The 144,179-nt window shown below is 45.0% G+C and overlaps 3 protein-coding genes across 5 annotated transcripts in view; all 3 read left to right on the top strand.

Annotated features, from left to right (window-relative positions):
• ifih1 (interferon induced with helicase C domain 1) overlaps positions 1-41,087 on the top strand; it is a 65,614-nt gene extending 24,527 nt beyond the window's left edge. Inside the window, exons 4-16 of one of the 2 annotated variants that reach the window (XM_033024159.1) lie at positions 2,266-2,367; positions 19,209-19,438; positions 20,969-21,179; positions 24,672-24,877; positions 27,616-27,732; positions 29,846-29,969; positions 31,184-31,402; positions 33,691-33,947; positions 35,499-35,648; positions 36,677-36,838; positions 37,997-38,187; positions 38,984-39,077; positions 39,825-41,087. In XM_033024159.1, coding sequence (XP_032880050.1) covers positions 2,266-2,367; positions 19,209-19,438; positions 20,969-21,179; positions 24,672-24,877; positions 27,616-27,732; positions 29,846-29,969; positions 31,184-31,402; positions 33,691-33,947; positions 35,499-35,648; positions 36,677-36,838; positions 37,997-38,187; positions 38,984-39,077; positions 39,825-39,998 — 2,237 coding nt within the window. In that variant the 3' untranslated portion in view covers positions 39,999-41,087. The remainder of the gene's footprint in view (positions 1-2,265; positions 2,368-19,208; positions 19,439-20,968; positions 21,180-24,671; positions 24,878-27,615; positions 27,733-29,845; positions 29,970-31,183; positions 31,403-33,690; positions 33,948-35,498; positions 35,649-36,676; positions 36,839-37,996; positions 38,188-38,983; positions 39,078-39,824) is intronic. The other variant, XM_033024160.1, reaches the window with a different exon arrangement.
• Positions 41,088-54,509: 13,422 nt separating this feature from the next.
• Positions 54,510-118,192, top strand: LOC116975274 (dipeptidyl peptidase 4-like). 2 transcript variants are annotated; one of them, XM_033024157.1, is made up of 26 exons: positions 54,510-55,146; positions 55,542-55,629; positions 67,963-68,058; positions 69,835-69,926; positions 74,226-74,300; positions 75,733-75,785; positions 75,875-75,947; positions 76,261-76,381; positions 80,386-80,540; positions 85,784-85,878; positions 91,964-92,093; positions 92,212-92,256; positions 94,332-94,436; positions 94,758-94,828; positions 95,858-95,911; positions 98,708-98,832; positions 98,917-98,964; positions 100,509-100,607; positions 102,805-102,874; positions 103,666-103,860; positions 104,858-104,912; positions 109,436-109,535; positions 112,331-112,395; positions 113,658-113,730; positions 114,043-114,116; positions 116,814-118,192. In XM_033024157.1, exons 1-26 carry the CDS (start codon positions 55,141-55,143, stop codon positions 116,913-116,915), a joined length of 2,265 nt encoding a protein of 754 aa, XP_032880048.1. In that variant the 5' UTR covers positions 54,510-55,140; the 3' UTR covers positions 116,916-118,192. The 2 variants fall into 2 exon arrangements, with proteins under 2 accessions (XP_032880048.1, XP_032880049.1); XM_033024158.1 differs by lacking the exon at positions 54,510-55,146 and adding an exon at positions 55,281-55,419.
• A 1,862-nt stretch (positions 118,193-120,054) lies between these two features.
• gcg (glucagon) lies at positions 120,055-136,942 on the top strand. The gene is made up of 9 exons (XM_033024155.1): positions 120,055-120,134; positions 120,643-120,746; positions 122,786-122,944; positions 125,517-125,636; positions 127,365-127,502; positions 131,741-131,905; positions 132,402-132,509; positions 132,975-133,082; positions 136,414-136,942. Exons 2-9 carry the CDS (start codon positions 120,652-120,654, stop codon positions 136,448-136,450), a joined length of 930 nt encoding a protein of 309 aa, XP_032880046.1. The 5' UTR covers positions 120,055-120,134; positions 120,643-120,651; the 3' UTR covers positions 136,451-136,942.
• The last annotated feature ends 7,237 nt before the right edge of the window (positions 136,943-144,179 follow it).

Raw genomic sequence — 144,179 nt, 5'->3', positions numbered from 1 at the left:
ATCATATTGCCTTATGATAGCTTTAATTAGTTTAGTTTATTTCAGTGTACTGAGATACAGTGAAAAGCTTTTTGTTGCATGCTAACCAGTCAGCGGAGAGACTACACATAATTACCATCAAGCCATCCACAGTATACAGAATAAAGGGAATAATGTTTAGCGCAAGATAAAGTCCAGTGAAGTCATACAGTGTGGAAACAGGCCCTTCGGCCCAACTTGCCCAATTAAGTCCAACTAAAGATAGTCCGAGGTCTTCAATGATGTAAATAGTAGCTCAGGACCGTTCTCTAGCTGGTGATAGGATGGTTCAGTTGCCTGATAACAGCTGGGAAGAAACTGTCTCTGAATCTGGCGGTGTGCATTTTCATATTTCTGTACCTCTTGCCAGAGGGGTGAAGAGGGAGAGACCAGGGTGAGACTGGTCCTTGATTATGCTGGTGGCCTTGCCGAGGTAGCATGGTGTACATGGAGTCAATGGAAGGGAGGTTGATTTGTGTGATGGTCTGGAGTAACTCCACAACTCCCTTCAATTTCTTGCAGTTTTGGGATGGAGCTATTCCCAAACCATGCTGTGATGCATCCCGATAAAACGTTTTCTACGGCGCATCTATAAATGTTTAGTTTAGAGATACAGCGCCCTTCGGTTAAAAAGGCCTTTCGGCTCACCGAGTCCGCACTGCCCAGCGATCCCCACACATTAACACACTAGGGGCAATTTACATTTTAATACCAATCTATTTAACATACAAACCTCTACGTCTTTGGAGTGTGGGAGTAAATCAAAGATCTTGGCGAAAACCCACGCAGGTCACGGGGAGAACGTAAAACTCCGTGCAGTCAAGCACCCGAGATCAGGATCGAAACCTGGTCCCTGGCGCTGTAAGACAGCAACTCTACCACTGCGCCACTGTGCTGCCCTTGTTGGTGAGAGTTGTTGGGGACATGCTGAATTTCCTTCTAAGGAAGTAACTGCTTTTATTTGCGAGTGGCAAAGTTCAAAGAAGATGTGCAGGGGAAGTTTAGATTTATGTTTAGGTTTATTATTGTCATGTGTACCAAGGTTCAGTGAAAAGCTTTGTTTTGCATGCGATCCAAACAGATCAGGTATACCATATATACATGCAATTGGTTCATACTCAAGTTCAATAGGTAGAGCAAAGGGGAAAATACAGAGTGCGGAATATAGCTCTCAGCATTGTAGCACATCAGTTCCAGAGAGAAAGTCGTATGTATGCAATGGGTCGAGGTGAATGGAAGAGTAGGGGTACCTAGCTTTTTTACACAGAGAGTGGCGGGTGCCTGGAACATGCTGCAAGCGGTGGTGGTGCAGGCAGCTACGATAGTGGCATTTAAGAGGCTGTTAGATAGACACATGGATCTGGTGGGAATGGGGAGGATATGGATCACATGCAGGCAGAGGAGATTAGTTTAACCTGGCCTCGTGATTGGCACGGACATTCTGGGCCGAAGGGCCTGTTGCTGTGCTGTCTTGGTCTATGGAGTCATACAGCATGGAAACAGGCCCTTTGGCACAACTTGCCCACGCCGACCAACATTCCCCATTTACACTAGTCTCACCTGCCTGTGCTTGGCCTATCTTATCCTATCCATGTATGTCCAAATGTCTCTTGAACATTTTAGTTTTAGAGACACAAAGCGGAAACAGGCCCTTCGGCCCACTGAGTCCGCACCTACCCCCCATTCTTTAACACCACCATACACACACTAGGGACAATTGTTTTTACATTTACACCAAGCCAATTAACCTACAGTCTGTACGTCTTTGGAGTGTGGGTGGAAACGTATGATCTCAGAGAAAACCCACGCAGGCCACAAGGAGAATGTATAAACTCCATAAAGACATGCGCCCGGAGTCAGGATTGAACCCGGGTCTCAGCCGCTGGAAGGCAGTAGCTCTCCCGCAACATTTGTGCAAGAGCCTCTGTGTTTATGAATCTATTCCTTTCATTATTTTGTAGATTTTTTCTGAGGAGTGACCTTATTACCGGGTAGAGCTGCTGCCACACAATGCCAAAGACCCGGGTTCAATCCTGATCTCGAGTGTTGTCTGTGTGTGGAGTTTGCACTTTCTCCCTGTGTTCTCGTGGGTTACTTCTGGGTGCTCCAGTTTCCTCCCAGACCCCAAAGACATGCGGGTTTACAGAGATGCTGCCTGACCCGCCGAGTTAAACCAGCACCTTGTGTTTTACCTACAATACATAACAGGGGAAATTACTAACAATTGTGATTTCCTTTTGCAAACAGATTCGGTTGTGGATTCTTCAGAGGCAAGTATTTGCAGCATAAATAACAGTCAGTGGGAGAATAGAGGCTGTGGTGAGTCTGGAGAGGAAAATATCAGTTCAGGTAAGACATTGTCAGGTATCGATGATGATAAACACTTATTTATATAGAATCCAGAATTTGTACAATGGTTTTGATAGAAACATAAGATGATGACATCTTATTCATAATAATTTGATATAAATGGTATTATTATAAATTATGACAACTCTGGTCAATGAAATTGCAGTTTATGTTTTATTATATATATCTTGCATAATTGATTTTAATGTAATGGAATATTTCAGGCAATTGTTTTCAGAGGACCAGTCATACAGAGTGGAAAGCCCTTTGGCCCCACTTGTCCATGCTGACCAACATGCCCCATCTACATTTGTCCCACCTGCCTTTGTTTGGCCCATAACCCTTTAAACTATCCTATCCTATCAAATAAAAAGACATACCTTTAGAATGGAGATGAGGAGGAATTTCTTTAGCCAGAGGGTGGTGAATCTGTGGAATTCATTGCCACAGAAGGAAGTGGAGGACAAATCTTTAGTTGTAGTATTAGTTTCCGAGATACGGCATGGAGATGGACACTTCAGCCCACCGAGTGCCGACCTGCAATCACCCCGTCCGTATACTTGCTCAATCCTACACAGTGGGGACAATTTACAGAAGGCAATTAACATACAAACCTACAAGTCTTTGGGATGAGGGAAGAAACAAGAGCACACGGAGAAAACCCAGGCGGCCAGGTCACTGGCATTGTATGGCCCTCTGCATTGGGTATTTTTAAAGCGGAGATTGACAGGTTCTTGATTAGTAAGGGAGTCAAAGGTTACGGCAGGAGAATGTGGTTGAGAGGAAAAAATAGATCAGCCATGATCGAATGGTGAAACAGACTTGATGGGCTGAATGGCCTAATTCTGCTCTTATGATTGAGAATAAGGATTTTAAAAGTTGCAGCCTGGGAGGCTTGGTAGAAGTAACATGCATCTGGATTATCCTATCCAAATCTATTCATTTTGTTACTATTGTACTATTACACTTTTTTAATTTAGTTTAGTTTAGAGACACAGTGCGGAAACAGGCCCATCGGCCCACTGAGTCCACACCAACCAACGATTACCCCGTACTCTGGCACTATCCTACACACTAGGGGACAATTTACAATTTTTACCTACAAACCTGCATGCCTTTGGAGTGTGAGAGGAAACCGGGGCACCCGGAGAAAACCCAGGCAGTGAAAGAGAGAATGTGCAAACTGTGTACAGACAGCACCCGTAGTCAGGATCGAACCCGGGTCTCTGGTGCTGTAAGGCAGCAATTCTACCGTTGCACTAATATGCTGCCTGTCGTGTTAAATATTCCCTGACAAAAATGCAATAAGGCATCACAAATATTAAGTAATTGGAGCTATTTTACAAAGTGTACACTGTGCAGGGAACATTACTTGTTAGAAAATCATATCTAGAATATGAATGCAAGGTCCCAATGATTTGCTGAGAATTGAAATTAATTGGCAAAAAAACCATGGGGTTCAATAAGAAAGCAATTAGATCATGTAACGATGAGACTAATATGGACTTGGTTCAAGTGAAGTTTAGCAGCGGGACCCTTTCGTTTTGAATTACCTTTAAGGTTTGTCAATTTGCCAGGTTCTCACCTCTGGGCAATTTGATGCATTGAGGTGAGACAAGACTTCAGACTTTAAAGATACAGCGCGGAAGCAGGCATTTCGGCTGACCATTTCCGTGCCGACCAGCGATCACCCCATACATTAGCACTATCGGGGTTGAGCAACAAACAGCGGGGGAACTGGTGCATCGGCCACGGGCAGCGGCAGGCGAAGATGGCGGGCATTGATCCTGTTCTTAGCCGGACTAAAGTAAAGCCTGAGATCTACAAGTCTGTTGACGGTAAGGTTATTGTGGAGGATGAGCTACTTAACTTTCTTGCTGTAAAAATTAAGACATTAAACTAGGACAAGATCGTCCTTTTGGCTGTAAACACTTTTGATTCTGAGTGGATAGAGTCCTCGAAGAAAGTTTTGTTTGAATTCTGCCCCACTACACAGTGGAACGTTTCCCATAAAGGGGCACAGAAAGACATAAAGAGTTGCCTTAGAGTAATGAATGATTGTGGGGAGAATACTCCCAGATTTGTCTCTCATTACTTGGATTAACTGCCGCCGGTGACATTTATTAACATGGATGTCTCGAGCCTACGTGTGAGAATAGAGCAGCTATACGCTGAGGTCTGTTTTATGAAGCACGTCATGCAGCCTATTATTGGTACTGGAGCTGTGGGTAACATCAAAATGATCAAGACTAAGCTGGTGAGTGTTTTTGCATCCAAGTTTTCACCAGACCTAGACGTCAAAACTGTATCTGTATCTAAAAGAAAAACTTGGTCATGAGGTTACCTGTCAAAAGATTGACTGTACACAGTAGATAGTTCATTTAAAGTATCTGCAGAATGTAATGAGGTTGGTGCAATGTACAATCCGGAGCTCTGGACAGATCGGGCATTTGTCCGGCGCTATTACGAGCCGCGCAGGGTTGGAGTCATCAGATCAAGCACTGCGCCTGTTGCGGGGGGTATTAGTGTACCTCCTGGTGCTAGGGGCACTCACTAGTAGGGGGCGCTGTTCTGGCAGCAGCCATGTCAGCAGCGCGTTAGTTTTTTCAACTTTTTTAATTTTTTTAGTATGCTTTAAAGTATGTGTTTGATGTTCTCGGTGTGTTTTGTGTGGGGGGTGGTGTGGGGGGGTAAGGGGGAAACCGCTTCGGTCGCCTCCTCCATGGAGAGGCGACTTTTTCCAGGTCGCCTCCCCCGTGGCCTAACATCAAGGATCGGCGCGGCCTTTCCCGGAGACGCGCTCGGGGCTTCAGCGGCGGGCGCAGCGTGAACTCTCGGTGTGGAGCGGGTGAGCCCTCGCTGGAGGGGAGCGCTCCATTTTGCGAGCCCGCGGCAGCCAGTAGCCTGAAAGTCGCGGTCTGCAGAGCTCCAGCTGGTGCGGCGTCTACAGCCCGGGATCCCTCGTGGGGGACCTGGGGGGGGAAGAAGAAGCCATCACTGCCGGCCCGCGGCCAACTTCTACCGCGGGCCCGGGGTGGACTTAACATCACCCCTGGAGGGGAGCTTCGACCGCCGGCCCTGCAGTCTACGGTGCTTCTGGCTGCGGCGGGGCCTTTAAATCTCGACAGCCGGCCTGCGGCCTACACCAACTTAAAGCCGCGGTCTCCGGTGAGGAAGAGCCGATCCTGGACTGACTCTGGACTCTGGTCCTGTCCACGGGGGGGAAATGGAGGAGGACTGGCCAAATTTTGTGCCTTCCACCACAGTGTAGGTATGTTGCAAAGCCTACCTGAAGCGTCTTTGAAAATCTGCCGCTGCGGGTGTGCGCGATTTTGGCGCCGTTTAGAGGGGGCGGGTTTAAAACGCGATTTTCTCTAGGCTGTTCAAATCGAAGATGTTCAGCCTAGTTAATTATTAACGAAAAATCGCTGGAAGACCCCGTCGCAAAAGCTATTATTAGTTTTAAAGGCCTCGTATAATAGTTATAGTAGTTTAAAAATCAATCTCTAAACCCGCGACCGCCAGCAACCGCAGGGTCTCATAAAGCAGGCAACTGAAGGAAGGCTGTATATTTTTACATTAAAAAGGGCTTCTAAAGATCCCTTTATACAAAGTTTAATATTGCGAGTAGCTCATTTTGGGCCCACTATATCCCGCAGTATTTTTCTCGGCATTTGGGGCACAAATCTACCGCAATGTGAACGTTCTAAACCAGCGCGTTCCACAGGGACCCACTAGAAAGCTGATTTAAATGGGCATTTATTTACAGCAATTGAACACTAAATTCCTTCCATTTGGTCTATAAATTAATGTAAATGAGATTTAAAAATCATGTTTTATTGTGAATTATTTGTGAATATTATTTGGACATTTAGGCTATTTAAAAATGTTAATCATTTATTAAGAAATGGATAGATGTTTAGATCTAGTAATTGAAGTCTGAAATTAGCTACAATTAGGTAACTAACTAATTATATGCTTTAATTTCAGGTCATCCAAGTAAGATTATTTTATATTTGTTTCAGAATGCTTCAATCTATGATAACTGAAAATTTCATTCAGTTCTCTTAATTTTTAAGAAAGTTATGGGCTTTTGACTGTTCACGATCACAGCTTTTTTGTTATGTCCATAGAAAATCAATAGGGAACAAGATGCTCATTTCCGAGTATGAAAATGGCCATAACTTTTTAAATACTTGAGATATGAAAGTGAATTAGGTGTCAAATTAAACTTATTTTTATGCTTTATCTGATGGGATAAATTACAGACTTGATTTTTTAAATCTCAAAATTTTGTAACATTGCTACACAGTGATGAATGCTGTGGTGGATGTTTGTGTTACATTTTTATTGTGGTTGTGTGTTCTTTATTATTGCACTGCTGCTGACAACCCAAATTCCACCGACCCTGGTTGTGTGGCAAATAAATTCTATCTAAATTCTGTCTAGCCTCGCTAAATGACCATTCGGGTTCTATCGTACAACTGTCGTGGCCTGCGTTTGGGCCAGAGCGCAGGGGATAAAGCTCGCCGCACAGTTGTTGACAACCTTCTGGAGAATTGTGACATACTATGTATGTAAGAGACATTCTTGGACAAACTCAATTCTCTCAATTACAACTTTCATGGGACTGGGGCTTCTACAACTGACCTTGGCATGGGAATAATCAGAGGTAGGATACCAGGGGGTGTGGCTATTCTATGGAACAAGAAGCTTGACTCATCAATAAATGTGGTTCGGCTTGATGCTGACTGGTGCATTGCAATACACTTTGCTCACAACCACAAGGAATTTGTTATCCTGAATGTGTATACACCCTATGAATGCCATCAGAATGAGGATGAATATTTAAATAGGCTTGCTTTCATCCATTCCTTTATTCAAAAAAATGATCTTCGTCTATGGCGTGCACAGCCTAAAGTTGTAGGACAACTTGTTCTATGGCTCATGATAGATATGGCTCTAGATAGCCCATGGCTATCTAGACTACAATTCTTCCCACCCTTCCTCTGTCTACGCCGTATCTGCTCCCAGGATGAGGTGTTCCACACCAGGGCATCGGAAATGTCCTCATTCTTCAGGGAATGGGGTTTCCCCATCCCTACCATAGATGAGGGTCGCACCAGGATCTCTTCAATACCTCGCAACACTGCTCTCTCTCTCCCCATCCCCCCCACTCGGAACAAGGGCAGAGCCCCCCTAGTCCTCACCTTCCACCCCACTAGCCGTCACATACAACAAATAGTCCTCCGTCATTTTCGCCACCTCCAACGTGACCCCACCACTCGCCACATCTTCCCAACCATTCTCCTCCCCCACTCTCCCTCCCCAGGATCTCAAGGTTGCTGCTCCTCTCCCATCTTGCGTGCCCCAGCGGAGCATCAGCCGTCGGCGCCCTCAGAGCCAGGCCTCGGTTCGGCCCTGAAGCACCAGCAGCTAAGGCCGCGCCGGCGTGTGGGCGGGAGGGGGGGGGGAGAGCTCGGAGAAAAGATGGGGGAAGAGCAATGGTGAAGAGGGGGGTATCACGGGGGAGGGGGCAGGAGCCAGTGAGGGGGACTAGAGGGGAAAGGGGTGGAGCTGCGGGGCGTTGTGATGGCGTGTTTGGGACTCGCAGCGGGCGCTGAATTCTCTCCTCCGCCAGGGTCAGACTGTCCGCTTTCCGTTTGGCAATATTGCCGCGCTGCTGGGCTGCTGCTTGGGGCGGGGCTGCTTCGGGTCCCTCCAAAAGCCCGTTTGGAAATCTCCGCCGGCTTTCCTCAGCTCAAGTAAAGACGAGATGGTGCAGGAAGGGACGGACCATACCGGGGAGTGACAGGGGAAGAGACTAATCCGCGTGGCGCTGGAAGGCAGGAGACTAGATCGATCTGCGCATGCGCGTTTTTAAAGATTTTTAAACCTCGCTAACTTTGACGTCATTCAACCGATTGGAACGACTCGCAGCACTGGAGAACGGTGAGTGAACTGGCGAAAAATCGTAGCGCTATCGCGAACCGTTTTTGCGCAAATAGAATGACCGCCAAACTGGAAGATAACAAGATCAGAGTTTTAGTTATGTATAGATATTGTCATAAGTTCTAGAAAGAATTCTGCTGGATAGAGTAAATTAGTTTGTTAACTCCACAGTTAACCAGTTTGGTTTTAAAGTTAAACATGGCACTGACGTGCATATATGCCCTAAAGGAGATTGTAAACAAATATAGAGGCAAAAACTCTTCAATTCTTATCTGCTTTATTGATGCTTCCAAAGCCTTTGATCGTGTTAATCATAGAAAGCTGTTTGTTAAAATGAGTCAAAGAGGGGTGCCGAAATACATTGTGAGAATTCTGATTTACTGGTCTGCCCACCAGACTGTGCAACTAAAATGGGGCCATAGGGTCTCAGCCCCATTTGGGGTTAGCAATGGTGTTAGACAAGGGGGAATGGTGTCCTTAGTCCTTTTTAATCTTTATATTGATGATCTGTCCCAAGCAATTGAAAGCCTGTAATACCGGGTGCATGATTGGTAATATTTTAGTGAACCATATTATGTATGCAGATGATCTTGTCATCTAGTGCTGGTCTCCAGCAGTTCCTTACTATATGTTCTGTGTATGGTGTGGAACATGATCGGTGGGGGCGCTGCGAGACGGCTGCCCTGCCAGCAGCATGTTCATTATTTCGACTTTTTGGGGGGGTTTTAGTGTGTCCAAATGTTTGTTTTAGTGTCTCTTGGTATGTTTTATGTGGGGGGTGGTGGGGAGGGGAAAGGGGCGAACCGCTTTCGGTCGCCTCCTTGACGGAGAGGCAACTTTTTCCATGTCGCCTTCCTGAAACATGCCTTCAGCACTGCAACAGAGGGGATCTACCTGCGTACTAGATCAGATGGCAGGCTCTTCAACCTCACCCGGCTCAGAGCAAAGACAAAAGTACGTGAAGCTCTCATCAGAGTCATGTTGTTTGCCGATGACGCAGCAGTTGTGTCCCACACCCAGCAGGAACTACAGTCACTGAGGGACCGCTTCTATCGGGCTTGCAATTACTTTGTGCTGACCATCAGCCTGAAGAAGACGAACGTCTTGGGGCAGGATACAGAGGCACAGCCTGCCATCACCATCGACAACTACGAACTTGATGCCGTCCATCAGTTCACGTACCTCGGCTCCACCATCACCGACAACCTCTCCTTGGACACAGAGATTGACAAGGGGATCGGGAAGGAAGTTTCAACTCTCGCTCGCCTCACAACTCGAGTGTGGACCAACTCAAAGCTGACAGTGAAGACAAAGATAGCAGTCTACAACGCCTGTGTCAACAGCACGCTGCTGTACGGCAGTGAGACATGGACTACAGGTGCCAGGCAGGAGAGAAGACTCAACACCTTCCACCTGAGAAGCATCCGCCGTATCCAGGGCATATCCTGGCAAGACAGAGTGTCCAACGCTGTGATCCTGTCTCACGCTGGCCTTCCCAGTATGTACACTCTACTCAGGCAGCGCAGACTGCAGTAGCTGGGCCATGTCCACCGCCTGGTGGATGGCCGTATTCCAAAAGACATCCTCTATGGAGAGCTGACATCTGGGAGGAGAACCATCGGCCGCCCCCAGCTACGTTACAAGGATGTCTGCAAGAGAGATATGAAGGCGCTCGACATCGATGTGGAGTCCTGGGAGAGCCTTGCAGCTGACCGCACGAGGTGGAGAGGTACCCTGAACCAACATCTCAAAACGGGGGAAGAGAAACAGTTGAACGCAGCGGCAGACAAGCGGGAACGCAGAACGGAGCGCAGCAACTTCAACAAACCCGAGACCACACACACATGTGACCTTTGCCACAGAGACTGTCACTCCCGCATTGGTCTCTTCAGCCACAAGCGACGCTGCTCTAGCTGAGGTTTGGAGCAAGCAGCCAACAACTAGGATGCATCACCCATGGTCAGTCATGACTGAGGGGGGCCTACTACACACAAGGGACAATTTACAATTTTACCAACCTATCAACCTGTAAGTCTTTGCGATGTGGAAGGAAACCAAAGTACCCAGAGAAAACCCACAAGGTCATAAGGAGAATGTACAAACTCCGTACAGACAACACCCGTAGTCAGGATCGAAGCTGGGTCTTTGGCTCTGTAAGGCAGCAACTCTACCGCTGCACCACTGTGCCACCCTGGGATTGTATTGAGGGAATAACATCCAAAAGTCCGGAAAAACTGCCAGTCTAGCATCGAAGAAGTCCCGTGCTTGCTATATTAACAGAGTTTAACTGTAATTACAGCTTTATAAATGCTTTTTGCTTACTTTTATTGCATTGTTCACGACAATCTGATACTAACATAAAGATCAAAGTCGACTAACCTTGGGGGTGGCACGGTCTTACCTTTGTAACACTATGTAACGCAGGTGGTGGCACAGTCTGATCTTTAACCGTGAACGTATTACATACCCATCAGAAAACCCGTCTATTTTGACACATGTGCAAGACAGATAATATTTTTTAATGGCATCGCCTCTTTTGTTTAAGAAAGAGCTGTAAGAATAGACATCTAGCCTTTAGATTTCATGCTCCATCGAGGCTGTCAGATAATATTCCTGGTGCTCGCACTGTGTTGACATAAGAGTCAGCTCCTTTGACTTCAGGGCGTTGTAACATCATTATTTAAATGATAAACTTTGACAAGTGCAATCGGCAAGATACAATAAGGCTTAACTTTCCAGTTTAACTTTCATAACTATGGTTCGGATGACGAGCTTTGAACATTGACTTGATAAAATCTGTCTGACAATTGAGCTCGACAGCTCTGACCAATGTAGCATAGCGACTGTCTGCTTTCTCCTGCTGCCTCCGTCGGCTTTAGCTTGGACTAATTTGTCAAGGTTGTTTGGGATTTATATTTTGGCAAAATTGTGGCCGCAGTATTCATTGGTTACTTCAGAATACCGTGCAATAAGGCGCCATTAAGTTGGAAAAGAGTGCAGAGAAGATTTATGAGGAGGCTGCCAGGACTCGGGTGTTGCTGCTGGTAGAACCGTTGTCTCACAGCGCCAGAGACCCGAGTTCGATCCTGACCTCTGGTGCTGTCTGTGTTTGTTGAGTTTGCACGTTCTCCCTGTGTTCTTGTGGGTTACCTCTGGGTGCTCCAGCTTTCACCCACATCCCAAAGACGTGCGGGTCTGTAGGCTAATTTTTGTAAATGGCCTTAGTGTGTAGTGAGCGTATGACAAAGAGGAATAACATAGAATTGATGGCCTGACATCTAGGGAAAGGTTTGGCAGGCTAGGACTTTATTCCTGAGAGAGCAGAAGGAAGAGGGGTGATCTGATAGAGGTGTATACAATTGATGGAATAGATATGGTAGATGCACAGTCTTTTTCGGAGGGTAGGTAAATCAAGAAGAGTGTACATAGGTTTAAGGTGAGAGGGGAAAGATTTGATAGTAACTTGAAGGGCAACTTTTTCACACTGATAAGTATATGGAAGTAGTTGAGGAAGGTATTATAACAATGTTTAAAAAAAATACGGCAGATACATGGAAAGGAAAGATTTAGAGAGATATGGGCCAAATGTGGGCAGGTGGGACTAACGTAGATGGGGCATCTTGGTCGGCATGGACAAGGTGGGCCGAAGGGCCTGTTTCCTTGCTGTACACCTCTATGACTCATCCAGAAAATCATAGGATTCATTACAGCAAATAATCCTTTCCAGGCAACATATGTTGAGAGCAACTTCCCAAGTCAACGTGTTAATTGTCACTAATAAAGTAAGTTTGCCACAAATCTACATGGTAAAATTAAGCTCACATTATCCAAAGTGTGTTTGATGAAGTTTGATTGATCAAACTACAACCAGTTTTAAACCTGCATGGAAACAATCAAAGGTAGACAAAGGGACCTGCTATACCTCTCATTTCCAGCTTTCTGCCCCTTATAGAATCAGTCTGAAGAAGGGTCCTGACCAGAAATGTTATCTGTCCATTTCCTCCATAGATGAGACCTGACCCATTGAGTTCCTCCAGCATTTTGTCTTATTGAGTCATGGAGTCATAGAGCGTGCAAACAGGCCCTTCGGCCCAACTTGCCCACACCAACCAAGTCGTCTACCTACACTAGTCCCAGCTGCCTGTGTTTGACCCATATGCCTCTAAACCTATCCTGTCAATGTACCTGTCTAAATGTTTGTTAAACGTTGCAATTATACCTGCCTCAACTACCTCCTCTGGCAGCTTGTTCCATACACCCACTGCCCTTTGTGTAAAAAAGTTAGCCCTCAGGTTCCTATTAAATCTTTCCCCCCTCACATTGAACCTACGTCATCTGATTCTCGATTCCCTTACTCTGGGAATAGGGGAATAATGCAATTACCCGAACCATTCCTCCCATGATCTTATACACTTCTATAAGGTTACCAATACACCTCCCATTGAACCTGCGTCGTCTGGTTCTCGATTCCCTAACTCTGGGCAAGAGACTGCGTGTTTACTCGATCTATTCCTCTCATTATTTTGAACACTTCTGTAAGTTCCTTGTGTCTCTATCAGGTTTTCTTATCAAATTTTACTGCACTCTCAATATATGAATTGTAAGCAGTTAAAATAGTCAAGGGTTAATGATAAAACCAAACAACAGGTATAATCTAGTGAGGAATTCTGTTACACAAAGTAATAAAGATAACATAAGAACTTGATGGCATCAGCACATGTGAAAGAGTCACCACCCGTCCCTAATACTCTTTATTCTATTTTCTGGCCCGAACTTCAAGTGCAGAATTCACGCACCAATGCAAATAAGCGCGTGGTGTTTCGTTCAGGGAAGGCAAACCAACTACCTCCTGATATTCCCTCTAAGGTTTATATTAAGCAAATATTTGTTGAGTACGTGGATAACATAGTCAAATCTACACTAGTAAGTTGCATGTGGCACAATGCTGACACTAACTGATTCCTGCTCTCAAGTCTAATATGCAATGACAAGGGCAGGTGCAGCGGTAGAGTTGCTGCCTTACAGCGCCAGAGACCCGGGTTTGATCCTGACTACAGTGCCTCTGTGTACGGGGGATTGCTGGTTAGTGCAGACTCAGTGTATCCGTGCTGTATCTCTAAACTAAACTAAAATGAACTAAACTAACGCGAGTGAATTCACTTGTCCACTAGTTCATTCTGGCTGTTGTCTCCTGTCCATCACTAACTAGGTGGGTAAATCACATTTTATAATGAGATTTTGGGTCGACACCCTTCTCTAGACTGAGACTAGAGATATGTGGAAGGGTAAGGTGTGATGCTGCCTGACCCGCTGAGTTACTCCAGGATTTTGTATCTATCTTCGATGTAAACCAGCACCTGCTGTTCCTTCCTTCACATTATTAATGTTCTGTTTATCGCTGTGCCTTCCATTTCCGCACAGCGCCCATTATCAGTCTTAGTTCTGTTTACCAATGAAATCTGTCATAACGGAAGACTTATCAGAAGATTGAAGAGGAAGGTTGCAAAGATGAGTCAATCGTTCCCTTATGTCACACCGTAACATTCTGGCACCAGGGCCTTGGAACTTTTTTCCGTCTGGGAATACAAGGGGACATGTGCAGGCACTAGTGATAGAGTTGCTGCCTCACAGCGTCAGACACCCGGGTTCCATCCTGATGGGAAAAAGGAAACAAAATGGGATGACAGTGTGAAAATAAAACAAAATGTTTGCATATATTTAAGATCAGGGATTATTAAGGAGCCTCGGCGGGTCAGGCCGCATCACTGGAGGACGTGGATAGGTGACGTTTTGGTCAGGACTCTCCTTCAGACTGATTATAGAGGGGAGGGGGAAGAAATCTGGCTGAAAGGAGGGGCAGGACAAAGCCTGGTTAGTGATAACTAGATACAGGTGAGAAATAGGTGGGGTACAGGGGAGGGAGGGGAGAAATTTGGGGGGAGTTGGGGGGGGAGGGGAGCGGTAGAGTTGCTGCCATACAGCGCCAGAGACCCAGGTTCAATCTGGACTACGGGTGCTGTCTATCCAGAGTTTTACATTCTCCCCTGTGACTACATGGGTTTTCTCTAGGTGCTCCTGTTGCCTCCTGCAGTCCAAAGGCATGCGGCTTTGTGGGTTAATTGGCTTCTGTAAATTGTCGCTAGTATTTAGGATAATGTTAGTGTATCGGGATAATGTTAGTGTAACGGTCGGCGTGGACTCGGTGGGCGAAGGGTCTGTTTCTGCACTCTAATGTCTTCTTCTTGAGTATGGCGTGCACAGTCTAAAGTTATAGGACAACTTGTTCTATTTGATCTTATTTGATTGTGCATGCCAGGTTGATAGCATTCGTCGAAACAGGTTGCATGAAGGTTGCAATCTTCCACCCCAATCTAATGTCTAAAGACTCAGAAACGACAAATTAAACATAAATTACAAGTAAAATTGGAAAAGACTGCAAATAAATTAGACGTTAGTCCAAAATTGTAAATATAAAAGAACAAAAAAGTCCATACCAGTGGTAGAGGTGGGCGTAGTTTCGTTTTAGCTTTAAGTTTTAATAAGAATCTGAGATTGCAAGAGAGACAGGCGGCAAAGGGAAAAAGTGAAGTTAAATTGAGAAAATATATTTAAGATCAGGGAATATTAAAGAACCTAAAGTGCTGGAGTAACTCAGCAGGTCAGGCAGCATCTCTGGAGAGCGTGGATAGGTGACGTTTCAGGTCGGACCCTTCTTCAGACTCCAACACTTTATATAGAAACAAGGAACTACAGATACTCGTTTACACAAAAGGATCCCAACCCGAAACGTAGCCTATCCATGTTCCCCTTGAGAAGCTACATGAGCTGCTGAGTTACTCCAGCACTTTTTGTCCTTTTGTGCATTAACCAGCATCTGCAGTTCCTTGTTTCTAAATATTAAAGAACCTGGTAATTTATAGAAACAATCATCCTTTGAGACTCCACACTCAATCCATTATCCTCCAGTATTTAAAGTATTTCTAGTCTAATGCCCTAATAAACATCTTTTTTGTATTCCAATAACATGTGCGAGGTCTGAAGAAGGGTCTCAACCCAAAACATCACCCATTCCTTCACTCCAGAGATGCTTCCTGTCCAGCTGAGTTACACCAGCATTTTGTGACGATCTTCAATGTATACTAGGCACTTTAGTGTGTCAATCCACGACAGGCTTAACACACTAAATGGTAGAGCTCTGGAGAGGATGATTTGTTAAACAAATCTTGCTTCATAAAGTTAGGTTTGTTTAAGTTTATTGTCACTGTGCCACCCCTTTTTACAATATCTCAAAGTATTCCTGTTGTTATTTATGGGCCATCACCAATATTGTCTGTCATTCTCTTGCTCGGGGTGGTACGGTGGAGCAGAGGTAGAGTTGCTGCTTTACAGCGCCAGAGATCCAGGTTCCATCTTGACTACGGGTGTTGTCTGTACGGCGTTGTACGTTCTCCCTGTGACCTCTTGGGTTTTCTCTCGGTGCATCAGTTTCCTCCCACATTCTAAAAACTTGCAGGGTTATAGGTTAATTGGTTTCGGTAAAATTGTAAATTGTCCCTACTGTGCCTGGTAAGTGATAGGTGGATCGCTGGTCAGCGCAGACCCAGTGGGCCAAAGGGCCAGTTCTCATGCTGTATATCTATACTAAACTAAACTAAACTAAACTATCCTGCACCTCCCTCTCTTTCCTTGCATCATAACCTTACATTTCTGTTTAACTTTTCCCTGTTCTGATAAAGGATTATTTGTCCTGAATCTCTAGACGTGTCTTACTCCACAGTCGTTGCCTGACCTGTATTAACAATTTCCATTTTATTCTTTATGGAAAATGAAAGGCCTCGAGTGGGCAGGGAAAGGATGTTTCTGTTTGTCGCTGGCCTTCCATAGCAGGAAGTGGGAGAGTCTGGGACCAGAGGTCACAGCCTCAGAGTAAAAGAACCGACCTTCAAAATGGAGATGAGGAGAAATTTCTTGAGTCAGAGGGTGGTGAATCGGTGGAATTCAATGCCACAGATGGCTGTGAGGCCAAGTCATTGGGTATTTTTAAAGCGGTGATTTATGGGTTCTTAATTAGGAAGAGTGTTGAAGGTTACGGGGAGAAGGCAGGAGAATTGGGTTGACAGGGAAAGATGGGTCAGGCATGATTGAATGGTGGAGCAGACTTGATGGGCTGAATGGCCTAATTCTGCTCCTATGTCTTATGGTCTGTTGATAACCCCATTCTGATATAAGCCGCTTCCTCCCCAGACTACCTAGGTCTCTCTGACACTCAGGGAGAAGTCTCCATTATTGCAATTGTAATAACAACCATTTGTTAAATAGCAACATACCCCTGCAGTTTGAAAAGTGGTGGTTATGTTATGACCATGTTCCTATCACAGCTGGCACTAAGCCTGCATGTATAAATATCAGCATGACTTAGTACAAGTGTAATATTCATTTCCCAAACTTACTGGCAGTATTGGTTCTTAAGTCACATTGGCTGAGGGGAATGTAGAAAGAGACAAAAGAAAGGGTCAGTGTTGACAAATATTTTCATTCTTTTAGAGGCACAAGGAATTATAAAATGCCATAATCGCAAACACCCCTGAAACGCATTGCCAGGGGATGGTGGTGGAGGCTGATATGATGGTGGTGTTTGAGGGATTTGGATAGGCACATGGGTATGCAGAGAATGGAGGGGTATGAGTTCAATTTGGCTTCATGTTCAGCACGAACCCTGAGGGTCGTAGGGCCCGTTCCTGTGCTGTACTCTTCTACGTTTTATCATCACTCCCTCCATCAAGGATGGTGACTTTGCACCATTTACCAATTGGGTAACAGCAGCTCCCCAGGACTTTCTTCAATGGAAGCTCCCGACCAGCCATTTCTATCACTAGAATAACAGGTGCAGTGAGCACATCAAGTCGGAGAGTGATACAGAGTAGAAACAGCCCAACTTGCCCACGCTGACCAACATGCCCCATCTACACTCGTCCCACCTGCCCGCGTTTGGCCCATATCCCTCTAAACCTATTCTATCCATGTATCTGTCTAAATGTTTCTTAAACATAATAGTACCTGCCTTGACTACCTCCTCCAACAGCTGGTTCCATACACCCACCATCCTTTGTGTGAAAAAGTTACCCCTCGGGTTCCTATTAAATCTTTCTCCCTTCATCTTAGACCTATGTCCTTTAGATCTCGATTCCCCTATTCTGGGCAAAAGCCTGAGCATGTATCTGATCTATTCCTCTCAGATTTTGTACACCTCTATAAGATCACTCCTCATCCTCCTGCGCTCCAAGGAATAAACTTCTGGCCTGCTCAACCTATCTCTATAGTTAAGGCCCTTGACTCCTGGCAACATCCTTATAAATCTCTGCACCCTTTCCAGCTTTTCAACATGTTCCCTTTAACAGGACGACCTAAGCTGATCATCCTACTCTGAATGTGGCCCCGCCAACGAATTACATATGTGTAACATGACCTCCCAACTGCTACATTCACCATCTCAAAAACAATTAGGAAATAACTATAAATGCTACCCTTGTTAGCTTTTATGTTTTATGAATGACCAAAAAGTGACTCAGCATTACAAAGCCCGCTGCAATTGGGATGGGTTTGTTATTACATATTTTTCACGTCTCTGGAGAAACAAGAAGCTGGAATCTTGAGCAAAACACAAAATGCTGGCAGAATTCAGTGTAAAATACATAGTTTGCCAGATGCGGGGGTTTGAGGCATGCGAGGATTGGAGAAGACATGAGAGAAATATATAAAATTTAGAGAAGCATAGACAGGGCAGACAGTCAGAACCTTGTTCCCAGATTGGAAATGTCCAACACTGGAGGGCATAGCTTTAAGTTAGAGGGGGAAAGTCTAATGGAGACGTGCGGGGCAAGTTGTTTTTTTTTTTTTTTTACACAGTGGTAGGTGCCTGGAACACGTTGTCATGGGTGGTGGTGGAGGCAGATTGTGCCATTTAAGAGACTTGGATAGGTACATGGATATGAAGGGATATGAATCATGTACAGGCAGATGAGATCAGTCAAACATTGTGGACTGAATGGTCTATTCCTGTGCTGTACCATTCCAGGTTCTATTTAAAAGACACTTGGACAAGTACATGAAGAGGAAAGGTTTAGTTGTGGATCAGTTGTAAGCAAATGGGTCGAGCTTAGATTGGGCATCTTGGTCGGCATGGACGAGTTGGGCTGAAAGGCCTGTTTCCGTATTGTATGATTCTATTACTCAGCGGGTCAGGCAGCATCTGTGGAGGGAATCCGTCTGCAGAAGGGTCCAGACCTGAAACATCCCTTATCCATTTCCTAAACCGATGCCGCCTGACCCGCTGAGTTCCTCAAGCACTTTGTGTTTTAATCAGTTCTATGTCGGTCAATTTGTTTTTACTTTAGTGATCCCCGTACACTTAACACTATCCTGTGGCGGTCCCTGGGGGGTAGGCCATCCCTTGGATCATCCCCCTCGCCGATTGAGGGACAGGGGCGTTGGTCTGCCACGGGGTTTCCTGACGACTCCCTAGGGGTAGAGATAAGGGTGTCGTGGTGTGTGTACTCGGACTGCTGGAATTAAAAAGCTTCTTTTGAATCCGCCTGGTGTCCGGTCTTTTCCTAACCTTGACCAGGCCACTACAATCCTGCAGTCTAGGGACAATTTACAATTTTTACCAAAGCTAATTAACCTACAAACCTGTGTGTGTTTGGAGTGTGGGAGGAAACCGGAGCACCCAGAGAAAACCCACGCACTCACAGGGAGAACGTACAGACTTCACCCCTAGTCAGGATCAAACCCGGGGCTCTGGCACTGTAAGGCAGCAACTCTACTGCTGCACCATTGCACCACCCCTACTCCTTATTCATTATCTTCAAATTCTATGCCTTGTTTTCTAGATCTGGATGAGGAGGACGGAGAGAGCGGCCGCCGTTCTCCGATCCCCGAGCTCCAACTCCGAGACTACCAGCAGGAAGTGGCAGCTCCGGCCTTGGAAGGCAGAAACATTATCATTTGCCTTCCCACGGGAAGCGGGAAGACCAGGGTGGCTGTCTACATTACCAGACACCATCTAGACAAACTGAAGATGCAGGGGAAGACAGGGAAGGTTATTGTGCTCGTTAACAAGGTAATTAATTGTGCCTCTTGCTGGAAACTTTCATACAATGCAGGAACGATATAACACTAATGACATTAGGATAAATGGTAGATAGATAGTATCGTTGACAGGGAAGATGGTTATCTTGAGATCTTGATCAGTTGGACAAGTGGGTCGAGGAATAGTTTAGTTTAGTTTGGAGATGCAGCATGGAATCAGGCCCTTCACCCCACCAAGTCCACGCCAACCGTCACACTTGCTCTTTGTGATGCCACCCTCTCATCCATCCCCTACATACTAGAGGCAATTTTACAGAACACATTAAACCTACAAAGCCATACGCGTGGAACTGGGCAGCACGGTGGCGCAGCGGTAGAATTGCAGGCTTACAGCGCCAGAGACCCAGGTTTGATCCTGACTACGGGCGCTGTCTGTACGGAGTTTGTACGTTTTCCCAGTGCTCCTGTTTCCTTGCACATTCCAATGACGTACTGGTTCATAGGTTAATTGGCTTCGGTAAAATTGTCCCTAGTGTGTAGGATAGTGCGAGTGTACAGGGTGATCACTGGTCAGTGCAGCCTCGGTGGGTCAAAGGGCCTGTTTCTATGCTGTATCTCCAAAGTTTAAACTCCACACAGACAGCACCTGAGGTCAGGATTGAGGCAGCTGTTCTCTCAGCTGCACCACTGTGCCACTAAAGGAGCTTAATTTAGATAAGTGTGAGGGAAGTCAAACCAGGGCTGGACCTTCACAATAAACGGTGGGGCCCTCGGAAGCGTAGAGCAGAGGAGTCTAGGAGTTCAACTACATAGAAGCCTGATAACAAGGTGGAAGAAGCTTTTCCTAAGTCTGGAGGTGCTTGCTTTCAAGTTTCTGTATCTTCTGCCGGATGGGAGCAAGGGAAGAAGGAAAGACCAGGGTGGGATAAGTCTTTGATTATGTTGGCTGCTGTACCGAGGAAGTGTAAGGTGTAAATGGAATATGTGGTGGGAATCAGATTCATCATCAAAATAACAAATTTGTTTTTAATATTAAATGTAGGTTCCGGTTTATTATTGTCACGTGTACAGTAGAAAGCTTTGTTCTGTGTGCTATCCATTCACTTTCTGTCAACATGTATATCCATTCACCCTTAACGTTGCCTCAGCAAGGCCACCAGCATAATCAAGGGCCAGTCTCACCCCGGTCACTCCCTCTTCTCCCCTCTCCCATCAGGCAGGAGGTACAGAAACGTGAAAACACACACCTCCAGATTCAGGGACAGTTTCTTTCCAGCTGTTATCAGGCAACTGAACCATCCTATCGCCAACTCGAGAGCGGTCCTGACCTCCCATCTACCTCATTGGAGACCCTCGAATTATCTTTAATCGGACTTTACTGGACTTTATCTTGCATTAAACGTTATTCCCTTTACCATGTATCTGTACACTGTGGACTGCTTGATTGTAATCATGTGTAGTCTTTCCACTGGCCAGATAGCACACAACAAAAGCTTTTCACTGTACCTCGGTACACGTGATAATAAACTAAACTAAACTCTTGCACTAACGTGTATTCTAGGTGCCGCTCGTTGATCAGCATTTCCGTAAGGAGTTTAACCCCTTCCTGAAGGACAAGTACAGCGTGAGCAAGATAAGTGGTGACACCCAGCTGAAGATCTCCTTCCCCCAGGTGGTGCGTGAGTACGACATTATCATCTGTACCGCTCAGATCCTGGAGAACCAGCTGGTGGAAGCCACAGATGGGGAAGCAAATGACCTAAAAATATCAGGTAGACTTTACCTTCGTAGCCACGAGGAAATGTAAATGTTGGAAATCCAACGCTGGGGTAACTCAGCGGGTCGGGCAACGTCTCTGGAGAACATGGATAGCCGCCGTTTTGGGTTGGGACCTTTCTTCAGACATTGAAGAAGTTTCAGGTCAGGACCCTTCTTCCTCTCAAGATTTTATACACCCCTATGAGATTGCCCCACAGCCTCGTGCATGCCAGACTCAGACTCTGAAGTAGGGTCCCAGCCTGAAACGTCACCTATCCATGTTCTCCAGAGATGTTGCCTGAACTGCTGAGATACTCATGTACTGTGTGTTCTACTCACACCTCTGCCTTTATTATGCGTTTTTAATGTGCTATTTATTGAAACTATAGCCATAGATCTTTGTGTAATATTGATTGATTGATTGATTGAAAGACACAGCATGGAAACGTTTATTGTCACGTGTACCGAGGTACAGTGAAAAGCTTTTGTTGCGTGCTAGCCAGTCAACATAAAGACAATACATGATTACAATCGATCCATTTATAGTGTATAGATATATAATAAGGGACTAACTTTCAGTGCAACTTGAAGCCAGCAAAGTCCGATCGAGGATAGTCCGAGGGTCACCAAAGAGGTAGATAGTTGCTCAGCACTGCTTTTTGGTAATGATAGGGTGATTCAGTTGCCTGATAATAGCTGGAATGACACTGTCCCTGAAACTGGAGGTGTGTGTTTTCACGTTTCTGTACCTCCTGCCTGATGGGAGAGGGGAGAAGAGGGAGTGACCGGGGTGAGACTGGTCCTTGATTATGCTGGTGGCCTTGCTGAGGCAACGTTAAGGGTGAATAGATATACATGTTGACAGAAAGCATTTTAAAGTCAGAAGGAATAGTGGTAGAATTAGGCCATTTGGCCTATCAAGTCTACTCCGCTATTCAATCATGGCTGATCTATCTCTCCCTCCAAACCTCATTCTCCTGCCTTCTCCCCATAACCTCTGACACCTGTACTAATCAATAATCTATCTATCTCTGCCTTAAAATATCCACTGATGGCCTCCACAGCCTTCTGTGGCAAAGAATTCCACAGATTCATCACCCTCTGACTAAAGAAACTTCTCATCTCTATGAGGCTATGACCTCTAGTCCTAGCCTCTCCTGCTAGTGGAAACATCCTCTCCACATCCACTCTATCCAAGCCTTTCACTATTCTGTATGTTTCAATGAGGTCACCCTCATTCTTCTAAACTACAGCGAGTACAGGCCCAGTGCCAACAAACATCATAGGTTAACCTATTAATTACTGGGATCATTCTTGTAAACCTTCTCCAGACCCTCTCCAGAGTCAGCACATCCTTCCTCAGATATGGTGCCCAAAATTGCTCACAATATCCCAAATGCTGCCTTACCAGTGCCTTATAGAGCCTCTACATTACATCCCTATTTTTGTATACAAGCCCTCTTGAAATGAATGTTAGCATTGAGTTTGCTTTCACAAGTAATAGACACTTGGACAGGTACATGGATAGGAAAGATTTAGAGGAATATGGGCCATACGCGGGCAGATGGGATTATTGTAGATGGGGCATGTTGGTCTGATAGGGACTGTTTCCACACTGTATGACTCTAGGATGGTAGAGAATGATTCAAGCTGCCATAAATCATGAGGTGGTGAAATATTTGCTGTTCTTCATTTTTACCCAGTGTTTCCAACACTTATTAATCCATAAACATTGCCAAAATACACCTGGCCATCTTCCACATTATTAAATAGCTCTTCAGGGAAGTTATATTTCTGTACATGAACTCCACATTGTCCTGGCTTTATGATGGTTCATACTGATATGTTGTAGATGTCAGTAAATTCATCTGTTAAAATGCAAAGAATCTACCCTTGTAAAACCCTTTCTGCTATCTATTGTCTTAATTAGTGAATAAAAGATATCCAAATATTTCAGTTTCAAAACAAATTAAGTGAAATTTTGCACAGCTTCTGATATTATACGGGATGTCCCCAGGTGATAAATAATATACTGGCTATCCTTTCCCTCTCCAACCTCATCATCTCCATCTCATAGTGTCACTGAGTCATACAGCATGGAAACAGGCGTTTCAGCCCAACTTGCCCGGGCTGCCCAAAATGCCACACTACTCCCATCAGCCAGCATTTGACCCATATCCCTCTAAACGTTTCATACCCATGTACCTGTTGTTATAGTTTCAACCTCAACTACTGCCTCTGACAGCATGTTCCAATCACCCACTACCTTCTGAGTGAAATAGATGCCCCTCAGATTCCTATTAAAAAATCTACTATCGATAGTAGATTGCTTAGAACTTTCTTTATTGGACTTTATCTTGCATTAAATGTTGTAACATTTATCCTGTATCTGTACATTGACTATACGACTCGATTGTAATCATTTATAGTCGTTCCGCTGACTAGATAGCACACAACAAACTTTTCACTGTACCTCGGTACACGTGACAATAATAAACTAAACTTATTTGGTATGAATGATGGTATAAGATGGGCAGCATAGTGGCGCAGCCGGTAGAGTTGCTGCCCCTCAATGGCAGAAACACAGGTTTGATCCTGACCTCGGGTGCTGTCTGTGTGTAGTTTGCACGTTCTCCCTGTGACTGTGTGGGCTTTCTCCTGGTGCACCGGTTTCCTCCCGCATCCCATAGACATGCAGGGCCATAAATTAATTGGCTCTCTGTAAAATTGCCCAAAAATTGCTCAACAAAAATCATTTTCACTGTACCTCAGTACACGTGACAATAATAAACTAATCTAAACTAATTAGTCTGTGTAAATTGCCCCTGGTGTGTGGATGAGATGTGGAAGCTCGTTTGGAGAATAAAATGGGCTAACATTGGATTGGTGTAAATGGTCGCTTGTAGGTCAGCACAGACTCGGTGGTCCAAATGGTCTCTTTCTGTACTGTAGGGCCCCAGGACCACTTTTTCACCATCTTAGGAGTCATCCAGTGAAATGTGTTGTAGTAACAAATTCAATGACAGGTTGGTAATCTGCACCTGTAAGCAGGGAAGTCAGCATTTCATAATTTTCTGCTGAAAAAAAGGTCCATGTCACACAAATGATGTAAATTGAAAGCAAACACGCATAGACTCAGGAACAGCTTTCCCCCCTCGGCTATCAGGCTTCTGAACGATCCTTCCATAAGCTAGGGTACTGTCTGATTCATCCCATCCCATTGCGGACATTGACCTTTGTCTCTGGAACAGATGCGCTACAATGCTGAGAACTATATTCTGCACTCTGTATCTTCCCCTTTGCCCTACCTATTGTACTTGAGTTTGACTTGATTGTATTTATGTACAATATTATCTGATCTGTTAGGATAGCATGCAGAACAAAGCTTTTCACAGTATCTTGGTACACGCAACAATAATAAACCTCAGACCAGATTATTCCTGTGATCTTGTGGTGTGACATTGAGATGTGACGGATTGATTCAAAGTAACCTCTCCTATTTCCAGACTTCTCGCTGATTATCATCGATGAATGTCACCACACGCAGAAGGAAGGTGTGTACAAAAGCATCATGACAAGATACATTGAGCAGAAGCTGAACAACAAGAAGGAGATTGACGTGAAGCCACTTCCTCAGATTCTGGGACTGACGGCATCGCCAGGCGTGGGTGGTGCCAAGAAGAGGCAAAGGGCAGAATCGCATATTTTGCAAGTAAGATTCGGCATTGTGCTGATGGAATCAATGACTCGATTATAATTTATTCTCACATGGCCCTAGGTACGGTAAAATGCTTAGTTTTGCATACAACCCAGTAACATCATGCAGCAGATCTCACCCAGGCAGCCACATCACCACGTTTCTGGCGCTGACAAAGTTACAAAACATTCCTATCTACCGACGCATGGGGCAGCTGCATCTCTCCCCCACCGGGACCTCCTTCATTCTTGCCCCCCCCCCCCTGCTCTCCAATGACCAGCCTCGTTCTCCGACGGCCCCCTCACTCTCCAACAACCTTCCTCGCTCTCAATGGTCCCCTCGCTCTCCAGCGGCCCTCTTTACTGTCCAATGGTCTACCTCGCTTGTGGTGGTTGCTCACGGGCCCCTCTTCGTTCTCGCAGCGAGGGCCCCATCGATCTCGGCAGTGGGCGAGTCGGGCCTAGTGGAGGGCTTGGTCCCGCTCGCCAGGAACATTCCCAGCTGCATTGATCGCTGGGAACAGGCCATTCAGCCCAACTCGTCCATGCTGACTAGTATCATTCCATATCAGAACCATCTCCCACCACTTGGACCACTTGTTACTTTATTGTCACTTGTACCAAGGTACAGGGAAATTATTTGTTGCATATAGTTCAGTAGAAGTATTAACATACATAAACACAATCTTAGATTCAGTACAATGTAGCAATATTTGTTCCCTCAGTCTTGAAGAACATTCTAAATAGTGCTTCATATTTCAAGGGGAAAGATGAAATTATAGAATTTGGATCTTTGACTGAATCCAAGTGCAGATAGCAATACCTTAGTGTGTAAGCCTTGGGAAAGAGATATAATGTGATAATTAGGAAAAACAAATAAAACGGCCTTGATAGAGTAAATATGGAGAGATGTTTCCACCAGTGGGAGAATATAGGACCAGAGGCCATGGCCTCAGATTAAAAGGACGTACCTTTAGAAAGGAGTTGAGGAGGAATTTCTTTAATCAGAGGGTGGTGAATCCATTGAGTTCATTGCCACAGACGGCTGTGGAGGCCGTCGATTGATATTTTTATTGACAGATTCTTGATTAGTATGGGTGTCGGGGCTTATGGGGAGAAGGCAAGATAATCCGGTTGAGAGGGCTGGATAGATCAGCTGTGATTGAATGGCAGAGTAGACTTGATGGACCGAATGGCCTAATTCTGCACCTAAAACTTATGAACTTATGAAAACAGTTTCAGAAAATTGGTAGGAAGGAACTGCAGATGCTGGTTTACATCGAAGATAGACACAAAATGCTGGAGTAACTCAGCGGGACAGGCAGCTTCTCTGTATAGAAGGATTGGGTGATGTTACGGTCGAGACCCCTCTTCTGAAGAAAATCCGGAGATGCTGCCTGTCCCATTGTATTACTCCAGCATTTTGTGTCTATATCTTCTGCAGAAAATTGTTACTAAACACATTTCAACATCTTAGGGTTTTTGAAAGAAAGTGAGAATTAAATTTTAACTCTTTTCCCATCCAAACATGTTAATTTAAGCCTCAATAGCCTTTGGCCCTTTGAAAATTAATGATATTATTGAACGATATGTAAAAGTGAGATAATCAATTCCTATTAAGGGTGAGTGGTCTGTTTGTCGAGGCACGTTGCAGAGCCTCTTGTTCTTATTGATCTATGCATTAATTGAAGTTAAAAATACACACCGCAAAATCACAAAATAGCAACTATCGACCACTTGTTGTGTCAAAGGCCAAAATGGCAATCAATTTCAATAAGAACAAATTGCTTTAACAGGAACATAGAACAGTGCAGCACAAAATGAGGCCCTTTGGCCCACGAAATCCACACCAAACATGATGCCAAGTTAAATTTATCTTGCATTAAATGTTACTCCCTTTACCCTGCATATGAACACTGGCTGGCACGAATGTAATCATATATAATCTTTTTGCTGACTAGAGAGCACTGAACAAACATTTTTTTCACTGTACCTTGGTACACATAACAGTAATAATAATAAAATAGATTAATCTGAAGATAGACAAAGTGCTGGAGTAATTCAGCGGGTCAGGCAGCATCGCTGGAGAACATGGATGGATGACGTTTCGTGTCCGGACCCTTCTTCAGACTGATTGCAGTGGGGGTGGAGGGGGGGGGGAGGTCGGGTGGATGAAAACTGGAAGTGAGAAAAAAATGGGTCAAATCAGGGGTGGCAACATATAGGCAAGAAGGTTCATTGATAGGCTGATTGATGGCTAGGGCTGGTGTGATCCCAAGAGAGATACATTGTTGTGAATTGTGGAACTGGTTAACGGACTGCTAGTAGAGGAAGGCGGCGGGGGGGAGAGGGATGGGAGGGGGAAAAGGAGGTGTTTGTAGATTACCTAAAATTGGAGAATTCAATGTTCATATTGTTGGGTTGTGAGTTACTCAAACAAAATGTAAGGTGCTGTTCTTCCAGTTTGCATTTGGCCTCACTCTGGTGGAAGCCAGAGAGGTCAATATGGCCCGTGGTACTGAATTCCACAGATTCACCACCCTCTGACTAATGAAATTCCTCCTCATCTCCATTCTAAAGGCGCGTCCTTTCCTTCTGAGGCTAAGCCTCTGGTCCTAGACTCTTCCACTGGTGGGAACAGCCTATCCAAGATCTCTAAAGTCTAAAGACTGTGTATTCCAGCATCTGCAGTCTCTTGTGCCTCCATTTGTTGTATGAATCTGACTGGCAATTCTCCTTTGTTTAATTCTGTAGATCTGTGCAAATCTTGATGCTTATAAGATAATGACTGTGAAGAAATACCTGACACAGCTGAAAGACCAAGTGAAGGATCCTGTCAAAAAGTTGGAAATAGCTGAAGGAAGAACAGAGGTAATTTTGGAATTATTGCAAGGAACATCCAACAGAAATACCTTTGGAATTATTATAATTTCTCTTAAAATCTGGAGGAATTGTTTGGATTTAAATTTGCTCCAATGTGAAGCTTCAAGTTTCACTTGCAGTTCCAGTTATCTTGTACAATTGTGACGCCATGTACTACATGTAGAATCAAGGAAGTGCAGATACTGTGTTACCCAAAAGGACACAAAGTGCTGGAGTAACTCAATGGGTCAGGCAGCATCTCTGGAGAACATGGATAAATGATGTTTCGGGTCGGGACCCTTCTTCAAACCGATTGTAGGGGGAAGAGGGGAGGAAGCTGGGAGAGCGGAACGTCAGGACAAAGCGTGGCAGGTAATAGGTGGACACAGGCGAGGGGGATGTTTGATGGGCAGATGTTTAGGAACAAAGGGCACAGATAACAAAAAAACAGAAGCTGTGAGACAGGATTGAAGAGTGGCCAATTGTGAAGCCAGAGGAAGGAAAGTAGACGGAATAGTGGGAGTCCAGGGGCGAAATAGGTGGGAATCCTGGTGCGGATTGAAAGGTGGGATGTGGGGGAGAGAGGGGGATGTTGTTAGAGGTCACCTTAAATGGAGAATTCAATGTTCACACTGTTGGGTTGTGAGCTACCCAGGTGTAATATAGGATGAACATAGTAAAGTCTCCATTTTGCAGAAACAAGGAACTGCGGATGCTGGTTTACAAAATATGTGACACAACGGTAGAGTTGCCTTGCAGTGCCAAAGACCCGGGTTCGATCCTGACTATGGGTGGTGTCTGATGGAGTTTGTATGTTCTCCCTGTGACTGCGTGGGTTTTCTCCGGGTTCTCCAGTTTCCTCCCATACTCCAAAGACGTACAGGTTTGTAGGTTAGTTGGCTTCTGTAATTTGTCCATAGTGTGTTGGATAGAACTAGTGCATTGGGTGATTGTTAGTTTGTGCGGACTCGATGGGCCAAAGGGTCAGTTTCCACGCTGTATCTCTAAACTAAACTAAATAAACCACCCTGGCCACCCTCTCATTTCAATCCTACCATCGGCAAAAAGGTACAGAGCATTTCTCCTGTATTAAAAAAACGATTTTCAACATTCATACTATTTCGTTTTTTTCTGAGTGAATAATAACTCGTATGGAACAGTCTCCCCTAATATGTTTCAAATCCATCAGCTGCCCTCGAAAGGCTATGTTTGCCTTCACTCTGTCGAGGCAGGAGATGGCACCAGTGATGTGAATACCGGACCATATGCCTCGCAGTTTGTGTCAAATATCACAAACTATGGAAGGGGAATTCAGCTTGCGTAACTAATTGACCCATGTGTAGGAAGGAACTGCAGATACTGGTTTGCTCCGAGGATAGACACAAAAGTGGAGTAACTCAGTCAGTCAGGCAGCATCTCTGGAGAAAGGGAATAGGTGACGTTACGGGTCGAGACCCTTAGTTTAGTTTAGAGATACAGCGCGGAAACAGGCCCTTCAGCCCACCGGGTCCGCGCCGACCAACGGCCCCCGCATATTAACACTATCCTACACACACTAGGGACAATTTTTATTTTATTTACCAAGCCAATTAACCTACAAACCTATACGTCTTTGGACTGTGGGAGGAAACTGAAGATCTAGGGAAAAGCCATGCAGGTCATGGGGAGAACGTACAAACTACGTACAGACAGCACTCGTAGTCGGGATCAAACCCGGGTCTCCGGCGCTGCATTCGCTGTAAGGCTGCAACTCTACCGCTGCGCCACCGTGCTGCCTCTTCAGACTGAGAGTCAGGGCAGAGGGAAACTGTACAGAACAAATCAAAGCCAGCACTGATTACCCACAAAGATGGAGCCCACAATTACCCATTGTTGGCTGTGGAAGAGGTGATAATGAAGGTATACGAACAGTGAAACTAGCAGGACGACTACGATGGGGGAGGAACAGAGCGCGAGGGAATGCAAGGGTCAAATAATTAGAGATGTCAATGTTCATACCGCTGTGATGTAAGGTGCCCAAGCGAAATATGAGGTGCTGTTCCTCCAATTTATGCTGGGCCTCAGGATAGAAAGGTCAGTGTGGGAATGGGAAGGGGAGTTAAAATGTTTGTGTTTGTTAAAGGATCCTTTTGGATGCAAGATCAAAGATATGATGTTGAAAATTCACACGTTTCTTGGAAAAGGTGCCACCTCAGACTTTGGCACACAGTCGTACGAGCAGTGGATTGTTCAAAAAGAGAAAACAGGTGAGATGTCCCCTCTGTGTCCCGTGGTTCTGCTCACGCTCCCCCTCCCCGACGGAACAAGGAAAGATTCCCCTGGTCCTCACTGTTCACCCCACCAGCCTCCGCACCAACACATTGGCGCAGTGGTGCAGCACTAGAGTTGCTGCCTCACAGCGTCAGAAACTCAGGTTTGATCCTGACTATGGCTGCTGTCTGTATGGAGTTTGCACGTTCTCCCTGTGACCACGTAAGTTTCCTCCGGGTGCTCTAGTTTCCTCCCACGTCCCAAAAACGTGCAGGGATGTAGTTTAGTTGGCTTCTGTTAAATGTCCCTTGTGTGTAGGGTAGAACTAGTGCACGGGTGATCGATGGTCGGCATGGACTCGGTGTGCTGAAGGGCCTGTTTCCATGCTGTATCCCTAAACTAAACTAACCATCATCGTCAACATTTCCGTCACCTCCAACATGATCCCACCACCAGTCAAACCTTCCCAACCCCACCCCTTTCCGCCTTCCGCAGCAACCGCTCCCTCCGCAACTCCTTGGTTCAATCATCCCTTAACACCCAAACCATCCCCTCCCCAGGTACTTTCCCCTGCAACCGCAGGAGATGTAGCACCTATCTCTGTAGCACCCATCCATGTTCTCCGGAGATACTGCCTGACCTGCTAAGTTGCTCCAAAACTTCCTGTCTTTTTTTTGTAAACCAATATCTGCAGTTCTTTATTTCTGAGACAATGCGTTGTTTATATTTATAAGACCTTTGTAATATCTGTTCTACATTTTTTAAATCGAATTAGCCAGTCCTTATTTATTTTTCTTTGAAATCTCGTACTTTACATTTCTACCATATTGAATGTTTAATTGAAAGCTACAGCATGAACACAGGCCCTTCGGCCCATCGAATCAGCGCCGACCAGCGGGCACCCCGTACACTAACTCTAGCCTACACACTAGGGACAATTTACAGAAGCCATTAACCTCCAAACCTGCACGTCTTTGGGATGTGGGAAGAACCTAATTACCCGGAGGAAGCCCACACAGTCACAGGGAGAACATGCAAACTCCAGACACAGAGAGCACCCGAGGTCAAGATCGAACCTGGGTGTACAGCGTTGTGAGGCAGCTGCCCTACCCGCTGCGTCATTGTGCCGCCTTAGTATTTGACTAGGTTGCAATGTAGTTGGTACATGGTGCAGAAGTGTTTGTAAGTGCTAATAAATTGTCATCCTCAGGAGCGAAGACCGAGGATCGAAAACTACGAGTCTGTGCAGAACATCTAAGAAAATATAATGATGCCCTGATGATTAACGACACGATAAGGATGGTTGATGCATATAATTATCTCACGGTCTTCTATCGAGGTGAAAAGAGGAAAAAACTTACAGAAGAAGAGGAAGTACCAAAGTCAAAGTTGGATGACACTGATAAATTTCTTATTACTTTATTTAATGGTAATGTACTTTAACATTCCAGAGTTAATTTCTTGTGGTATTTCATCCATTTTAGTTTAGTTTATTGTCACATGTACCTAGGTACATTGAAAAGCTTTTGGTCAATGCTATCCAGTCAGCGGAAAGACTATATATGTTTACAATCGGGTCATCCACAGTGTACAGTGATATATGATACGATACGATAGAACTTTATTCATCCCCGGAAATTGGTCTGTCAACAGTCACAACACCCAACAGGTATACGAAAACTTGAAATTAAAATTAAATTTAGTGCAAGATAAAGTCTAGTAAAGTCTGATTAAAGATAGTCTGAGGGTCTCCAATAAGATAGATAGTTGCTCAGGAATGCTCTCTAGTTGGTGATGGGATGGTTCAGTTGCCTGATAACAGCTGGGAACTGTCCCTGAATCTGAAGGTATGCGTTTACACACTTCTGTACCTCTTGCCTGATGGGAGTGGGGATAAGAGGGAGTGTCCGGGGTGAGACTGGTCCTTGATTATGCTGGTGGCCTTGCCGAGGCAGCGTGCATTGTAGATGGAGTCAATGGAAGGGAGGTTGGTTTGTGTGATGGTCTGGGCTGCGTCCACAATTCTCTGCAATTTCTTGGGGTCTTGGATGGAGCTTTTTCCCAAATCATGCTGTGATGAATCCCGATAAAATGCTTTCTTCGGCATATCTGTAAAGGTTGGTGAGAGTTTTTGGGGACATGCTGAACTTCCTGAGTTATTTATATGCAACATACCTTAGAGCACTGAATAACACCTTGTATTCCGCTTGGGTAGCTTATAACTCAACAGTATGAAAAAGGACACAAAGTGCTGGAGTAACTCAGCAGGTCAGGCAGCACCTCTGGAGAACATAGATAGGTGACGTTTTGGGTCGGGACCTTTCTTCAAACTGATTGTGCTGAGGGTGGTTGGGGGGGAGGGAGAGAAATGGAGAAGAGAGGAGGGGTAGGACAAAGCCTGGAGAGTGATAGGTGGATACTGGTGATGGGTGGGTGATGATAGGCAGATGGTTGGACAAAAGCCATAGATGAAAAGATAAAAGGTGTGAGATAAAGATAGAAAAGCTGAAATTTGTGAAGCCAGAGGAAATAATGTAGTTGGATGGGGAGAGACAATAGGTATGAGTCTAGGTGGGGCACCGGGGGAGTGGTTGTGGAGAAAAAAATGTGGTAAGGAAGAGAGTGGGGTTGGTTAGTTACCAAAAATGGGAGAATATTGTATACATTTTGAACTCTCCAATTTTAAGTAATACCCTCCACCCTATGCCCGATCTCTCTCCTCCCATCCCCCGACACCCATGTACTGTACGCCCATTTTTTATTTATTTGTATTTGATATTCTTCTTGTGTTGGCAGCATTAAAACACAGAACAGGACAGCACAGGAACAGGCCCTTTGGCGAGCAATGCCTGTGCTGAACATGATGCCAAGACCAACTCATACCTGCCTGCACATAATCCATATTCCCTGCATATCCATGTGCCCATCTAAAAATCTCTTAAATGCCATTATTGTATCTGCCTCCAACCTTGGCAGCATGTTCCAGGCACCCCTCACCCTCTGTGTAAAATACCTTGCCCCGCACAGGTCCTTTAAGCTTTGCCCCTCTCATCTTGAACCTATGCCATCTGTTCTTTGACATTTCCAAGTTGGGACAAAGGCTCTGACTGTCTATCCTATTTATGTATATCTATACCTTGTATACTTCCATCAAATCACCCCTCAACCTCTGATGTTCCAGAGAAAACATTCCAAGTCTGTCCAAACTCTCTCTGTAGCTAATACCCCCTAATTCAGACATCATACCTTTCCAAAGCCTCCATATCCTTCCTGTAATGGGGTGACCAGAACTGCACGTAATACTTCAAATGTGGCATACCTGAAGTCCTATAAAGCTGCACCATGACTTCCTGACTCTTATACTCAATGTCCCAGCCAATGAAGAGAAGCATACCATAAGCCCTCTTTATTACTCCATCTACTTGTGTGGTGACTTTGAGGGAGTATGGGCTTGGACCCCACACAGCCATGATCACATTGAATGGCGGTGCTGGCTCGAAGGGCCGAATGGCCTACTCCTGCACTTATTGTCTATTGTCTATTGACTGTGGTAACATTATACACACTACTATCAATAAAGTTAGCAGATTGAAGGGTGAAAAGTATGACTGTTGCAAGAAACCTAGAGTTTCACTCACCTGGAGTGTTGTCAGAAAATTGGGTGGAAATGCCAGTGGGCCTCAAAGGATTAACCGTTTATTTAATTACTCGTTCCAGAACAACAAGCCACACTTGAAAGCCTTGCCGGAAAACCTCAGTACGAAAACGGAAAACTGACAAAACTACGAACATCGATACTTCAGGAATTCACCAAAAAGCGAAATTCAAGAGGTATCATATTCACAAAGACCCGGCAAAATGCACATGCTCTGCATGAGTGGATGGAAGAGATTGAAAAGTTTAAGGACGTTGGAATCAAGGCACATTATTTAATTGGAGCTGGTAACAGTAGTCTGTTCAAGCCCATGACTCAGGTAAAATCCCATCCTCCACCCATCAATGTCCATGTTCATGGTGTATTTTTCTCTTTTTCATGGAAAGGGTGGTGGATGTATGGAACAAGCTGCCAGAGGAGGTGGTTGAGGCAGGTACTACCGAAACATTTAAGAAAAATTTAGATGGATAGGATGTACATGGATAGGATAGGTTTCGAGGGATATGCACCAAATACAGGCAGGTGGAACGTGTAGATGGGTCATGTTGGCCGGAGTGGGCAAGTTGGCTCGAAAAGCCCGTTTCCACACTATATGTCTCTATGACTCTTTGTAATCAGCCTCCTTCAACAATTTAGCTTAATTTAGAGATACGGCATGGAAACAGGCCCTTTGGCCTACCTGCTGTCTCCACTGCTGTTTGTAATTTACATTAACAATTTGCATGATAATATAGTTCATGTTTGTAGTAAATTTGCAGATTACACCAAAATAGGGGGTATAGTAAACAGTGAGGAAGATTATCTAAGTTTACAACAGAAGCTAGATCGGTGCTGACTCTAATTTGTTCTTTCCATTATCATACCTCTATTTTCCTTCTCCCCTGACTCAATCTGAAGAAGGGTCTTGACCCGAACGTCACCTATTCCTTTTCTCCAGAGATGCTGCCTGACCCATTGAGTTACTCTAGCATTTTGTGTTTCATCTTTAGTGTAAACCACCATCTGCAATTCCTTCTTACACCAGATCCAGGTCAATTGGATAGGTGGGCCTAAGAGTGGCAAATGGTATTTCGTTCTGACAGATGGCAGATGTTGCACTATAGGTGGTCACACCAGGGCAGGACTTGCACAGTAGATAGTGGTGCAAGACCGAGAAGTCTGGGAATACAGGTGCACAGTATCCTAAAAACTGTGAGTCAGATAGACAAGGTGGTGAAGAAGATGTTTGGCACACTTGCCCACATTGGGGAGGGTATTGAGTACAAAAGTTGGGATATCATCATGCAGCTGTACAAGACTAAAATAGTAGTACTGTGTGCAGTTCTGGTCACCTAACTACAGGAAGAATGTCATTCAGTTGATAAGGGTGCAGAGAAAATTCACCAGGATGTTACCTGGGCTCACATATTGCAATGCAAAATAAAATAATGTTTTTTTTTTTTTACTTCAGTACATTGTCCACTCTTTAGAGATAGAGCATGGAAGCAGGCCCCGTACACTAGTACTATCCTACACCCTAGGGGACAATTTACCATTTTTTACCAAAGCCAATTAACCTACAAACCATTACATCTTTGGAGTATGGCAGGAAACCGGAACACTCGGAGGAAACCCTACGTGGTCACAGGGAGAACACAGGTGCAAACTGCTTACAGACAGCACCCATAGTCAGGCTCGAACCCAGGTCTCTGACGCTGTGAGGCAGCAACTCTACCATGGCGCCACTGTCCCGCTTTAAATCATACCTGATTATCACACCTGAATTGGACTGAACACCAAGGCAATTGATTTTATGGATAGGCTAAATTTTAGTCATGTCGAAGTTTTGTTTATTTCTAATTTTTCTAATAAAACTTTATACTTTAAATAGAATGAACAAAAGGAGGTGCTGAACAAATTTCGTGACGGAGAAATAAACCTTCTGATTGCAACCACCGTGGCTGAAGAAGGTCTGGATATCAAGGAATGTAATTTTGTAATCCGTTATGGCCTCGTTACTAATGAGATCGCCATGGTTCAAGTAAGTTTTGATGGAGAGGCAGATATTAATTTTTCTATTTTTTGTTATTTTTGATTGTGATAATGAACCAAATCTTAGTCAAAAACTGATTAATACTGGTTAGTACACGTAGATTAGTCTTTACTTTACTTCTGGGACATACTTTAGTTAAGTTTCATTAGTTATAGGAGCAGAATTAGGCTATTCGGCCCATCAAGTCTACTCCACCATTCAATCATGGCTGATCTATCTTTCCCTCTCAACCCCATTCTCCTGCCTTTTCCCCATAATCCCAGACATCTGTGCTAATCAAGAAATTTAATTTAGAGATACAACATGGAAACAGGCCGATCGGGTCACAGTGTCCCGCCGACCATCGATCACCCGTTCACACTAGTTCAGTTATTCCACTTTCTCATCCACTCCATACACATTAGCGACAATTTACAGGGGGCCAATTAACCTGCAAATGCACACGTCTTTGGAATGTGGGAGGAAATCGGAGCACCAGGTGGAAGCCCACGCGGTCACAGGGAGAACGTACAAACTCCATACAGACAGCGCCCGTAGTCAGGATCAAGCCCGGGTCTCTGGCGCTGAGGCAGCAGTTCTACCAGTTGTGGCACTGTACGGCCCTAACTGAGAATCATTGTTGAAAGTAAATGCAAAATGTATCTCTGTGTGATTCTCAAAGCAACTTCTCTGTTTGTAGAAATAAATCATCTTTGGATTAACAGATTCAAAAGGATACTTCTAATTTTTGATTCCATACATTTGTATAATTGAGATTAGTTTAGAGATGTAGCATGGATAAAGTATTTAAAGCTATATTTAAAACAGAATTTAAAAAAAAGTTTAATAGCAGCATTTAAAGGACTTTTAAAGAGGGTAAGGTTTGGATATGATAGGTTTAGAGGGATATGGGTCAAACGCAGGCAGGTGGGACTAGTGTAGACGGGACACGTTGGTCGGTGTGGGCTAGTTGAGCTAAAGGCCCTGTTTATGTGCGGCATGACTCTGACTCCGTTTTCCCTGCTGATTACATGTAGGCTCGCGGAAGGGCTCGGTCCGATGACAGTACGTATGCCCTTGTAGCGCATGAGGGATCTGGGGTCCTAGAACGTGAGAACGTAAATGTTTATCGCGAATCCATGATGTATGAAGCAATTCAGAAGGTGCAGGAAATGCCAGAAGAGGAATACAAGGAACAGGTAACATGACAAACAGACCAATCCTTGATCAAATCCCCAACAACACACTCACCCGACTCCAGTGATATCCCAGTTGAAACCAACTCCATCATCATCTCTCTTGCCATCGTTATCTTCTTAATCTATCATCTCCGATGCACCAGGCACACAGCAAGGTTAATATCACAGGGTTGCATCGCAGTGTGGTTTGTGAACAGCTCTGTCCAAGACCATAAGTTGTGACCTCTATCCAGAGTTGTGGATGCAGCCCGGGCCATCATGCAAACCAACCTCCCTTCGCTTGACTTCATCGACACTTCATGCTGTTTGGGCAAGGCCACCAGCCTAATCAAGAACCAGTCTCACCCCGGTCACTTCCTCTTCTCCCCTCTCCCATCAGGCAAGAGGTACAGCAGTATGAAAATGCATATCTCCAGATTCAGGGACAGTTTCTTCCCAGCTGTTATCAGGCAACTGAACCATCCTTTCACCATCTAGAGAGCGGCTCTGACATTCCATCTACCTCATTAGAACCCCTCAGACTATCCTTGGTCAGACTTTTCTAGACTTTATGTTGCACTAGATATTGTTCTCTTTATTCTGTATCTATACACTGTGAATGGCTTGATTGTAATCATGTATAGTCATTCTGCTGACTGGATAGCACACAAGATAAAGGCTTTTCACTGTACCTCGGTACACATGACAATAAATAAAGTAAACTAAACTAGAGCTATCTACACTTCACGTTGCCTTGGAAAAGCTGCCAACATAATTAAAGACTTGTCCCACCCCGGTCATTCCTTCTTCTCCCAGCTCCCATCCAGCTGAAGGTCCCGCCACCACCCTTCAAAACTCCAGCGAGTACAGGCCCAGAGCCATCAAACCCTCATCATACGTGAACCCAATCATCCCTGGGATCATTCTCATCAACCTCCTCTGGACATTCTCCAAATCTAACGCATCCCTCCTCAGACATGGGGCCCAAAACTGCTCACACTATTCCAAATGTGGCCAGATGGGTGCATTATAAAGCCTTCCTGCACTTTGTGTTTTGGGATAATCAATAATTTGACATGAACATATTGAGATGAGGAATACTATCAAGTGTAAATGTGCAACAAATGGTTGATATCGTTTGTAAGCTGCATAACAATATTGTTCTCTTCTGATGGTCAGATAGATGAAAAGCAGTTGCAGAATATAATGGAGCACAAAATGAAAAAGATGAAGAATTTGGGGAAGAGAATGAAAAGCGATCCTTCCATTGTGACCTTCCACTGCAACACTTGTAGCACACCGGCCTGTACGGGACAGGATATTCAAGTGATTGAAAGCATGCACCATGTGAATGTCACAGATGAGTTCAAGTAAGATTCAATAAAACTTTTGAAAACATACCAGGAAATACATCAACTTGAATTTTAACTATCTTCTCAAAACCGTTGCTAAAATATTTTAGAAGCAAGGAACTGCAGATGCTGGTTTCACAAGGAAAGACACAAAGTGCTGGATTAACTGCTAGGTTAACATATGATGAGCTTCTTTTGACGGCACTGGGCCTGTACTTGCTGGAATTCAGAAGAATGAGGAGGGACCTCGTTGAAACTTCCCGAATAGTGAAAGGCCTGGATAGAGTGGATGTGGAGAGGATGTTGCCACTAGTGGGAGTGTCTAGGACAAGAGGGCACAGCCTCAGAATAAAAGGAGATGAGGACCTTTAAAAAGGAGATGAAGAATTTCTTTACCCAGAGAGTGGGGAATCTGGAATTCATGGCACAGACAACTATGGATTGGGTAGTTTTAAGATGGAAATTGATAAGTTCTTGATTAGGAAGGGGGTCAAAGGTTAAGTGGAGAAGGCAGGAGAACGGGGTTGAGAGTTAAAAATAGATCAGCCATGATCGATTGGTAGAGTTGACACAATGGGTAGAATGGCCTAAAACTGCTCCTTTGTCTTAAGATTGTATGATGGTTTCGGTTTGGGACTCTTCTGAAATGTTCTATGTTCATAAAAGACAACGCTCTTACTGTTAAATATCCCATGCCAAGTCACAGCTACTGTGATGCCAGCAACGTTGTGCGACTGACCTGATTATTTGCAGGATGTAATTTTATTTCTTTCAGTCTTAAAGATTAATTTTAATTGTCCATATGTTGCCGCAGAGATTTGTATGGTGTGCGTGAAAATCAGGCCCTCCAAGAAAAATGTCTCGATTATCAAACAAATGAAGAGATTTATTGCAGGAACTGTGGTCAGGTAACTGGAATTTTATTTCTTCGATTGTTTCGTTTTCAGATTTCCTTGCTTAGTGTCATAGAGTCATATTTGGCCCAACTTGTCCACGCCGCCCAACATGCCTCATCTACACTAGTCCCAACAGCCCAAATCACTCCAAATCTATCCTATCTATGTACCTGCCTAAACATCTTTTAAATATTGTTATAGTACCTGCCCCAACTATCTCCTCTGGCAGCTCGTTCCATATTCCCACCACCCTTTGTGTAAAATATGTTACCCTTCAAGTCCTATTAAATCTTTCCCCCCTCACCTTGAACCTACTTTCTCTGGTTCTGAATTCCCCTACTCTGGGTATAGGGAATAGTGCATTTACCCGATCTATTCCTCTCATGATCGTATACATTTCTATAAGCTTACCGCAGGTAGACAAAAATGCTGGAGAAACTCAGCGGGTGAGGCAGCATCTATGGAGTGAAGGAAATAGGAAACGTTTCGGGTCGAGACCCTTCTTCAGGCTATAAGATTACCCATCGTCCTCCTGCATTCCAAGGAATAAAGTCCTAACCTGCTCAACCTCTCCCAAAAGCTCAGGCCCTCAAGTCCTGGCAACATCCTTGTAAATTCAGCTTATTTCAAAATGATGGTGTTACATATATTGTATGAAATGTTTGAAATATGATTCAATGTCAACATACAACCTCAAATGATACATATTTGGTTGCTTGACGAAAACTAACTTATCACCGCATTTACTTTATTTCATAGTCTTGGGGAACATTGATGGTTCATCGAGCAGTGAGTTTACCTTGTTTGTCCATCCGAAATTTCACTGTGTCTAACAATGAGACGAATGACGGAAAATCTACATATAAAAAATGGAGAGAAGTTCCCTTCAAGCTGCCTAGATTTGACTACATCAAATACGTTGAAAGCCACTGATAAGACTTGCGATGGGATTCTCTATGTTGTAAATGCCTTGCACTTGCTTTAAGCTGAATATTGATGAACAATTGTCTTAATTGTAACAAGTTCATGGGTTCATAAGCCATAGAAGCAGATTTAGGCCATTCGGCCCATCGAGTCTGCCATTCAATCTTGGCTGATCGATCTTTCCCTTTCAACCCCATTTTCCTGCCTTCTCCCCTTAGCCCCTGACACCCATACCAATCAAGAGTATGTCAATCTCCGTTTTATCAACACCCAATGCCGTCTGTGGCAATAAATTCCACAGATTCACCACCCTCTAAAGGTACATCCATTTATTCTGAGAAAGCCTATTGGTCCCCACATCTTCTTGATGTGCTTTCATTTCAACACTGGCTGTTTTCTCAGGTGTTTCATGTCTGTGCTTTTTGTAAGATGGAGGAGTGATGAGCATCAAATGTTGCCTTGGACAATCATGAGGTGAAGATGAAACCTAAAACCAGACTTCAAAGTGGCCTCTACATGATTGAGCAGGGCTCACTGTACTGAATGTGTAGACAGAAGACAAGGTTCAATGTATGCAATATAGTATGTGTAGGTTACACTCTGGTATCCTTCTCTTTGCACTGTCTAGAGTGTAAAGCCACTCTGGTATCTTTCTCTGCACTACCTGTTATACATGTGTGTGGCTTGATGGTACTCATGTACGATCTGATTCAATTGGGATAGCATGCAAACACAAGCTTACTGTCACTGGATACCTTGGGCACACGTGACAGTAATAAATCGTTACCAATACCAACGAGAATCACAGTCAATGGATTGAGTGTTATCCAGGGCATGGAATCGGTGCCTTGGAGAAGTTGATCAGTCGCTGGGAACAGAACTGGACACAACTGGTGGAACAAAGAGTGTTTGTGTCTCTCTCGGAGCAAGATTTATGATGATACGATATGAATGCAGACTCCAGGGGAATAAGTGATTGACACTGACAAATGACGAAGAACAGTTGTTTCAATCTGCTACTTCTCTGAGGCTGTTAGCGTGTCTTTGCAGCAATGGAAATATAAATGTTTTGTGATTAAAAGGAGTTTCTTTTTTGGTGAAATTTTGCTTTCAATTCTTCCTTCCTTTCAATATACAACAAAATGCTAATGATCTCAATTATAGTTCAAACTATATCGTCAAAATCCTCAACATCTTTTATTTCCCACTTTTGTGAGCACTACCTGTTGTATATGGCATGGTTGTACTCATGGGCAGTATGCTTTTCACTGTATCTCCGTACACGTGACAATAATAACCACTGCTATTTACACTTCATGCTGCCTCGGCAAGGCAATCAGTATAATCAAGGACCAGTCTCACCCCCTCTTCTCCCCTCTCCCATCAGCAAGAGATAGAGAAGTGTGAAAACGCACCCCGCCAGATTCAGGGACAGTTTTTTCCCCAGATGCTATCAGGCAACTGAATCATCCTATCACCAACTAGAGAGCAGTCCTGAGCTGCTATACATCTCACAAGACACCCTCAGACTATCCTTAAGCGGACTTTACTGAACTTTATCTTACACTACACGTTAGTCCCTTTATCCTGTATCGGTGCACTATGGACAGCTCGATTGTAATCATGTATAGTCTTTCCGCTAAATAGACACAAAAAGCTGGAGTAACTCAGCGGGACAGGCAGCATCTCTGGAGAGAAGGAATGGGCGACGTTTCGGGTTGAGACCCTTTTTCTTTCCGCTGGCTGGATAGCATGCAACAAAATATTTTTCACTGATTACGGTACACGTGACAAAAAACTAAACTAAACACCACTATCATAACTGCCTCCAGCACCATTCCTGGCAGCAAGTTCCAGGCACCCACCATTCGCTGTGTACAAAAAAACGTAGCCCACACATCTCCTTTAAATTTTGCCCCTCTCACCTTAAAGCTATTGCCCTTTGTTTTAGTTTATTTGAGAGATGCAGCGTGGAAACAGGCCCTTAAGAAATAGGACATGAGAATCGTGCTAACCAGCGATCCCTGTACACTAGTTCTATCCTACACACGAAGGACCATTTACAATTTTACCAAAGCCAATTAAACCTAGAAACCTGCCCATCTTTGGAGTGCGGGAGGACACCGGAGCACCCAGGGAAAACTCATGGGGAGAACGTACAAACTCCATACACACAGCACCCGTAGTCAGCGGTCCTACGTCCAAATACGGGCGCACCCTACTCAAAAGCATCATGAGGGGATCATCACCAAAAGTATTGCAGCATTTCTTAAGGGATGCAAATAGAATAGAATCACAGGGGTGTAGCAGTAGATCTGCTGCCTTACAGCACCAGAGACCCGAGTTCAATCCTGACTAAGGGTGCTGTCTGTACCAGTTGGTAATGAATGTGGCTAACGTGTGGAGAAATGAAGACTTCTGCCATTTGCAGAACTTTCTCCCAAGATTATATCTGGGATTTTGGAAAAGATCATAAAGCTCATCAACACTTCTACTTCCTTAGAAGATTGAGGAGATTCGGTATATCAATGGATACTTTCTTGGACTGGTAGAGAGATGACTGGTTGCATCACGACCTGGTTCAGCAACTTGAAAGCCCAGGAACGAAGAGGATTGCCCAGTCCATCACGGGTTCTGACCTCCCCACCATTGAAGGGATCTACAGGAGTCACTGCCTCAAAAAGGCAGCCAGCATTATTAGAGACCCACACTCTCATTTCACTCCTGCCATCGGAAAAAATGTAGAAGAGCATGAAAACTAAAATCTAGGTTCAGAAACAGCTTCTTTCCTACATGCATCAGACTACAACCTCCAAATAATCTCCAAATGTCATACTGTAAACTTGTGGGCATTGTATTTGTCATTGCAGTATTATTATTTGTAAGATTTATTTATTTTATATATATATATATATATATATATATACACAACACATATGACAATAAAACACTCTTGACTTTTGCTTCTTCAACAATCAGACCTCTTCAGAAACACTCATTTATTCTTCATTCCACTCACAGGATGATTATTATTGTGGTCCACTTCTAAATCTACATATCCAGACAACTTTGTGCAGGGTGGCATATATATGTTATTCAAGAGTCAGGAGTGTTTTATTGTCATCTGCACCAAAACAGAACAATTCAATTTGTACATGCAGCAACAAGACAGTTTTGTAAACACAGTAGATTTTAGACTTTGAGATAAAGTGTGGAAACAGCCCCACCGAGACCACGCCGGCCAGCGCCGCCAGTACGCTAGCACTACCCTACACATGGAACAATTTACAATTTTGCTGAAGCCAATAAACCTGCAAATCTATACATCTTTGTAGTGCGGGAGGGAACTGGAGAAAACCTACGCGGTCACAGAGAGAACATACAAACTCTGTACAGACAGCACCTGTAGTCAGGATCAAACCCGGGTCTCTGGCGCTGTAAGGCAGCAACTTTAATGCTGTGCCGCCCCTAAATAGTACTCAATGGATAATATAAATAAAAATGAGAAAAAATCAATATATAAAAAATGTAAGATGTAAGCATGCAGCAAAATAACAGTAAGTATCGACCTCTAGCCTCAAGCAAATCCATCTCTTAATTCGACTAGTTTCATCTTTGATAACAACAGCGTGCCCCACGATATATTAAAAATCAGAATTCACTCAGAATGGATATAACTTTGGGCTCCAGGTATTAAACATACCCTGGGATGCAGGATAACCAAGAGGCCATCAGTGCAGGAGGAAACTATGATGCTACAAATCTGGCTACAAATAACAATGATCTAAAATTGGTCAGTACAGCACAGGAACAGGCCCTTCGGCCCACAATGTCCGTGCCGAACATGATGCCTACACCAACACCTATCTGCTTGCACGCAATTCATATCCCTCCATTCCCTGCATATCCATGTTTTGTTTAGTTTTGTAGTTTGGTTTGGCTTAGTTTAGTTTAGAGATACAGCATGGAAATAAGTCTGTGCCGACCAGCAATCCCCGTTCACATGTTCCAACCTTAACAAACGACAGACTATTTACACAAACCTATTAACCTGCACGTCTTTGGAATACGGGAGGAAACTGGAGCACCCGGAGAATACCCGCATAGAAAACATAGAAAATAGGTGCAGGAGTAGGTCATTCAGCCCTTCGAGCCTGCACCGCCATTCAATATGATCATGGCTGATCATCCAACTCAGTATCCTGTATCTGCCTTCTCTCCATACCCCCTGATCCCTTTAGCCACAAGGGCCACATCTAACTTGTCCTTTATAGAGGACAACAGCTCATCTTGTGTCTACGTCATGGGTGATTTAAATGCTGACATGTCAGATAGCAAATCTTTATTTGCAGCACACCTGCAGCAGTTTTGTAATGAGTCTAAACTAATTCTATCGAGTAAAGCTCTGTTGCCTGACACAAGTTTTACCTATGTTAGTGAAGCGTGGCACACAACATCCTGGTTAGACCATATTGTGACCGCAGCTGATGCTCATGCCTCACTGGAAAAGGTGGAGATTTGTTATGAACTTGCCACCTCTGATCACATACCTATTGCTGCACGGTTAAATGTTGAGAATGTACCCCTGCTGTCCAGTAATAATAATGCTGCTTCCTCAAGTAAACTGGACTGGTCAAAACTGAGCAGAGAGGTTATGGCTGGTTATTCACTGCAAACGGACAGTTTTTTAAATAATATTGCATTGCCTCAAGAGGCCCTAATGTGCTCAGATATGAATTGTAAGGACGTGCAACATGCTGAAAAACTCTGTGCCATGTATGATGTTATTGTGAAATGTCTCAATGCCTCCAGTGATCCCTTTTGTAAAAGCAAATGTAAGGTACCCAACATCAGACCTGGGTGGAATGAGTTTGTGGCTGAGCAGTACGCTGAGGCAAGAGAGGCCTTTAGACTCTGGTCAGAGGCAGGTAGGCCTAGACAGGGAGTATTGCTAGATATGAAAAAACGCACAAATGCTAGAGTTAAATATGCACTTCGTTTTATTAAGAAAAATGAAAACACAATGAGAGCAGACTCGCTTGCCAGGAAGCTACAGAATAACAACCTTACTAACTTCTGGAAAGAGGTCAGAGTAATGAATAACAGCAAAACACCCCTACCGTCTGACATTGAAGGTGTTAGTAGCCCAGAAAAAATAGCTGAGAGTTGGCGTGAGCACTACTGTAACCTTTTTAACCGTGTTAAAAGTAACCCAGTTAGAATCAATCATGAACATATTGATCTCTCTGTAGATATGATAGTTAGGGCAACTGATGTCTATGATGCCATTAACATGTTGGATAACAACAAAGCCTGCGGTATGGACTGCATTACTGCAGAACATCTAAAATATGCCAGCTATAAGCTCTGCCCTTTGCTTTCCATGTGCTTTAATGGTTGTCTGGTTCATGGTGTCTTGCCAAATGCTATTATGTCTGTAATGTTAGTGCCTGTGATTAAAGATAAGGCTGGTAGGCTCAACAGTATTGATAATTACCGACCTATTGCATTAGCCAGTATCTTATCTAAAGTACTGGAGAGAATACTGTTGACAAAGCTAGAAATGTATGTCCTTACTACTGACAATCAGTTTGGGTTCAAAAGAAAACATGGAACTGACCTGTGTATCTATGCTCTTAAAGAGATTGTGTTCAAGTACACAAGCCTGAATTCATCTGTATTTCTATGTTTTATTGATGCGTCCAAGGCATTTGATAGAATTAATCATGAACAATTGTTTGTAAAATTGCTAAATAGAGGTGCCCCTAAATTCTTAGTGAGAATTTTAGTGTTCTGGTATGCCCATCAAACGTTTCAGGTTAAATGGGACAATGTTGTATCTGCTCCATTCTGTGTTAGTAACGGAGTGCGGCAAAGAGGAATTTTGTCTCCTATTTTATTTAATGTCTATATGGACGAATTGTCAAATCAGTTAAATAGGCTAAAAACTGGCTGTCTTGTGGGCAACACTATTGTTAATCATCTGATGTATGCAGATGACCTGGTCCTGCCCTGTCCATATAGTGCTGGGCTGCAGCAGATGCTGAAGGTGTGCTCTCAGTATGGCCTTGATTATGACATTAAGTATAAAGCTAAGAAAAGCCGCATAATGGTAGTTAGAAGCGCTGAGGACAGGGAATCAACTTTTCCGACCCTTAATTTGTCAGACAGTCCTCTTGCTGTGTGTGAGGAAATTAAATACTTAGGTCATAATAATAATAATAATAATAATAATGGATGGGATTTATATAGCGCCTTTCTAATACTCAAGGCGCTTTACATCGCATTATTCATTCACTCCTCAGTCACACTCGGTGGTGGTAAGCTACTTCTGTAGCCACAGCTGCCCTGGGGCAGACTGACGGAAGCGTGGCTGCCATTCTGCGCCTACGGCCCCTCCAACCACCACCAATCACTCACACACATTCACACACATTCACACACATTCACACACATTCACACACAGGCAAAGGTGGGTGAAGTGTCTTGCCCAAGGACACAACGACAGTATGCACTCCAAGCGGGATTCGAACCGGCTACCTTCCGGTCGCCAGCCGAACACTTAGCCCATTGCGCCACCTGTCGTCATGTCATATCTGATGACTGGAAGGATGACAAAGACCTCTACCGACAGCGCTGTAAAATTTATCTTCAAGCCAACATGCTTATAAGGAAGTTTTCTATGTGCTCTGACTCTGTGAAGTGTTCCCTGTTCAGAACCTACATCACACCATTATATACTGCTCAATTGTGGTCTAATTATAAGAAAAAGAGTATGCAGAGGCTCAAGGTAGCATACAATGATGCAATGAGGTTGCTACTTCGTGTCCCTAGATGGCATTGTGCCAGTCAATTGTTTGTGTCCACTAGAGTGCCAACCTGTGAGGCACTCTTAAGACAGCTGATGTTTAGTTTTATGTGTCGCCTGGACAAGTCAGAGAACCACATAATTGAAGCCCTAGTCAGCCCTCTGAAAAGCTGCTCTAGATTCACTTCTAGGCTAAGACGGCATTGGTGCAATAGCTTATATATATTTTAGGCTAATATGCAATTTTTTAATGTATCTTTGTAATTCTTTGTACTGTTTGATGTGTTATATGGACCTGTGTCTGAAATAAAGCTTTAATAATAATAATTAAAAAATAATAATAACTCCCTCTTAAATATAGCCAATGAACTGGCTTCAACTACCTTCTGTGGCAGAGAGTTCCAGAGATTCACCACTCTCTGTGTGAAAAAAGTTTTTCTCATCTCAGTCCTAAAGGATTTCCCCTCTATCCTTAAGCTGTGACCCCTTGTCCTGGACTTCCCCAACATCGGGAACAATCTTCCTGCATATAGCCCGTCCAACCCCTTAAGAATTTTGTAAGTTTCAATAAGATCCCCCCTCAATCTCCTAAATTCTAGCGAGTACAAGCCGAGTTTATCCAGTCTTTCTTCATATGAAAGTCCAGACATCCCAGGAATCAGTCTGGTGAACCTTCTCTGCACTCCCTCTATGGCAATAATGTCCTTCCTCAGATTAGGAGACCAAAACTGTACGCAATACTCCAGGTGTGGTCTCACCAAGACCCTGTACAACTGCAGTAGAACCTCCCTGCTCCTATACTCAAATCCTTTTGCTTTGAATGCTAACATACCATTCGCTTTCTTCACTGCCTGCTGCACCTGCGTGCCTACTGGTCTCAGGGTGAACGTACACACTCCATACTAACCCGTAGTCATGTTTGAACCAAGGTCTCTGATGCTATGAGGCAACAGCTTGACCACTGTGCCACCGTGCACTTACCCAAAAGTTTCTTAACTGCCACAATTGTATGTGCCTCCACCACCACCCCTGGTTGCATGTTCAAGGCACCAACCACTCACTGTATAAAAAAAAGTTATCTTGCACATCTCCTTTAAACTTTGTCCCTCTCACCCTAAATATATGTGCTCAAGTCCTTGACATTTCCACCCTGGGAAAACAAATTCCGACTGTCTACCCCATCTAATTATTTTGCTTGTATGCATCAGCACACATGCACAGCTATCTTTCACGGACACTACTAACTAAATTTATGACATGAGCTCACTGAGGACACATCAAGGGTTCCTTGTGCTCTGCACTGCATTTAATATTAAATTCTTAAGGGTTATTTTTCCCATTCAGTTGGCTCTTGAAGCACCTGTTATAGCAGCCCAGGAACACAGCAGAAGTGTTGATTTGTGACGCACCATCACAACTGCTATTGGTTTTCCATGTCCAACCCCATGTCACTGAGCAGCTGCTGATGTCTTAGCCTAACAGTGTATAGTTAACAGTGTGACAGTGTGTGTAGGGTCTCCTCATTGCTAATTCCCATTCCCATTCCCACACTGACCGTTCTGTCCTGGGCCTGCACCATTGCCAGAGTGAGCCCACACGCTAGCTGGAGGAACAGCTTCTGGGTGGCATGGTAGTGCAGCGGGAGTGCTGCTACTTCACAGCGCCAGAGTCCAAGCAATGTTACAACATTTTGAGATTTAAAAAATCAAATCTTTAATTTATCCCATCAGATAAAGCATAAAAAGAAGTTTAATTTGACACCTAATTCACTTTCATATCTTCAGTATATAAAAGTTATGGCCATTTTCATACTCGGAAATCGGCATCTTGTTCCCTATTGCTTTTTCATTGACTTAACACAAAAGCTGTGATCGAGAACATTTAAAAGCCGATAACTTTCTTAAAATCTAAGAGAACTGAAAGAATTTTTCAGTTATTGTAGATTGAAGCATTCTGAAACAAATATGAAACATTCTTACTTAGATAACTTGAAATTAAAGCATATAATTAGTTAGTTACCTAATTGTAGCTAATTACAAAATTCAATTACTAGATCTAAACATCTATCCATTTCTTAAGAATAGATTAACATTTTAAATAGCCTAAGTGTCCAAATAACATTCACACAAGAATTCAGAATATAACATAATTTTTAAATCTCATTGTCATGGGTTTATAGGCCAAATGGAAGGAATTTAATGTTTAATACCTGTAAATTAATGGCCATTTAAATCAGCTTGCGAGTGGGATTTTCTGGAACGAGACCATTTGGAACGATTAGGCTGCGGTGAATTTAGTCCCCCATATCGGCAGCAAATACACTGCCGGTTCTTCGGGGGGAAAAATCACCGTTTCGCAACTTATAATATGAATTAAATACATCTTAAGAAACACTTTTATACATAAAAATGAACTACTTTCTTTTACCTGGTCCTCCATAAAATCCGTCCCTGTTGTCGGCATTGACGGCTTCAGAAGCTGATTTTAAAATCATTCCAGCGATTAATTTGTCGGGTGAATTTTTTTTTTAAACGCACAGAACGGCCGTCGGAACGATTCTTTAGCAACATCTTGCTCTCCAACAAATATAATTCAGGACCAGGTCGGGAAAAAACCCCGTTTTAACCCCGCCCCCCCCCAAAACACGCCAAAGTCGCGCACACGGCCAGTGGCAGAATTGCAGCGCTGCTGAAGGTAAGTTTTGTAACATACCTACAGAGACCCAGGTTCGATCCTGACCATGGGTGCTGTCTGAACGGAGTTTGTACATTTTCCCGGTGCTCCGGTTTCCTCACACATCCCAAAGGCATGAGAGTTTGCATGTTAATTGGCCTCTATAAATTGTTCCTAGTGTGTAGGATAGAACTAATGTATAGGGTGATCAATGGTTGGCGTGGACTCGCTGAGTGAAGGGCTTGTTCCCACATTGTATGTCTAAACTAAGCACCTCATATTCCGCATGGGTAGCTTACAACCCAACAGTATAAACATTGAATTCTTTCATTTTAAGTAACTTCTGCTAACACTCCCCTCCCCTCCTCCCTTGTTCCCTTCTTCCACCCTCGTCATTTAACCAGTTCCACAGTTCACCACGTTGCTTCGCCACAGTTCACCCCCTACCCTAGCCAACAAATACCCTACCAGGGCACCTCCCTGTCTGAGATCATCTGTTACTGGCCCTTATTTGTCCTGGTCTTTTCTCACCTCCAGCTCTTTCTCCCCAACCCACCACACAATCTGCCTGAGGAAGGGTCCCGACCCGAAACGTCATTCATCCCTTTTCTCCAGAGATACTACCTGACCCGCTGAGTTACTCCAGGACTTTGTGTCTATTTTTGGCATGAAGATTGAATTCTCTAATTTTAAGTAACTAACACTCCCCTTCCTCTAACCCTTCCTCCTCCCTTGCCCCCTTCCTCCACTCCCGTCGTCTAAACTGTTCCACAGTTCACAACGATGTATTTATCTTGAGATCACACCTTCCCTAGACAACAATGGGCCTACCAGAGAACCACCCTGCCTGACGTCATTTGTTGTTGGCCCTGATTTGTCCTGGGTTTTTTATCACCTCAAGTTCTTCCACAATCAGTCTGAGAAAGGGTCCTGACCAGAAACGTCACCTATCCTTTCTCTCCTGAGATGCTGCCTGACCCGCTGAGTTACTCCAGGACTTTGTGTCTATTGAATCATAGAAAGTGTCAAAGCGTCATACAGCGCAGAAGCTCGCACTTCCGCCCACCTTACCCACGCTGACCAACATGCACCATCTACACTGGTCACACCTGCCTGCGATTGGTCCCTATCCCTCTAAACCTTAGAGAGACACAAAATGCTGGAGTAATTCAGTGGGACAGGAAGCATCTCTGGATAGAAGGAACTTTTCAGGTCAAGACCCTTCTTCAGACCCTTTCCTGTCCATAAAACCTATCCTATCCATCTTTGGTATAAACTAGCATCTACAGTTCCATCCTATCACAGTGTATGTTCAAGTTCAAGTTCAAGTTCAAGTTCAAGTTCAAGTTCAAGTGAGTTTATTGTCATGTGTCCCTGTATAGGACAATGAAATTCTTGCTTTGCTTAAGCACACAGAAAATAGTAGGCATTTACTACAAAACAGATAAATGTGTCCATATACCATGATATAAATATATACACACATGAATAAATAAACTGGTAGTGCAAATAACAGAAAGTGGTTGCTAATAATCAGAGTTTTGTCCGAGCCAGGTTTAATAGCCTGATGGCTGAGGGGAAGTAGCTATTCCTGAACCTGGTTGTTGCAGTCTTCAGGCTCCTGTACCTTCTACCTGAAGGTAGCAGGGAGATGAGTGTGTGGCCAGGATGGTGTGGGTCTTTGATGATACTGCCAGCCTTTTTGAGGCAGCGACTGCGATAAATCCCCTCGATGGAAGGAAGGTCAGAGCCGATGATGGACTGGGCAGTGTTTACTACTTTTTGTAGTCTTTTCCTCTCCAGGGCGCTCAAATTTCCGAACCAAGCCACGATGCAACCGGTCAGCATGCTCTCGACTGTGCACCTGTAGAAGTTAGAGAGAGTCTTCCTTGACAATCCGACTCTCCGTAATCTTCTCAGGAAGTAGAGGCGCTGATGAGCTTTTTTGATAATTGCGTTAGTGTTCTCGGACCAGGAAAGATCTTCAGAGATGTGCACCCCCAGGAATTTGAAGTTCTTGACCCTTTCAACCATCGACCCGTTGATATAAATGGGGCTGTGGGTCCCCCTCCTACTCCTTCCAAAGTCCACAATCAGTTCCTTGGTTTTGCTGGTGTTCAGGGCCAGGTTATTGCGCTGGCACCATATGGACAGTTGCTCGATCTCTCTTCTGTACTCTGACTCATCCCCATCAGTGATACGCCCCACCATGTTGAATAGTTCTTGTACTGTGAAGAATTACATAAATCACTCAGACCAGATGTATCATGTAAGCATATCTGTGCATTGCTGCTGTCAATATTTAACTGATGGAATCACGTTTTATACAATGTTCAAATAGTTAATCATCTGACAAAGTGCCTTAACGTGTTAATGACCCTGTCAATCCTAAGGCAACACATACACAACAGACTAATATACACAAACTATACTGCTTACTCTTACAAAATAATGATAGTCATATAGGATGGGAAAAGGCCCTTTGGCCCAACTTGTTTATGCCGACACACGTGGTCTACGATAGTCCCTTTGGCCCATATCACTCTAAACTTTTCCTATATATGTACTTGTCCAAGTATCTTTTAAATGTTGTTATACTACCTGCCTCAATTACCTTCTCTGGTAGTTTGTTCCATATCCTCTGTGTGCAAAGGTTGCCCCTCAGGTTCCTATTAAATCTTTCCCATCTCATCTCAATCCTATGCCCTCTGTTATTCTCATTTCCCTACTCTGGGTAAATGGCATTCACCGTATCTATTCCTCTCATGATCCTTTACACCTCTATAAGATCACCCCTCATCCTGTGCTCCAATGAATAAAGTCATAGCCCGTCCAACCTGTCCCTAGCTCAAGCACTCGATCCCAGGCAACATCCTCGTAATTCCCCTCTACACTATTTGACTGAAGAAGGGTTTCGGCCCGAAACGTTGCCTATTTCCTTCGCTCCATAGATGCTGCTGCACCCGCTGAATTTCTCCAGCATTTTTGTGTATAGAAATAGCAGCCTCCTACGGTGCTGACAATGTTACAAAGCACGCTGGCTCCCCCTTTTGTTCTCCCCCCCCCCCCCCCCCCCCCCCAAAGCAGACCCCCCACCCCGCCCCCCACACAGCAGTTCCCCCATGCCGGGTCCCCATTGTGGAAGGGTTAGGTGTGAAAATGACAGATCAATGCAGATGATGCTAAAGAAACATGTAGAATGGTTCATTGTTAGCTGGGGGGGGGGGGGGAGGGGGGAGGGGAAGGTGCCAACGCTGCATACAATTGGTAATATTTAATCAGGAGGACAGTAGAACTAGTTAGAAAACTAGGATTGGGGAGGAACGGAGAGAGAGGGAAAGGAACAGTTAATTGAAGTTAGAGAAATCAATATTTATACAACTGGGTTGTAAGTTGCCCAAGCTCAAGACTACAACTGATGAAGGCCAATGTGCCAAAAGCCTTCTTGACCACCCTGTCTACGTGTGATGCCACTTTCAGGGAACTATGTACTGGACCCCTCTGCTCTGCAACACTCCAGCACCCTACTATTCTAGAGTGCCCGCCTGTTTGAAGAAGGGTTTCGGCCCGAAACGTTGCCTATTTCCTTCGCTCCATAGATGCTGCTGCATCCGCTGAGTTTCTCCAGCTTTTTTGTGTAGCTTTTATTTGATGTGTTGTTAGCAGACCACTCTATCGGAGCTAGAAGGAGGGTGATATTCAGCCTTGGCCTTCATTCACCCTTGCGTGCAGTCTTCTTGCTGGATCCTCCGCCCCACAGGCATCGAGGCAAGAAAATTAGGGGCCAAGGGGCTATGCAAATTACTTGGAACTATGGCCATCTCAAAAGAGGTTTATGCACAACATGTTCTGTTCTCTTTGTACATTGTACAAGAAAGATATTCAAAGTACTGGGAAGTTTTTGCATACTGCACTCATTAACTCTGAAGCTAAGTAAATTGGAAAAAAGAATTTAGCCCATCTAATTTTATTTTTACATTTATTTTACAAGATCGCATCGATGTTCTGTGGGGGCATGGTAACTCTTTAGTGATATCTGTAGTACATTTCAAAAGTGGATTTGGATTTGGATGTCTCCTTTTCACCTCCACAACTCATCATAGTCATAGTGTGGTAACAGGCCCTTTGGCCTAACTTGCCTATGCCGACCAACATGTCCCACCTACACTAGTCCCACCTGCCTACATTTGGTCCTCTCTCTCCCTCTTCCTCTCACTCTCTCCCTCTTCCCCAATCTCTCTCTGTCTCTGCCCCTCTCTCTCGCTCTGTCTCTGCCCTCTCTCTCTGTCTCTGCTGGGGGGGGGGGGGGGGGGGGGTATGCGTGAGTGGATAGGGCGGGGGTGGGGTAAAAGGAGAGAATGAATAATATTAATATAAGGGGGGGGGTGTGCGTGCAGGTGTGTGTGTGTGTGTGTGTGTGTGTGTGTGTGTGTGTGTGTGTGTGTGTGCGTGTGTGTGCTCTAAATCTGTCTTATCCACGTACCTGTGGATATGTTTCTTAAACATTGCAATAGTTCCTGCCTCAACTATGTTCTCAGGTAGCTCATTCGATACAGCCACTACGATGTGTGTAAAAAAAGTTACACTGCAATATCTTGGATGGGATTTATACACCGAACTTTTTGTAGTTTATTATGGTGTCTAGTGAGTACCGTGTTTACATACATATTTATGCTGCTGCAAGTGAGAATCTCATTGTGCTGTTTCGCTACATGTAACGAGAAAACAATCTTGATGTTCTCTGTGTTAACCTCCTACATTAAAGGCATGGGCAGTAGTAATGTTTACCCCGGTGGTGAGCGAGAAGACTGGACTTTTAATCTATACAGCCAATCCCACTGTGTTTTAAAATGTACGTGTTTACAATGTCCTTGTCCTTCAGAAGTATTTCTGTTTTACATTGAAGATTTCTCAGCGAAGAAATCTCAGCCCCAGTGAGATTTATCGATGGTTTTTATGCCAACAGCGTAAGACAATGACAACATTCAATCAACACAAATGCATGAAGCGGTATGTTGGCGTCGCACTACATACCAGGGAAGGGCGAAAACAAAAACAATATAGCCTTTGAGCGCCCAACAAAATGTGCCTGACTTGTCCCAATTCAAATGTCTACTCGCTTGGTGGAATGTAGTCATGCTGAGAACATTAGGCGTATTAACCCCAGGCTTTGCAGTTGCAAATCCTACAACGTTCCAGTCAAAATAAAAACCCTCGACCCTTTTTCTCTCACTAACACTATCCTGAGCCTTTCAGCAGCAAGCCATAGCTTTAAATCTGTTTGGGATTCTGCAATAACCCAAACCTCAGTTAAATCTGCGGTCCGAGCAGCTGTTCCAGCAGCAGCAGCAGCAGCCACGTCCACACCCAACCCTGGCACACACAGCAGTGAAAACAATTGTCTGTTTCCCCACTTAACCTCCTGCTTTTATAAGTTCCAAGCCACAATATTCGTCTCTTGTTATCAGTTAACCTTTGGGAAACGACCGAGCGGGACGATGCCTAATTAATATGGATAATATTTAACAAATGTTTACTGAGCCAATATAAAAAAAAAAGAGAAGAGGTGCTAACGTTTTTTGGGCAAGAGATTTTTAGTTACTGCCCTTTACATCCGTTCAAGCGCAGCCACAGTGCAAACATCCGTCCACAGAACGAGCTCGACCAACCATGCAGGTAAATACAGAAATAATTCTGAAGCACGGCTATGGCACAACATAGTTATTTATTCCCCCCCCCCCAACACCTTAAAATAAGTTTTAACCTGTCGATTTAACTCAACAGGTTGTAAGCGGCGGGCGGGGGGCTGATTGGGACGAGTTGGTGGTTGCAGAGAGAGGGGTGGAAGTTGTTACATTGTTTGTGATTGCATTTGTAACTTCGCATTCTATGCTGGGGCTTGGAGTTTTAGTTTAAAAACTGGATGGCTCGTAGAATGAAAGCTTCCAAGTAAAATCTCTTGTCTCTTGTATTTCACACCGTTCGTCAAGGGTTGTAGGCAATAATGTTGTCTTGTATCTAATCACACCGTTTGTGAAGGTTTCTAAGCAAAATCGTCTTTTGTATTTTAGACCGTTTATAAAGTACTTTTAGGCGTCACTGCTGTTGTGGTGGTTATGGTCGTGATAATAGTCCCCATCGTCGTGCTGAGGTCAAATGGTAAGTCCATTTGAAGCTTCTTTTATTAAACTTTGCTGCACGTGTCATCTGTGCAGTTTTCCGGTGTATTTGTGGAGTGGTTTAAAATCAATGTTTGTTGGACCGTCAGAGATAGTTGGATTAATCGCCATCAGATTGCAAGGACTCTGCCCCCACAGCGTGTCACCCTGATGTACTGTATCACCGTGCCTTCAATCTGTAGAGGATATCATTGCATCTCCAAACATATGCTTGGAAAATATCCTGTAGCTCAGATGCATCCATTCCATACTGCCTGCTCCACAGAGGCAAGGCAGCATAAATCTGCCAGGAACTAGGAGATAACAAAAAGTGGTGGGCTCTTGAGGGATGGTTTTGTGGGGGTTCCTGGATGGAGTTGAGAAAGAAGGTATAGGGACAGGTGTTGTGTCTCCTTACAGGTGAGGCAGAGGTTCACCTGCACCTCCTCCAACCCCATCACCTGAATCCGTGGTGCTCGGTGTGGACTCCTATCTGTCAGCGGACTATATTCAGGCTGGAGAAAAAGTCTCGACCCGGAACATCACCCATTCCGTTTCTGCAGAGATGCTGCCTGTCCTCTTCCACCCATATCTCCCCCCCCCCCCCCCCCCAGCACTACATTTCACTCCTCCTCTTCTTAACCAACACCATTTTGTCTCCTTTTCACCTCCAGCCTTTGTCACTTACTCCACCCATCTGCCACCTATCACTTGTGTAGGAAGGAACGGCAGATGCTGGTTTACACTGAAGATAGACACAAAATGCTGGAGTAACTCAGTGGGACAGGCAGCATCTGTGAAGGGAATGGGCTAGCAACATTTTGGGAAGAAGGGTCCTGACTCGGAACATTGTCCGACCCACTGAGAGAAGGAATGGGTGACATTTCAAGTCAAGACCCTTCTGACTGAGAGTCAGGAGAGAGGGTGACTAGAGATATTAAGGGGTAAGATGTGAAAATGACAGATCAAAGCAGATAATAATCAAAGAAGTGTAACTGGATCATTATTAGCTGAAGGGAAGGTGACAATGAGGCATATGTATCTATCTTCTATCTATCTATCTATCTTCTATATATTACTAAAAGTCTGTTCTTGACCGGTTTTGGCGATCTGTGCTGCGATTTCCGAGAGAACGCCGCCACCTACGGCCGTCATTTTTGGCCACCTCGCTCAGAGCCCCCCTCCGCCACATGTGTGCCGAGGAGTTTTCCAGTCGATGAAAAATGACAGAGATATTAATGATTTTACAAAATTCCCCATTCTCTCTGCTGCCCCTGCTGGCGGCAGGGGGGTTGGACTATAAAACCAGGAAGTGGTGTGCCTCAATTAGTCTGCAAGCTGGAGGAAGGCAGAGGGTCACGTTTCTCTGAGCTGTGAATAACACTGAACACATGTCCACACAACTGTGAGGAAGTACCCTTAATGTGGTTTGAAAATGAAAATATGGTTAAAGTAAAAAAGCACTGCCTGCAAATGGTTGTTTGGGGGGTTTGGGTTGAAATAAAAAGGCACATTCTCTCCCCCCCCCTCCCCTCTCCTCTTCCCCCCTCCTCTCCCGCCCCACCCTCCCCCCCCCCTCCTCACCCTCCCCCTCCTCTACCACCCCGCCTCTCCCTCCCCTTCCTCTCCCTCCCCTCCTCTCTCTCCCCCTCCTCTCCCTCCCCTCCTCTCCCTCCCCCTCCTCTCCCTCCCCTCCTCTCTCTCCCCTCCTCTCTCCCCCCCTCCTCCCCCCCTCCTCCCCCCCCCCCCCCCCCCTCCTCCCCCCCTCCTCCCCCCCTCCTCTCTCCCCCTCTCTCCCCCTCCTCTCTCCCCCCCTCTCCTCTCTCTCCCCCCCCTCTCCTCTCTCTCCCCCCTCTCCTCTCTCCCCCCTCTCCTCTCTCCCCCCCCTCTCCTCTCTCTCCCCCCCTCTCCTCTCTCGTCCCCCCCTTCTCCTCTCTCTCCCCCCCCTCTCCCTCTCTCTCCCCCCCTCTCTCGTCTCGGTCCCCCCCCCTCTCCTCTCTCTCCCCCCCCCCCCCCTCTCTCTCTCTCCCACCCCCCCATGCTCCTCTCTCTCCCCCCCCCTCCCCTCTCTCTCCCCCCCTCATCCTCTCTCCCCCCCTCGTCCTCTCTCCCCTCTCTCCTCTCCCTCTCCCGCCCCCCCCTCTCCTCCCTCCCCCCCCCTCTCCGCTCTCTCCCCCCCCCCCTCTCCTCTCTCCCCCCCCCTCTCCTCGGAACATTGTCCGACCCACTGAGAGTAGGAATGGGTGACATTTCAAGTCAAGACCCTTCTGACTGTGAGTCAGGAGAGAGGGAGACTAGAGATATTAAGGGGTAAGATGTGAAAATGACAGATCAAAGCAGACAATAATCAAAGAAGTGTAACTGGATCATTGTTAGCAGAAGGGAAGGTGACAATGAGGCATATCTATCTATCTTCTATCTATCTATCTATCTATCTATTTTCTATATATTACTAAAAGTCTGTTCTTGACCGGTTTTGGCGATCTGTGCTGCGATTTCCGAGAGAACGCCACCACCTACGGCCGTCATTTTTGGCCACCTCGCTCAGAACCCCCCTCCGCCGCATTTGTGAGGAGGATTTTTCCAGTCGATGAAAAATGACAGAGATATTAATGATTTTACAAAATTCCCCATTCTCTCTGCTGCCCCTGCTGGCGGCAGGGGGGTTCGACTATAAAACCAGGAAGTGGTGTGCCTCAATTAGTCTGCAAGCTGGAGGAAGGCAGAGGGTCACGTTTCTCTCCCCCCCCCCCCTCCGCTCTCCCCCCCCCTCTCCTCTCCCCCCCTCCCCTCTCTCCCCCCCCTCTCCTCCTCCCCCGCTCTCCCTCTCCTCCCACCCCCTCTCCTCTCTACTCCCCCATCTCCTCTCTCCCCCCTCTCCTCTCTCACCCCCTCTCCTCTCTCCACACCCCCTCTCCTCCCCCCCCCCTCTGCCCCTCCTCTCCTCTCCCCCCTCTCCTCTCTCCCCCCCTCTCCTCTCCCTCTCCCCCCTCTCCTCTCCCCCCTCTCCTCTCCCCCCTCTACTCTCCCCCCCCTCTCCTCTCCCCCCCGCTCCTCTCCCCCCCTCTCCTCTCCCCCCCTCTCCTCTCCCCCCCTCTCCTCTCCCCCCCTCTCCTCTCCCCCCCTCTCTTCTCCCCCCCTCTCCCTCTCCCCCTCCTCTCCTCTCCCCCTCCTCTCCTCCCCTCCTCTGCCCTCCTCTCCCCTCCTCTCCTCTCTCCCCTCCTCTCCTCTCTCCTCCCCCTCCTCTCCTCTCTCTCCCCCCCTCTCCTCTCCTCTCTCCCCCCTCTCCTCTCCTCTCTCCTCCTCTCCTCCTTCCCCCCCTCTCCTCTCTCCCCCCCCTCTCCTCTCTACCCCCCTCTCCTCTCTCCCCCCCCCCCTCTCCTCTCTACCCCCCTCTCCTCTCTCTCCCCTTCCTCTCTCTCTCTCCTCTCCTCTCTCTCCCCCTCTCCTCTCTCCCCCCTCTCCTCTCTCCCCCCTCTCCTCTCTCCCCCCTCTCCTCTCTCCCCCCTCTCCTCTCTCCCCCCTCTCCTCTCTCCTCCCCCCTCTCCTCTCTCCCCCCTCTTATCTCCCCCCTCTTATCTCCCCCTCTTATCTCCCCCCTCTTATCTCCCCCTCTTATCTCCCCCCTCTTATCTCCCCCCTCTCCTCTCACCCCCTCTTCCTCCCCTCCCTCTCCCTCTCTCCTGCCCCCTCTCCTCTCTCCCCCCCCCTCTCCTCTCTCCCCCCCTCTCCTCTCTCTCCCCACCCTCTCCTCTCTCCCCTCGTCCTCTCCCCTCGCTCCCCCCCCCCTCTCCCCCCCCTCCTCCTCTCCCCCACTCTCCTCTCCCCCACTCTCCTCTCCCCCACTCTCCTCTCCCTCCCTCTCCTCTCCACCCCCCTCTCCTCTGCCCCTCTCCTCTCTCCCCCCCCTCTCCTCTCCCCCCCCCTCTCCTCTCCCCCCCCTCTCCTCTCCCCCCTCTCCACTTCCCCCCTCTCCTCTCCTCCCCCCTCCCCTCTCCCCCCTCCCCTCTCCCTCTCCTCCCCCCTCCCCTCTCCCCCCCCTCCCCCCCCCCCTCCCCTCCCCCCCTCCCCTCCCCCCTCTCCTCTCCCCCCCTCTCCTCTCCCCCCTCTCCTCTCCCCCCCTCTCCTCTCCCCCCCTCTCCTCTATTCTCCCACCTCCCCTCTCCTCTACCCCCCTCTCCTCATCCTCTTCCCCCCCTATCCTCTCTTCCCCCCCTCTCCTCTCCCCCCTCTTTTTCTCCCCACTCCTCCCTCCATCCCCTCCTCCACCGTACCTCCTCTAAACCCCCCTCCCCTCCACACACCCCTACCCCCTTCCCTCCACCCTCCCTGCTCCCCACCTCTCCCCCTCCCCTAACCTCTCCCCCTCCCCTAACCTCTCCCCCTCCCCTAACCTCTCCCCCTCCCCTCACCTCTCCCCCCCCCCTCCCCTCACCTCTCTCTCCCTCACTCTCACCCTCTCTCTCTCCTCCCCTCCACCCCCACCTTTCCCCTCTCACCCACCCTCCCTCTTCTCCTCCTCGCCACCCCCTCTCCCTCTTGTCCCTCTCTCTGTGTCCCTGCCCCTTCTCTCTCTGCCCTCACTCTCTAACCCCACCCCCCCCACCCCGCCTCTCTAGATGTGACTGCAAGTTGGGGCTATGCGTCATTGGATAGGGTGGTTATGGGGTAAAAGGAGCAAATTAATAATATTAATATAATATCAATGGGGGTAATTAGCGTGAGTGCGGGGGGGGGGGGATAGTTAGTGTGTGTGGCGCTGCATGCCTCCTCCCCCCCCCTCCCCCCAACACAACCGCACGTTGGGGGAACAGACCCAACGGGTCTGCACTTGGTCTAGTAATCAATAAAATTAATCAGGACAGTGAAACTTTTCCACCTATCACTTGCCAGGCTTTGGCCTGCCCACATCTCTATTTCCAGCCTCTCCCCCCACACCATCTGTCTGAAGAATTCAGATGCTGCCTGACCCACTGAGTTCCTCCAGCACTTTGTGATTTGCTCAAGATTCCAGCACCTGCAGTTCCCTGTGTATCTATATTTTGATGTATTTTACTGATGAGGACATCTTCTTGCTGCTAATATTCTCTCTAGAACTTATTCTACTCTCTAGAACTTATTTAATGGCTTGGTATAATGCAAAATGTGAATAAAAGGGTCTCGACCTGAAACGCTACCTTTTCATGTTTCCAGAGATATTGCCTGACCCACTGAGTTACTCCAGCACTTTGTGTCCGTTCTTGTTTCCTTGTTTCTAATGAATAGAATTATGTTTCTTTTTAACTCCTACTTCAAAGATTGAAATTGCCTATTGATTGTCTGAAGCCACCCAAGCTTTTTTTGAAGCTATAAATACAAATGGACTTGAATGGCATATAATTAAAACTGCTCCCGTTTAATGAACAAAATTATAATTATAGAAATTATATAATTGAAAACTGAATGAGGCTCTCGTCGTTCCTTTTGTCTGTAAAGTTTATTTTAAGAGCCGTGTGATTAGTCCCACTCTGTGCCTCCTGCATTTGTTTTCTTTCAAGTATTTATTACATTCCCATTTGAAAGTTTGTGTTGAATCTGTTTTCAGTGGCATTTTATGTTGTTCCAGTTCATGATGGTTCAAAGCAGGAAAATTAATTCCATCAGTTGCCTCTTTAACAATCGCCCTAAATCAATTTCCTTTATTTTATTTCACATTTTAGAGATACAGTGTGCAAACGGACCCTTCAACCCATCGAGTCCGCACCGATCACCCCGTACACTAGCAATACTCTACACACTTGGGACAATTTATAATTTTACCAAAGCCTATTTTTTGACATAAAGTACTGGAACCAGTCTCTCTACATTTACTGTACATCTTCCCAGTGACCATCAGGGTATTGAGTGCCACAAATTCCAACTAAACTCCGAACTACCGTGTCCAAGGAGATTTGTATAGGGTGGACAATATTGAGAGTAATGACTCAATGGTGATTATGTCACATGAGGTGTATCATGCCATGAACAAGCCGTCCAACAACAAAGCAAGTGGCTTGGATCATATCTCTGCTGAACATCTTAAGTATGCGAGTATGAGGATAGCTCCTCTCCTTTCTATTTGCTTTACTGCCTTTATGATTCATGGCTTGTTACCAGACTAAATGTTGTCTGTCTGTTAGTGCCGGTCATTGAGGACAAAGCTGGTAAAGTAGGTAGCCTAAATAATTACAGGCCCATAGCTTTAGCCAGCATATTGTCAAAAGTCTTAGAAAGAATTCTGCTGGATAGAGTAAATGAGTTTGTTAACTCCACAGATAACCTATATTTTTATATTTTGTCTCTATTTTTATCACCTTCTCCTTCAATGGCCAAGGCCTGGTGCCTTTTTGGACTCTAGAGGAACAAGCAACCAAACTAATTCATATCAGGAGGATTTACATATTTGAGTTGAGGAACAATATTCTGTTTTCCTTTATCATTTCTTTATATTTGGCATTAATAACATATTTTATGCAATGGACCAAACTATTTAACTTCCATGAGTATCACTTCCATATTTCACTTCCATGAATATGAATATGAAAGTGAAATATTACTTCATCTCTGCTGTTAGAAACATAACGGTTTCCACTGAAAAGTCTGCAACAAATGAGTCATAGTCATACAGCATGGAAACAGACCTTTAGACCAAATCGTCCATGCCAACCAAGATGTCCCATATGCACGTCCCGCCTGCCTGCATTTGGCCCATATAACCATAACCATATAACAATTACAGCACGGAAACAGGCCATCTCGACCCTTCTAGTCCGTGCCGAACACATAATCTCCCCTAGTCCCATATACCTGCGCTCAGACCATAACCCTCCATTCCTTTCCCTCTAAACCTGTCCATGTACTTGTCCAAATGTCTGCCAAATGGTGTTATCGTACCTATGTCAACTACCGGTTGTACTTCCAGTGGCGCTGGTGTCAGCAGCCTCCACCTACAGCCCGGTATCTTTTTGTTTTCTTGTTTATTTAGTTATGTTAAAGTGTGTTTTTTTGTGGGTTTTTTGTGTTTTTATGTGGGGGTACGGTGCGGGGGATACCGTCTTTCAGTCGCTTCCTGGTGAGGACGCGACTATTATTCGAGTCGCGTCCTCGCCCCCCCCCCCCCCCCAGCGGCCTACCTACTGGATTGACGCGACCTTTCCTGCCGGGATCGACCAGAGCTCCAGCAGCGGCTGACAGCGCTGATACATCGCGGGGCTGGCGATGCCTTGCCGGGGGTCGCCGTCTGGAGCCCGGAGTGCTGGACCTGCTGCACCGACATCATGGAGCTGCGGTTTGCGGAGCTCCCAACGCGGGCGGCGCTGATCAACAACGCGGGGTCCTGCGACTCTGCCCGGCTCGGCCTGCGGACTTGGGAGCTGCGGACTCCGGCGGCGGGAGGCGGCTGATCAGGATGTCCGGGCCGCTGAGGAGGAGGATGTTCACCGTCGGGGTTCGGCGTCGGCGTTCCACCAGCCCGGCGTGAGGGCCTGAACATCGGGCCGCCCGGTGCGTGACTGCGGGTGCTAGGAAGGCCTCGACCACGAGTGAACATCTGGGAAGAATGGAGGGGAGGCTGGCTGGACTATGGTGCCTTCCTCACCTTGGTGCCACTGTGTTATGTTGTGTCGTGGACTTTCAGTGTTTGTGCTTTTTTTTAAATTCTATTTTATTTTTAATATGTTTTATTATTTATTATTATTTATTTATTTTTATGATACTGCCTGTAAGGGAAATTCAATTCGTTGTCTCTAACTGAGACAATGACAATAAATTTGAATACAATACAATACAATACAATACCTCCTCCAACGGGATCCCACCATTGGCCACATCTTCCCATCTCCTCCCCTGTCTGCTTTCTGCAGAGACCGCTCCCTCCGTAACTCCCTGGTCAATTTGTCCCTTCCCACCCGAACCACCCACTCTCCTGGCACTTCCCTTGCAACCGCAGCAAATGCTACACATGTCGCTTTACCTCCCCCCTTGACTCCATTCAAGGACCCAAGCAGTGTTTCCAGGTGTGGCAGAGGTTCACCTGCACCTCCTCCAACCTCATCTCTTGCATCCGCTGCTCTAGGTGTCAGCTGCTCTACATCGGTGAGACCAAGCCGATCGCTTCGCCCAACACCTCCGCTTGGTTCGCAATAACCAACCTGATCTTCCGGTAGCTCAGCACTTCAACTCCTCCTCCCATTCTGAATCCAACCTTTCTGTTCTGGGCCTCTCCATGGCCAGAGTGAGGACCACCGTAAATTGGAGGAGCAGCACCTCATATTTCGCTTGGGCAGTTTACACCCCAGCGGTATGAACATTGACCTCTAATTTTAGGTAGTCCCTGCTTTCCCCTCCCCTTCCCAGCTCTCCCTCAGCCCACGGTTTCCGCCTCTTCCAGTCTTCTTCCCGCCCCCCCCCCTCCCCACCCTCACATCAGTCTTCGCTCCATAGATGTTGCCTCACCCGTTGAGTTTCTCCAGCATTTTTGACTGCCTTCGATTTTCCAGCATCTGCAGTTCCTTCTTAAACACCTCCTCCAACAGCTCATTCTATATACCCATTGCCCTCTGTGTGGGGAAAAAGTTGCACCTTGGGGTTGCTATTAAATCTTTCCCCCTCACTTTAAACCTACAACCTCTGGTTCTTGTTTGCTGTACTCTAGGTAAATGACTATTGCATATTTACCCTATCTTTTCCCCTCATGATTCAATACATGATTTTAATCTTGAAATATCAGGTATGGTACACAGTCGGTGTTTTTCCTTGGGTGGAAATATCAACGACTAAACATTTGGTTTAAGGTGAGAGGGACAAGGTTTAAAGATGCGTGGGCAAGTTTTTTATACCAAGTGTTGTGGGTGCCTGGAACATGCTGCCAGGTGGTGGTTGAGGTAGATATGACAGTGATGTTTGGTTGGTGTGGGCAAGTTGGGCTTCATGACTATGACTCGAAGTACTAAAGACTTGCCATTGATATTCAAATCGTGGTGATAATTTTGAGTTTTGAAATCCTCTTGAGCAATCTTGGGTTAGTGCTTAATTGCTACAGCAAGTTTCAGTCAACAAGTTTATTGATCACATAATTATCATCAACTTTTACAGATTGTTTGAAGTTTAAAGATCTGTTGACATCAGTGGTATTTCCTTCTCCTTTATCTCAAATGTAATTGTAATCTTAATCCATTGTGATATGTTATCAACTACAACCGTATTCTGCTCTACTCTAGTCAGCATTTAATTTCCTTAAAACAACTATCAAATGTCGCTGTAACTTTGATCCTCTCCAATAATTAGAAATTACCTCTGAGTCTGAGAAGTTATAAAGTCAAACAGCACGGAAAGCCCTCCTTGTAGTTTTAGTTTACTTTAGAGGTACAGCGCGGAATCAGACACTTTGGCCCAGCGTGTCGGGGCAGACCAGCGATCACGCGTGCATTACTTCTATCCTACACACTTGGGACAATTTACAGAACTGAATTAACCTACAAACCGATATGCCTTCGGGATGTGGAAGGAAACTTGAGCACCGAGAGAAAACCCATGCGATCACAGGGAGAACATACAAACTCTGTACGGACAGCACGCGTAGTCGGGATCGAACTCAGGTCACTGGACCTGTAAAACATGAACTCTGCTGCTGTGCCACCCCCTAATTCCCCTAATCCAGGCCATGATTTTGATGAACCTCCTCTGCATCCATTCCAAAGCCACTACCGTTCTGTATTGGGGTGACCAGAACTGCACTCAATACTCCAAATTCAGCCAAACTAAAGGTGCATCATGACTTCCTGACTCTTATACTCAATGTCCTGGCCGGTGACGGCAATCATTCCATATGCCTTCTCTACTGCTCCCTGATGTATGTATAAAGCAGAAAAAAACCCAGCCTCATTCCTGCTATGTTATGTTCTTGTGAAACATTTTCTATAATTACTTGGGATTTAAACTTTCATGTTTAACGTTTGATGATCATTTGATGGCACCAGGTCTATACTCGCTGGAGTTTAGAAGGGGGGGGGGGGGGGATCACATTGAAACTTGCAGCCTAATGAAATACCTGGATAGAGTGGATGTGGAGAGGATGTTTCTACTAGTGGGAGAGTCTAGGACCAGAGGGCACAGCCTCAGGAATAAAAGGTACCATTAGAAAGATGAGGAGGAATTTCTTCAAATAGAGTTGTGAATCTGTGGAATTTGTTGCCACTGACGGCTGTGGAGATCATCATAGCATATTTTCAGGGCTGCCAACATTGGGTGAGAGTTGGGAGTGAGAAATTGCAAGAGACCAAGCCCGAGGGAGCGTAGCGAGTCTTTAAACTTGCACTTGAATGCAATATATATGCTTTAAATTGGATTAGCTGTGAATAAGGTTAAACTAAATTACATTCCTAATTACATTCCGCAGTAGAGCCAGGCTCTGATCAACAGGTGCAGCACATGAATGATCTTAGTATATTCATGTATGGAAATCAGATTATAATCAAACATTTGGCCCATGTTGACCAACCTGGGTCTCACTGCACACCTGGTACTACTCCTGACCCTGACTCCAGTTGCATACCTTCTCTCATTCCTGACCCTGAGTCCAGCCTTACAGCTGGCCCCCTATTCTACCCTGATCATAGCTGCTTACCTGCTTAGGTTCCCAGTGTTGAACACTCCCATTGTCCCAGCTTTGACTGCACACCTAGTACTATTCCAGACCTTGACTCTGGATGCACACTTGGCCTTGCTCCTAGCCCCTCTGCACTGACAATATATCTGGACCACACATAAAGCCCCATATCTGACCCCCTGGACTTAACCTATTACGTTCAAGTCCACAGGTGCTTATCTAATGCGGTAATCTTTTATGGGGTACTTCACGGACCAAATTATGTATAACAAAATTTGTTACACCCATTGGCTTCCTTGTTATCTAACATGCTAGTTACTTTGTCAAATAAGTCATCAATTGGTTGAACACAATTTCTCATCCATAAAATTATACTCACTCAGCTGTATAAATATTCTGTTACCATTTCTTTCATTTTCCTAACAAACTGTCCTGAAGTCATTATCACCCCCAATATTTTCAGTATTTTGCTGTCTTCCTCTCAGCTGGGACTTTTCCGAAATGCAAAGTCCAATAATTGTATATTTAAGCAATAATATTCTATTTAATGTGATCTTGAGGGTACATAATATTTTCTGTGGTATTCATAACACAACAATGATAAAAAGATCTTTGTTTCGATTGCACTTATCAACATGCATACATTATTATATTACAGTTAATATGTACCGAGGGCAAATTTTTGTTCCAATGCTCCCCTTTCCCAATTACTTTTACATTGAAGTGATTGAAATCCAAGTGAAGTTTAAATGGCATCAGAAAAATAAAACCTCCGGAATGGATGATGTTCATTATGCCCTCTAATCTTATCCTGTAAAAAGTATCCTACTTAACCAACTCTTCTTAAAGCATTAATATAGATGTCCAAATAAATTAGTCGAGGCAGGTACTGTAACAACATTTAAAAAACATTTGGGCAAGTATATGGATAGGAAAGGTTTAGAGGGATATGGGCCAAATGCAGGTAAGTGGGACCAGTGTAGATGGGGCATGTTGGTCAGCAGGGACAAATTGAGTCGAAGGGTCTGGTTCTGTGCTGTAGACTCTCTGACTGATATAAGCAAAAGAGATGTCTGTAACCCTGAGCATCTTCTCCAATGGTACAGATTTTACAATCCCTGTAGTTCTTATCTTGCTACTTTCACTGCTGTATTATATATAACTTTGATGTTTCTAGCTGCGGTGTCAGATGTTCACCTCTGATCTCAGTCTTCAGCCTTAGACACGTTTGTTGCCATGGTGACTTACAAAAATAAGTTAGAAGAGTGACACTGATCTTGTGGTCACCCCATTACAGGAAGGGTGTGTTGTTGTGACATTAATCAAAATTCTGCTGAATTTTACATAGTTAGTGGAAAGAATAAAGATGAAGTAGGGTAAAGCTTCCACATTGGGATTAGGATGATTTTGCCAGTCTTGTAATGGCGGGATATGGATTATGTGCAGGCAGATAAAAGTGTTGGTCTTGGCATCATGTTCAGCTCAGACATTGTGGGCCAAAGAGCCTGTTCCTGTGCTGTACTGAAATATGTTCTAATATCAGTTCTCGGTCCAGAGACAATGATTACAATGGCATTTGGTGCCATTCTGATGCATAGTTTTATAAAAAGTAATGTATCTTAATTGATAAACATTAAATACTGTTAGTTATCGAAACATTCTATTTAAATTGGTAAATTATCTAATATTTTTTCACCACTTTTGACGTAGGAACCCAGGAAAAGGATGATCGTCAAAAATTTACTTTAATGGACTTCTTCAGAGGAACATACAGATATGAATCATCTTATATTCAGTGGATATCAGGTAATGATTATTGTTTCATTGTTTCACACTCCATAACAATGATTTAAAAATGGTCAAAGCGGTTAAAAGAAACGTAACAATGATAGAGCTGGAAGGTACACAAAATTGCTGGGGAAACTCAGCGGGTGCAGCAGCATCTATGGAGCGAAGGAAATAGGCGACGTTTCGGGCCGAAACCCTTCTTCAGACTGATGGGGGGGTGGGAGAAAGAAGGAAAAGGGGAGGAGGGGGAGGAGCCCGAGGGCGGGCGGATGGGAGGGTGGGAGGAGACAGCTAGAGGGTTAAGGATGAAGATTACAAGAGATAAAATAGGCATGTTATTGTTTCTTTGAAAATCTAACTTGGAATACTCACCATATCTTTCACCTCTCCAGAGGAACAGATTAAATAAAATGGAACTGCAAGTGCTGGGTTACAAAATAAAAGCCATTGAGTGGTGGAGTAACTCAGGTCAGCCAGCAACTCTGCAGAATATGGATAGGATTATCCATCGATAGGATATAACATAGTCGTACAGCACAGGAATAATGCCTATGGCACAATTTATCCAGGCCGATCAAGATGCTCCATCTAAACTAATCTCATTTGGCTCCTTTGGTCCACGTCCCTCTAAACCATTCCTATCCATGTATCTGTCCATGCTGTTATAGAACCTGCCTCAACTACTTCCTCTGACAGCTTGTTCCATGCATTCACCACAGTGCCCCTTGGGTTCCTATTCAAACTTACCCCCATCACCTTAAACCTATGTCCTCTGGTGCTTGATTCCCCTACCCTGGGTAAAAGACTCTGCATTCACCCTATCTATTCCAAACATGTTGCAGCTAATGTTGTGGAAACAGTCCCTATGGCACGGCACAAGATGCTGGAGGAATTCAACAAGTCGGGCAGCATCTGTGGATGGGATGCACAGGCGTTGTTCTGGATTGAAGGGTTCCGACTAGAACTATCGGCCACCCATTCCCTCCATGGATGCTGCCCAACCCACTGCCCCACAAGTACAGATGATGGAATCTTGGGCAAAGTGCAGCAGGAACTCAGTGGGTCAGGCAGCATCTGTGGACAGACGATGTTTCAGGTCGGGATGCTTCTCAGAGACATCATCATCATCATTATCTTACATTTTATTGCCCCTCATCAACTACCCAAAGCATTCACTCTTTCCTCCATTGTTATGGAGCCACTGCAGTGTGTCTCACCTCAAAATGCACTACATTTAATCTTATGGTTCTCCCAAAGCCTTTGGTTTTAGTTTAGTTTAGAGACAGTGGAAACAGGCCCTTTGGCCCACCGAGTCCGTGCCGACCGACGATCACCCTGTACACTAGTTCTATCATACACACAAGGGACAATTTACAGAAGCCAATTAATCTGCACATCTTTGGAATGTGGGAAAAAAACCAGAGCCCCCAGGGAAACCCCAAATGGTCATAGGGAGAACATACAAACTTGATACAGACAGTACCCATAGTCGGGATCAAATCTGGGTCTCTGGTGCTGTAACTCTACCACTGCGCCTTTGTGCTTCCCTCTACTGCCTGACCTGTTGATTTACTCCAGCACTTAGCCTTTTTTTGTAAACCGGCATTTGCAGTTCCTGATATCCATCAATTTTACAAGTGGTGAGTTCAGATACCTTAATATTTTAATCTGGTTCTGATATACCCCTTGTCACTTTTCTAGAATGCACCGTTGCCTTAATATTTTCTCATTATTGAAATATATGCAAATACATTGATACTTAAATTGTTTCCCTTGCCCCATTGATACTTTCAGAGTCTGAATACTTGCATACATCCAAAGGCAACCAGATTCTGTACAATGTTGAAACGGATGAATCACGCATTTTTATGCACAACACCACTTTTGTAAGTATTTTTATTTTACACGTGAAAGATTGTGTGATATCTCGTTGGGCATGTAGATGTATTGATTTGCACCAGTATTTTCCTGTCTGCTGTGAAGTTTGTCATGTTTTTTAAACTAAACCTGTGCAGCAAATGAACTTATGGCAGTGATCAATAAAGCTGGATAAAAATGACATGATGACCAATTAAACAAAACAATTTTTAGTTTAAACTAGACGAAGTGTCACATGGGGAGGCCTGGACCCCAACACAACCCGTCCCCCAAACACAATTTTGCACCACTCGCCCATAGCCCCCAACTGCGCAGGCGCGGCTCATTCCCCTCATCCGCCAGCATTCCTCCTCCTCTTCATCATTCCGTCTTCTTCCCCATTCCACCTATCCTCCCCAATCGCTCCCTCACCTCTTCCTCCCTCTACTTTCCGCTACCCTCACTCCCTCCCTCTCTCCCTCCATAACTCCTCTCCCCTCCCTATCCCTCTATCCCCCACTGCTCACCTCCCCCACTATCCCTCCTCACCTCCCCAGGATCTCGAGGTTGCCGCTCCTCTGCCTCCTTGCGTGCCCGCAGCAAACGTCAACCTCAAAGCCGAGGCTCAGCGCCCAGGCCTCAGCGCCGAGGCTCAGCGCCCAGGCCTCCGATCCTCGGTGCCGGCCGAGCCCGGAGGCCGCCGCCGCCATCTCAATTCTGGAAAGGCCCCAACTGCGCAGGCGCGGCTGAGAACCTGTCGGGTGCCCTCTGCGATGCCAGTAAAGACGTGCACGGGAACTCTCCTCCAACTGCGCATGCATGGTTTTTAAGGTTTTTAAGCCTTAATAACATTTAAAATATACCATTGATCTGAACAAAACTTGTCACACTTACAGCGCAGGATAATAGTGAGTAAGGTGGGGAAAAATGTTAGCGCTATCGTGTAAGTAACTCAGTGGGTCAGACAGCATCTCTGGAGAACATAAATAGGTGACGTTTTTGGGCGGGACCCTTCTTCAAACCTGTAGAACCAGCACCTGCAGTTTCTTGTTTCTATGTACGTATTGATGCTGTCACAGGAACCATCCTTGTGTGACATTTTTTTGGGCTTCTCTAACACTTTCTTGTCCTTCTAATAATGTAGTGATGTTTGCCGAGCACAGACCCCTATTTGAGGCCAGGCCAGTGTTTTATAACTCTACAGATTTTACATTTTATGCTTCCAAGTACAAATTCTACCGTGCTCGGTTGCTGTGGACATTTCTAAACCGATTGTGGCATCGATTGACCTGTAATAGTACATTTTGACTTGTCACATGTCTGTGTGTTCGATTTTAAGAGGTCGATGCTCTCAAATAGATTGGATGATTGGAAATGGAGGCCAGTCATAAAAGGGGCTGCTTCTGGTTAATTTAAGGTGTGGTTTAACTCCAGGATTGGAGCTGGAGTCTCAACTTTTTATATTTGGCACAAAGTGACCCATTGCTAAATTGGCCGATGATACAAAGGTAGGCTGGACGTATGTTGTGAGAAGACTACAGAGAGAAACAGAGCTAAACTCAAAGTACTAGAGGAATTCAGTGGGTCAGGCAGCATCTGTGAAAGGAATAGACATCAATAATAGTCACACAGCAGGGAAACGGGCCCTTCGGCCCAACTTGCCACTTGTAGCTTGGCACTGCTTAAGGATTAATAAATGTTGGAAGCCTTGGTTAAAAATGAAGGACCAAGCATTTCACCACCTTCTGATTTAACTTGCTTACAGAGGGACACAACTGGTTTAGTGATAGTACAAAAATCTGGCAAATAAAATATTATTTCTACCCCATTGTGGACATTGGACTTTGTCACTGGAAGTGATGCATTACAAAGCTGAGAACTATATTCTGCACTCTGTATCTTCCCTTTTGTTCTACCTTTTGTTCTTGAGTTTGACCCGATTGTATTTATTATCTGATTTGATCGGATAGCATGCAAAATAAAGTTTATCATTGTAGCTCGGTACATGTGACAATAATAAACCTAAACCTAATATTACTGGCAGTCTGAAGAAGGGTCCTACCCTTTTGTCCAGGGATGCTACCTGCTGAGTTACTCCAGTACTTTGCGTCCTTTTTTTGTAAACCAGTGTCTGCAGCTCCTTGTTTTTTTCCATAGTGGACGTGTGTAAAAACATAATCAGCTTTTGACAAGAGATAAGATGTTTAAAGGGAACATCGAAGATTGAACATTGCAGCTCGGGTACAGGCCCTTTTATAAAGTCTGCACTAAACATGATGCTGTTAAACCCCCCCCCCCATTCCCTGCATATCCATGTGACTATATAAAAGCTTCTTGAATGCCACTATCGTATCTGCCTCCACTGGCAGCGTGTTCCAGGCACCCACTGCTCTCTGTGTAAAATTACATTCTAATCCAGGCAGTATTCTGGGAAACCACGTCTGCACCTTTCCTAAGCCTCCACCCCAAATTCCTCTGTACATCAATGCTGTTAAAGTTCATGCCGTTAACTGTATAACTTTCCCCTTGCATTCGACCTCCCAAAGTGCAACATGCTGGGATTTAACTCCATCTGCCATTTCTCTGAGAGGAGACTTGAGGATGTTGGGATCTGGAACCACCTGTCAGGTGGAGGAAGAGATTTTTACTGCACTTAAGAAGTGCCCGAATGAACACTTCTTATCGGCCAAAATGGAACATTATGAATCAAGTACAGGAAAATAGGATCAGTATACAGTAGACCCTCATTATAACAGACCATGATGGTGTCCGTTATTGCCGATTGTCCACTATTTATTATTAATTATATTAAGGGATTAAGGAATTATCATTATATAAGTATTAGAGACAAGCCACTTCAGATACTGGTTAATACACAAAAGGACATAAAATGCTGGAGCAACTGATCAGGTCAAGCAGTACCTCTGGAGAACATGGATAGGTGACGTTCCGGGTAGAAACCCTTCTTCAGACTGTCGATCGGGAACTGTGCCTGGAAACCAGGTGAGTTGACGGCCCCGGCTTGCTGGCGGCTGGGCGAGAGAAGGGGATCGATGGTCGCAGCCCGTGGGCGGCTGGAGTAGAGGCAGGGGCGGCGGCGGCAGCAGCAGGCGTGTCCTGGAAGCTACCGCGGAAGCTGTGTGGGCTGGCGGTGGTGACACGAGGTCCGGCGTGCAAGCGGCCAGGGAGGCGGTGTGGGTCAGGGGTGGCGTCGGGAGCCTGGCCCTGCAGTGAAGGTGGATAGGTCCGTCCACTATTACTGAAATGTGTCATAAAGTGGGCTGTAAAACAAGGGTTTACTGTAGATTGGTACTCAATGCAACCATCGTTTCACCAACTGGAGAAAGGCCCTGACCTCCTATCTACCTCGCAGGAGACTATCTTTAATCAGACTTTACTGGACTTTATCTTGCATTAAATGATATTCCCTTTATCCTGTATCAGTACACTAAGATAAACGATAGAGGGAGTAAACGTGAGTCCCGATTACTGCAAGATAAAGTCCAGGAAATTCCAATCACAGATATTGTGAGGGTCTCCTGGGAGGTAGATATTAGCTCAGGATGGCCCTCTAGTTGTTGATAAGATGGTTTAGTTGCCTGATGACAGCAGGGAAGAAACTGTCCCTGAATCTGGAGGTGTGCGTTTTCACACTTCTGTACCTTTAGCCCGATGGGTGAGGGGAGAAGAGTGAGTGACTGGGATGTGACATCATTGATTATGCTGCTGGCCTTGCCGAGGCAACGTGGGGTGTAAATATAAAATGATGAGAGGCATAGACAGAAGACGGTCAGAACCTTTTCTCCCAGGATGGAAATGTCAAAGACTAGAGGATGTAGTTTTAAGGTGAGGAGGGCAAGGTTCAAAGGAGATGTGTGGGACAAGTTTTGTTAACATAAAGAATGGTGGGTGCCTGGAATGCACTGACAGGAGTGGTGGTGGAGGCAGATACAATAGTTGCATTTAAGAGGCTTTTAGATAGCACGTGGATTTGCAGGGAATGGAGGGATATGGATCACATGCAGGCAGAGGAGATTAGTTTAACTTGGCATCGTGCTTAGCACAGACATTGTGGACCAAAAGGCTTGTTTATCTGATGTGCTGATCTTTATTGTGGGAAAAAAAAATCTCCTCCTCATCTCCTTTCTAAAAGTACGTCCTTTTATTCTGAGGCTGTGCCCTCTGCTCCTAAACTCTCCCACATGGACAGATGACATTTTGGGTTGGGACCCTCCTGCAGCCTTTTACTCAGGGTTACATCATCTGCAGTTCCTTGTGTTGACTTTAGTCATCTTGTTTTAACTTTATCTATTATTTTTGATGACCAGGAGGAAGCCAAAGCTTTTTTGTCTGCTGTCTCAGCTGATGCAAAATATGTACTTCTGGAAAGTAATCGCACAAAGGTAATGTGGCATTTTGTGATCTTTATTATTGGTTTAGTACAATCAAAAGCATTAAACACTTGCAAATCTTGCAGGATCCAGAACGTTTTATTGAAACAAATACTCCATATTCCATTCATGTGAGCAATGACGTGTATCTTTATTGATAGTTCGAATTCCCAGTCAAGGAGCCTTACCACGGGGAAACAAGCCCTTCTGCCCCTCATCCATGCTGACCAGGATGCCCCATCTGAGCTAGTCCCATTTACCCACGATTGCCCCATATCACTCTAAAACCTTTCCTAATCATGTACCTATCCAAGTGTCTTTTTTAAATGTTGTTATTGTACCTGCCTCAACTACCTCCTCTGGCAGCTCGTTCCATATACCCACTGCCCTCGGTGAGAAAAAAGTTGCCCCTTAGGATTCCTATTAAATCTCTCACTTCTCAGCTTAAACCTGTCCTTTCGTTCTATTTCCTCTACACTTGTAAAATACTATTTGCATTCAGCCTTTCTATTCCCCTCATCATTTTATACACCTCTGTAAGATCATCCCTCAGCACCCTGCACTCCAGGGAATAAAGTCCCAGAGTATCTTTAATGTTATTAAATATTATATTCCCTACTTTTATGCATTATTTAAGGTCAAAGTCTATCCAGTCAAATGAAACTGTGCAACTAAAAACTGTCACCATTATTTTAGACTGAAGATGGTTTAAAGTATTTGAGGTTTCCCTTTTCTGCTTTGTTGATTTTATTTTTTCAAATGCAGTGCATGGGGAGCTAAACCAAATAGACCCTCAGCTAAAGCTAAATAGATATGGAAGGCAGGATCAATTAAGAATCAGTCTGAGAAGGAGGAAGAGGCAGCGTGTTGATTGGCCTGGAAAAAAAGACACCTATTAGGAAGTAATACTGACTGTAGAAATGCTGCGTTACAGCGCCAGAGACCCGGATTCCATCCAGACTAAGGGGGCTGTCTGTATAGAATTTGTACATTCTCCCTTTCACTTTGTGGGTTGTCTACGGAGGCTCTGGTTTCCTCCCACGCTCTAAAGCTGCAGGTTCGTAGGTTAATTAATTAGGCAAAGTATGCTCAGATGATTAGGGAAGCCAATCTCCCTACAAGTGAGAGTTCAGCCTAGCTGTGTGGGGTGAAAGTGGGAATTGAGACATATGTAAATAGATACATAGTGCTAGAGTAACTCAGCGAGTCAGGCAGCATCTCTGGAGAAAAGGAATAGGTGATATTTTGGGTCAGTTCCCCTTCTTCAGACTGAAAGTAGGAGTTGGGGGGGGGGGGGGGGGGTGGGGATGGAAAATAAACAGGAGGGGAGAAAAGGCCAGAGCAAATCAGGCCCAGCATCAGAGGTTAGAGTCCATAATGGTACATTGTGAAGTAATGTCCGATGCAATTGGTTGTACACTGACACCCTCTCTCTTCTTCACAGCAATGGAGACATTCATTTACAGCCTCGTATTCCATTTATAATTTGACGAATAGGTGAATGAAAATTTTGGAAAAATATTATTATTTGTACTTTAAGTTGTAAATATAATGATGCTTTATTAAGATAATCTCTTCTTCCTTAGTAACTTTGTGAAGAATGCTTTCCTCAACCACCAAATACAGAATATAAAATGGGCTCCAGTGGGCCATAAACTGGTTAGTTATTTATTCATCAATCTTGTTTCCAAAGTACATTTTTAATAATATTTAACAGAACATAAATCATTTTGCGTGCAAACCAAAGTTTATTCTGTTAAAACTTGAAACGTGGGTCATTTTATAATATCCAACATTGAAAAAGATTTAGTCAAGTTATTAATTGTTGGTTTCTGCCAAGCTTGTATTTTTGCCACTTTAGTTGGATCTGAACTAATTGGTGAAATGATGGTATTTTATATTTTATTTATTTCCTGATATTTTGAGAGAATTTCCACATGATATTTTAAAATTAATCTCCTCTTCTCCACAGGTCTATGTTTGGAATTACAATATTTATTTCAAAGCTGACCCTGGAAGCACTGCTGAAGTCTTAACAACCGATGGAAAGAAAGATACGATTTACAACGGCATCCCTGACTGGGTTTATGAGGGTAAATGAAGAGCTATAATCATTTTAATTAATTAGGTAATGATTAGAAATATATTTTGGCCCAGATATTCTCCTGAGCATTGAAATGCTTGAGATAACTGACACCCTGCCGGCTAAAATCTCCAAATCCCATCCCAGTCATCTTCAACATAGATCCTTCATTCTAAGTTTGGTTTGGTGTAGTGTCACGTATATCGAGGTACAGTGAAAAGCTTTTTTTTGTTGCATGTTATCCAGTCAGTGAAAAGACTATGCATGATTATAATCAAGGTGTCCGCAGTGTATAAGTACAGGTTTCAGGGAATAATGTTTAGTGCAAGGTAAAGTCCAATTATAAATAATTTGAAGGATCTCCAATGAGGTAGATGGGAAGTCATTTAGTTGCCCTAGTTGGTGAGAGGACGGTTCAGTTGCCAGATGACAGCTGGGAAGAAACCGTCTCTGAATCTGGAGGTGTGCATTTTCACACTTATGTACCTCTTGCTTGATAGGAGAAGGGATAAGAGGGTATGACTGGGGTGAGAGACATCCTTGATTATACTGGTGGCCTTGCCAAGGCAGCGTGGACTGTAGGTGGAGTCAATGGAAGGGAGGTTGGTTTGCATGATGGGGTCTTGGGTGGAGCTGTTCACAAACTATGTGAGATGCATCCCAATAAAATCCTTTCTACAGCGCATCTGTGGAAGTTGGTGAGAGTTGTTGGGGACCTGCTGAACTTCCTAGGCCTCCCAAGGAAGTGGAGGCATTGGTGTGCTTTCCTGGCCATTGCTTCGATATAGTTGTTAATGTCAAGTCAAGAGTTGAGATTGTTTGGACAGCTACATTTATAGGAAAGGTTGAGAGGAATATGGGCCAAACAAGGAGAAATGGGACTATAATCCTCAACTGTTTTATCATAGAGTCAGGCGCTTTGGCCCTACACTCCCATGCCGAGCAAGATACCCCATCTAAACGGGTCCCGTTTGCCAATTTCTGGCCTATATCCCTCTAAATATTTATCCATGCACATGTCCAGTCTGAAGAAGGGTCCCAACCTGAAATGTCACTTGTCCATGTCCTCAGAGATGCTGCCTGAACCACTGAGTTACTCCAGCACTCTGTGTTCTATGCACAATTCCAGCATCTGCATATCCTGTTATCTCTGTGTTTTAAATGTTGTTATTGTACCTGCCTTAACTCTTTCCTCTGGCGGCTCATTCCATATACCCACCACGCCCTGGGTGGAATATGTTGCCCTTTGGGTTCCTATTAAATCTTGTCCATATACCTATACTCTCTGATTCTTGATTCCACTACGCTGGGTAAAAGACTCTTGTGTATTCACCTTATCTATTCATATCTTGATTTTATACACCTCCTGTAAGATCACCCATCATCCTCCTGTGCTAAAGTCCTATGCACCAGTGACCTCAGCTGCTCTTTTATTCCCTTCTTGATTAAGCCCTTTATCCTCCTCCGAGTTCTAAATGTCTCACAGTTTCTCTGGTTTGCTGCTTCCTCCGGCCAATTTATATGCCTCATCCATGGATTTAACACTATCCTTGATTTCCCTCGTTAGCCACGGTTGTCGCCTTCCCGGTTTCATTTTTTCGCCAGACAGGGATGAACAATTTTTGGAGTTCATCCACGCGGTTTTTAAATCTTTGCTATTGCATCTCCACAGTCAACCCTTTAAGTATAATTTGCCCGTCTATCCTAACCAATCCCCGTCTCATACCTTCAAAGTCTCCTTTCTTTAAGTTCAGGATAGTCTCTGAACTAACCGTCACTTTCCATCCTAATGAAGAATTCCACCATATTATGGCCACTGTTGCCCAAGGGACTTTGCACAGCATCTTGTACAACTGTAACATAACATCCCGAATACTATACTCAATACTCTGACTGATGAATGCCTGCATGCCAAAAGCTTTCTTGAGTACCTTATCTATCTGTGCCACCACTTTCAGGGAACTATGTACCTGCACTCCTAGATCCCTCTGCTCTGCAACTCCTCAGGGCCCTGCCATTCACTGTGTATGTCCTGCCCAGGTTTGACCCCAAAATGCAACACCTCACCCTTAATATGAATTGTACGAATGTAACATAACGTCTCTACTTCTATGTGTAGGAAGGAACTGCAGATGCTGGTTTAAACCAAAGATATACACAAAATGCTGGAGTGACTCGTAGGGGCAGGCAGCATCTCTGGAGAGAAGGAATGGATGATTGTTTGGGTCGCGACCTTTCTTCAGACTGATGTCAGGGGAGAGGGAGATACATAGATAAGGAAGTGTACGGTGTGAAAATAGAACAAAGGGAATGGACATCAAGGAAAATGTAGAATAGATGGGAGAAGATAACAACAAAGCAAACCGAGATAAAATGTAATCGGAGACAGTAAGACTGGTCGGAGAACTGGGAAGGGGATGGACAGAGAGAGGGAAAACAAGGGCTACTTGATGTTAGAGAAGGAGGTGTTCAGCCAAACGATCGCCGATCCTGCGCTTGGTCTCTTGGTCCCTACTTCTGTACTCAGTTCCCTGAGTGATGAAGGCCAGCGTGCCAAAAGCTACCTGGTCTACATGCAATGGCACATTGTGTTTGCACATTCCATGGGGGTTAGTAAGCAGTGGTCAGAAGCAAGATTACTGCATATGATATCTGTTAAAATCATATTTTATTTCTCTTTCCAACTGCACGAGCCAAAATCCTGTTCTTATAATAGGTCACCTCGACCATATCCTGTTGTAACAAGAACATTTTCTCGGTGCCAAGAACCTTCTCCAAATGTGGTCTCCCCTTAATCTAATTGATGGTACAGTTTTAAAGTGAAAGGCTCGACTATATCAGGCCATCAGCTTCTCTCAAGTTGAGCAATGGTGTTTAGCAGAGGTACTATTGCAGAAGGATCTAGATATTATTTTATGATCTTGTGTATAAGATCACAAGGGGAATTGATGGGGTAAATGCACAGTCTTTCACCCAGTCGAAGAACCAGAGGACATGGGCTGAAGGTGAGAGGGGAAAGATTTAATAGGAACCCAAGATTCAACTTTTTCACAGAGATAGGTGGGTATATGGGACGAGCTGTCAGAGGGGGTATTTAAGGCTAGTACCAGAACAACATGTAAAAGACACTTGGACAGGTACCAGGATCGGAAAGGTTGGGAGGGATTTGGGCGAAACATGAGCAGGTGGGACGCGTAGAGGGGGTATCTTGGTCGGCATGGATAAGTTGGGCTGAAGGACAAGGTTATATGGAGCATGCCTCTATGACTAATTATGACTATTTTGGAATACAATATTACTCTGTGCATGGAGTGGCAAAATATTAGCCAATAGTGAGAGATTTGTAAATCAAAGTCCTGTTTTCCAAAGTGTCGATGGTGTTACAGTGACATTTTATAAAGTAAACTGTCATATATTCAGCAATACCTGTGACAATAATTTGTTTAATGTCTTAATTGTATATTATTCCTTAGTACTTTAACAGTCCATTAAATAATATTAGTAATGTCTTTGCACTGGACATTTAAAAAGATTATAAACGTTAAAAATTTAGCGGGTCAGGATTATACACAGTCACGGGGAGAACGTGTAAACTCCATACAGATAGCACCCGAAGTCAGGATTGAGCCTGGGTCTCTGGCGCTGTGAAACAGCAGATCTACCAGCTGCACCACTGTGATGATCCTGTTCCTCCAGCATTTTGTATTTTTTTTTCTAGCATCTGCAGATCCTTGAGTGGCCAGAAATTGTGTTTTTTACTAAATGATGCAGACCGAAGAAGGGTCCTGATCTGCAAAGTCGCCTTCTCCTGAGATGCTGCCTGACCCCCTGAGTTGCTCCAGCACTTTGTGTCTTTTCTTTGTCAACCGGCATCTGTAGTTCCTTGTGTCTGCAATTATTCCACTTAATTGAATATCGTTTGAAATTGCTTCACAGGGGTTTAGACTTGGGTTTATTGCAAAAATTAAAATAAGAATAATTATTATTGAAACAATACCTCTTCCCCTATCACAGAGGAAATGCTTTCCACAAACAATGCTCTTTGGTGGTCCCCAAATGGAAAGTTCCTTGCCTATGGACAATACAATGATACCGAGACAGAAGTTATAGAGTATTCATTTTACGGCGATGGACAGTACCCAGAAACAGTGTCGATTCCATATCCCAAGGTACAAAAGTCCTTTCAATATTTTCCATTAAAAAAATGTATTTTAAAAAGATTGCTGTTTGTTCTCTACAACTCAAGACATAATTACAGAGCAGACTCGATAATCCACATGACCTAATTCTGCTCCTATGGTTTATGGTCTTTTGACTGTGACTTTTCAAACGGCAGAGTTCTGCAAAACTCCAGAATCTCCATAAATTAGTGTTACTGAGAGTCATTCTGTGTGAAAACAGGCCTTTCGGCACAACTTTCCCACACCAACCAACATGTCCCATCTGCCTGTGTTTGGCCCATATCCCTCTAAACCTGTCCTATTCATGTACCTGACTACTTGTTCTTCAAAATTTCTTGCTTCAACTACCTCCATTGGCAGCTCATTCCATATGTCCACCACCTTTGTGTGAAAAAGTTACCCCTCAGATTCCTATTAAATCTTTCCCCCTTCACCTTAAACCTATGGTACTCTACTTCCTCCCCCCCCCCCCCCCCCCCCCCATCCCCCCAGGCAAGAGACTCTGTGAATCTATCCAATCTAATGCTCATCATTTTATACAGCTACTAGACTAAGTGGGACCCGTTGGGTCCCATATTCACACGGGAGGGCTGGTCCCCCAACCCGATATTCCACCTCTCCACCAATTGGTGGCCAGGGTGAGGGGGGGAGCGCTTTCTGGAGCACTAGTATGGGTGTTGTGGGCTGAAGGGACTGGTTTCCAGAGGGCTAGTATGAACATTGTGGGCCAAATGGATTCTTGGGGTGGCAGCTCAGTCACTCAAGCCTGATGTGCTGGCAGCTCACTCACGGCTGGTGGGCTGGCAGTTGACTTACGGCTATTCCTTGAAATTCCATTTCAAGCAGGGTGCAAGGCCACCAAATTCAAGTGCAGTTTCTTACCACTTCAAGCAGGGTGCAAGGCCACCGGATTCAAGTGCAGTTTCATACCACTTCATGCAGGGTGCAAGGCCACCAAATTCAAATGCAGTTTCTTCCCTCTTCCAGCAGGGTGCAAGCCAACCAAACTCAAGTGCAGTTTCATACCACTTCAAGCAGGGCGCAAGGCCACCAATTTCAAGTGCAGTTTCATACCATTTCAAGCAAGGTCCAAGGCCACCACATTCAAATGCAATTTCATACCATTTCAAACAGGGTGAAACCACCATAAAACCACCATAAAACAACACAAAACACCACGTAAACGCCGCACTCACAGTTCAGTAGACATTCAGTGTGCTCAGTTGATTCACAGCTCAGACAGTCGTGACCTCTCCCTCCCCCATCTTGCACATACTGAGCCACACCCACACTTCCGTGTTTTATAATCCCTCCGCAATTCATGGCGTGATTGACAGGAGATAGATTCTCAACATTTTTTAAACACTAATAACATTTATTTTTCATTGATGGGAAGAATCCTCTGCACCTGATGAGCGGAGGGGGACTGAGTAAGATGGTCAAAAATCACAGCCGTAAGTGGTAGCGTTTTATCTAAAATCTATTTACAGTGCATACAGGACGTTGTCAAGTTTAGACATTTAATCATTTGCCATTTCAAACCAACCACCACCAACCATTTGCTGTGCTTCATTTCAAACCAACCACCACCAACCATTTGCTGTGCTTCATTTCAAACCAGCCACCACCAACCATTTGCTGTGCTTCATTTCAAACCAACCACATTTTCATTTTCAAACCACATTAAGGGCACGCAAGGTCAGTAAAACCACATTCACAGTTTAGTAGACATGTGTTCAGTGTTATTCACAGCTCAAACTGAGAGATGTGACCCTCTTGCTCCCCCCTTGCAGAGTGACTCAACACTTCTGGGTTTTATAGTCCCTCCAGAAGGGGCGTGGCCTTCAGGAGAGGGAATCTCAACATTTTTTAAACACTAATAACTCTTTTATTTTTCATCAATGGGAAAAATCCTCTTGTCCTGCGCAGTGGAGGGGGACTCTGAGTAAGATGGCCAAGAAATCACAGCCGTAAGTGGCAGCGTTTTTTCTAAAATCAATATACAGAACAACAGGAAGTGGTCAAGGTCAGACTTTTAGTAATATACAAGACCAAGTGCAGACCCGTTGGGTCTGTTCCCCCAACGTGCGGTTGTGGGGGGGGAGGTGGCATGCAGCGTCACACACACTAACTATCCCCCCCCCCCCCCCCCCGCACTCACACTAATTACCCCCTTGATATTATATTAATATTATTAATTTGCTCCTTTTACCCCATAAACACCCTATCTACTGACGCGTAGCCCCCAACTTGCAGTCACACCTAGAGAGGGGGGGGGGGGGGGGGGTAGAGAGTGAGGGCAGAGAGAGAGGGGCAGAGACCAGAGAGAGAGACAGAGACACAGAGAGGGGGCAAGAGGGAGAGGGGGGTGGAGAGGAGGAGAAGAGGGAGGGTGGGTGAGGGGGGAAAGGAGAGGGGAGGAGAGAGAGTAGCGTGCGAGTGAGGGAAGAGAGAGGGGTTGCTGTGGGGGGAGGGCTCGGGGGGAGGGACGAGGGTAGGGGGTTGTGAGGGGAGGGGGTTTAGGGGTAGGGAGGGTGGGGATGGGATAGAGGGAGGAGGGGAGAGAAGGGGAGGGGGCGAGAGAGGGTGGGAGAAGGGAGAGAAGAGGGGGAGCGAGAGGTGTGTGCTTGAGAGGGGTGGAGGGTGGAGGGAACGGGGTAGGGGTGTGTGGAGGGGAGGGGTTTAGGGGAGGCAATGGTGGCGGGGGGGGCGGGGGGGAGAAAAAGAGGGGAGAGAGAGAGCGGCGGGAGGGGGAGGGGAAGAGACGAGAGGAGAGGGGGGGAAGAGAGGAGAGGGGGAGAGGAGAGGGGGGGAGAATAGAAGGGGGGGAAGAGGTGAGGGGGGGAGAGGAGAAGGGGTGAGGAGGGGAGCGGACGATGGGGGGAGAGGAAGGGGGAGAGAGGAGAGGAAAGGAGAGGGGGGGGAGAGGAGAGGGGGAGAACCTAAAAAACATTTTAGAACCAAAAAAGACACATTCTGCAAGCATTGTAGAACCAAAAGAGACACTTTATGCAAACATTTTAGAACCAATAAACACTTTTTTGCAAACATTTTAGAACCAATAGACACATTCTGCAAGCGTTTTAGAACCAATAAGGACACTTACATTTGAGTAGACATGTGTTCAGTGTTATTCACAGCTCAGAGAAACGTGACCCTCTGCCTTCCTCCAGCTTGCAGACACTGATTGAGGCACACCACTTCCTGGTTTTATAGTCCCTCCGCCCTTCCGCCAGCAGGGGCAGCAGAGAGAATGGGGAATTTTGTAAAATCATTAATATCTCTGTCATTTTTCATCGACGGGAAAAATCCTCGGCACACATACGGCGGAGGGGGGCTCTGAGCAAGGTGGCCAAAAATGACGGCCGTAGGTGGCGCCGTTCTCTCGGAAATCGCAGCACAGATGGCCAAAACCGGTCAAGAACAGACTTAGTAATATAGATATAGATATAGATATGATGACCCCTCATCCTCATAACATCAGTTATCTTGCATTATTTGTTTGTGAACAAGGCAGCCCAGTGGCACAGCATAGAGTTCGGGTTCAAGATTCTGGTTCGATCTTGACTACAGGTTTTGATTGATTTGATTTAATTTATTTTATTGTCATTGGCTTCAATGAAGAGACAACAAAATTCTTTTTCCCTTAGTCATACAAAAAAAAAAAAAAAAACACAAAACACAGAACACAGTAGTCCACCTTCCACCGGAGTCTGAGGCTCCCCACGTCCACAGGCCGCGTTGGGCGGAGATTCACGCTGGCAAACCCCGGCAAAGGGTCCCAGGACTCTGCGATGTTAAAGTCAGAGCCGCCCACATTGGGAGCTCCACACCCACAGCTCCGAGATGTTGGAGCAGCAGCCCAGCACTCCGGAGCTCCAAGCGGCGATCCCAGGAAGGCCTCGCCCGCTCCGCGATGTTTCCAGCGCCTCGCCGCCGCTGCTGAAGCTCTGGTCAGGTCCCGGCAAGAAAGGCCGCGCCAATCCAGTTGGTAGGCCGCGAGGGGGGGGGCGTGGATGCAATTCGGATAATATCCACATCCTCGTAAGGAAGCGACTGAAGGACGGTTTCCCCCTTACCCTACCCACTTCCCCCCACATAAAATACCGAAAAACCCCTAAAAAAACGCACTCTAAAACATAACAGCCAGACCGTGGGCGGAGGCAGCTAGCAACAGCACCAACGGATGTCCAGAGGTGGCTTGTGGAGCGGTGTACAGAGCTTGCACGTTCTTCCTGTGACCGCGTGGGTTTTCTCCGGGTGTCCCGGTTTCCTCCCACGCTCCAAGACCTACAGGTTTGCAGGTTCTTTTGCTTCGGTAAAATAAATTGTCCCTATAGTGTAGGATAGTGCTAGTGTACTGGGTGACCGCAGGCAGCGCGTACTCGAGGGGCTATTTCCGTGCTGCATCTTTAAAGTATAAAACAAAGAACAGTGTACTGCGCGGGAAGAGGCCCTTCAGCCCACATTGTCAATGCCCAGCATGATGCTAAGTTAAACTAATCTCATCTGCCTGCATGTGCTCCATATCCCTCCATTCCATGCATGTCATTGAGTCATACAGCAGGGAAACAGGCCCTTCAGCCTAACTCATCCATGCCAACCAAGATGCCACATCTAAGCTGGTCCCATTTGCCTGCATTTGGTACAGATCCCTCTAAAACTTTCTATGCATCTAAAAAGCTTCTTCAATGTTGCCATCCTATCTGCCTCCACCATCGCCCCTGGCAGCGTGTTCTGGGTATTCATCACTTTCTGTATTCTGTGCACTGAAGAAGGGTCTCAACCTGAAACGTCACCTATTCCTTTTTTCCAGAGGTGCTGCCTGACCTGCTGAGTTACTCCAGCATTTTGTGTCTATCTTCAGTGTAAACCAGCATCTGCCGATCCTTCATACATCCTCTGTATAATGTGTTCATAAGATCATAAGTTATACGAGCAGAATTGGGCTATTCGGCCCATAAAGTCTACTCTGCCATTTAATCATGGCTGATCTATCTTTCTCTCTCAACCCCAATCCCTTGCCTTCTCCCCATAACCCCTGACAACCTTGCTGATCAATAGTTGCTAATCAATCAATAATGTGTGAAATGTAAAATATTTCAAAGTATAGCACTTTACATTTATCTTTCTTGAGCAGTTACTATTGATAAGAAACCGTATTCCTGATTCTCACTGATAAAATTTAGGGCTATATTTGTTACCATGAAATTTTTTTTTCTTAAAATTAGGCTGGATCTAACAATCCTACTGCGAGGTTATTTGTTGTAGATACCGAGACCTTTATGACCACTGAGCTTCCAGCCCCAGAAGAAGTTAAACCAAGGTACACCGTTTTTATTTTGCTTTCTCTGTTGTCTTGGAGTGTATTTTCTCCAGTTATTTCCCCAGTGTCAAACTCTTTTAAAAGGCTTGAATAATAAATACCAGCTTGGTATTTGACAACATGGAGCTCAGCAGTTGAACCTCATTGTTACTTTCCTTTGCAATACACAAAGTGCTGGAGAAATTCAACTGGTCAGGCAGCATCTGAGGAGGGAACAGGATATCATTTACGAGAGTGATCTCAGGAATGATTGGGTTAACATATGATGAGCGCTTGAAGGCATTGCGCCTGTACTCATTGGTATTTAGAAGGATGAGGGGGATCTCTCAATGAAACTTACCAAAAAGTGAAAGGCCTAGATAGAATGGATGTGGAGGGGATGTTTCCACTAGTGGGAGAGTCTACGACCAGAGGCCATAGCCTCAGAATAAAAGGACGTACCATTAAAAAGTACATGAGGCTGAATTTCCTTGGTCAGATGGTGGTGAATCTGTGGAATTCATTGCCACAGAAGGCTGTGGAGGCCAAGTCAATGGATATTTTTAAGGTGGAGATGGACAGATTCTTGATTGGTAAGGTTATCAGGGGATGTGGGGAGCGAAGATAAATCAGCCATGATTGAATAACGGAGTAGACTTGATGGGCAGAATGGCCTAACTTATGAAGGACGGACAAAGTTTTGGGTTGGGATCCTTAGAGGTTCCTCTTTGTAGCTCAGATAGCCCCTAACAACATTGGGCTAGCAGGTAACACCATCTTTCAACAACAAATCAAAGACCGGGTGCCACAGTGGTAGAGTTGGTGCCTCAGCGCCAGGGACCTGGGTTCGATCCTGACTAAATGTGCTGTCTGTACAGAGTTTGTTAGTTCTCCCCGTGACCATATGGCTTTCCTCCGTGCGCTCCGGTTTGCTCCCAACGCTCCAAAGACCTGCGGGTGTTTGAGTTAATAGTCCCTAGTGTGTAGGAGGCGAAAGTGTAGATGTGTAGAACTAGCCTACTTGTAATCGAAGGTTGCTGCGAAATCGATGGGCTGAAGGGCCTATTTCCATGCTGTATTTCTAAACTAAACTGCACTAAAGATGCATGTTGCAGGGCTGCCAACTCTCACGCATCGAGCGTGAGAGTCACGCATTTCATGAAATTCTCACACTCTCACGCTGATGACAGAATTTCTCACGCTCAAATATATACATAATAAAATAAAGTCACACTCCTCCACACTCAAATAGTTTTCTGTCGGCGGGTTTCCCGTAAAGAATGAGCAACTTGCTTGGTTTAAGCCCATCGCACACTTTTTAAAATGGCAATGTAGACAAAAATGCTGGAGAAACTCAGCGGGTGAGGCAGCATCTATGTCTGAGTTTGACCCTTCTTCAGACTCAAGCATTTCTCCAGCATTTTTCTACCGCTCTATAGATGCTGCCTCGCCCGCATTCACATTCCTGTGCAGATGGTGTGATATGTGAGACACGGCGGTGGTCCTAACACCGCGGCCCCCCCCCCACTCTGATGTCTGACCCCTGGGTAACTGATCCACACCTCCCACGGACCCCCGGGTCACCGACCTTCACCTCCCCCGGACCCCAGCTGGACACATTCCCGGGGAGGGGGGGGGAGGAGAGAGGGAAATACTTCCTGGACATCGCCAAGTCTCCGCTCAGTCCAGGTGTTGTCGCCGCTTCACTGACACACACTGGAGCACACAACCTAACGCACACCCTGACACACACACACTGGAACACACAAGGTTTAAAGGGATGTTTAAGAAGGAACTGCAGATGCTGGAAAATCAAAGGTAGACAAAAGTGCTGGAGAAACTCAGCGGGTACGGCAGCATCCATGGAGCGAAGGAAATAGGAAACGTTTTGGGCCGAAGGGTTTTGGGATATGGGCTAAATGCGGATAAATAGGACCAGTTTAGATGGGGCATGTTGATCTGCATGGACAAGTTGGGATGAAGGGTCTGTTTCCATGCTGTAAGACTATGACACACTAGAAAGGGTGGCAATTGCTCTGGAGAGGATCCAGGGGCTATTTTTTTTTTTTTTTTTTTTTTTTAATCAAAAATATTTATTCAAATATTAAAATTGTATTTACAATACAATAAAACAAAACACCACCATAATGCAAGATCAACAATTATGCTAATCAACTGCTAAACAACTATATTACAATCCTTGTCAAGGATACATTCAACCTCCCTCGGTGCCCAGCGGTCCCGGAACTCCCTCAGGGTGCCCGTAGACAGGGCGTATTCCCTTTCCATCCGCACCCGGGCACGGACGTATCCCCGGAAAAGGGGTTTATGAACATGTTGGCAGGGCTGGACATTTTTTTTCACTTTGAAGAAAGATTTGATTACTGGGATTGTATTCTCTGCAGCAACAGAGGTGATGAAGAGACTTAGTTGAGGTGAATAATATTATGAGAATAGGACCTGTTTTGCTTAACAAAGAGTGTAGGAAGGAACTGCAGATGGTGGTTTAAACTGAAGATAGACACTGGAGTAACTCAGCGGGACAGGCAGCATCTCTGGAGAGAAAGAATGGATGATGTTTCGGGTCGAGACCTTCAGACTGAAGAGCTTGAAAACCAGTCATATAGATGTAAAACACAATGACTGGAGATGTGTGTTATCCAACTAAGGGCAGAAATCAGAATCATGTGTTCATCTTTATTGACGTGACACCATAATAAATATATTACAGAAAAAATAATTTAATAAATTAATAAAATAATTTTAATAAAATAATTAGGACTAACGAAATAGTGGGTGGTGCAACCAACATTACAGCGGCCTCTGCAGTCCGCCTGTCTTTTTTTTTTTTTTTTTTTTGTCCCGTTGAGTGTATAGTTGTAGTGGTTTTGTATTATTTTTAACTGTGTATGTGTGGGGGGCGGGGGTGGGGGGGGGGGGGTAACCTTTTAAATCTCTTCCCTGTACGGGGGACCCAACCTTTTCCTTGTCGGGTCTCCGTTGTCGTTGGGACCTAGCACCATGGAGCGGCCTCCAACCGGAACGACTTGGGGGCTCCAGTCGCAGAGCCTGCGGACCTACCATCGTGGAGCTGGCCGGCTTCGGAGCGTGGAGAGCTGTGGTGATGCGTGGCTGCGACCCGACTTCGGAGCTTCGGATTCTCCAGCCGCAGGCCAGGTGGACGGTGAAAAAAGGGAACTTGCGGGTCCCTGGTGGGAGACAGCTTTTCGGAGCTCCCGCAATGGTAACTTCTCCCGCCCGAATTGCGGGGTTGAGGATGACCTGGAGCGGGGCCATACATCGCCCGGCGCGGCTTTAACGGCCGAGGGACTTGCTAGCGCCCGCCGGGGGTTCCAACATCAAGACCCGGAGCGCGGCCTTGCATCGCTCGGCGCGGCCTTAATCGTCCGGCGGGACTTGCCATCGCCCGCTTTGACATCGGGAGAAGAATGGAGAGCAGGGGAGAGACAAGACTTTCCCTTCCATCACAGTGAGGAGGGGATTCACTGTGATGGATGTTTGTGTAAATTGTGTTGGTGTTTGTCTTGGTTCTTTTCTTGTATGACTGCAGAAACCAAATTTCGTTTGAACTTCATTTGAGGTTCAAATGACAATAAACGGTATTGTATTGTATTGTGTGGTATTAATGGGGTGGCACGGTGGCGCAGCGGTAGAGTTGCTCCCTTACAGACCCAGATGTGATCCTGACTACGGGTGCTGTCTGTACAGTATTTGCACATTCTTCCTATGGGTTTTCTCTGGATATTTCGGTTTCTCCCACATCCGAAAGAAGGGCAGGTTTGTAGGTTAATTGGCTTCTGTAAATTGTCCCCGGCGTGTAGGATGGAACTGGTGTATGGTAGATTGCTGGTTGGTGTGTACTTGATGGGCCGAAGGGCCTGTTTCCATATATATGTTTTACATATATATCTTAATTTCATTGAACCATATGCGGTTGAATATGTGACATTATTTTCGTCTTGTTTCTGTAGTCAAAGGAGTAAGGTTGATTTATTTATGCAGAACAGTGAATGGAAGTCTGACTCCTCTTGCCTTGCTTCTATGTTTTTGTTCTCTATATATTTGCATAACAGTGTGAATTATAATTTGATTTCCATTCATGAATATACTAAGGTCATTCGTGGGCTGCACCTGTTGATCAGAGCCTGGCTCTACTGTGGAATGTAATTTAGCCTAACCTTATTCATACCTCATCCAATTTGAACCATAAATGTTGCATTCAAGTGTAAGTTAAAAGACTTGCTAAAGTATGCACCAGATTGCACAATTTCAAGCTGAAAAATGCAAAAGGTCCCTACCATGGGGGGGGGGGGGGGGGGGCAAACTCTGGTACATTAGGTAGAGCAAATGGGAAGATGCAGAGTGCAGAATATAGTTCTCAGCATTGCAGCACATCAGTCCGCAATAGCATAGAGGTGAATCAGACAGTACCCTGGTTTATGGAAGGACCGTTCAGAAGCCTGATAACAGAAGGGGATATCTTTAGCTATTTGGATGACAACAGAGCAGAGGGGCTTTAGTGATGAAGACTAACAGAGGTAGGCAAATTGAAAAGGGGGAAAAAAAGTTGAGGGTATCTAATAGGGAGACATGGAGAAAATCTATCCAAAATAACGATGTCCATAATCTATGCTGTACCACATGACCAGTGAACCACAGCACCTTGTAACCCCCCAACACTTCAGATGTAATGTTTTCATTTTCTTGTTTAATCCCTTCTTGACCTTGGCCCCCTTGCTCTTAGTTATGCCTATTCTTTCATCCTCCCCATCCCCTGGAGCTCTCAGCATCTCGACTTTAGACTTTACAGATACATTCGGCCCATCGAGTCTGCTCTGACCAGCGATCCCTGTACACTAGCACTATCTCCAGGGACAATTTCCCCCACACTCGCACTATCACTAGGGACGATTTATACCAAAGCCAATTAACCTACAAACCTGTACATCATTGGAGTGTAGGAGGAAACCAGAGCATGTGGAGAAAATTCACGCAGTCACAAGGAGAACGTACAAACTCCGTACAGACAACACCTGTGGTTAGTTTAGATCCAGGGTCTCTCGTACTGTAAGGCAGCAACTGGGCCACTGTGCTTCCTCAGGTTTATATCTCCCTCCCTTACTTCCACTTACTAGCCCTACGTCCAACATACCAGGTCCTTACCTCTGATAGTCCCTCCCTACATTGAGAGCAACGCTTATTTACATAGCACAGTCCTACCTCTTTACCCACTCCACCTCTTTCCTCTATCCATCTCCTTCACCAAATGTTTAGTCTGCCTTCTTAAACTCTTTGAGATTTTGTTCGAAATGACTGTGCTATGTAAATAGGCATTGCTCTCAATGTCCTGTAAATGTACTTTGTATTAAAGAATGGCTATCTTTAAGCTGTTGTGGTGCCACCTGGTTGTTTAGGCCACTTACTAAGCGAACCCTTGGCACTAGGACTGGCTGGGTCACGTGACTGTGTTTGGCGGGAACGAGTCGTCACGTCGTTGAGGGGAGTGCCCTGGTATGTAGTGAGAACTCTGGGAGAACCCGCCCCAGTCGCTTGTGTGGTTTACTCTGTATTACTTAATAAAAATCACTTTGGATTCACAATGCGTGGCTCGCTATACTGTATCATTAAATTTGGTTTATCAAGTAATTTCGTTCATTGGGTGGTGCAGTGGTAGAGTTGCACCTTGCAGTGCCAGAGACGCCGGTTTGATCCTGACCTTGGGTGCTGTCTGTATGGTGTTTGCATGTTCTCCATGTGGCCGTGTGGGTTTTCTCCAGGTGCTCCGGTTTCCTCCCACATTTTAAAGATGAGCAGGTTTGTAAGTTAATTGGCCTCTGTAAATTGTCCCTAGTGTGCAGGATCGAACTAGTGTGAAGGGGTGATTGATGGTTGGCGTGGACTCGGTGGGCCGAAGGGCCTGTTTCCAAACATTTAAAAAAAAAAGTCAAGCAGTAAAAATGTTCAGATGTCACAGCAAAATTGCTAGTCTGTATCATCTAAAATGTATTAAAACATAAAGTGGACCTACATTCTAAATAACTATATTTCAATGTGCAAATCGGAGTATTTTTATTTGTATTTTTAGTTATTATCTCAGTGTAATAACCTGGGTCACAGATAATCGGATCGCTGTGCAGTGGATGGAAAGAAGACAAAATTATTCTGTTTTAACAATCTGCGATGTAAAGGAAAATAATACTTGGACATGTCAGAAGGTGACAACCTTTTAATCATTTTCCCTCAGATGTCATCATTACCAGTTAAAATGTGTCTAACATTTTTCTATGCGCAGGTAGTCTAAATATTTTTTTAATCTGAATATTTATTCTTTAGGAGCAACAGTTTGCTGAGAAAAGTACAACGGGATGGATTGGTGCGGTATGATGGTCTTAGTTAAATGACTTCTCTGCAAATTAGTGTATTGAACATTCCATGCCTGCATTCTTTTCTCAAGAGTATTTAATTGTCTTTAGTTTAGAGATACAGCGCGGAAACAGGGTCTTTGGCCCACTGACTCCGTGCTAACCAGCGATCACCCCGTACACTAGCACCATTCTACACACTTGGGGGCAATTTACAATTCTTACCGAAGCCAATTAACCTACAAACCCATTTGGAGCGCGGGAGGAAACTGGAGCACCTGGAGTACACCCAAGCGGTCACTAGGGGAACATACAAACCGTGCAGACAGCAGCAGTAGTCAGGATCAAATCTGGTCATTGGCGCTGTGAGGTAGCAACTTTATCGCTGCGCCACCGTGTCGCCCCCTACTGAAAATTAAACAGAATGTTTTCATTCCAGTAGGATAACAGGCATGTAAACACAGTACTCGGAGATAGCATAGTCATACAGCACAGAGACGGGCCATTCGGCCCAACTTGCCCATGCCAACTAAGATGCCCCATCTATGCTAGTCTCACCTGACTGTGTTTGGTCCACATCTCTCTAAACCTTTCCTATCCATGTACCTATCCAAATGTATTTTAAATGTTGTTATCATACCTGCCTCAACTATGTCCTTTGGCTGCTCGTTGTGGAAAAGGTTTTTCCTCTGGGTTCTACTAAATCCCCTCTCAGTTTAAACCCATGACCTCTGGTTCTTGATTCCCCTTCCCCTCTCCTCTTTATACTTTCCCTCTCTGCAGGGTCTTGACTGGAAACGGCCAAATTCACCTTCCTCCACAGATACTGCTGGCCCTGTTGAGTTTTTCCAGCAGTTTGCAACTCCAGGATCAATCAACTGCAGTCTCCTGTGTGTTTCTTCTTTTTGACTTGAGTCTGGTTGTTGTAAATTTCTGGCCCGTGAACACCAGATGCAGCAGGGATGGTTTGCATACTTTGTGCAGGATGCCATTGAAGCATTGTTTCAAGTGCAGACATAGCATGGATATATATAGCCCTCTTTGGGATGGGATCTACAGCTAAACTCAAGGGTACATGGGAGGTTCCTGACTAGCGGGCTGTAGGCTTTGTAGACGCTGCGTGGAAACAGGCCCCTGTGCCCACCAAATCTGCGCTGACCACTGATCACCCTGTAGACTAACACTATTTTGCACTCCAGGGACAATTTACAGAAGCCAATTAACCTACCAACCCGCATATCTTTTGAGTGTTGGAAGAAATTGGAACATGCGGAAGAAACCCACGCGGTCACAGGGAGAACAGAGAAACTCCGTACAGACAGCACCCGAGATCAGGATTGAACCCAAATCTCTGGTGGTGTCACTGAGCTGCCTAAAATCCTTGTAGTCCTCTAGAAATCTAGAGGCCATTGTTTACCATCTAAAGATCCAAGTTTAAATCCCGCCATATGGGGCTGGAAGATTGAAATTCAGTTGGTAACAATGTAGTTTTAATAATGATAGTCACAAAACTACTAGACTGTCTTAAAGTTTCATTTGGTTTACCAATGTTCTTTATAAAACATTCAGCTAAAGCACTCTTGAGGTGATAGAGCTGCTTCCTCACAGCGTCAGAGACCCGGGTTCAATCCTGACCTTGGGTACTCTCTGTTTGGAGTTTGCACGTTCTCCCTGTAACTGTGCGCATTTTCCTCTGGTTTCTTCCCACATCCCAAAGACGTGCAGGTTTTGTAGGTTAATTAACCATCTGTAAATTGCCCCTTGAGTGTAGGGAGTGAATGGGAAATTGGGATAACGTGGAACTAGTGTGAATGGGTGAACAATGGTTGGTGTGGACTGTTTCAATGCTGTATCTCTCTATGACAGTGTAAATTTCTCAACTATGCGCCAAACACGGGCAGGTGGGACTAAAGTAGATAGGACATCTTAGTGGACATGGTCAGGTTGGACCGAAGGGCCTGTCTCCGTGCTGTATGACTCTGACTTCAAATTTACTTACTTTCTGAGCAGTCAATGTGATTTACATTGTTTTACTCTTGAATATACCTCGTAGAATACCAATATTTCAGATTTTTGTTTTATTGTTTGCAGTTCCACCCTTCAGATCCATTCTTTACACGTGATGGTACGAGTTTCTTCAAAGTGTTGAGTGATGTTAGCGGATATAAACATATTCACAAGGTGGCAGGAAATCCGGTATGTAAACAAAGAGCATTTTATTTCAATCTTTTTAAACCTTTTCTAAATAATAATAATAATGGATGGGATTTATATAGCGCCTTTCTAATACTCAAGGCGCTTTACATCGCATTATTCATTCACTCCTCAGTCACACTCGGTGGAGGTAAGCTACTTCTGTAGCCACAGCTGCCCTGGGGCAGACTGACGGAAGCGTGGCTGCCATTCTGCGCCTACGGCCCCTCCGACCACCACCAATCACTCACACACATTCACACACATTCACACACATTCTAAACTGATATGCAAATTAACGAGCTTTAATTCTTTTCTTTTAAGCTGAAATCAACACCAGTGACCAAAGGAAAATGGGAAGTGATCCAAATATTGTATCTGACAGACTCCACACTGTAAGTACATGGGAAATTAAACAAGAATACTTAGCTTAGTTTAGCGAAACAACACAGAAACATGCCCTTCGGCCCAATGAGTCTGCGCCGACCAGCGATCACCCCGTACACGCTAGAGACAATTTACCATTCTTACCAAAGCCAATTAACCTACAAACCTACTTGTGTTTGGAGTGTGGGAGGAAACCAGAGCACCCTGAGAAAACCCACACGGACACAGGTAGAACGTACAAACTCCCTACAAACGGCACCCATAGTCAGGATCGAACCCGGGTCTCTGACGCTGTAAGATAGCAACTCTACCACTGCGCCACCGTGCCACTCCTAATCTCTTACTAGATCTTTACTAAAACTAAATTATCTCTTACTAGAATTCTAAACACCTTGTTCAAATATTGGTCTCGGTTTGTTCACAAACTCAGTTGTGAAGCTGAAAGTCTATGTTTGGGTCATAGAACTACCCAGCATGGAAACGGGCCTATTGGCCCAAGGTGGCCCATCTAAGCTAGATCCATTTGTCTGTAACTGGCCCGCATCCCTCTAAACCGTTCCCATCCATGTACCTGTCCAAATGTGGGGGTGTGGGTGGTGATGGAGGCAGATACAATAGTGGGATTTAAGGCTACAAAATACACAAGGTTATGTAGGGATATGGATTATGTGTAATCGATGAGATGGTCTTGGCATCGTGTTCAGCCCAGACATTGTGGGCTGAAGGACCTATTCTTTAGCTTAGTTTAGAGAACTGGATCCATGCCAGCCAGCAATCACCCGTATATTAGTTCTAACTTTATACTTTTAGGAGCACTCAGATAAAAGCCACGTGGTCTTGGTAGAATGTACAAACTCCGTACAGCCAGGCACCCATGGTTAGGATTGGCTGGGTGTCGGGCACTGTGAGGCAGCATCTCAACCACTGCACACTGTGCTGTTTTGGTGCTGTACTATTCTATGTTCTACACAAATTGCTAATGGGCGTTTTTCATTTGTTATAGCCTAATATGCCCTGTGCCTTTGCTTGCCTTGCAGATACTACATCAGCAACGAATACAAGGGCTATCCTGGACAAAGAAATGTTTATAAGTGAGTGATATGGAGAATTGGCAACTGAGTCCTGTGGTGTGTGCTGGAAATCACTATGCGATCAGCTTTTATAGGGCTCCTCGTCAATTAAATTAAATCTAACTTAAGTATATGTATGTATGTGTGTGTGGATATATGTCCAGTTTCTTCCCACACTCCAAAGATGTACAGGTTTGTAGGCTAATTGGCCACAGTAAAATTGTAAATTATCCCCAGTGTGTCGGGTAGTGTTGGTGTTCGGAGATTACTAGTCGGCACAGACTCGGTGGGCAGAAGGGCCTGTTTTAACGCTGCATCACTAAAACTGTATAATTATTCCATGAATTACAAAATTAGGGGGTTAAAATTATGTAGTTTGACTAATGTGCGTTCATAAGTTTAAGGAGGGGAAAGATTTAATAGGAACCTGAGGGGGATCTTTTACACTCAGAGGGTGTTGGGTGTATGGAACAAGCTGTCAGAGGAGGTAGTTGAGGCACGTACTATAGCAACATTTAAAAGACAAAAGAAGGGTCCCAACCCTAAACATTACCCATCCTTTTTCACTCCAGAGATGCTGAAGTTGAGCTGACTTCAATCCTGTTAAGTTACTCCAGCACTTTGTGTCTACCGTTAACGGTACATGGATAGGAGTAGCGGGGGAATAAGCTGAAAAAGAGAAGTGGGGACGGGTCAAAGACCAGCAAGTGATAGGTGGATACAGGTGAGGGGGAGGGGGGGGGGAGAGACTGGCAGATGGATGGAGTAAGTGACAAAGGCTGGAGGTGAACAGGAGACAAAAGGGTGTCAGATAAGGAGAGCTGAGGAGGAGTGAAATGGAAAGCTGGAGGGAGGGATATGGGTGGGAGGGGGAGGAAGGATAGTGGGGGGGAGGGGTGTATAAATGAGAAATGTGGGACTGATGGGGAAATTAGCATATGGAGGGGTGGAAAGGAGCAGAGTGACTGGGATGGTGGGGGAAGGGCTGGTGATGGAGGCAGATGCGTTAGTGGTGCTTTTAAATAGGCACAAGGATATGCAGGGAATGGAGGATATGGATCACGTGCAGGCAGCACTTGGACAGTGTGGGCCAAAGGCCTGTTTCTTAGCTGTACTGTTCTATGTTCTAAATGGATGCGTTGGGGGTGCAAGGGTACGGGAGAGGGGGTAGGGAAGTATTGGAATAAATTGGGGCTCTGTGGGAGGGGTAGGGGTGGGGACACAGGAAAGAGAGAGAGGATAAGAAGGTTATTGCTTAAAATGGAAGAATTCAATGTTCATGCCATGCCAATCACCCCGCACACTAACACTATCCTACACACTAGGGAAAATGTAAAGGACCGAATTTGCCTCCTAATCTCTACGTCTTCAGAATGTGGGAGGAAACTGGGGAAAACCCACGTGGTCACGGGGAGAACATGCAAATTCCATACAGACAGTACCTGTAGTCAAGATCGAACCCTGGCCTGTGGCACTGTGGGGCAGCAGCTCTACCACAGCGCCACCATGCCACCCATAAGCTACCCAAGCGGAATACGAGATGATAGTTCCTACAGTTTGTGGCCTCTCTCTTGCAATGGAGGTGGCCAGGGCTATAAGAGAGATTGTGTTCACTCGCCGTCCATACCCATCCAGTCTTCTTTGTTTAAAGTTTGTCATTCTCTGGGTTCTGAATCATCAGATATCATTTATTCTCACATGTACCGAGGTACGGTGAAAAGCTTTTGTTGTATGCTAACCAGTCAGCAGAAAGACAATACATGATTACAATTGAGCCATCCGTAATGTACTGATACATGATAAAGGGAAAAACGTGAATGACATTTAGTGCAAGGTTAATTCCCGATTAAAGATAGTCTAAGGGTCTCCAATGAGGTAGATGGGAGGTCAGGACCACTCTCTCGTTGGTGAGAGGATGGTTCAGTTGCCTGATAATAGCTTGGAGGAAACTGTCCCTGAATCTGGAGGTGTGCATTTTCATATTTCTGTACCTCTTGCCTGATGGGAGAGGGGAGAAGAGGAAGTGACTGGGGTGAGACTGGTCCTTGATTATGCTGGAGACTATTCCTTACTCTCTACTCCCGGGTTCAAGTTATAACAAATACAAGAAGAGTCTGAAGAAGATGCTGACCTGAAACAAACATCACTTTTCCATATTCTCCACAGATGCTGCCTGACCCGCTGAGTTACTCCAGCACTTTGAGTTCTTTTGTAAACTAGCATCTGTGGTTCCTTGTTTCTTCTCAAAAAGGACACCTTCTTTCACAGTCATTCCCCAATAAACCTGAATGAAGTCCTGGGTGGCACCGTGGCACAGCAGTAGAGTTCTCTCCTCACGGCGCCAGAGATCCGGGTTTGATCCTGACTATGGGTGCTGTATGTACGGAGTTTGCATATTCTCCCTGTAACAGTGTGGGTTTTCTCCAGGTGCTTGGTTTTCTCAAACACTGCAATGAGGTACAAATTTGTAGGCTGATTGGCTTCAGTAAAAATTATAAATTGTCACTAATGTGTAGGATAGTGCTAGTGTACGGGGTGATCACTGGTTGGCATACACTCGGTGGGCCGAAAGGCCCTTTTCCATGCTGTATCTCTAAAGTCTAACATCACCTTTCCATGTTCTCCAGAGATAGAGATGCTGCCAGACCCGTTGAGTTACTCCAGCACTTTGTGTCATTTTGTAAACCGGCATCTGCAGTTCCTTGTTTATACGTAAAAAGGACACGTAAACTCATTTCACAGCCATTCCTCAATAAACCTGGGTGAAGTCCATTTCAGTCTGGTACATGGTTTATTTGTATTTTATTTTACACACAGAGTTAACATTGGAGCAGATAGCCAGAATCCACAGTGTATTACCTGTGAACTGATGACAGAGCGTTGCCAGTACTACTCCGCCTACTTTAGCACAAATGGAAAATATTATTTGCTGTCTTGTTACGGTAAGCGAAACACGGATAATAATTGTTTAAAACAGGACGCTGCTAGCTAACATGGACTTAATATCCACCCTTTATTCTATACAGGACCTGGTGTTCCTACCTTTGGAATTTACAATGCTTCCGATGATACAGGTGATCACAAATATAATAGTTTGTATAATGAATGGCGTGCTGTTGAAGATGGATTATTAGTGGGTCTTGCTATGGGAATACAGATACATATTGGTCAACCACAATCATAAACAATTAAGAAGTAGAAACAAAGAACTGCTTTGTTTGGTTTACACCAAATAATGAATGAATTAATGAATGAACAAGTTTATTGGCCAAATATTCACATACAAGGAATTTGCCTTGGGGCTCCGCCCACAAGTGACAACATGACATACAGTGACAGTTACAATTACGAATGACACATAAAACACTAAACATTAATAATAAAACACCATTGATCAAACATGTGAATTAAATAATACCAGACGCAAAGGGCTGGAGTAACTCAACAGTTCAGGCAGCATCTCTGGACGAAAAGGAGAAGTGACGTTTCGGGTCAGGACCCTTCTCTGGAGCATTAAAGGTTGAGGTGAGACCTGATAGAATTATGAAGAAGGGTCCCGACCCAAAACGTTACCCATCCCTTCTCTCCAGAGATGCTGCCTGTTAACCCAGCATTTTTCTGCCTATCATGAATAATTAAGAGTTGATCAACAGAGGGATCTTGTGGTCCAAGTCCATAGCACCCTGAAGGTAACGACGCAAGTAGATAGAATGGTAAAGAAGGTGTATGGAATGCTTGCCTTCATCACTCAGGGCATTGAGGCATGTCACGTTGCAGCTTTATGGTACTTTTGTCAGGACTCATTTGGAGTATTACGTGCAGTTCAGGTCGCCCCATTACAGGACGGATGTGGAGACCTTGGAGAGGGTGCAGAGGAGGTTTACTAGAATACTGTGTAGGGAGGAGCTACAGATGTTGGTTTAAACTAAAGACAGACACAAAAAGTTGGAGTAACTCAGGCAGCATCTCTGGAGAAAAGGAATGGTGATGTTTTGCGTCGAGACCCTTCAGACTGAGAGTCAGGGGAAAGGAGAAGGAGAGATACAGATGGTGTTCAAGAAGGAACTGCAGATGCTGGAAGATCGAAGGTACACAAAAATGCTGGAGAAACTCAGCGGGTGCAGCAGCATCTAAGGAGATACAGATGGTACTTGGGACAAATGAATGTAAGATATACAAAAGGCAATGATAATCAAGGAAAGGTGGAGCCCACAATGGTCCATTGTTGGTTGTGGGATAGATGATAACGAGTTATACAGACAGTGGAACTCAACAGGACGACAGTGAAACTAGTACAATGACTAGGGTGGGGGAGGGACGGGGAGAGGGGAGATGCAAGAGTTACTTGAAGTTGAAGAAATCAATATTCATACTGCTGGGTGGTAAGCTGAAATATGAGGTGCTGTTCCTCCAATTTACATTTGGCCTCACTCTGACAATGGAGGAGACCCAGGACAGAAAGGTCAGTGTGGGAATGAGAGTTAAAGTTTGCTCAGTCAGCCTCGGCCTAAGTGATCTTCCGGTTGCCAAACACTAACTCCCCTTCCCATTCCCATACTGACCTTTCTATCATCATATTGGATCTTTGCGGAAACTAAAGATATTATTTTGCTTCAAGTGATATCAATTCTCGAAGACAATAAAGATTTGGAAGAAAACCTGAAGAATATTCAAATGCCAACAAAAATTCTCAAGTCTTTACCATTAGATGGAACAAGTAAGTTAACGAATTTCAATTATTATGCAGAAAAGACTGATGGATTGCTAACATTTTAATGTTGTACTAAATAAAAGTTATTCCATAGTGGTGATGAAAATAGAATGTATAATTAAGCCTTTTTGTTAATTAACAGCCCACAGACTATAGATATTATTAGTCTCTGGTGCTGTAAGGCAGCAACTCTACCGCTGCGCCACTGTGCCGCCCTCGGTGGTGACATAGGTGTTGTTGGCATTTAGCCCATATCCTTCTAAACCTCTCTTATCCATGTACCTGCCTAAATGATTCTTAAACATTGTGAAAGTACCTGCCTCAACTACCACCTCTGGCAGCTTGTTCCATACAGCTATGTGTAATGTCGCCATGTCGCCCCTCGGGTTCCTAGTATATCTCTCCCCCCCCCCCCTCCTGCCTCCCCCTCACCTATGTGCTCTGGTTCTTGATCCCACTACCCTGGATAGAAGACACTGCATTTACCCTATCTATTCCTCTTATGATCTTATACACCTTCTATAAGATCTCATCCGCCTGAGCTCCAAGGAATGGTCCTAGCCTGCCCAACCTCTCATAGAAACATAGAAACATAGAAACTTAGAAAATAGGTGCAGGAGTAGGCCATTCGGCCTTTCGAGCCTGCATCACCATATGATCATGGCTGATCATCCAACTCAGTATCCTGTACCTGCTTTCTCTCCATACCCCCTGATCCCTTTAGCCACAAGGGCCACATCTAACTCCCTCTTAAATATAGCCAATTAACTGGCCTCAACTACATTCTGTGGCAGAGAATTCCAGAGATTCACCACTCTCTGTGTAAAAAATGTTCTTCTCATCTCAGTCCTAAAAGATTTCCCCTTTATCCTTAAACTGTGACCCCTTGTTCTGGACTTCCCCAACATCGGGAACAATCTTCCTGCATCTAGCCTGTCCAACCCCTTAAGAATTTTGTACGTTTCTATAAGATCCCCCCTCAATCTTCTAAATTCTAGCGAGTACAAGCTGAGTCTATCCAGTCTTTCTTCATATGAAAGTCCTGACATCCCAGGAATCAGTCTGGTGAACCTTCTCTGTACTCTCTCTATGTCAAGAATGTATTTTCTCAGATTAGGAGACCAAAACTGTACGCAATACTCCAGGCGTGGTCTCACCAAGACCCTGTACAACTGCAGTAGAACCTCCCTGCTCCTATACTCAATTCCTTTTGCTATGAATGCTAACATACCATTTGCTTTCTTTACTGCCTGCTGCACCTGCATGCCTACTTTCAATGACTGGTGTACCATGACACCCAGGTCTCGTTGCATCTCCCCTTTTCCTAATCGGCCACCTGAATGGTGGCCGATTATCTCAGATAGAGTGCCATATAGCTCAGGCCCTCTAGTCCTGACAATATTCTTGTGAGTCTTTTCTGCATTCTTTCCAGCTTAACAAGTTTTTTTATTTAACAGGGTGACCAAAACTGAACACAATGTGGCCTTGCCAATGTCTTGTACAATCTGTGAATGACATATTAGAATTATCTTTCAACATAAGGGTGGTGCAGTGGTAGAATTGCTGCCTTACAGCATCAGAGATCCAGGTTCAATCCTGACTATGGGCGCTTGTCTGTACAGTGTTCGTACGTTCTCGCCGTGATTGCGTGGGTTTTCCCTCCGGTTTCTTCCCATGCTCAAAAGATGTGCGGGTTTGTAGTTTAATTGGCTTCAGTAAAAATTGTAAATTGTCCCTAGTGTGTAGGATAATGTTAATGTACAGGGATGGCTGGTCGGCGTGGAATCAGTAGGCCGAAGGGCCTGTTTCCCTGCTGCATCTCTCAACTAAACTTTACAGTACTTAAAGTAAATCTAATCGAAAAGGAAAATGTAACAAACAATGAAAGTGGCAAAATGGTATTTGTTCCTGATCTACTAATAAAGACAGCTTGATAAAAAGCCATCTCACACACTTCTGCAGAGCTTTATTTGAACGTTGGTTAATCTTTAATATGTGCATTGAATGCACTGTAAAGATCTACAAATAAAAGGTCTATGTGTACTCAGTGGGAAGTGCCTTATCTATCATCAATATTTGCTTAAAAGTCAGATAAGTGAAAAAAACAAAGTGGCAGGATGTTATCCTTGTCATGTCCCTAGACAAATTTTGCTTCGTGTTAATGACAACTGTGTTAAGTGCTACTAATTGAAATATTTTTCAGATTATTGGTATCAAATGATACTTCCACCGCATTTTGATGAGACAAAGAAATATCCACTGCTCATCGATGTGTAAGTGAGATCCTGAAAGCTGCTTTAACCTAAAAACATTATCCAAATTATACCAGTGGCAACTGGAATCTTCCATGGAAAAAACACAAAATGCTGAAGTAACTCACCGGGTCTGGAGCACATGGATGGGTGATGTTTCAGATAGGGACATTGATGGAGTGGTTGGGCTGAATTTGTCACCTATCCAAATTATCCCAACCCCAATTGTCAACTATCCATGTTCTCCAGAGATGCTACTTGACTTGCTGAGTTACTCCAGTATTTTGTGTCTTTTTCTAGTAAACTAGCATCTGCAGATCTTTGTTTCTATATTCTATGGACTGTATCTTTGGTTGTCATTTGATTTAGTTTAGTTTATTGTCACGTATACCAAGGTACAGTGCGTGCTATCCAGTCAAAGAAAATACTATAAATGATTACAATCAAGCCGTCCACAGTGCACGGATAAAGGGTACAACATTTAGTGCATGATAAAATCCAATTCAAGTGATTTAGGGCAGACAGTGGCACAGCAGTAAACTTGCTGGCTTATAGTACCGGAGACCCGTGTTTGATCCTGACTATGGGTGCTGTCTGTATGAAGTTTGTATGTTCTCCCTGTGACCACATGGGATTCAACCGGGTGCTCTAGCTTGCTCCCACACTCCAAAGTGTGGGGTTGTAGGTTAATAGGCCTCTAAATTGTCCCTGGTGTGTAGGATAGAACTAGTGTATGGGTGATCGGTGGGCTGAAGGGCCTGTTTCCACGCCGTATCACTAAAGTAAAATTGCTGCCGTATTATTTCTTGCAGATACGGAGGCCCAAACAGTCAGAAAGCTGACGCCCGTTTCTCCATCGGCTGGGCTACCTACCTTGCCAGTACAGAAGGGATCATAGTTGCCAGCTTTGACGGAAGAGGCAGTGGTTATCAAGGAGACAAAATAATGCACGCAATATATCGAAGATTAGGCACTTATGAAGTTGAAGACCAAATCAGAGCAACAAGGTGCGTAACCACTCGGAGTTTATAATGCTGTGTATTAGTTTAGTTTATTGTTGTCACATGTACCGAGGTACAGTGAAAATCTTTTGTTTGTGTGCTAACCAGCCGTCCACAGTGCATAGATGCAGGATAATTAGTTATAGAGTCATACAGCATGGAAACAGGCCCTTCAGCCCAACTTGCCTAGTTATGCCCCATCTACATTAGTCCCACCTACCTGTATTTGTCTCGCATCCCTCTAAACCTATCCTATCCAGCTACTTGTCTAAATGTTTCTTGAACATTGTTATAGTACCTGCCTCAATTACTTCTTCCAGCAGCTCATTCCATACACCTATCACCCTTGTGTCAAAACAAAAGTTGTCTCTCTGGTTCCTATTAAATATTTCCGCTCATAAACCTATGTCCTGTAAATCTTGATTTCCCTAATCGGGGTAAAAGAGTGCATTTGCCCTACATGTTCCTCTCATGAGCCTTTTATCCCGAGTAGGGGAATCAAAAATATTACAGCAGAATTTTACTCTAATTATATTTTGCTGCCTTTAATCTAACCTGTTATTTGAAGAATAAAATCACGAGGGGAATAGATAGGGTGAATGCACAGAGCTTTTTATCCTGGGTAGGAGAATCAATAACCAGAGGAGATAGGTTTAAGTTGAGAGGAACCTGATGGACAACTTTTTCACACCAAAGGTGGTGTGTATATGAAATGAGCTCCAAAGGAACTATCACATGTAAAAAACACGTGGACAGGTACAAGGATAGGAAATGTTTAGAGAGGTATGAGCCAAATGCAGGCAGATGGGTCTAGCGTAGTAGATGAGATTTCATGGTCGGCATGTGCAAATTGGGCCGAAGAGCCTGATTCCATGCTGTATGACTCTGTGACTATGGCATTACACGAGTTTAAAGTATTTAAAATATTGATTTTGAACCAAGCATGTCTCAGTTGACTAACTTAAATGCTCAATAAAATTAAGCAATATTTGTTATTTTACAGGAAATTCATAGAAATGGGATTCATCGATGAGACCAGAATAGCAATTTGGGGATGGGTAAGTGTGCAAATTATTTCTAGTACATATATGATTTTCTTGTATGTACTTTGTGTACTTTTGTATTATGCTGTTGAAAAATGAATAACGCATGTTTGCAGTGCTACTAATTCAGTAGTACACCAGGTTAGTTAAGAGAAATGAATTGAACACGACAGCACACAAAGCATTATCCTCATTGTCACTAAAGTTCATTACCACTTATCGACCATCCCATATTACCTCTGAAATAAAAGGGTTGCTAGATTATTTCAGAGGGGAGATTAGGATGATTCTGGAACATTTTACCTGGTGCAATGCAAACATATTCCCTTCCCTAAAACTCATGAGTGGATCAGGTAAAGTTCTATACCGAAGATACACAAAAAGCTGGAGTAATTCAGTGGGACAGGCAGCATCTCTGGAGAGAAGGAATGGGTGACGTTTTGGGTTGAGACCATTCTTCAGACTTCAAAGTTCTATGTTAAACAAGTTACATCATCATTACCATAGCTGGATTTTTATTCAAAATTACATTTTATTAGTTGTGTGAATATATCTTTGCCAGCTCTCGTGGTGGAAATGCCTACAGAATAAATAATGATAGATTATTTGATATAGGGAGCATGGCTTTGATATTGAGATGTTGGTGAGATCATGTTTGGAGGACTGTGTTCACTTTTGGTCACCCTGCTGTAGGAATGATGTCTGAAAAGAATGGAGTAGGAATGAGCTAGAAAGAATGCAGAGAAGATATGCGAGGATGTTGCCAGGCCTCGTGGGTCCGAGCTGTCGGAAGAGGTTGGGCTGGCTTGGACTTTATTCCTTGGAGCGCAGGAGGCTGAGGGCTGATCTTACAGAGGTGTAGAAGATCAAGAGGGGAATCACACAGAGTGGAGGATTTATAGAACGACCTGCCCGAGGAGGTAGTTGAGGCAGGTTCTATAACAATTAAGGCCACCAGCATAATCAAGGATCAGTCCCACCCCGGTCACTCCCTCTTCTCCCCTTATCCATCAGGCAAGAGGTACAAAAGTGTGAAAACGCATACCTCCAGATTCAGGGACCGAGTCTGTTATTAGGCAACGGAACCATCTTATCAACAACTGGAGAGCAATCCTGACCTACCATCTACCTCTTTAGAGACCCTCAGACTCCGAGAAAAGATGGCGGCGCGCACAGTCGCAGCGGCTTGGAGCTCTCCCTCTAGTTGCCGGTTTTTAGTGTTTTTCGTGTTTTTTTTAACGTTTACTTTCTGCACTGTGAGCCTTTCCCTTCAAATGGGAACAAACATAACTTATAACCGACTGCACATCTTGAATATTCGGAGTACAACCTACATTCCACCCCCTCCACCTGCTATAGTGGAGGAGCTGCTCCGCACAGCGGTGCCTGCCTGGATAACGAGCCGAAGCAGCAAGTGGGGCAGACGGGGACGGAGACGGGAGAGACGGGAGAGGAAGCAAAAGCGGGGCAAGCGGGCCGGCATCCACGTTAGGCTGAGGAGCTCACCGGACCGACCAGCTTTGCCCAGCCTGTTTATAGCGAACGCCCAGTCCATTGTCAACAAGATCGATGAACTCAGACTGAGGCTTCACTCAAACAGGATAAGTAGCTGTGCTTTCTTCTTCACCGAAACCTGGCTGAATCCGAACATCCCTGATGCTGCTATTGAGCTAGCAGGCCGGACTGTTTATCGAGCAGACCGAACAGCTGACTCCGGTAAGGATAAAGGCGGTGGTGTGTGCAAATATGTGTGTAACTCATGGTGCACCACCACTGACATTGTTGAGACTTTTTGCTCCCCGGACTTAGAGTTTATTACAGTGAAATGCAGACCGTTTTATCTGCCAAGGGAGTTTACAATGGTGTTCCTCACTGCTGTTTACATACCACCGCAAGCTAACGCTAAACTAGCACTGGCTAGTCTGCATGATGCTATCCACCAGCTGAAAAACAACCACCCAGACGGCGTGTTTTTAATAGCAGGAGACTTCAATCACGCCAAGCTGAAGACTGTAATGCCAACATTTCACCAGTTTATTGATTTTCCGACCAGAGGAAATAATATCTTGGACCAGGTCTACTGCAACATTGCCAAGAGCTACAAAGCGTCCCCCTGTCCCCATCTTGGCCGATCCGATCACATCAGTCTGTACTTAACACCTGCATACAGACCCCTCATTGCAAGGACAAAGCCAACAGTTCGCACCATCATGGTCTGGCCAGAAGGAGCCATGGACAGGCTACAGAACTGCTTTGAGTACACTGATTGGGACATCTTTAAACAGGCTGCCACTCACAACAACCACACAGACCTCAACACCTACGCCTCATCAGTATTGGATTACATCACCTTCTGTATGAACAGTGTCACCACACAGAGGACAATACTGACACTCCCCAACCATAAGCCATGGATGAATGGCACTGTAACTGGTCTGCTGAAGGCCCGGGATGCAGCTTTCCACTCAGGTGATGCAGAGGCCTACAGAACAGCAAGGTCCAGTCTGAGGAAGGGCATCAGGGAAGCAAAGCACCGCTACACGAAGCGTATCGAGGAGCATTTTAACAGCTCAGACTCTCGACGCGTGTGGCAGGGCATCAGAACCATCACCGGCTACAACAGCTCCACACACGCACAAAGCTCATCCCTCCCTGACGACCTGAACTGTTTTTTTGCCAGGTTTGATTGCGCCGACAGCAGTGACAACATACGGGCACAGCAGGGACCCTCACCACCGGTGCTGACTCTGAGCCCCCACGACGTGAGACGGACCCTGCAGCACATCAACCCCAACAAGGCCACCGGACCTGACGGAGTACCAGGACGGGTTCTGAAGCACTGCGCAGGGGAGCTGACTGCGGTGCTCACGGACCTGTTTAACACCTCCCTGCTGCAGGCCTCCGTCCCCACATGCCTCAAGACAGCCACAATCATCCCTGTGCCAAAACAATCAGCCATCAGGTCCCTCAACGACTATCGGCCAGTGGCGCTGACACCGGTGGTGATGAAGTGCTTCGAACGTCTGGCACTGGGACACTTGAAGAACAGCATCCCCCCCTCCTTAGACCACCACCAATTTGCCTATAGGGCAAACAGGTCGACGGAGGACGCAGTGTCACTGGCCCTCCACTCCACCCTGACACACCTTGACCAGCGGGACAGTTATGTGCGGATGCTATTCATAGATTATAGCTCCGCCTTTAACACCATCCCCCCCCATAAACTAGTCACTAAGCTGGACCACCTGGGCCTCAACACACACCTGAGCAGCTGGGTCCTGGACTTTCTCACCGGCCGACCACAGACTGTGCGCATGGGGAGGCAGGTCTCCTCCAGCATCACCCTGAACATCGGTGCACCACAGGGCTGTGTGTTGAGCCCATTCCTCTTCTCCCTCTACACTCTTGACTGCAAACCCACCCACGAGGCCAACACCATATTAAAGTTTGCAGATGACACCATCGTGGTAGGCAGGATCACGAGTAACAACGAGGCCGCCTACAGGACAGAGGTAGAGAACCTGGTGAGCTGGAGCCGTGAGAACAACCTGATCCTCAACGCAGCAAAAACAAAGGAGATGATCCTGGACTTCAGGAGGAGACCGAAGACCTTCGTCCATCAGCCCATCACCATTAATGGCGAGACAGTGGAGGCTGTGCAGAACATCAGGTACCTCGGGGTCAACATCAGCCACGACCTGACCTGGACCTTCAACATCACGGCGACGGCCAAGAAAGGACTTCAAAGGCTTCACTTCCTGAGGTGCTTGAAGAGGGCACATCTCCCACAACAGCTGCTGGTGAGCTTCTACAGGTCAGCCATCGAGTCAGTTCTTACATACTGCATCACAGTATGGTACTCTGGCTGCACCGCAGAGAACAGGAAAGCTCTCCAACGCGTCATCAAGACTGCTGAGAGGATCACTGGCACCCAGCTCCCCAGTCTGGAGGACATCTACCGGACCCGCTGCATCCGGAGGGTCAAGGGCATCATTAGAGACAGCACACACCCTGGACACTGTCTCTTCACCCTCCTGCCCTCAGGAAGACGATACAGGACACTGAGCGCCCGCACGACAAGACTGAAAAACAGCTTCTACCATAGAGCTGTGACACTACTGAACTCTATCCCCCTCCCACACTGATTCCCCCCCCTCTCACACACCCACCCATACTCCTGTATGTTTATAGTCTAAATTTTTAATAGTTCTGTTTTTAAACGTATTTTTATACTCATATTCCTGTGCAGCTGGAGGACTGCTCCAACAAAATTTTGTTGTCTCGTACAATGACAATAAAGATTATTATTATTATTATTTAACCGAATTTTACTGGATTTGATCTTACACAAAACGTTATTCCCTTTATCCTGCATCTGTACATTGTGGACGGCATGATTGTAATCATGTGTAATCTTTCCGCTGACCGGTTAGCACGCAACAAAATGGATTTCACTGTAGCTTGTTACACATGACGATTATTTAAACTGAACAGTGCATGATAATTGAAAGTAACTTGTTGCTTTCCATTCATTTTAGTCTTATGGAGGCTATGTCACATCGATGGTACTTGGAGCAGGCTCCAGAGTTTTCAAGTGTGGTATTGCTGTTGCTCCGGTGTCCAACTGGACATATTATGGTAAGTTCTAATTAATATACCATCATATTTTTATGGACAATGGATATAGATTAATACAGCACGCCAATCGGCCCTTCGGCCCACCTTGCCCACGACGACCAAGATACCCCATTCCCCAGTGGCCGCATTTGGCCCTTATCCTCTCCTATCCACGTACCTCTACTAATGTCTTTTACATGTTTAAATTGTCAGACAGTTTCTCCTCTGGCAGCCCATTCCCTATGATCATCACCCTTTGTATGGAAAAAGTTGCTCCTCGGATTCCTATTAAATCTTTCCCCTCACCTTAAACACATGTCCTCTGGTTCTTGGTTCTCCTAGACTCTGCACATTCACCCTATCTATTCCCCTAATTCGCCAATTTGTTTTTTAGTTTTCACTTCTCATTGGCATAAAGGCTAGGCTATCTTTGTGCCTTCTACCATATCTATTCTCCTCATGATTTTATACACCTCTAAGTACACTCCTCAGCATCCTGCGCTCCAAGGAATAAAGTCCTAGCCTGCTCAACCTCACCCTGTAGCTCAGGCCCTCAAGTTCTGGCAACATCCACATATACATAACTTAAAGATTAACTCTTTGTGTCCTATGTCTTTGGTGGAGACATGTTTGGTGTTTAATTTCGTGTGTTATTGAAATTGAATTGAAATAATTTAATTGCCACACAATCAAGGTCGGTGGTATTTGGGTTGCCAACAGCGGTACAATAATAAAGAACACAACCACATTAAAATTTTACACAAACATCCACCACAGCATTCATCACTGTGGTGGAAGGCACAGAGCTTGGCCAGTCCTCCTCCATTTTCCCCCGTGGTCGGGACCTCCACCCTCCACAGCCGTTGCTGCGGGCGTCCAGATGGTAAGGGACAAAGTCAAAGTCAAGGTGAGTCCAGGATCGGCTCTTCCCAACCAGAGACCGCGGCTTCAGGCTGGTGTAGGCCGCAGGCCGGCGGTCAAAGTTTTAAAGTGCCTGCCGTGCCGCAGCCGGAAGCACCGCAGTCTGCAGGGCCGGCGGTCGAAGCTCCCCTCCTGGGGTGATGTTAAGTCCATACCGCGCCCGCGGTAGAAGATGGCCGCGGGCCGGCGGTGGAAGCTTCTTCCACCCGGGTCCCCAACGTGAGATCCCGGGCTGTAGACGCCGCACCAGCTGGAGTTCTGCAGACCGCTGCTTCAGGCTGCCGGCTGCCGCGGGCCAGCGTAACGGAGCGCTCCCCTCCAACGAGGTCTCACCCGCTCCGCGCTGAGAGTCCACGCTGTGCCCGCCGCTGAAGCTCCGGGCGCGTCTCCGAGAAAGTCGGCGCCGATCCATGCTGTTAGGCCACGGGGGAGGCGGCCTGAAAAAGTCGCCTCTCCATGGAAGAGGCGGCCGAAACGGTTTCCCCCTTACCCCCCCACACCACCCCCCACACATAACACACAAAGAAACATTAAAAACACACTTTTAAACATACTAAAAAAATAAAAAAAGTTGAAAAAAAGACGGACACGCTGCCGACAGGCGCTGCCAGTGCAGCGCCCCCTACCAATGAACTGGTTATAGTGAGCATCTGAACTAAGCAAAGGGAAAGATACAAAATACAGAATATGATTGTTATTCCCTTTAATGTCTCTCTAGACTGTGAACTTTGCTGTCTGGTTAGCACGCAACAAAAGCTTTTCACTGTACCTTGGTACACTTGACAATAAATTAAACTAAATATGGATGAATTTAGTCAAGATTTTACATAATAAAGATTCATTATTCAACATAAGTAAAATGACCTATGGGCCAAATGCAAACATGTTAGACTGGCCCAATATGCCAACTTGGTCGGCATGGATAAGGTGGGCCAAAGGGCCTGCTTCCACACTGTATACAGAGAGTGGTGAATCTCTGCCACAGAAGGTAGTTGGGGCCAGTTCATTGGCTATATTTAAGAGGGAGTTAGATGTGGCTAAAGGGATCAGGGGGTATGGAGAGAAGGCAGGTACAGGATACTGAGTTGGATGATCAGCCATGATCATATTGAATGGCGGTGCAGGCTCGAAGGACCGAATGGCCTACTCCTGCACCTATTTTCTATGTTTCTATGTTTCTATGTATAGTTCTAACTCTATATGCCCAGTTTAATTCTGCATCAATATTAATCTTTAACTTCTCAGTGTTCTTGTTTGTTCTTAGAGCAGCAAAGAATAATTCAACTAAATGGAAATATCTCCCACAATACTTAAAAGAATGCATGTTTAAACCATATTTAGCATATTTCTAAGACTAAATCCGAGCAGAGCGTTTTGTTTAACAGGAGAATCAGGAGAAACTTCAGAGTGGTTTATGGGCGGCACAGTGGCCCGGGTTTGCTCCTGACCACGGGGTGCAGTCTGTGAGGAGTTTGCACGTTCTCCCTGTGACCGCGTGGGTTTCCTCCAGGTGCTCTGGTTTCCTCCCACATACCAAAGACGGGTTTGTAGGGAGTGGATGGGAATCTGGGATAAGATGAAACTAGTGTGAACAGATGCTCGATGGTTAGTATGGACTCAGTGGGCTGAAGGGCCTATTTCCATGCTGTATCTCGAAATCTCTAAACTAAACTAACCAACACACACTCAATATGAAAATTGAAAAATGTAACAATTCACACATCCAAAATCAATACTTTTGGAAGAGTTGTTCGAGTATATTCCTTAAGAGTTATTTAACTTAAATTCACTGTGTTTCAAATGTTACCATAAGTCCATATGTCATAGGAGCAGAATTAGGCCATTCAGCCCATTTAGTCTACTCCACCATTCAATCATGGCTGATTTATCTACAGATTCTATCTACACCGAGCGTTACATGGGCTATCCTACGAAAGAGGACAACCTTCAGTTCTACAAGGTAAGGTCTCGTCATTTTTAAGATTTCAGTCACACTGTGGCAATTTTAACCTAATTTGATGGTCTGGGATTGAGTTGTGTCCCCCAGCCAATGTTACTATTTATTGAAAAAAGACACAAGGTGCTGGAGTAACTGAGCGGGTCAGGCAGCATCTCAGGAGAAGATGGATAGAGTTCCGACATAGGATTAGTGTGAGTGGGTGATCGGTGGTCGGCATGGACTCTGTGGGCCGAAGGACCTGTTTCTATGCTGTTTCTCTAAACTAATTCAAAACTTTTCTACTTTACTGCAGGATTTGAAGAACTGCTTCTCAAATATTTAAAACATAAATAAACAATGCTAGAAACACACGGTGGGTTAGGCAGCATCTGTGGAGAGAGAAACAGCATTAACATTTAGATCAAAGATCATCAATCGGAAGTGGAGAGAACAGAAAGTGAGTTTATTTTAAGTGACAGAAGGGTGATGGAGACACGGGGACTGCAGATGCTGGAATCTTAAGCAAACTCGGTGGGCCACAGAGCCTGTTTCCATGTTGTATCTCCAAACTAAACAAATCGAGACCTTCTAAAATATATCCATACCACTATCGAAAACATCCATGTTCTCCAGAGATGCTGCCTAACCTGCTGAGCTACTCCAGCATTATGTGGCCTTTTTTGTATTAACCAGCATCTGCAGTTCCTTGTTTCTACATATTGAAAGGTAAATGGGGAGAAGGCAGGAGAATGGGTTTGAGAGGGAAAGATAGATCAGCCATGATTGGAATGGTGGAGTCGACTGGAAGGGCCGAATGGTCTAATTCCACCTCATGAACTTGTGAAAACTGTCAAGTCTCGCTGACTTTTCATAAATCATAGATCACTACTTCCAAAGCTACAGCCATCTCTACATTAAATAGAATTTATCAGTCTGAGGAAGGGTCCCGACCTGAAATGTCATTGATCCATTGCATCTATAGACACTGCCTGACCCACGGAGTTCCTCCAGCACTTTGTGCCTGAATTGTGTCTTAACCGGCATCTGCAATTCTCTGTGTAGGAAGGAACTGCAGATGCTGGTTTAAACTGAAGATTGACACAAAAAGATGGAGTAACTCAGTGGGTGAGACAACTTCTCTGGAGAAAAGGAATAGGTGACGTTCGGGTGGAGACCCTTCTTGTGCTTCTTCTATTCCTTTTCTCTGGAGAACACTGCCTGACCTGTTTGTGTTCACCTGCACTTATTTGCTTCCATGGATAACCTTTTGAATTGCTTTCCAGAATTCTACAGTGATGGAAAGAGCTGAAAAATTCAGATTGGTTGATTACCTCCTGATTCATGGAACAGCAGATGGTGAGGTTGAGAGATACTCGATCATTCAGTGGCTTAAGTAAATCATACCTATATTTAAACTGCTGATCGTAGACCTATCTGCGAACCAAACACTGCATTAGCAATAATACTTCATTATGGAGCATTAGACATTCTATTTAACATCTGAGTAATTTTCTAGACATGTATACAGAACGCATATTTGTACAGTTTAATGCGTTATAATGCTCGCCGAAAGATGTCAATATGTCATTTGGAATTATCACTTTGTTTGCCTTAGCACAATACATCGCGCAAAGTGGAATATCATCTCACTAATACACTCTCTTTCAGATAATGTCCATTTCCAACAATCAGCACACATTTCGGAAGCTCTTGTTGATAAAGAAGTGGATTTCCAAGCCATGGTACGTTGAGGCACTGCAGTTTATAAAACGCTACGTGACTTCAAAGGAAATTTCCCTGAAAATTATTTCTATTAAACCATCCATTTTTACCCGAACGATGCCTGGATTAGAGGTGTTTAGCTACTGGAAGAGGTCATGCAGACGTGAATGGTTTTCTCTGGGAGATCTGAAAGAAGTGTGTAAAATTATAAGAGACATAGATAGGGTGTAGAAGACCCTATTATCCCTGGGAGAAAAATGTCAAATACTAAAGGGCATAGCTTTAAGTTAAGAGGAGCAAAGTTTAAAGGAGATGTGCGGGGCAAGTTTTTTTTTTACACAAAGGGAGGTGGGTGCCTGGAATGTGCTGCCAGGGATGGAGGCTGATACGACAGTGGTGTTTAGGAGACTTTTGGATAGGCACATGGATATGGCAGGATATGGATCACATGAAGACAGATAAAAGTCTTGGCATTATCTCTACGCAAGTCATGGCATCAGTTCTCCCACCAGTCTTACTGTCGCCGACCCAGTTCTCCCACCAATCTTAAGGGCCTGTCCCACTTAGGCGATTTTTTAGGTGACTGCCGGCGTCGGGATGTCGCCTGTAAGGTCGTGAGTAGTTTTTCTGGTTGCCGCTGGATTTTGAAATGTTCAGTGACCGTGGGCTTGTTGTAGCTTGTCTTCTCCTGATGTAGGTGCTGTCGTAGGTTGGCATAGGTTGTTGCCAGGAATGTGTAGGTTGTCGCTGACTTCGGTGAATTCCATTGTCGTAGTCACCGACAGTCGCCTAAAACATCACCTAAGTGGGACAGGCCATTCGGCGACCTGCCACGACTATGACAGTTGCCAGCAGTCGCCTAAAAATTCGCCTATTGGGACAGGCCCTTTATTGTATCCGACCAGTTCTCCCAGCCATCTTATTGTCTCCGACTACATTCTATCTCTGTCCCGCCCACTCCCCTGACATCAGTCTGAAGAAGGGTCCCGACCCAAAACTTTACCCATTCCTTCTCTCCAGAGATGCTGCCTGTTCTGCTGAGTTACTCCAGCAGTTTGTCTACCTTCAATTTAAACCAGCATCTGCAGTTCTTTCCTACACAGTCTTGGGATTATTTTCAGCACAGACCTGTTCTTGTGCTGTACCATTCTATGTTCCATGTTATTAAGTAAAATCGTGTGTAAAATACTGGGCCAATTCTTGGTGGAAAAATCATTGTTAATTCTTTCCGCTTGTTATTTGACGAGTTGCTGCCCAGCCAGATATAGTCACAGAGGCCCAAGTCGTCCGTGCCGACCGAGATTCCCCACCTTTTAAATGTTGTTATAATACCTGTCTCGACTACCTCATCGGTCCTAACCCCTCTCTCCCAGAGATGCTGCCTGATTCTGCTGAGTTACTCCAGCTTTTAATGTCTCTCTTCGGTTTAAACCAGTATCTGCAGTTCCTTCCTACACACTCCCATCTACCTCATTGGAGACCTTCGGGCTATCTTTAATCAAACTCTAATCAGACTTTATCTTGCACTAAATGTTATTCCCGTTATCCTGCATTTGTACATCATGGACGGCCTGATTGTAATCATGTAGACAAAAGTGCTGGAGAAACTCAGCGGGTGCAGCAGCATCTATGGAGCGAAGGAAATAGGCAACGTTTCGGGCCAAAACCCTTCTTCAGACTGATGTGGGGGGAGGGCAGAAGAAAGGAAGAGGAGGAGCCCGAGGGCTGAGGGAGAGCTGAGAAGGGGAGGAGACAGCAAGGACTACCGGAAATTGGAGAAGTCATTGTTTATGCCGCTAGGGTGCAGACTGCCCAAGCGGAATATGAGGTGCTGCTCCTCCAGTTTCCGGTGGTGCTCACACTGGCAATGGAGGAGGCCCAGGACAGAGAGGGCGGATTCGGAATGGGAGGGGGAGTTGAAGTGCTGAGCCACCGGGAGATTAATGCGGTGGTTGGTTAATGCGGACCGAGTGGAGGTGTTCGGCGAAACGATCGCCAAGCCTAAGCTTGGTCTCACCGATGTAGATCAGCTGACATCTAGAGCAGCGGATGCAATAGATGAGGTTGGAGGAGGTGCAGGTGAACCTCTGCCTCACCTGGAACGACTGCTTGGGTCCTTGAATGGAGTCGAGGGGGAGGTAAAGCGACACGTGTAGCATCTCTTGCGGTTGCAAGGGAAAATGCCCGGGGAGGGGGTGGTACGGGAGGGAAGGGAAGAATTGACTAGGGAGTTATGGAGGGAGCGGTCTTTGCGGAAAGCAGGCAGAGGGGGAGATGGGAAGATGTGGTGAGTGGTGGGGTCACGTTGGAGGTGGCGAAACTGACGGAGGATTATTTGTTGTATGTGACGGCTAGTGGGGTGGAAGGGGAGGACTAGGGGGACTCTGCCCTTGTTGCGAGTGGGTGGATGGGGAGAGAGAGCAGTGTTACGGGGTATTGAAGAGACCCTGGTGAGAGCCTCATCTATAGTAGGGGAGGGGAACTCGCGTTCCCTGAAGAAAGAGGACATTTCCGATGCTTGTAATCATGTATAGTCTTTCTGCTGGCTGGATAGCACGCAATGAAAAAGCTTGTCACATGTTACAATAATAAACTAAACTAAAACATTACTAAAAAAATGACCAGCCCATTATTTGGTTGGTTCTTGAAAGAAATTAAAAAGCAAGTAACTTCCATGTCAAAGCAAGCCATGATTGTTCTTCTCATTTGTGTTTCAGTGGTATACGGACAAGGATCATAGTCTAGGTGGCGCAGCGTACAACCATCTTTACATCCACATGTCCCACTTCCTACAACAATGTTTCTCCCTCAGTCACTGACAGCTGGAAACATTTTCAACCAAGCATTAAACATTACAACTCAAGAAATGGTGGATGAACTCAACCAGTTAGGTGGACCCTTTGTTGAATTTTACCGAAGGGACTTTGACCTGAAACATTGTACGGGTTCTTCCTCCATAGATGCTGCTCGAATTGCTGAGTTCTTCCAACATTTCAGTTTCTCAACATCAGAGGTTTTGATTTTCCAATATTATAATAGTTCCAAGATGCAACTATTCCCATTTAAATATTTGTGTTGATAAAATAGAACAATCCAGGTCTCAAAAAGATGATTTTTCTTTCTTCTTCCATGTCCAAATTGTTAATATATTATGTGAAATGTTTTATGTTTTTCATTTGACCAATTGCCAACATCAAACAAATGGTTCATTTTCGAAACTCATTGAAGTTAAAATAATCGTAAGTTCATAAGTCATAGGAGCAAAATTGGGCCATTCAGCCCATTAAGTCTACTTTGCCATTCAATCACAGCCAGCCTATCTTTCCCTCTCAACCCCATTCTCCTGCCTTCTCCCCATAACCCCTGACACCCTTACTAATCAAGAATCTGTCAATCTCCGCCTTAAAAATATCCAGTGACTTGGCTTCCACAGCCATCTGTGGCAATGGATTCCACAGATTCACCACCCTCTGACAAACAAAATTCCCCCTCATTTCTTTTCTAAAGTTACGTCCTTTTATTCTGAGGCTATGGCCTCTGGTCCTAGACTCTCCCACCAGTGGAAACATCCTCTCCACATTCATTCTATCCCGGCCTCTCACTATTCGCCTCACATTGTCCAGTGCTGAAAAAGTGTACTGAGTCAGTTCCATTGGCCCATTGTCCTCAATACTTCTTGCCATACATCTGCCCAAATGTGTTTTTTAGAAGTCATATTGTATCTGCTTCTACAGGCAGATGTGATAGATTATTCAGCATTTTCTCTCTATACTTTCTTTCACCGATGCAAGATTCAAAGATCATTAATTCCTTGATGGGATCTACTGATGGTTCAGTTGTGACCTGTCGTTAAACTAGGTGCTAGATTATTATACCCTGACTTATTTTTTTGCAAAAATGGCCAAAGTTTTTCAAATTATATTCACCACATAAAAATCTGTTGATTCAATGTTATATATGCATAATATTTTTAATTTTGTTTCACTTTCAGTGTTATTTACGGTGATTATTATACATTGTCAGTTTGCATCATTTAAAAAAATTTCAACCACGAAAGCTGTTTAATTAAGAATAGTTTAATATGTATGTAAATTGCTTCATTTGCAAATAAATGGTACTGTTTGTAAATTGTATTCTTCATGCTTTTTGATTCAACATACCAGGGTCTCTTGTTGCGACAGTGTCACAGCGATTTAGTTACTGCCTTACAGCGCCAAAGACCCTGGTTCGATCCTGACTGCAGCTGCTGTCTGTGCGGAGTTTGTACATTCTTCCTGTGACCACGTGGGTTTTCTCCGGGTGCTCCGGTTTCCTCGAACACTCCAAAGACGTACAGGTTTGAAGGTTAATTGGCTTCGGTAAAATTGTGTATCCTAGCGTGTAGGATAGTGTTAGTGTACGCGTGATCTCTGGTCAGCACGGACTCGTTGGGCCGATGGGCCTGTTTTCACGCTCGATATCTAGTCTAAAGACTGACTTTTGATATTAGATTCATAGTTGTAGAGTCGTATCTTGGAAACAAGGCTTCAGCCCAACTTGCCCATGCCAACCGAGATGTCCCATCTATACCAGTCGCACCTGCCCGGGTTTGGACCCACATCCCTCACCCGGCTGCTGTAGGGCTTCGCGCAGCCCCCAACGTCACTACTGCAAACCCACCATCCATCGCCACCACCAACAGCCCCTCTGCCCAGAGCAGGGGAACCAAGAACCAGAGGGCATTGGTTTAAGGTGAGAAGGGGAAAGGTTTAATAGGAACCTGAGGGGCAAGTTTTTCCCACCCAGTGGGTGGTGGGTTGATGGAACGAGCTGCCCGAGGAGGTAGTTGAGGCAGGTACTACCACAGCATTTAAAAGACACTTGGACAGGATACACGGATAAGATGGCTTTAGAGGGATACGGGCCATACTTGCGTAGGTGGGACTAGTGTAGATGGGGCATCTTTGTCGGCATGGGCAAGTTGGACTGGTTCCGTGCTGTATGGCTCTCTAACACTCTGTAACTAGAGTGATTCCAATGGTCACTGTCATCAGCGTTGGATTGGGCTGGTGCAGCGATAGAGCTGCTACCTCACAGCGCCAGAGACCCGGGTTTGATCCTACCTACGGGTGCTGCCTGTGTGGAGTTGGCACGTTCTCCCTGTGACCTTGTGGGTTTCCTCCGGGTGCTCTGATTTCCTCGCACATCCCAAAGACATGCGGGTTTGTAGGTTAATTGGCCTCTGTAAATTGTCCGCAGTGTGTAGGAAGTGGGTGAGAAAGAGGGATAACATAGAACAGGTGTGAACGGGTGATCGATAGTCGGCATGGACATGGTGGGTTGAAGCGCTTTTTTCCATGCTGTATCTCGAAACTAAACTCTGTGTAGAAAAGGTCCCGACCAGAAACGTCATCTATCCCATGAAATGTTGCCCAAAGACAGCTCTCCGGAGATGCTGCCCGACCCGCTCAGTTATTCCGCCACTTCGTGTCTATCTTTGGTCTAAACAAAACTAGCCTGAAACAAAATGTTCAACTATTTGCACCACAGACGCCAGATTGTTCTCCACCAGAGGAGGACTGTCTGGTTGGGCCATGGTCGACTGCACTCCCCCTCTAACTTGTTCGCCTCTCCGTAAACCATCAAACTCACTGAGCGCAAACACCTGGCAATGTAAAGAAACGAAACAGCTTTGTTATGCACCATTCACTCCGAGCTAAAAGCACTCATTTGTTCGGAAAATAGGAAGTCATCCGGAAGAGTAAAAAATCTTAAGTGATTTTCCTGAAATCAGGTGGAATGCAAAGTTTAAAAAAAAAAAAGGATGATTCAACAATTGGTAATCCACAATGTCTGAGGACGGGGACAGAAAGTGCGCAAAGTGAGTTTCTTGAGGTGGAATTGACGTCACTTGTTCCAATTGCTCAACCACCCATCGACTATATAAAGGGATTGAGTTTCTGTGGGAGCACTGAGAAGCTTTCAGCACCATCAACACCGCTCGGGGGAAGAGAAGCTATCTGGAGGATTGATTCTGATCTCAAGTGGCTCCTCAGAAGGTAAGGATGAACGTAAACACCATGGGGAGAACCTGTAGAAAGGGAGATGGGCCTGTATTATAGAGTCATTCAGCCCTTCGGTCTGAAAACAGGCCCTTCGGTCCAACTTGCCCATGCTGACCAACGTGCCCTATCTACACTTGTCCCACTTGCCCATGTTTGAACCATATTCCTCTGAACCTAAGATAGAGACAAAGTGCTGGAGTAACTCAGCAGATCATGCAGCAACTCTGGGGGGGAAAAAAAGGATGGGTGACATTTCGGGTCGGGGCACTTCTTCAGACTCAGGAATCTGAGGGATCCGACAGGAAATGTCACCCAATCCTTTTCTTCAGAGATGCTGCCTGACCCGCTGAGTTACTCCAGCACTTTGTATCTATCTTCGGAACAAACCAGCACCCTAACTATGTACCTGTTCAAATGTTTATAAACATTGCGATAGCACCGTTCCACCAGTGAAATCAGCTATTTTTTTGATGCTCTCCTTTGAATGTGTGCTTGTTTGCTGCAGGATAAGATGAAAGGCATTGACTCTGTTGTGGTAGTGCTGCTTTTGATGCTTGCACAGAATAGTTCCCAAAAACCAATACAGGACTCAGAAGAAACATCCAGGTAAGTTATTCTTCCGAAAAATGAACTGCAGAAGCTAACGGACATTGAAAGGCAACCAGCCATTATTTCGAACACTTTATTAAATTGATCAGTTTCTTAAAAAGTCATCCTGATATCTGTTATGCCAGCTAAACCATATTCCATTTACTCAACTACCCGCTCGGGAAGACTAGCAGTATTTATTGGTGCTTACGTGAATCAAAACACCCGTTTCCATAGCTAACTTTTATTATTATTTATGTATCACAAACATCATTGTTTCACTGATAATTGCAGACATTTAAGGGTTAAAAATATCCGCTTTACATCTTTAGTTTTGCCGTTATGTATTTCAGTTTTTGTTGTTTTAATAAAGTTACCCGAAGTTTTTAAATATTTTTAATGCAAAGGAAAGTAAATTTAATGCTTTGCCCAATTTTGCTGCTTCATAGAATATATCACCTTTGCAACTAAGTCTGAGCGTAACTTTCAACCATAACTTTGGTGCAATTTACATTGTAGGTCATAAGGAATAGGAGTAGAATCAGGCCATTCAGCCCATCAAGTCTACTCCGCCATTCAATCATGGATAATCAATCTTTTCCTCCTAACCCCATTCTCCTGCCTTCTCCCCATAACATCTGACACCTGTACTAATCAAGAATCTATCTATCTCTGCCTTAAAAATATCCACTGATTTGGCCTTCTGTGGCAAAGAATTCCACAGCTTCTCCACCCTCTGACTAAAGAAATTTCTCCTCATCTCCTTCCTAAAAGAACGTCCTTTAATTCTGAGGCTATGACCTCTAGTCCTAGACTCTTCCACTAGTGGAAACAGCCTCTCTACATCATTCTAGCCAAGCCTTTCACTATTCTGTATGTTTCAATGACGTCCCCCCTCATTCTTCTGAACTCTATCGAGTACAGGTCCAGTGCCGACAAATGCTCATCATATGTTAACCTACTCATTTCTGGGATCATTCTTGTAAACCTCCTCTGAACCCTCTCCAGAGCCAGCACATCCTTCTTCATATATGGTGCCCAAAATTGCCCACAATATTCCAAATGCGGCCTTACCAGCTCCTTAGAGCCTCAACATTATATCCCTGGTTTTGTATACAAGCCCTCTTGAAATAAATGCCAGCATTGAGTTTGCTTTCTTTACTATCAATTTGACTTGCAGATTAACGTTTTGGGAATCCTGTACCAGCACTCCCATGTCCTCTTGCACCTCCGATTTCTGGATTCTCACCCCATTTAGAAAATAGTCCATTCCTTTTCGTACTATTTCGAGCACAATTTGCAAACAGGAAACCCTTTATCTCCTGAATTTATACCAAGGGAGATCCCAAAACACTAAATTAAATGAATGGCTATTTACTTTGCTTTAGAGATACAGCGCGGAAACAGACCCTTCAGATCACCATGTCCACGCCAACAAGTGACCACCCCGTACACTAGCACTATCCTACACCAGGGCCAATTTACAATTTACAGAAGTCAATTAACCTCCAAACCTGCACGTTTGTGGAGTGTGGGAGGAAACGGGAGCACCCGGAGGAAATCCACACGGTCACAGGGAAAACTTTCAAACCCCCTACAGACAGAACCTGTAGTCAGGATTGAAGTTGGGTCTTTGGCGCTGTAAGGCAGTGGCTCTACCCGCTGCTCCACTGTGCCGCTCCTAGTCAATTTAATCAAGAGTACTCAACAGTCATACGCACTGATTGCAAAACTATTTTTACTTGCTGAGGCTTAACAACCTGTAAACACAGGCACATTAACACACAGACAATATATAATAAAAAATAGAACAAATTAATAATCATCATACGAGGCGACCATAAAAACACAAAAACGAAAGCCCGTAGTTCAACCAAATACACAGTTCATAGAAGATCATGGTGGATGAGGTTAGTGTTGTATGGTGGTGTAAAACCTGATTTAATTTGCTTTTTCCATTTATGTAGTTACAGAGAAATGTTAAGCATGTGATATAACTGATTTCATGCTTCATTTGTTAAGTATGAATAATAAGATGCATCTGTATTTCTAAACAGTACATTGGACACTTCAGAGAACTCTCTGGATAAATCCAATTCACTACAGAATGTGAAACGGCATTCCGAAGGCATGATTGCCAGTGACCTCAGTATACATATGGACAAGTTGCGTGCCAAAGAATTTGTAGACTGGCTTCTGAACAACGAGCAAAATGGGTAAAGTATTTTCCTTAAGTATATTTTTTTATACCTACAATACGTATCTCTGGTAATACTGAACAATGTCCTTTGGTCACTTCTATGTGTCATATAGAACACAGAACAGTACAGCACAGGAAGTTCATAAGTTTTAGGAACAAATTAGGCCATTCGACCCATCAAGTCTACTCCGCCATTCAATTATGACTGCTCGATCTTTCCCTCTCAGCCCCATTCTCCTGCCTTCTCCCCGGATACCCCTAATCAAGAACCTGACACAATCTCCGCCTTAAAAATACCCAATGACATAGCCTCCACAGCCGTCTGTGGCAATGAGTTCCACAGATTCACCACCCTCTGACTAAAGACATTTCTCCTCGTGTCCTTTCTAAAGGTGCGTCCTTTTATCCTGAGGCTATGGCCTCTTGTCCTGGACTCTCCCACATGTGGAAGTATCCTCTCTATCCACATCTACTCTACCACAATATTCCAGTATCTGCAGGAAGGAACTGCAGATGCTGGTTTGCACCGAAGATAGACACACAATTCCGGAGTAACTCAGGCAGCATCTCTGGGGGAAAAAAGCAATAGGCGATGTTTCGAGTTGAGACCCGTCTTCAGATTCTTCAGAATTTTATTGGTCTGAATAAAGGCCTCGACCCAAAATGTAAACTATTCTTTTTCTCCAGAAATGCTGCTAGACCCGCTGAGTTTCTCCAGTATTTTGTGTTCCAGCAACTATTATAGTGCCCACACCAAGAAATAAGTTCATTAACCTTCCACCATAACTTAAATTCATAATACCTAAATGAGTATCTTTTCTTTTTTGACTGTTCAGGTTAAAGGTTTGTCAATCTTTTTTGCTGAGGAAGATTAACATTTGATATGCGAACGTATCTATTATCTCCATAGACGCTTACTGACCTGTTGAGTATTCTAGTCGTTCATTTCCAGCATCTCCATAGTTTTTTTTTCAGTCCGTTAATCCAGCCTGTTATCAGGTCCCGACCCAGAACATCACCCATCCCTTATCTCCAGAGATGCTGACTTAATCTAGCACTTTGAAGAAGGGTTTCGGCCCGAAACGTTGCCTATTTCCGTCGCTCCATAGGTGCTGCTGCACCCGCTGAGTTTCTCCAGCACTTTTGTCTACCTTCGATTTTCCAGCATCTGCAGTTCCTTCTTAAAATCTCTAGCACTTTGTATCTTTCTTTGGTATAAACCAGCACCTGCAGTTCTTTGTTTCTACTGCTAACCATTCTACCTCTACTGCAGCAGTACAATGAGCTGTAGGGTTCAGAACTTGTAGTCTTAGCCACTTGACTCTCATCGATATCAGTAAGCAGTTCCGCCTAACTTTTGTACCCTCTTTTGCTTCCTTGTTCGCACATATAATATGTTGTGATTATCTGCGTTAAATTTCATCTAACACCTACTGGTTTAGTCCTTAGATAATCTAAAATCTCTGAATCGTGTTGCTTAGTAATCAATAGTCATCTTTAATATTCTGTACACTTTCCACTCGGAAAGATTTCCATTTATTAAAAACTTGCTCTTTAGCCAATTTTCCATCAACAGCCATTCTTTAAATCTAATGAATTATTTTTACACATTTGGTTCTATTGTCAAATATCAATCAGTTAGAAGATTGCTGTTAGAAAAACTACAGTCATGTTTGGAGTATTGCATGCAGTTCTGGTCACCCCATTACAAGAAGGACCTGGAGGCTTTGGAAAGGGCGCAGAGGATGCTGCCTGGATTAGAGGGCATTAGCTACAGGGAGAGGTTGGACAGACTTAGATTGCTTTCTCTGGAATGCCAGAGGTTGAGGAAAGACCTGATAGGAGTATATAAAATTATGAGTGCCATAGATAGGGTAGACAGTCAGAACCTTTTTTCCCAATATGGAAATGTCAAAGATGAGATGCCATTGCTTTAAGGTGAGAGGGGCTATGTTTAAAGGAGATGTGCGGGGCAGGTTATTCACACAAAGAGTGGTGAATGTCTGGAACGCACCACCAGGAGTGCTGGAGGCAGATACAGTGTGATTGTGTCATTAGGTGGCTTTTGGATAGGCACATGGAATTGGATCACGACTAAGCATTATGTTCAGAATGGATATTATGGGCTGAAGGGCCTGCTCCTGTGCTGTACTTTTCTATGTTTTATATTCACTTGCTATATAAAATCAACATTTAAGAAATGCATTTATATATTAAAATCTCACTATTTCGCAAACTAAGTTAACTTCCTGATCGTAAAAATCTCTTGCCCACAAAATATCAAAGCACAAATTGCTGGAGGAACTCAGCGGATCAGGCAGCATCTGTGGAGGGAATGGACAGGCGAGGTTTCAGGTCAGGACCCTTCTGCAGACTGATGGAGTAGAGGGGGGGGGGTGAAGCTGGAAAAAAGAGGTGGGGGCGGGATAAAGCCGAGCAAGTGATGGGTGGATACGGGTTACAAATGTTGCATCTTAGGATCATGACATCTTAAAGTTGCAATGGTGGCTGCTTCCTGGGGTAAAAGATTTTGCAAATGTAATTTTTACATGTGCCAGTTACTCATGGTTTAAGTTCTCTTCAATCAGTGACATACAAAAGAGACACGCAGAAGGAACTTATACAAGTGATGTTGATTCCATCTCCGACTACTTCAAGGCAAAGCGCTTTGTAGATTCACTGGCAGGCTACGGCAAGCACCAAAATGGGTAAGTCACTCATTCATCGGGTGGCGCCGTGCAGTGGCAGCCTCGCCAATAGTCTGTCTCATCCTTTGTTTGTTGTTTTTAGTATGTTGTTTAATGTATGTTTTAGTGTTCTTTAGCTTTGTATTGGGTGGGGGTGGGGGAAACTTTTTTCATCTCTTACCTTGACGGAGATACAATTTTTTTCCATATCGTATCTGCGTCCACACTGAGGCCCAACATCGAGGAGCTGGCGGCCTCTTGCTGGGGATCGACCTTGGGAGCTCCAACCGCGGTAGCCTGCAGACTTAACATTGTGGAACTTGCAATCCCTTAGTTAGGGACCGACTTCGGGAGCTCCAAGCCGCAGGAACTTCGACAGCCCCGATTGTGGGGGCTTCGACCGCTCGATGCGCGGGCTTCGAACACCCGCTGCAGGAGCTTCGATCACCCCGACTGCCCCGACCGTGGGAGAATAAAGAGGGAAGAAGATAAGACTTTATTGCCTTCCATCACAGTGAGGAATGTGGGGGAGCCGCTGTGTGTGGGTGTCTATGTTAACTTTTTTGTAGTTGCGTGGCTTGCTGCTTTTTTGTACGACAGTACGGCAAATAAAATTCCTTGTATGTTCTTACATACTTGGCTAATAAATTCTTTGTTGTAATTGAATCTGCTCGAAATATTTCTCTCATTTGTGCTCAGTAAAGGATGGCACAGTGTTGCAGCAGGTAGAGCTGCTGCCTCATGGCACCAAAGACCCAGGTCTGATCCTGACATTGGGTGCTCTCCGTGTGTGTACTTTCCACTTTCTCCCTTTGACCGCATGGGTTTTCTGCGGGTGCTCTGGTTTCCTCCCACATTCCAAAGACATGCGGGTTTGTAAGTTGATTGGCCTCTGTAAAATGCCCCTAGTGTGTATGAAGTGGTATAACGTAGTTCTTGTGTGAATGGGTGATAAATGATGGGCTCGGTGGGCCGAAGGGCCCGTTTCCACGGTGTATCTATCTTTCATTCTTTTCAATTGCTATTTCAATGAGTACAATTAAGTTTCATAAACAAAGCAAGTTGTAGTAATAATGTGCGGAAACAGGCCCTTCGGCCCAATTTGCCCACATGGACCAACATGCCCCATCTACACTAGTCCCACCTGCCTGCATTTGGCCCATACCCCTCTAAACCTATCCTATACATGTACCTGTCTAACATTGTGACAATACCTGCCTCAACTATCTCCTCTGGCAGCTCGTTCCATACACACACCACACTTTCTGTAAAGAAGTTACCCCTCAAATTAAATTAAATCTTATTAAATTCCCCCCCCCCCCCATCACCTTAAGCCTATGTCCTCTGTACATTTACACAGTCTATTCCTCTCATGATTTTGTACACCTCTGTAAGATGACCCCTCAGACTCCTGCGCTACAAGGAATAAATTCCTAGCCTCTCAACCCCTCCATACAGCTCAGGAGTCCTGGCAACAACCTTGTAAATCTTCTCTGCACTCTTTCCATCTTTCCTATAATAGGCTAAACAAAATTGTACATTGTATTCCTTCATTATCACCTCTTCCCCAGCCAACAATGGGCCATTATAGCTCCACCCTTCCTTGGTCGGATGCAATGTGGAACTCGCACATTACTAAAGTTTGTATATCATGATATCGGGATTATCTTTGTAAAAATGTGTGTGGTGTGCTAATATTATTCTAAATACCAGCTCCACTCATACAGAAAAATATTTCCTGAAATTTAGCAGGGGCATTTCTAAGAGAAACATTGAATCTACCAGATACTCAGAAGGAAGCTCCAAGAATAACTTACGTGAGTATCTGGAGCTGGAAGCGGCAAAGGATTTCATTGACCGGTTAATAAAAGGGCGTGGCAGAAGGGAGTAAGTACTTCAAATTATTGTTCAATCCTCCACGTTATGACATTTCATTGTTGTGTAATTTTATACCAAACATATCAAAGATATCAACTAATTAAAGATAGTCTGAGGGTCTCCAGTGAAATAGGTGGGAGGTTAGAACCTCTCTCTAGTTGGTGATAGGATGGTTCAGTGGCCTGATAATTGAACCATCCTATCACCACTAGAGAGCAGTCCTGACCTACCATCTACCCCATTGGGGGCAGCCGGACTATCTTTAATCAGACTTTACTGGACTTTATTTTGCACTTAACTTTATTCCCTTTATCCTGTATCTGCATACTGTCGACTGTTCGATTGTAATCATATTATATGATCCATATTATAACAACGGGTGGCGACACTGTGTCGTCCTTTTCTTCTTTTTTTGGTTTTAGTCTGTTATTAAATGTATGTTTTAATGTATCTTTAGTTTTGTATAATGGGGGAATTTAAAAAAAAATCTCTTTCCTCGACGGAGATGCAATTTTTCCGTGTCGTATCTCCGTCCGCACTGCGGCCTAACATTATGGAGCTGGCGGTCCCTTTGCTGGGGATCGACTTTGGGAGCTCCAACCACGGGAGCCTGCGGACTTAACATTATGGAGCTCGCGTCCCTTGGGTTTGGGATCGACGTCTGGAGCTCCAACCGCAGGAACTTCGACAGCCCTGACCACGGGAGAAAATGAGGGAAGAAGATAATATACGTATTGCCTTCCATCATAGTGCGCTGTGGTGGATGTTTATGTTAATTTTTATGTAGTTGTGTGGCTTGTTGCTTTTCTGGTATAATTGCATGACAAATCAAATTCTTTGCATGTTTTTACATACTTGGCTAGTAATTCATCACCATTATAATTACAATTATACGGCAACTGTGGCATGGCTTGAATACCATCACCTCCTACAAGGCGAAATCAGGAGACAGCTCAAGCGACAGCGAAGCATCACTCCCTGACAAGCTCAATGCGTTCTATGCACGCTTTGATAGGGAGAACACTGATATGCTTTCCCGAGCCCCCATACGCCCTGATGGTATTACAGTCATAGTCACAGAGGCGGACATCAGAAGATCCTTCGAGGGGGTGAACCCTCGGAAAGCGTCTGGACCTGATGGTATACCCGGTCAAACTTTTTTTTTTCTCTTGTTTATTATATTGTTTACAGTGTACTATGTTTACATATTCTGTTGTGCTGCAGCAAGTAAGAATGTCATTGTTCTATCTGGGACATATGACAATAAAATACTCTTGACTCTTGACAATTACAATTATATAGTCTTTCCAGTGTCTGGATTGCATGCAACAGAAAAGCTTTTCACGGTATCTTAGTACACGTGACAACAAACTGAGCTAAACTAAAACTAAAAACGAATTAAATAGCAGTAACTTCTCATTCAGCAGAAGGTAGAGAAGCTTGAAAGTGCGCACCACCAGCTTCTTCCCCTCCATTATCAGGCTTCTGAACCGTTCTTCCATAAGCTAGGGTACTGTCCAATTCACCTCTACCCCATTGCGGCCATTGGACTTTATCTATGGAATTGGTGCTCTCCAATGCTGAGAACTATATTCTGCACTCACTGCCTTCCTCTTTGCTCCATCTATTATATTTGAGTTTGAGTTGGTTGTGTGCTCTATCTGAAAATCACACAAAGTACTGGAGTAACTCAGCGGGTCAGGCAGCATCCCAGGAGAGTATGGGTAGGTGAAGTTTCACGTTGAGACCCATCTATATCTGATCTGTATGGACACCAAGCAAAGCAAAGCTTTTCATTTTACCTCGGTAAACATGACAATGATAAATATAAAGCTAACTTATTTTATAAAAGTCAGATGCTTGATAAATAATGCAATATTACTTAAGTAAATTAATAGTAAAATCATTCCACTGTTAATTAGAAAACATTAAGAAGATAATACTGCAGTATTATTACAATTGAATTATGCTTTTTATTAATAATATGTTATAGCGAATAGAGATTGTATTGTATAAATGAAATTAAGCTATCTTTTTTGTTATAACTGTTTCAATGTTGTATTAATTTAACTGTAAGACTAGTCATTGCTCAAATATCCATGAAATTCAATAGCTGTTCTGGAAAAGTTTAGTTTAGTTTATAGGTACAGTGAAAGGTTTTTGCTGCATGCTAACCAGTCAACGGAAAGACTGTACATGAGTACAATTGAGTCTTCCACAGCGTACAGATACAGGATAAAGGGAATAATGTTTAGTGTAAGATAAAGTCCAATAAAGTCTGATTAAAGATAGTTTGAGGGTCTTCAATGAGGTAGATGGTAGCTCAGGACTGCTCTCTAGTGGTTGACAGGACGGTTCAGTTGCGTGATAACAGCTAGGAAAAAACTGTCCTTGAATCTGGACGTGTGCGTTTTCACACTTCTGTACCTCTTGCTAGAGGGGACAAGAGTGAGTGAGCGGGGTGAGACTGGTCCTTGATTATGCTGCTGGCCTTGCCGAGGCAGCTGACAGTGTAGATGGGAGATGAGGGAGTGAGCGGGGTGAGCGTTATAATAAATCGCCTTATAAAGACAATTGTGTCAATGGAGGGAAGGGGTTGAGGTGAAAGCGTATCAGACTCATAATAACAAAAAAAAAATTTCTCCCTAGGATTTTCAATAAGCTTATTTTTAAAACTACAAGCTAAAAATACTAATATGGAAACATAGAAAATAGGTGACGGAGTAGGCCATTCGGACCTTCGAGTCCACCCCATTCAATATGATCATGGCTGATCATCCTTAATCAGTACCCCGCTCTTACTTTCTCCCCATATCCCTTGATTCTGTTAGCCCTTAGAGCTATGTCTAACTCTCTCTCGAAAACATCCAGTGAATTGGCCTCCTCTGCCTTCAGTGACAGACAATTCCACAGATTCACAACATTCTGGGTGAAAATGTTTTTCCTCATCTCAGTCCTAAATGGCCTTCCCCTATTTTTAAACTGTGACCCCTGGTTCTGGACTCTCCTAACAGCGGGAACATTTTTCCTGCATCTAGCCTGTCCAATCCCTTATGAATTTTATATGTTTCTATAACATCCCCTCATCCTTCTAAATTCCAGTGAATACAAGCCCAGTCGATCCATTCTTTCATCATATGTCAGTCCTGCCATCCCAGGAATTAACCAGGTGAACCTACGTTGCACTCCCTCAATAGCAGGGGCCCAAAACTGCACACAATGCTCCAGGTGTGGTCTCACAAGGGCCCTGTACAACTACAGTAGGACCACCTTGCTCCGATATTCAAATCCTCTCGCTATGAAGGCCAACATGCCATTTGCTTTCTTTACTGTCTGCTGCACCGGCATACTTACTTTCAGGCTGTTATATTGATTAATAGAGTATATAGAGTATGTTGATTAATAGAGTATAATTGCGCAAGCATCAAAAGAAACAATTGCCAATCAATTTTTATGCCCCCCCCCCCCCCCCGTTTTTCCAAAAGACAGGTTTTTTTCTACTTGTCAATTTTCATAGTAACTTTTAAGCAATTCTCTACTGCTCAATTAAAGTTGTATTATAACCAATGTGGCCCTCATAATACAAATAGTGTTCTCTGAATCATGTGTTACTTTTTAGAAGAACTATCTGTATCACTTTAATTTAACTTGGACTAATTTGATATTAAAAACTTACAGAATAGTGAAAGGCCTGGATAGGGAGGATGTAGAGAGGATGTTTCCACTAGTGGGAGAGTCTAGCAGCAGATGGCACAGCCTCAGAATAAAAAGACATACCTTTAGAAAGAAGATGAGGATGAATTTCTTTAGCCAGAGGTTGGTGAATCTGTGGAATTCGTTGGAATCTGTGGAGTCTGTGAAACGGTTAAACCATGTCATCTCTGGGTGCCCGCTCTACCACCCACCAAATGGAGCTCAGGGCCTGGCAGACATTGGCGCAGAGCCAACAACCAGGATGCTCAACACTTGAGATCTAACTATTCCTTTGGTTTATGTTTCATTCGCAAGAAGAAGAAGAAGTTGCCACAGAAGGCTGTGGAGGCCGTCATTGGTTATTTTTTACGGTTAAAATTGACAGGTTGTTGATTAGTAAGGGTGCCAAAGGGAATGGGGAAGAGGCAGGAGAATGGGGTTGAGAGGGAAGGATGGATCAGCAATGATTGAATAGCGGAGTAGACTCCATGGACCGAATAGCTAAATTCTGCTATGAACTTATTCGTTCTCTAAAGTTCTTGCCAAATGTTCAGGTTTCCAGAAGAGAGTAAAGAAAACCCAAACAAAGTGATTCCTAATGAATTGGACAGAAGACACGCGGATGGAACCTTCTCCAGTGAGCTTATCACTGTACTGGACGCCATGGCTACCAAGGACTTTATCAACTGGGCTCTCAACGCCTCAGCAGTCCAGTCAAGGTAAGAAGCGCCAAATAAATCTACAGCCAAAGAACATAGGACGTATAACAGTGCAGCACAGGAACGGGCCCTTCGGCCCACAATGTCTGTGCCGAACATGATGCCAAGGTAAACTGATATCATCTGTCTGCACATGATTCATATCCCTCCATTCCTTGCATATGCATGTGCCTATCTAAATGCCTCTTAAACACCACTATCGTATCTGCCTCCACTCCCACCCCTGGCAGTTCGTTCCAGGCCCCCACCGCTCTGTGTGGGGGGGAAAAAACCGTGTCCCGCACATCTCCATTAAACTTTCCCCCTCTCACCTTAACTTTCCCCTCTCACCTTAGACTTTGCCCCTCTCACCTTAGACTTTGCCCCTCTCACCTTAAAACATTCCCTCCCACCTTAAATGACCCCCATCACCTAAAACTTCCCCCATTCGCGTTAAAATGTCTCCCACTCTCTTTAAAACTTCCCCTCACATCTTAAAACGTTCCCCCTCTTGCAGAAGACATGCGGATGGAAGCTTCTCCAGTGAGCTTAGCACTGTACTGGACACCATGGCTGCCAAGGACTTTGTCAACTGGATTCTCAACTCCGAAACCGTCCACTCAAGGTAAGAAGCAACTAAACTAGCGTCAAATAAATCTACAGCCAAAGAACACAGGACGTATAACAGTGCAGCACAGGAACGGGCCCTTCGGCCCACAATGTCTGTGCCGAACATGATGCCAAGTTAAACTGATCTCATCTGTCTGCACATGATTCATATCCCTCCATTCCTTGCATATCCATGTGCCTATCTAAATTACTCTTAAACACCACTATCGTATCTGCCTCCACTCCCACCCCTGGCAGTTCGTTCCAGGCCCCCACCAATCTGTGTAAAAAAAAAACGTGTCCCACACATCTCCATTAAATTTTCCCCCTCTCACCTTAAAACTTTACCCCTCTCACCTTAAAACATTCCCTCCCACCTTAAATGTCCCCCATCACCTAAAACTTCCCCCATTCGCGTTAAAATGTCTCCCAATCACTTTAAAACTTCCCCTCGCATCTTAAAACTTTCCCCCTCTTGCAGAAGACATGCGGATGGAACCTTCTCCGGTGAGATTAGCACTGTACTGGACACCATGGCTGCCAAGGACTTTGTCAACAGGATTCTCAACTCCAAAACAGTCCAGTCAAGGTAAGAAGCAACTAAACTGCTGCCAAATATATCTGCAGCCAAAGAACACAGAACGTATCACAGTGCAGCACAGGAACGGGTCCTTCGGCCCACAATGTCTGTGCCGAACATGATGCCAAGTTAAACTGATCTCATCTGCCTGCACGTGATCCATATCCCTCTATTCCCTGCATATCAATGTGCCTATCTAAATGCCTCTTAAACACCACTATCGTATCTGCCTCCACTCCCACCCCTGGCAGTTCGTTCCAGGCCCCCACCTGTTAGGTAGAGTCATAGACTCACAGAGTGATACAGTGTGGAAACAGGCCCTTTGGCCCAACTTGCCCACACCAGCCAACATGTCCAAGCCGGTGTGGGCAAGTTACATGGCACTAGTTCCACCTGCCTGTGCGTGATAGCATTTGACTCATAGCTAATTAAGGGTTGTGAAATAGCAGTTTAAACAATAAGCATTTAAACAAAATAATTAGCTTGGAGTATCATTGTGTTAAAAATATGGAATAATTTTGTTTTTCACTTTAGCTGGGGATAATTTAGCCAACTGGCAAAACACCCATTAAAAAAACAATATTTGAATAAATGACATTAAAATTAAAAGTATATTAAACAAGCCCCTCAGTCCACAATGTCTGTGTTGACATATTTCAATACAATCAATATAATATATTTCTATATAATGTTTGAATCTGTGCCAAATTAAATGTAATTATATTTTAATAAATTGTATTGTAATATAATCAATGTGTCACAGTGGTGCAGCAGTATAGTTGCTGCTTTATAGCGCCAGAGACCACGGTTCAATCCTGATTATGGGTATGTCTTATGTGGAGTTTGTACGTTCTCCCTGAGACTGCGTGGGTTTTCTCCAGGAGCTCTGGTTTCCTCCCATATTCCAAAGATGTGCAGATTTGCAGGTTCATTGGGTTCTGTAGAAACATAGAAACATAGAAAATAGGTGCAGGAGTAGGCCATTCGGCCCTTCGAGCCTGCACCGCCATTCAATATGATCATGGCTGATCATCCAACTCAGTATCCTGTACCTGCCTTCTCTCCATACCCCCTGATCCCTTTAGCCACAAGGCCCACTTCTAACTCCCTCTTAAATATAGCCAACGAACTGGCCTCAACTACCTTCTGTGGCAGAGAATTCCAGAGATTCACCACTCTCTGTGTGAAAAATGTTTTCCTCATCTCGGTCCTAAAAGATTTCCCCCTTATCCTTAAACTGTGACCCCGTGTTCTGGACTTCCCCAACATCGGAAACAATCTTCCTGCATCTAGCCTGTCCAACCCCTTAAGAATTTTGTAAGTTTCTATATGATCCCCCCTCAATCTTCTAAATTCTAGCGAGTACAAACCAAGTCTATCCAGTCTTTCTTCATATGAAAGTCCTGACATCCCAGGAATCAGTCTGGTGGACCTTCTCTGTACTCCCTAATGTATAGGACAGAACTAGTGTACAAGGTGACCACTGGTCGGTGTGGACTCAACTGGGCTGAAGGGTCTGTTTGCACATTGTATCTCTAAAGTAAACTAAACAATTCAGCACAGTCCTTATGGGCTGAAGGGCCTGTTCCTGTGCTGTATTTTTCAATGTTCTAACCCTGAAATCTTGTCTTTGCATTAAAATACCTGCTGAGTATTTCCAGCCTTTTCCACTTTAATTTCATCCAGATTCTTACGATTTGAAGGCTTTAAATCGCAGGCACCTCGCTTGAAATGCTGCACGTAAACCAGACTTATCCCATGCAACGCACGTGGCCACTGCCATACGCTGCCAGGCATACGTTTAAGTACATTATTCCAAATATAGGAGCATGTAAATTAAACTTCAATAGTAATTGGGCAAATCACGTAAATCCAGCACCTGCCGGTACTGCATTAATATTGGTGAATAGGTGATTCTTGTGAGAGAACCTTTTTTAAGGTGGGGGGGAAGATTTAATGGGTACCTGAGGGGTAACTATGTTACACATAGGGTGGTGGATGTATGGAACGAGCTGCTGGAGGAGGTAGTTCTGGCAGGTACGATCACAATGTTTAAGAAACATTAAGACAGGTACATGGATAGGGTAGGTTTAGAGGGATATGGGCCAAGCATGGGCAGGTGGATTAGTGTAGATGGGGTATGTTAGTTGGCATGGGCAAGTTGGGCCGAAGGGCCCGATTCCACACGGTATGACTCTAACCTCTTCCATCTTCCTTTATTCCCAATGCTGCATTCCTTATTCCTTTATCTATTTTCTATCCATGTACCTGTCCAAGTGCCTAATTACATGCCTATCTAAAAGCCTTTGAAACATCACTATCGTATCTACCACCCCATCACCCCTGCAAACACGTTCCAGACATCCAACACCCTTTGAGTGAAAAACTTGTCCCACACATCTCCTTTAAACTTGGCCCTTTCACCTTAAAGATATGCCCCAAGTCTTTGACATTTCCATCCAGGGAAAAAGACTGTAGACTTTAGAGATACAGTGTGGAAACAGGTCCTTTGGCCCACCTTCAACACTATCCTACACACTAGGGCCAATTTACAATTTTACCGAAACCAATTAACCTCCAAATTTGCACTTCTCTGGAATATGGGAGGAAACTGGGGCACCAGGAGAAAACCCATGCAATCACAGGGAGAACTTGCAAACTCTGTACAGACAGCACCTATAGTCAGGATCGAACCTGGATCTCTGGCACTGAGGCAGCAACTACATGTGTGCCACTGAGACACCCTGTGGAGAACGTGGATGGGTGACGTTTTGGGTTGGGACCCTTCTTCAGACTGATCGTGGTGGGATGTGGAAGAAAGCTGGAAGAGAGGTGGGGGCAGGATAAAGCCTGGTGAGTGATAGATGGATACAAAGATAGACAAAAATGCTGGAGAAACTCAGCAGGTGAGGCAGCATCTATGGAGCGAAGGAATAGGTGACGTATTGGGTCGTGACCCTTCTTTAGATGGATACAGGTGAGTGGGGGTTTTGATAGGTTTTGAACGTACAAACTCTGTATAGACAGCACCCATAGTCAGGATTGAACCCGGGTCTCAGGCGCTGTGGGGCAGCAACTCTATCGCTTTGCCACTGTGCTGTTATAAATTACTGTCTACTCTATCTGTGTCTCCCATAATTTTATATACTTCTATCAAGTCTCTGGCAATATCAAGTCTATTTGCTATTTTAATGAGTCGAGACTTGAAATATACTGAATATTGCATTTATGAATATTGCATTCACTGTTTAACTTGAGTAATATTATTCACAAATCTTTATGCAGCTTAATTTTTCCAAGTGTTACTGTGCAAAGAATCTAACTGCTGCTCTCTCCGCAGGGACTCTGTAATGGAATTCTTCAGAGAGTTCGAATAAAAGATGGATCTGATTTCAGTTTAGCATTTTGTGTTGTAACATTGGCCATGCATTGATAAAATATTTACAGCTATGTGTTTTGCAAGTAACACAGAATGTTATATGAAGCCATAATGCTTTGCGTGCAAAAGAATTGACTTAATGTGTAATGTGTTCTGAAGTAGGAACTTAAGTAAATAAATGTTATTCAAAGGATGCTTTAAAGGATAGCATTAGAATTTTAAGCGTCACCTCAGCAATTCTGTATCGTACAATGGACCTAACTACCTGTTCAGATCTATTTTGGAAAATTATTTTTCTAACAAATAATTTGTATATATTTGAACAAATAATTGTAATCAATATCTATTTAAATCTTTTAGTTTAATTTAAAAGATTTGTTTAAACAAAAAGTCTAATATCCCAGTTTGAAATAAAGTATGTTTTAAGCAGATAACTAATGCAAACCTCTAAGGCATAAATGGTAAGCATGAATAAACCTTTTCATGGCACTAAATCTGTAGTTCAGTTTCACCGAATCTTCATTATGTTTAGGATGCAAATATATGATTATTCAACTCTATATTTTCATCCAGGGACACAACACAGGATGAAATCAATCATTTGACATTATTTTGTTTCGGGAGAGAGAGAGCGAGAGAGAGAGAGAGAAAGAGAGAAAGAGAGAGAGAGAGAGAGAGAGAGAGAGAGAGAGAGAGAGATAGGGAGATACAACATGGACACAGGACCTTCAACTTAACCAGTAAGCATGCAGGTACAGCAGGTCTTTATAACAAGAGGAATCGAATATAGCAGCAAAGAGGTCCTTCTGCAGTTGTACAGAGCCCTAGTGAGACCACACCTGGCGTATTGTGTGCAGTTTTTGTCCCTTAATTTGAGGGAGGACATTCTTGCTTTTGAGGGAGTGCAGCGTAGGTTTACAAGGTTAATTCCCGGGATGGCGGGACTGTCATATGCTGAGAGAATGGAGCAGCTGGGCTTGTACACTCTGGAGTTTAGAAGGATGAGAGGCGATCTCATTGAAACATATAAGATTGTTAAGGGTTTGGACACGCTAGAGGCAGGAAACATGTTCCCGATGTTGGGGGAGTCCAGAACCAGGGGCCACAGTTTAAGAATAAGGAGTAAGCCATTTAGAACGGAGATGAGGAAACACTTTTTCTCACAGAGAGTGGTGAGTCTGTGGAATTCTCTGCCTCAGAGGGCGGAGGAGGCAGGTTCTCTGGATGCTTTCAAGAGAGAGCTAGATAGGGCTCTTAAAGATAGCGGAGTCAGGGGATATGGGGAGAAGACAGGAACGGGGTACTGATTGGGGATGATCAGCCACGATCACATTGAACGGCAGTGCTGGCTCGAAGGGCCGAATGGCCTACTCCTGCACCTATTGTCTATTGAGTTCAACATCAATCACCCGTTCACATTAGTTCTATGTTATCCTGCTTTCCCATCCATTCCTTAAACGCTAGGAGTGATTTTACGGAGGGACAATTAACCTACAAACCCATACGTATTTGAGATGTGGGGGGAAACTGCAGCACCCAGAGGAAACCCACGCGGTCACAGGGAGAACGTGCAAACTCCACGTAGACAGCACCTATTGTCGGGATCGAACCCGGGTCTCTGATGCTGTAAGGCTCAAATCTACCAGATGCACCACTGTAACATCCTATTAAGATATTGTTTAACCTTAATAATGTTCTATCTCTAATCCATTGCTTGGTGTTGATGATGCTCATATCCAGCAAGCAAATTCTAAAGTTCTTAAAGAGAAATCTCACACAGAAGATCGTTTACATGCATTATCTATTTGATATACTATAAAGGGGAGCACCAAATTAATTTCACCTCAGCATTACAGGTAAATGAGTGAAAACTATAATACCGGGTCAAAAATAACGGGAGATGCTGGAATAACTAAACGGGCCAGGCAGCATCTGTGGAGGGGACTGGATAGTCAATGTTTTTGGTTTGGGACCCTTACTGTAGAGGGGAAGAAGCAGTAAAAATAGGTGGGAAGATAGATTAGAGGGGAGGTTAGCCAGTAGCAATAGGTGGGATGGAGGTGAGGGGTGAGACAAGATCTACCAAGCCAAAGATGTATACCTCCTCACCTGTATCCACCTATCACTGACCTGCCCTTGCCCCACCCCAACCCCATCTCTTTACACTGATTACATCCCCTCCTCGCTTTCAGTGAAGATGAAGGGTCCCAACCCAAAATGTCACTTGTCAATTCCCTGTGTGCTGCCTGACCTGCTGAGTTTTGGCTACAGATTCCAGCATCTGTTGCCTCTTCTGCCTCCATCATTACCGTGGATGTACATACATACATTGAGGAGGCTCCGCTCCTTCAACATCTGCAGTAAGATGCTGCAGATGTTCTATCAATCGGTGGTAGCCAGTGCCAACTTCTTCACTGTTGTGTGCTGGGGCAGCAAGGTGAAGGCCGTAGACAGCAACAGGATTAACAAACTCATTAGAAAGGCTGGCTCTGTCCTGGGGGCGGAGTTGGTTTCATGGGAGGTGGTCTTGGAAGGGAGGATGGGGTTGGCCTAGTTTGACAGCTATCAAACTGTACAACCTCCCTCTTCTGTCGTGGGGTATAGACTGACTCCCCCCAACCCCCCTCCCCATTCTTTGCACATCCCCAATCCTTTCCACTCGTCACTTTAATTTAATTTCATGTATCTTGGTGTATTTTATGACTGTTGGCAGACCAATTTCCCTCCTGGGATAAATAAAGTTTTAACGCATCGTATCGTACAGAGCTGACTACAAAAAGAATATCACTCGTGAATCTTTTCTAAAATGACAAATCAATAACCCAATGTCACCTAAATTTAAACCAGCAACAGAAAGGGTTAAAAATGATCAAAAACACAACTGACACTGACGATGCTGTAACAACATTGAAGACACTTGGATAGGTACATGGATAGGAAAGGTTTAGCGGGATATGCCAAACGCAAGTAGGTGGGGCCAGCTTAGATGGTTAGCATCTTGGTCAGCATGGATGAGTTGAGCTGAAGGGCCTGTTTCCCTGAAGGGCCTGTGTGACTCTGACAGTTCTGTCGAAGGGTTCTGACACAAAACATTGTCTGTCCATTCCCGTCCACAGATGCTGCCTGACCTGCTGAGTTATAGTCATACAGCGTGGAAACAGGCCCTTCAGCCCAACTTGCCCATGCCAAACAACACGCCCCATCTACACTCGACCCATCTTCTCTCTAAACCTATCCTATCCATGTATCTGTTCAAATATCTTATAAATGTTGTTATATTGAAGTAATTAAACATGATGGGGACACGAAGCCTGCAGAATATGGTGCAATGATACTATGGCACTTTATTTGTCACATGTACCAAGGTACAGTGAAATTCATTGACATTTCAGTGAAATGGGTCTAAAGAAAGGTTTCAACCCAAAACATCACCTATTCTTTTTCTCCAGCGATGCTGTCTGACCCGCTGAGTTACTCCAGCATTTTGTGTCTATCTTCGGTGTAAACCACCATCTGCAGATCCTTCCTCATTTACAGTGAAATCCATTTTTGTATACAATTGAGTGCCAGTATCCCTATACTGTGCATGCATTAAGATCCATCTTCGATAAGCATATCAGATACAGTACAAGTGTATAGCAGTAATACACTGAAACCGTACACAGAGTCGCCAGTTTGGTGCCATTTTCAAGTCCCAGTTGTTGTAAGTGCAGGGTTCTTGGCCTGACCATGAAGGCGCGTTGTCCTGGCGACGTTGCAGGGTCGGCCTGGCCAAGGGTAGCTTTGGTGACCTTTAAGCATTATCATGGACTGGGATAATTGGTCTCCCACAAACTCTTCCAACTTCCCTTGTAATTGATCCAACTTTAAACATTTACAGACCCGATTTATTGCGTTCTCAGGGACATAGTCCACAGTAGGTGTAGTAGCCATTTAGCTTAATTCAGTCACTACAGTAGGCGATGAAGGAAACAACACAAAGAACAAAACTTCACCTCATTCTCAACAAAGTTAGTTTAATTGAGAATGAGGCAAGAAAGTTTCTTCAGACTTTAGAGGTATAGTGCAGAAACAGCTCCTTTGACCCACAGAGTCCATGCCACCAGCGATCACTGGCACACTAGCACTGGCTTTTTTCCACGAGCAGTAGCTCTACTCAACAGCCAAAAGTCTGTAGCCTCCTTGTGCTCTGGTATTTAATTTAATTCTTCACCTGTTTAAGTGATAGTTTTATTTTTAATTGTTTGCTGAATATCGTGTTGCGAGCACAGCACCAAGACAAATTCCTGGTTTGTATACATATTTGGCGTATAAAATGTATTCAATTCAATCATACAGACTAGGGACAATTTACAGAAGCCAATTAACCTACAAACCTGTACAGCTTTGGAGTGTGGGAGTAAGCCATAGAAAACCCACGTGGTCATGGGAAGAACGTACAAACTCTGCACAGGCAGCTCCCGTAGTCAGGTCTCTGGCACTGTCTCTTGTCTCTGGTGCTGTCAGGCAGCAACTCTGCTGCTGCACCACTGTACCACTCTCCAGCACTTGGTGTTTTACTAGCAATTCTCAACATTGCTTGTTCTGGAACATGGTCTTCCCCAAGAGAGTGAAAATGTGTTTTCAGTGAGTGGTACTGCAGAGATGAGCAAGAATAGAAGCAGTGTCAGTTATATTTTTCACACTGACAATGAATGCAAAGTAAATCCTTTACCACATTGATACTGAAGCTGAGCAAGTAACATAATTTGAAATGACAGATAATATTCATAAAGGGTAAACACATAAGATTGAAGCAAAATAGGAGACATTGAAGCAAGGAATGACCAGGACAAATCAGGGTCAGCAAGATGACCTCAGGCAGGGAGGTTGGATTGTTGGCTAGGGACCGTGTGATCTCAAGAGGATGCATAGTTGCAAACTCATTTTGTGATTTGTCTTGGACTTTTCCAGTAATTTATTGATGGGTAAAATTGAGGAAAGAAAATATAAATTAAATCAAGTGTATTTTTTAAAGGAAATGATGGAACAGAGACACCTAGAGGTATTTGTGCAGAGCTCTCAGAAAGTATTACACTGTTTGAAACGCTGGCACTAAAAACACAATAGGACACAAAGTACTGGAGTAACAGTGACAGGTGACATTTCAGGTCGAGACCCCTCTTCAGACTGGTCTCGACCAAAAATGTTACCTATCCATGTCCTCCAGAGATGCTGCCTGACCTGTTGAGTCACTCCAGCACTTTGTCCTTTTGTGCACTAATCAGCATCTGTAGTTCTATAGTGAGACCAGGCAGGTTGAGCGAAATATTCTTTATTAACGATAACAGATGCTCGAAATACCGCGTACCTAGTCACGAATCAACGATTAAAGCTCCTGTCGATGTGAGGAGCACTAACTACTAAATACTCTCAAAAGCCCGCAAACTAACCCCCAGTCACGTGACAATCCCGACCAATGACGAGGGTTCTGAATGCCCAGCTTCACCACTAGGTGCCGCTACATGAACCCCCTCCCCCAGAACCAGAGGAAAGACAACAGGCATGTACAAATTAGGCGGTCAGACAGGATGAACAGGCACAACAGGTGCAACAGGCAAAAGTGGGAGGGCCAGAGGATGACCTCTGCGACAGGGTTGGGCCACCAACACCGGGCAGTCGACATCCAGGTGGGCTGGCTGGAGGCGGGCCACCGAAACTATCTCCTGCCGGCCCCCGACATCCAGAACGAAAGTCGCGATGCCGGGTTGCAACACCCGGAAACGACCCTCTTAAGGCCGCTGCAGCGGAGTCTGGTGCGAGTCTCTGCGGAGGAAAACAAATTGGCAGTCCTTGAGTGCAGGTGGGACATGGAGGAAGCGGTCGGGACGGGACCCTGCCTGGCCTTTTATCACGGAGGTGCATCAGCACAGACGAAGGGGGGTTCCTGCTGCCCCCGTGTTGCTGGATAAAATCGCCGGGTACCTTCAGCGGGGAGCCGTAAACCAGCTCAGCGGACGATGTGGACAAATCTGCCTTACGGGCTGTACGGATCCCCAGAAACACCCATGGCAATTCATCCACCCAATCAGGGCCCATGAGCCGTGCCTTCAATGAGGACTTCAAGTGCTGATGGAAAAGCTCGTGCAGGCCGTTGGCCTGGGGATGGTACGCTGTGGTGTGGTGCAGCTGAGCGCCGTATAGCTGGGCCATGGCCAATCACAGCGCAGAGGTAAACTGAGCACCACGGCCCGAGGAGATGTCACCGAAACAAGCCACCCAGTGGGCAGCGAGAGCCCGTGCACAAGTTGCAGCGGAGATGTCAGGAAGCGGGACGACCTTGGGCCACCGCGTGAAACGGTCCACAATGGTGAGCAGGTGGGTGACCCATCAGGTCGACGTGGATGTGGTCGAACCGGTGTTGAGGGGCGACAAAATCCTGGAGAGGCACACGTATGTGGCGCTGGACCTTGGACCTTTGGCATGAGACGCAGGCCAAACTGTAGGGACGATGGGTCACGGCTGCCCGGTGGAGACATCGCAGAGGACAGTAACACCCGAGGCCCCGAGGGGGACGTCCTCCAATACGAAACCTGCAACGGCAGTGCGATGGGGAAGCATCTCGTCCTCGTGCCGTTGCGCAGCGGCCAGTCCAGAATGGTCAATACCAGGGCCACGGTCAGCACGGCGTTAATGACAGGGCGGGATAAGGCATCAGTGACCTGGCTGAGATAACCCGCTACATGCTGAGTACTGGTGGTGAACTCCGAGATAAAAGCCAGATGCCGTTGTTGGCGTGCTGACTGGACACCTTGGCGAACGCAAAAGTGAGGTCCGTGAAGGCCGTGAACGGTCTGCCCTCAAGGAAATATCGGAAATGCCGAACAGCCAAATAGAGGGCCAGGTCGAAACCACCCGGAGGGGCGGGGCGGGGGGCGGGTGCTGGCTGAAAAAGGCAAGAGGCTCCCAGCGACCGTCAATGAACTGTTCGAGGACCCCCTCGACAGCGGTGTCAGAAGTATCGACAGTGAGGGCGGTAGGGGCAGCAGCCCGTGGGTGCACGAGCATAGTGGCGTTAGCTAGCGCATCCTTGGCCTTGTCAAAAGCGGTTGTGGTCTCCACATCCCACACCAGGTCCCGCTGTTTGCCTGCCAGACACTGGAAATAAGGCTGCATAACCCGAGCCACCACTGGCACAAATCAGTGATGGAAATTGATCATGCCCACAAATTCTTGGAGCCCTTTAACGGTGCCCGGCCATGGAAATTGCTGAATCGCCTCCACCTTGGCGGGGAGAGGAGTTGCGCCTTATTGGGTAATGTGGTGGCCGAGGAATTAGATGGAGTCGAAACCAAACTGGCATTTGGCGGGATTAAAAATGAGGCCATGGTTCTTGTGGCACTGGCACAACAACCGGAGTTGCGCGCAGTGCTCCTGGTGGGAGCGGCTGGCGACCAGAATGTCATCGAGATCGATGAACACGAAGTTCAACCCCCAGCTGACCATGTCCATAAGCCGCTGAAAAGCTTGGACGGCATTCTTGAGGCCAAACGGCATGTGCAACCTTTCAAACAGGCCAAAAGGGGTAATGATAGCGGTCTTAGGCACATCATCATGGTGGACGGGGATCTGGTGGTACCTGCGCACCAGATCAACTTTAGAATATTTTTTAGCCCTGTCCAAATGGGCCGTGAAATCCTGAATGTGCGGAACAGGGTAACGGTCGGCAGCCGTGGCGTTATTAAGGC

The sequence above is a fragment of the Amblyraja radiata genome, chromosome 7, assembly GCF_010909765.2.
Source record: "Amblyraja radiata isolate CabotCenter1 chromosome 7, sAmbRad1.1.pri, whole genome shotgun sequence".
Classification (NCBI taxonomy): domain Eukaryota; kingdom Metazoa; phylum Chordata; class Chondrichthyes; order Rajiformes; family Rajidae; genus Amblyraja; species Amblyraja radiata.
Note: the sequence above shows the minus strand (reverse complement) of the source record. Positions and strands in the feature narration are given on the sequence as shown.

Coding starts and splice junctions, on each gene's coding strand:
- gcg (XM_033024155.1), top strand. CDS start 120,652: ATGAAAGGCATTGACTCTGTTGTGGTAGTGCTGCTTTTGATGCTTGCA. Junction 120,747..122,785: donor GACTCAGAAGAAACATCCAG/GTAAGTTATTCT, acceptor ATTTCTAAACAG/TACATTGGACACTTCAGAGA. Junction 131,906..132,401: donor GCCTCAGCAGTCCAGTCAAG/GTAAGAAGCGCC, acceptor CCCCTCTTGCAG/AAGACATGCGGATGGAAGCT.
- LOC116975274 (XM_033024157.1), top strand. Junction 103,861..104,857: donor GACCAAATCAGAGCAACAAG/GTGCGTAACCAC, acceptor GTTATTTTACAG/GAAATTCATAGAAATGGGAT. Junction 104,913..109,435: donor GAATAGCAATTTGGGGATGG/GTAAGTGTGCAA, acceptor CATTCATTTTAG/TCTTATGGAGGCTATGTCAC.